This window comes from Physcomitrium patens, chromosome 2 (assembly GCF_059467195.1).
Source record: "Physcomitrium patens ecotype Gransden chromosome 2, ASM5946719v1, whole genome shotgun sequence".
Classification (NCBI taxonomy): domain Eukaryota; kingdom Viridiplantae; phylum Streptophyta; class Bryopsida; order Funariales; family Funariaceae; genus Physcomitrium; species Physcomitrium patens.
The window spans coordinates 3,976,939-4,118,417 of NC_143411.1; the positions used below are offsets into that span (position 1 = coordinate 3,976,939).

The 141,479-nt window shown below is 35.1% G+C and overlaps 15 protein-coding genes across 23 annotated transcripts; 11 read left to right on the plus strand and 4 right to left on the minus strand.

Annotated features, from left to right (window-relative positions):
- Nucleotides 1-11,025: 11,025 nt before the first annotated feature.
- LOC112278865 (uncharacterized) lies at nt 11,026-17,889 on the minus strand. The gene is made up of 10 exons (XM_073532249.2): nt 17,807-17,889; nt 15,843-15,907; nt 15,193-15,642; nt 14,454-15,047; nt 13,771-14,260; nt 13,170-13,508; nt 12,594-12,949; nt 12,213-12,397; nt 11,665-11,929; nt 11,026-11,419 (listed from the first exon to the last, which is right to left on the minus strand). Exons 3-10 carry the CDS (start codon nt 15,583-15,585, stop codon nt 11,162-11,164), a joined length of 2,880 nt encoding a protein of 959 aa, XP_073388350.1. The 5' UTR covers nt 15,586-15,642; nt 15,843-15,907; nt 17,807-17,889; the 3' UTR covers nt 11,026-11,161.
- A 5,642-nt stretch (nt 17,890-23,531) lies between these two features.
- LOC112273557 (uncharacterized) lies at nt 23,532-26,605 on the plus strand. 2 transcript variants are annotated; one of them, XM_073531416.2, is made up of 6 exons: nt 23,559-23,699; nt 24,109-24,357; nt 24,853-25,071; nt 25,214-25,441; nt 25,640-25,849; nt 26,006-26,605. In XM_073531416.2, exons 2-3 carry the CDS (start codon nt 24,181-24,183, stop codon nt 24,958-24,960), a joined length of 285 nt encoding a protein of 94 aa, XP_073387517.1. In that variant the 5' UTR covers nt 23,559-23,699; nt 24,109-24,180; the 3' UTR covers nt 24,961-25,071; nt 25,214-25,441; nt 25,640-25,849; nt 26,006-26,605. The 2 variants fall into 2 exon arrangements, with proteins under 2 accessions (XP_073387516.1, XP_073387517.1); XM_073531415.2 differs by lacking the exon at nt 24,853-25,071 and having other exon boundaries at nt 23,532-23,699.
- LOC141044552 (E3 ubiquitin-protein ligase AIP2-like) lies at nt 25,414-26,155 on the plus strand. Its single transcript, XM_073529142.1, has 3 exons — nt 25,414-25,506; nt 25,640-25,849; nt 26,006-26,155. Exons 1-3 carry the CDS (start codon nt 25,414-25,416, stop codon nt 26,153-26,155), a joined length of 453 nt encoding a protein of 150 aa, XP_073385243.1.
- Nucleotides 26,606-28,656: 2,051 nt separating the features above from the next.
- On the plus strand, nt 28,657-30,326 carry LOC141044306 (B3 domain-containing protein Os06g0194400-like). Its single transcript, XM_073529110.2, has one exon. It carries the CDS (start codon nt 28,867-28,869, stop codon nt 30,049-30,051), a length of 1,185 nt encoding a protein of 394 aa, XP_073385211.1. The 5' UTR covers nt 28,657-28,866; the 3' UTR covers nt 30,052-30,326.
- Nucleotides 30,233-31,480, plus strand: LOC112294573 (uncharacterized). Its single transcript, XM_024545184.3, has 2 exons — nt 30,233-30,364; nt 30,771-31,480. The coding sequence occupies exons 1-2, from the start codon at nt 30,233-30,235 to the stop codon at nt 30,870-30,872; spliced, it is 234 nt and encodes a 77-aa protein (XP_024400952.2). The 3' UTR covers nt 30,873-31,480.
- Nucleotides 31,481-37,428: 5,948 nt separating this feature from the next.
- LOC112279077 (autophagy-related protein 16) lies at nt 37,429-39,785 on the plus strand. Its single transcript, XM_024513179.3, has one exon. The coding sequence runs from the start codon at nt 37,925-37,927 to the stop codon at nt 39,455-39,457; it is 1,533 nt and encodes a 510-aa protein (XP_024368947.1). The 5' UTR covers nt 37,429-37,924; the 3' UTR covers nt 39,458-39,785.
- A 6,674-nt stretch (nt 39,786-46,459) lies between these two features.
- Nucleotides 46,460-59,651, plus strand: LOC112275947 (protein PIR). Of its 2 annotated transcripts, none has more exons than XM_073532251.2 (32): nt 46,460-47,588; nt 48,180-48,252; nt 48,480-48,544; nt 48,782-48,859; nt 49,193-49,312; nt 49,931-50,001; nt 50,249-50,307; nt 50,458-50,527; nt 50,699-50,763; nt 50,961-51,156; nt 51,541-51,691; nt 52,029-52,123; nt 52,270-52,482; nt 52,627-52,838; nt 53,165-53,315; nt 53,557-53,725; nt 53,933-54,009; nt 54,314-54,484; nt 54,737-54,813; nt 55,072-55,174; nt 55,336-55,455; nt 55,704-55,847; nt 55,961-56,110; nt 56,314-56,457; nt 56,623-56,710; nt 56,846-56,973; nt 57,268-57,478; nt 57,797-57,969; nt 58,115-58,159; nt 58,438-58,662; nt 58,948-59,134; nt 59,322-59,651. In XM_073532251.2, exons 8-32 carry the CDS (start codon nt 50,501-50,503, stop codon nt 59,456-59,458), a joined length of 3,459 nt encoding a protein of 1,152 aa, XP_073388352.1. In that variant the 5' UTR covers nt 46,460-47,588; nt 48,180-48,252; nt 48,480-48,544; nt 48,782-48,859; nt 49,193-49,312; nt 49,931-50,001; nt 50,249-50,307; nt 50,458-50,500; the 3' UTR covers nt 59,459-59,651. The 2 variants fall into 2 exon arrangements, with proteins under 2 accessions (XP_073388352.1, XP_073388351.1); XM_073532250.2 differs by having other exon boundaries at nt 46,561-47,588; nt 50,215-50,307.
- A 4,938-nt stretch (nt 59,652-64,589) lies between these two features.
- LOC112279105 (magnesium/proton exchanger 2) lies at nt 64,590-69,448 on the plus strand. 5 transcript variants are annotated; one of them, XM_024513230.3, is made up of 11 exons: nt 64,590-65,372; nt 65,911-65,998; nt 66,146-66,363; nt 66,518-66,716; nt 66,902-67,077; nt 67,300-67,514; nt 67,717-67,880; nt 68,022-68,149; nt 68,321-68,537; nt 68,719-68,848; nt 69,033-69,448. In XM_024513230.3, the coding sequence occupies exons 2-11, from the start codon at nt 65,974-65,976 to the stop codon at nt 69,325-69,327; spliced, it is 1,767 nt and encodes a 588-aa protein (XP_024368998.1). In that variant the 5' UTR covers nt 64,590-65,372; nt 65,911-65,973; the 3' UTR covers nt 69,328-69,448. The 5 variants fall into 5 exon arrangements, with proteins under 5 accessions (XP_024368998.1, XP_024368999.1, XP_024369000.1 ...); XM_024513231.3 differs by having other exon boundaries at nt 67,300-67,490; XM_024513232.3 differs by having other exon boundaries at nt 64,697-65,372; nt 66,266-66,363.
- A 3,738-nt stretch (nt 69,449-73,186) lies between these two features.
- Nucleotides 73,187-77,371, minus strand: LOC112279041 (uncharacterized). 2 transcript variants are annotated; one of them, XM_024513096.3, is made up of 10 exons: nt 77,259-77,371; nt 76,452-76,522; nt 76,015-76,249; nt 75,623-75,867; nt 75,380-75,466; nt 75,046-75,138; nt 74,876-74,954; nt 74,451-74,539; nt 74,122-74,207; nt 73,187-73,655 (listed from the first exon to the last, which is right to left on the minus strand). In XM_024513096.3, the coding sequence occupies exons 1-10, from the start codon at nt 77,341-77,343 to the stop codon at nt 73,598-73,600; spliced, it is 1,128 nt and encodes a 375-aa protein (XP_024368864.1). In that variant the 5' UTR covers nt 77,344-77,371; the 3' UTR covers nt 73,187-73,597. The 2 variants fall into 2 exon arrangements, with proteins under 2 accessions (XP_024368864.1, XP_024368863.1); XM_024513095.3 differs by having other exon boundaries at nt 74,451-74,542.
- A 2,061-nt stretch (nt 77,372-79,432) lies between these two features.
- Nucleotides 79,433-80,787, plus strand: LOC112293640 (large ribosomal subunit protein eL28z). Its single transcript, XM_024543316.3, has 3 exons — nt 79,433-79,502; nt 80,120-80,268; nt 80,371-80,787. Exons 2-3 carry the CDS (start codon nt 80,121-80,123, stop codon nt 80,667-80,669), a joined length of 447 nt encoding a protein of 148 aa, XP_024399084.1. The 5' UTR covers nt 79,433-79,502; nt 80,120; the 3' UTR covers nt 80,670-80,787.
- A 968-nt stretch (nt 80,788-81,755) lies between these two features.
- On the plus strand, nt 81,756-83,000 carry LOC112279162 (uncharacterized). Its single transcript, XM_024513329.3, has 3 exons — nt 81,756-81,994; nt 82,287-82,574; nt 82,726-83,000. Exons 1-3 carry the CDS (start codon nt 81,883-81,885, stop codon nt 82,857-82,859), a joined length of 534 nt encoding a protein of 177 aa, XP_024369097.1. The 5' UTR covers nt 81,756-81,882; the 3' UTR covers nt 82,860-83,000.
- A 1,985-nt stretch (nt 83,001-84,985) lies between these two features.
- LOC112279161 (uncharacterized) lies at nt 84,986-87,438 on the plus strand. The gene is made up of 3 exons (XM_024513328.3): nt 84,986-86,166; nt 86,472-86,858; nt 87,152-87,438. Exons 1-3 carry the CDS (start codon nt 85,394-85,396, stop codon nt 87,381-87,383), a joined length of 1,392 nt encoding a protein of 463 aa, XP_024369096.1. The 5' UTR covers nt 84,986-85,393; the 3' UTR covers nt 87,384-87,438.
- A 31,009-nt stretch (nt 87,439-118,447) lies between these two features.
- On the minus strand, nt 118,448-120,537 carry LOC112292660 (elongation factor 1-alpha). Its single transcript, XM_024541375.3, has 3 exons — nt 120,403-120,537; nt 119,626-120,097; nt 118,448-119,521 (listed from the first exon to the last, which is right to left on the minus strand). The coding sequence occupies exons 2-3, from the start codon at nt 120,085-120,087 to the stop codon at nt 118,640-118,642; spliced, it is 1,344 nt and encodes a 447-aa protein (XP_024397143.1). The 5' UTR covers nt 120,088-120,097; nt 120,403-120,537; the 3' UTR covers nt 118,448-118,639.
- A 12,769-nt stretch (nt 120,538-133,306) lies between these two features.
- On the plus strand, nt 133,307-135,124 carry LOC112278790 (cyclin-dependent kinases regulatory subunit 2). 2 transcript variants are annotated; one of them, XM_024512558.3, is made up of 5 exons: nt 133,307-133,439; nt 133,629-133,753; nt 134,155-134,215; nt 134,436-134,618; nt 134,762-135,124. In XM_024512558.3, the coding sequence occupies exons 2-4, from the start codon at nt 133,701-133,703 to the stop codon at nt 134,601-134,603; spliced, it is 282 nt and encodes a 93-aa protein (XP_024368326.1). In that variant the 5' UTR covers nt 133,307-133,439; nt 133,629-133,700; the 3' UTR covers nt 134,604-134,618; nt 134,762-135,124. The 2 variants fall into 2 exon arrangements, with proteins under 2 accessions (XP_024368326.1, XP_024368327.1); XM_024512559.3 differs by having other exon boundaries at nt 134,874-135,124.
- Nucleotides 135,125-136,374: 1,250 nt separating this feature from the next.
- Nucleotides 136,375-139,888, minus strand: LOC112278789 (guanine nucleotide-binding protein subunit beta-2). The gene is made up of 6 exons (XM_024512557.3): nt 139,358-139,888; nt 138,747-138,841; nt 138,060-138,487; nt 137,294-137,654; nt 136,998-137,114; nt 136,375-136,868 (listed from the first exon to the last, which is right to left on the minus strand). The coding sequence occupies exons 1-6, from the start codon at nt 139,464-139,466 to the stop codon at nt 136,839-136,841; spliced, it is 1,140 nt and encodes a 379-aa protein (XP_024368325.1). The 5' UTR covers nt 139,467-139,888; the 3' UTR covers nt 136,375-136,838.
- Nucleotides 139,889-141,479: the final 1,591 nt, after the last annotated feature.

Consider the following 141,479-nt stretch of genomic DNA (forward strand, 5'->3'; position numbering starts at 1 on the left):
TGCTGAAGCGGCCATGTACTTCATGTTCGTAGAGAGACTATATATCTAAAGAGCCGATAGGTGCCTCACCGAGTTGAAGAATGCCTGGTCCTATCCAAACTTAACTCCACGCCAATTTATCACAATCTTTATCCAGCAGGTTGGATGCGAAACGAAGAGGTAACATCTAGCTTATCAACGAGGAGCCACTGGGGACATCGTTCACGTCTCGCAAAAAATTGTATCCAAGGATAGAGTATATCTATCAGGTTCGACAACCTCGTCGCTGAAAACTATATAACTTGCAAAATGTATTCCGCTAACGAACAGAATCTTCCATAAGAGGTTATCATCTGGCATCACAAAAGCATGAAAATAAACCAGAGCGAAAAAATAGTAACGGCATTTAAAGCAGAGTGTCTCGTGATCAAGACATGGAACTAGCCAAAAACCTACAGACCCAGCGGTTGAGATACTCCAACTTCAGCAAGCCTCAATTCAGCTGATGTCCACGCGCTACCTTTTGGCCTCATCTCTCCTTCCGTCAGCACAGCAAAGGGAGTACTGTTGCGTGATCACTAGTTTGAGAGAATCTACCAGATAGCAAGCATAGACCAGCCTGAGTGCAACGTCTACGTCGCAGGTTTTGAAGGACACCTAGTGAGGCATGCGAGAGAAGCAGGAGCTCGTCAATCTCTGGCCTGGAGGCGCAATGGAGCAAGAAGCTGATCCCTAGTGAACCACCTACGTCCCTACCAACGAAAAGTGCAAAAGCGTTTGAAAATTGTCCTTCAGCAAACCAAACTAAACCAGCTCGGACAAGCGCTGTAACAGACACGCGCATGGCGGAATCATGCATCATGAGCCACATCGTCGCCGAACACTGGGAGTCGGGAAGCCGGGAAGAGGACTCCCGTTCGCAAGAGGCTCTAGTACGAATAGATACAGCATTCATGGTGCACTTTATAGCGCCCTCTGCCCAGTACAGCTCTGCTCAATGCTCTACGGTCTCCTTTCCCCGCTTTCAGGGCCCACTCACTTTATCTTCCTGATGCACTTGGAGACCTCTTTCAGACTGGGATGGAGATGGAGCGGAGCGAATATGGGCCTTTTTCGAAACACACAGCGTCCTCCTCGCCCGGATGTAAACACATTTGTTCACTCGTTCCAAGCCTCGAGATTTCATTCCCAAGTGTTGGACGCAGCGAAACTGCGCTGGTGAGGGGGAGGGGGGGGGGGGGGGGGGGGGGGGGGCACTGGCGCTCTCTCATCTGGGTTAAGTTATCAGAGCAGCAAGGGAGGGAGGGTGGTGGGCACGTGCACTGTGGACGCCAGCCGCGGCATGAGCGGCATTGGTGACTGTGCGGCATCCCGCTTGTCTGGACACAAGCCTTGAAGGGCGCGACACGGAACATGCCGGAGGATATCCGTGCGTCGGGGCTCTCAAAAGACTTCGCCCGAGTCAGGGGCTCTCATCATGCGCACGGATATCTCACCGAATCTTAGGATCTTCGGCCGCCGTGGGCCCGGGATCCGCTCGCAGCACCGGCACCCTTAGCAGTGGCAGCACCCGCAGCATGAGCAGCACCAGCAGCAACAACAACAAACAACACATAGCATGCACCGAGCTCCATCGCCACTACCCTCTTCGCCTTCTTTCTTCTTCTTCTTCTTCTTCTTCTTCCTCCTCCTCCTCCTCTGATCTTCGTCGCCTCTTCCTACTACTTTTCCCTCGTCACTGCCTCGTCGTGGCGCTTAAAGCTTCGTGAATCCATGGGCCTGGGCTATCGTCGTCGTCGTCGTCGTCGATGCGTGTCGGATGTTGTATTCTTCGTGGGAGAAGTTGAATGTGGGAAGGGGGGTGGGGGGGATAGGGGCATTCACCGTCCTTGTAAGTTGCTCCCCCGCTAGATCTGGAATCTAACTATGGCCAGGTTTAGAATCCACGAGAGCATTTGTTGTGGATTTATTCACATGGGTGTGTGTGTGTGTGTGTATATATATAAATACTTTTCTTTTTTCTTTTTTCTGAGGGGATCGAACATAGAGAATATCCTCTATTTTGAATGCTCCAGGAGCCTTTGTTTGAGGATGGTTGAGATTTTAATGGTAATCTTGGGTGTTTTATTTTATTGAAAATAGGAAATAAAAGAAATTCAAGGAGAATATATGGTAAGGAATTTCAGGGTTGCCTTTCACCGTTTTTCTTTTTCTCTTTATAAAATTGTTGTTGAGATAGTTATTTGTTGTGAACTTTTTTGGATTTTGCTGATTGAACTGAAACTGTTGGTTTGGATATTGCTTTGAAAATAATTACATGAAGTGTGTGGGTTTTATAAGTGATTCAAACTCTTTAACTGATTTTGCCATATCTAATGAGAATTTGATTGTAACTGCAATTGTGTATTTTGTGTCAATTTTGTACTTTGGTATGCTTATTTATTATATAAAGTTTGAGGTTAGCCATAGTCCTTTTTGAGACTATTATTGACTTAGATAATATGAGAAGACCATTTTCTATGCTACATTTTTATGCCAAACAAACTAAAATGTGATTTATTTATATTTCTATTTATGCTTTTATTAAAATCAATGTCTTTATTTTATTTTATTTCTTTTTATAATTCAAACAATCAATTATGAATTTGCATATATTTTTCTTTTAAAAAATATTGAGATCTTTTGCATATCATATTATTATGTGTCCATGACGTCATAATCTTCTTTTCTACACCTTCAGAATGTTGACAAATAAAATAGCTCCTCTAATAAGATTTAAATATGATTTATAACAAAAATTATTTTTAAAGGTTTTTACTATGCTTTTTATGCTTTGCAAATCCTCTTTTAGTCTTTACATCCACTTGCACATTTAAACATAGAATTTTTCATCTATTGCATATTTGGATTTTGACTTTTATTCCTTTAAAAACTTGTTTACATTAATGTTTTCATTATAAAAGAATTAAAAGGCTAGATTGACATGAAATTGTTTTTTTAGCATCTATCTTATAATTGTTGTATTAAATAAACACTGTGTATTGACTAAGATTCAAACCTATTTTAGACAAATATTGACTTAAAATACACCATAAGATTTAAGTTTTTAGTTATTAAAGAGAGTATTTATCTATAAGCCTTCTTTAAGACCTATTACCTATAGTTTAATTTACTTTGCATTATATTAATAATAAATTTATTAAGTGTAAGATTGGCTAATTCTAATCTAAATCAACTGTCTATCAATTTTCTTATATTCTGTAAAATAGCTTACTTCAACCTAAATTTAATTATCTATTATAGTCTAAAGCATTATCTTATAATAGGTGATTTTAACAAAATTGAGTTTTGACTAAGTATTAGAAGTAGTAAGTATAGTAATTGTTAAATTTTAATTAGTCTAAATTTTACATAAATATTTTCAATAATATATATATTAGCTTATAATTAATTCATTATTAATTTTTTTCATAAAAATCTTTAAACTTTTGTCAAATTCAAAGACAATTCTTCTTCTATTACTACTACCAGAAAAACAAAATCACTTAAAAAGTTTATTTTCATTTAATTTTAGATTATTAAATAGTGCTAGTAATTTTTTTGATTGTTTGATTTTAATAATACATTGTAATTATTTTTAAAATTACAAGCTTTAACCTAAAAACCTTAATAGTATTAAAAAAATACACACAAACATACACAATATATATATATATATATATATATATATATATATATATATATTTAATCATGAACTTTGATAAAATCTATTTTTTAAAAAATATATCTTTCTTCAAAGATTTTACTTAGTTAATTGTCTTGTATATCAAAATGTTATTTTAAAATAGTGTTTAAAAAAATTATTCTTTAATTCTTATTATAATTTCTAAAATAAATAGGTTTATTCCTTAATTACAGCACTTGTGTAAATATCTTGTATGCTAGATTATATATATATATATATATATATATATAAGATTTAAAATTATTTCCTAAATATTTAAAATCTATATTTTTTATTAATGTTATAAAACTTAAATAACTAATGTTAAAATTGACATCTTTGGTTGTAATATACATAAATTTGTTAACATAGTTTACCTAAATGATAGACTAAAATAACTTTTAAATTTATATATTGATACTATCTAGTTTTTGTATTATATTGTTTGCTAAGTCCATAATAGCTTTTTATATTACATTTTAAATAGAAGATATTATTTACCTAACACGTTTTTAAGTACTTTTATTTAGTATAATAGAATAGAAGTCTATTACAGTACCATCTTTTTAAGGAACATTATTTTATAAATTAATGAAATCTAAGATTTGTAAAATGATTTAGAAAAAAAACTTGATCTATGTTATACACTAAAGTGATTAGTAGGTCTCTAGAACCACTGCTAATGTCTTATATCAAAACAACAAGACCACCTAATTAATCCTTGAACTTCTTTTTTATTCACTAATATCAATTTATTGTCAATGGTTGGTCATTGGTTTTTATAGATGTTATCAATAAATAAATATATATATATATATATATATATATATATATATATATATATTTAATACACTTTGAATATTCTCACATGTCTTACATGAGAATTCACTATTATTAAATATAGGCCAATGTTTAGGATATTTTAATTTATATTGATTGTATCTAAATTCTAAATTTTTTAATACTTTAAATTATTAATTGTTGTCTATTTTATTAGAAGGTGATCGTAATTTCTCTCCTTCCAATGTATTCATTTTAACACAAGAATCAATATAAAAAATAAAAAATAAAAAATAAAAAAACATGAAATATTTGATAAATCTTCATTAATTTTAGCAATTGTAACTAAATTAGATTACTTTGTTTCTGAATAAATAATGGAATGAGTCTTCAATAATCTAACTTGTAACAAAGTTAATTGGACTTAATATTTTAACAAAGTATAAAAAACTTCATTAGTAACTTCAATTAAATATTGTTCTTTTCTAAAACATCCCTATTAATTTTTCTGGTTAATAACTTTTCTTTAGCTATGTTGACATTATCATATAAATTTTCTATTTTAATTGCTAAATATTTTATTTTTGAATTTTAAATTTTTAGAAATTTAAAAGTATTATTATATAGATAATATCTATGATTAGTAAATATTAGTATATGGTGAGTAAAAAAATAATTGATGGTACTGTATAAAAAATTTACTACTATAAAGAAAATTATCACATTGTGTTGGCAATAATTAATGGTACAATACAAATGTTTCACTAATATTTGTTTCACATGTTTTGTTTTTCTATAAATTTGAAGATGAAAAACTAAAGATAATTTGATATCAATCTTTAATATCGTAGCAAGCATCATCTAAAATCTTAATAAGAATTCAAGTATTTAATTAAAATAAATATTAATAGAAAATTCATAATATTGATAAATATTATCAAAAAAAGTTTTACTTATTTTTTTACTATTAATTATTTCTATATAACGTAAAAAATAAGAAACTTTGATTCAACAATCTATTATTACAAAAATAAATTTATAAAAAATTCAGATTATAAAATTTGCAATAAAATCTATAGAAACAAATGATCAAGGTTGTTTTGAAATGCATAGAGATTGAAGTATTTCATGGAATCAATGGCATAAAGTATTTGATTGAAAACTAATGTTGTAAGATTAAAAAAATAATTTAATTCTATTAAAAATATATTAAAATGAAAATTTAATTTTTTTTATTTTCAAAAAAAACTTACTACAAAGAAGTCACATTGTGCTTTGAGTATATTTGATCATGCCTAAAATACATATAATTGAGCTTGATATTTTTGAATATATTGAGGTTGAGTTATTTAACAATTATGTAATTGTATTGTTAAAGTTAAGATATAAAATATAATATTTTTTATAAAATTAAATAAATTTAAGATTTTGAATATAAATGAATACTTAAAAAAGTTACAATGAAAAGACTCTTACTTACACCAAGGACCTTACAACTATGCAATCCAAATTTTTAATCATTAAATATAGGTCTCATATTACTATAAAATCCTACACCTTGTTTCAAACTTCTTACATTAAAATTTAATTTAAGAATATTTAACTTAAATAATTTTAATAATTACAAAATTAATATATTTTATAGATAACCTTATTTTTATTATAATAAAAGTTGTTACTTTTATAGAAGATTCTATGAGCTCCTATATAGGTTATTGATGAACTACTATTACCTAGAAATGTTATTAAAGAAATTGAGTACTTAAAAGTCTTATAAAAGATTAAGAACTAATAAAATTTTAACATTATTTAGTGTCCATTAAATCTATAGAAACCTTTGTTTGAATTACATAATCTTGAATTTATTAAAATTTGTAGAAAGTCACCTTAAACTTCATCTAAAAGTCATAAAATTATCTTGATTTTTAATAGTTAGAATTCTACATTTAAACAAGGTACATAAGAAAAATATCTATTTATGATTTATACAACACTAAATTTGATTTCTAGCCACAACTAAAGTCAAATTTTGCAAAAATAATAAGATGAGAATGTCCTGTAATAAAATAAAATAAAAAAATTAATTATATCAAAATTCTTCAATATATTAATCTTTAGCTAATTTTTACTTATAGAGGCAAGGTTTTGGGAATTAAGGCATAAATTTGGACTTCTTGTATTTATTTCTCTTAATCATTCAACTTCTTAAAAAATATATTAAACTTTATTATTGAATTTTAATATGCACACAAAAATATTGCTAATAATAATATTACTAATATATATAGATATATATATAGATATATAGATATATATAGATATATAGATATATATAGATATATAGATATATATAGATATATATTTAAAAGTATTAAGTAGATCTTTAAAATAACTACTAATTTTAAATTCATTATAACTTCTTCCAATTATAGCATCTATATTTTTATTACTTTCATCTAAGATTTTCTGGACTTAAAATAAATAGCACACATAAGAACATATGACTAATTTGAAACTAATTAATCTACAACCTTTTTCTTAAATGGTAATTTTAATAAAAAGATGTAGATTACTTTCTTTTAGAAGAAAAAAAAAATATTGAAAAAGATTACGTTAGTTTACAGATGGATAATTTTTACTTTTAGAACACAATATGTTTTGAAAAAAACATAAAATATTCTACTTACTTATTAAAAGATTAAAATAAACTATAACAAAAAAAAAAAAAAAAAAAAAAAAAAAAAAAAAAAAAATCTTTTAAACTATTACAGATATAAATCTGAAAAAAAAAATATAAAAAAAATATATTCTTATATCATAAAAAAGATATAACGCAAGATTAAGATTATATATATATATATATATAATACTAAGAAGGTCTTATTGAATCTTCCTAAAAACCATAATACTTGTAATTCAAGTATCAAGTTACATATTGTTTTAAATCTAAACCTCATAAATAAAAAAACTTATAGAATAAGTTTCAATAGACACGTGGCATAATTGAGTGATTTAAAGATCTAATCTAATAAATTTCTTAAAAGTTTCTTGAAGAAAATATTTTATTGGCATTTTTTACTTATTTCTACTTACTTCTTTTTAACTGAATAATATGGAAAACATTTATATAATTTATTCTTGTATTGAAATATTTTTAATTTTAAAATTTATTCGGTGACTTCAATTTAAATTATTCAAATTATAAAAAAACTTAAAACTTTAGAATTTCCAATCAAAAATTTAATCTAAGGTAGTTTGGTTTACAAATTCTTTAGATTTAAAAATATATTAATTAAATAAAACTTTTCATTGACTTTCAACTTCTTATCCATACAATCTAAAGATATTAAATTAAGCTATTTATAATAATTATATATTTTTTTATTTTTTTATTTCAATAATTTTTTTAAAATATTATTTTAAAATTAAAATATATTTACAGTATACTTATGTTCTTAATTTAGAAATTATTACTCAATTCATACATCAATCAAAAAAATTTAAGTTTAATTTATACACAAATTATTTTTAATTTAAGTAAATTTCAAAACTTTGATAATTAAAAATTGATATAAAGTTAACTAATGTTGACCTTATAGTCAATTACTTTATATGTTACAACATATTTTAAATAAAGTTTTTAGTCTTAAAGATCTATTTAATACTTGATATTGCTATCAAACATAAAAATTTAATTTTATAATTTTCTCTTGATAAAAGGTTAGAATAGCATTTTATTGATTTTATTATTGTATGGAAAATAGTTCTATTATTTAATTTAGTTATTTAGTTACAAAATTTAGTTAATATGTAGACTAGTATTGTGTAATTTAATAATTTTATTATTAAAATTTAAAAACAAAAAAAAAAAAAAAAAAAAAAAAAAAAAAAAACTTAATACCTAAAAGAAAGATTTTATTCATATTTTGGAGAGTTTGTACATCTTATTAAATATTATACAAACAAGAAGAAAAACCAAAACACTAGGAGTAAAATTTTATTATTCTTTTTATATGAATATATAAGTCTATATATATATATATATATATATATATATATAGACTTATATATTAGAAAAAAAATGTGTCTAAGTACAATAGAGATTTTGTAATTGGACTGTACAACATAGTTTAATAAAATTTATTATATATATAAATATATAAAAATATATTTTTAAATATAATTTTATCTAGAATCCAAAAGTTATGAAGTTTCTACTTTTAGTTTATAATATTTTAGTAATTTTTTTTCCCTAATAAAAAATAAGTTTCTAAATTTTATAAGACATTCTTAATAAACAACAAAACATGTATATACAAATCCAAAGATGGTCAAATTTTATTTTACAATAATGTCATTTGTAAAACTTTACTAATAGAAATAGTCATAAAAGGTCATAAAAGTCTAGAACTATTTAATATTGCATAATTTCTAACAAGTCTTTTCATTTAGATTTTTTTTGGTTGGAAAATTATTAATTTTAAAAATAAAATGTAACTTATAGTATTAAAGAATCTTATAAGCAAAATTCATAATTATAATAATAATAAGTAATAAAACATCAAAATAAGAAAAGCTTTTTATACATAATATCATCAAACCTATACTTATTAGAGTAAAAATATTTATATGAACTATATATAAATTTATATATATATATATATATATATATATATATATATATATATATTTAATTTTATAGTTTATAAAGCACCAAGTATTTATTTAAATAAAATTTATAGGAAAATATTAGAATAATTTAAGTGAGAAAAATATTAAGGTATATCCAAGAAGAAGAATTTTAATATAGAACTAAAAAATTGATCATTAAAAGAAAAAATCAACTACTATTTGGACTAATTTACAACCCATTATATAATAAATTGGTTTTCTTTAAAGAAAATATTGGCAAAAATGTTACAAAGAATTTTAATCAATACACAAAATTTCTTGTGGATATTTCAATTGCTTTACTAGAGAAACTAGATGAATATTTGCAAGAGCATAGATTGTCATGTACTTAAAAAGATGCCTATTAAGAATAAGTATTTTATTTTTTCTTATATTGGAGTTTTTCAATTAATAATGTAAAGCAAAGAACCATCTTGTAGTTGACTTATAAGAAGCTTGCAATCTATTTTATTTAAAATAAATAAATAAATAAGAATATAAATTTTGTACTTAAAATGGTAATTTTGAATATAGTTTTATGTTTTAAGAATTATGAATGTTCCAACTGCTTTATAGCATTTGATGATTGTTGTATATTTTGAATTTTTAGATGATTTTATTTATATATTACTTAGATAAATTCTTATCTATTCCAAAAATATAAAATAATATAACCAATATACCTTTTTTATTCTATAAAATTTTAATTATAAGATTTTTTTTTCAAAAGTGTATAATTTATTCTAAAATTAAATAAAAAAATAAAAAATATATATTTTAAGAAAAATATGTAGAGAGTGTCAACTGAAATTGTTGATTCTATACAACCAAAAAACATATAGACTATCATAAATTTTAAAATTCTTAGAATTTTAGGTATGGTTAAGATTTTTTTTAAAAACATTTTTAAATTAAAATATTTTACTATAATTTTTTTTTAAGTAGTTGTATCACTTATGTAATTGTCTTGCAATGAAAAATTAAAGTAGAATATAAATTCAAAAACCACAATTAAAGGTTTAAAATAGCATAAGCTTCAATTCTAATTTTAAGTTATTTATAGTTTTTAAAGCTATGTTTACAAAGAATCATTCTTTTAAGAATGTTCTAAAATATTAACAAAGAATTTAAAGGTTTAAACAATGGTGTGTACATCTTTAAATTATTAATCTTGACATAAATGTAAGGATATAAATGTGAAGAAAGTAAATATGAAAATCAAATTACTAATTATTAAACATCATGAAATATTAGGTGATCAATTACTAGATATTAAAAAATCAATATTTCATAGACTTATATTCCTTACTGTTTTTATATATACGAAGATAAAGATAATTGATTTTAACAAATATTCCAGTTGTAGTTTCAAAAAAAAAAAACATATCTATTAAAATCTTATATTGTACTTTTAATACAATTTCTTCAATTAAGAATGATCAAAGAATATATTACAAAGAATCATTCAATTAAGAATGTTCTAAAATATTAACAAATTTATTAGACATTCACAACAACTTCCATCAATACTAATAAGTTTATTCTTCTAATATTAGAGAATACTATAGAAATATATTATACATCCATTAAATCCACATAAAACTTGAATTTTATAATAAAAGTAACTTTCAAATATTACAAATACATTTTAGGACTAGTTTATACAAAAATTAATTAATTGACCAACTTTCGTAGATTATGTGATTATCTGAATTGGTGAAGATTAATCACAGGCTTCCCCACTCAGAACATAAACTTAAATTCAAAGTTGTAGCCGCATAAAAATTCAGATCAGTCTGCAACATCATAGATAGACATGTCACCAATTCAAATCTGCACGGTAAGTATCAGCATGCTGATTCTTACTAATATATGCAAGCATCACTGGACATCTTGAAGAAGAGGAAAATCTCAATCAACAAATATAGTAGCAATGAAATAATCATGGTTATTTCAACTGAGCGCCTCATCCTAATGTAAACGTGTGTCTAGACATTGATTAATCCTCTAAATAACATGAATCTCCTGGTTGATTGAATGGTATAACCACTCCTCACGCTTAACAAAATCAGCATCCAAAAATTTGGCCACAAAGGCCCATAATCTGTACACATCCTCAAAAGTAGACACAAAGCCAAGGGCTGCAGTCACAACCGGAATTTCTGAGGGACGGTCGTGCTTGCTGGCGTTTGAAACTCGAGGTGGGTCTGCTTTGCCTGCTGCATTGTTGCTTCCACTCTCGACAGGTTTGTTCAACCATAACCCCTGAATCAGGAAACATTGTTAGGGCGTATAGCACAACTTGATGAGTCGACCACCGTCTGTCAAGGTTAACAAAGACTGACTTTCAACACCACCAAATGCTAGCATGGGAGTTGAAAACTGAGGCACATGTTTCCGTCTGCTTTCGACGTACCGCTAACAGACTCAAGATCAGAACTTTGACGAATGCCAACATAAAATTTCCGATTAAATGTCGAGGTTTGCAAGAGGGGGATGAGGTAGATTACAGCAAGGTCGGTGGAGCCTTCGGGGTAGACAATGTTGCAAAGGGTACCGAGACCCAAGGAGATGTTATTCCTATCAGCCAAGCGCTGAACGAGCTCTGCTTTGACAGGTACTCCATTCCAGTCAAATAGATTAAATGCCACCGCTTGACCTCTGTCGAAGTGCACTTCTGGACCATAAATATGCACCAAGTTCGTCCCCTGCGTATCCATTTGTGACGGGTGCCGTAGTTTTAGAAGAGCGTTTATAAGCCAATTGATTAAGAACCTGTTTCAGCAAGACAAACTGAAATCAACGAGCTGGGCCAGGCAAACTGAGTGCAAATATGTGAAATACTCATATGTGTCCAAATGGAACATACCAAGAAGAGAGACTAGCCTACGATATCTAGCCCTCGGGCAACTTACAATACATGTAAAGAAATTTTTACTGCAGAGGTAAGATCCTCAACAAAATAGAGCATTCTAAAAAGGAAAACAATTTTTTTTAAATCCTAATTTGAAAGAAAACTGCGAACATATCCGAATCGAACCTAAAGACCTCCTCTTACCTTAGTCTAAGATTAGTTCTGTTGAGGCCCTGTGAGTCCGCATGGTCTAAACCACTGCATATAACAGGGCCTGCTTCATCAAGCATTTCATCGTTTCTTGACCCCATGTTCCCAATGTCATCATTAAAGTACATGGGTGATCCCTCCTCCGACATTGCATATTGAGCTTCCCACTGGCTACTACCCTACAATCAACAACAGCAGAATTTTGAGTCAGAAGAGCCATTTGTAATCACCTGGAATTAATAAGGTGCATAACACAACATCAGTTCTCAGCGGATTGAATTGGTTTAATTTATTCCAGTTTCACGCTGACTGACTGATTAAATGCAAGGCCATAGAGTAAGGGGAAAGCGTAGCAGTGGCTTTAGAAAAATCTACCTCCCCAGGGCTCCATGATTGTAAACGCCGCCCATTTGCACCACCAGAACTCAGATAATAGTCTAACCCATTGAGATCTTCAAGCTCAGCAGATCGTATTCTCACTTCTTCAAAAAAGCTATCTACATCCCTCCCCTCTCTCAAGACATAATCATGGTTATCCCTCGACATTATGCTCGACTCTAGTTTATCGGCTTCTGACCTTGCTCCAACTCTGTTACCCTCATTTTCATGCAAAACTGTATCCAGATTCTGATCAGACTCTTGGAGGCTTTGTTCGGGTCTGTCCTCGAACCCGTCAGTAGATTCAGGACTGTGAAAAAGTGGACTACCAGATGTTTGTGACCCATTACCACCTGAAATAGTTTCAGACGATCAATAACCAACATCAAGGATTGGTCAGAGTAGCAGTGATCCACACATCTGATGACTTGTATCAGCTACAAGCTTGAAGGTAATCATATTCATAGCAAAGCATCGAGTTACAAGATACCAAACAAAACCCACAAGCCAAGACGCTATTCCAAAAGCTAACTTCATAAAGAGAGTCAAAAACAGGTCACAGAAGGCTCCTACCAGTCCTGTGGCGAAGGGCTTCTGTTGAATCTTCTGCATGTGGTTGGGAGACAAAAACACTCTCATCAGGTTCCTCCTCTTGTATCCTACTCAAGAATCGGTTGTTATCACTCCTGGAAGACAAGACTACATCAAGTTTCTTCAAAACCCTTCCATCATCCTCCGTAGTTGCTTCATGTAAGTTTCTATCAGAATTGGAAGAACATTCCACACCCTGTGAGGAAAGAGCATCACTTTCTTTAGAAATGGACGCAAACTGCCTTCCAGACTTGTGGTCTCTCCGGGTCAGCGGAAAGATGGGCTCGGAGGGTTCCTCCTCAATTTCACCACTTCCAGGATCTGCATTTCGAGCTCCATGTTATTCTCTTTTCATGCTAGTTTGTACTACGACAATAGGCATTCAAATAGGGTAAATAAATTAGACAGTCGCTGGGATCCAAGCACCATCAACACTAAATACATAAATTCAAGCTCTGCAGTGCCAAATATTGATGATCCTAAAAGACCGATTCGAATGAAATTAAGCACCACTTCAGGCTATGTCCTGCGTCACAAGGTTCTCAGGCCTAGAAACTTAAAAGGGTAGTCGAGTGAATTGTACCTCTTCCTGGCAAAACGCCTCGAGTAACAAAATCCTCGTCATTTCTAACACTCCACGCTCCACTGTGGCTTTCTCCATGCAAACGATCATCCCATTCTTCTTCGTTCTCAAAAGGTAAAGAACTTCGCGCAGATGCATCATCAAACCCTGCAATGTTCATGTCTCTACCGGAAGCAGTGATCCTTTTCAGTATGGCCTTCTCTCTGACGCTGTTCACGTAAGATTGAGATATTGGACCGGAGAAAGCACTCACAGGATCGACATAATCAGAAGCATCCAAGTATTGCTCTGTATCGGCCTCGTAAATGTCTGGCAAGCGCTCTGGATCTCCTTGCTGCCCTTCACCTCTTGCAAGCGATACATTCGAAACCGCTGACGGAATAATTCGAACCATCCCCACACCCCGTGCACGATCTGAGTTGTGCAGATCTTGAATGACAGAGTTCTTTATAAACAAGCACCCAAAGCCTGTCGGGTCGGCTCCAAAAACCTGAAACAAGGAGGATTATTCAAAGAAAGAATGATAAAATTAAAAAGTAAAACAAAAACGAAAAGAAAATAACAAGAAAAGGAGGAAATGTACGAGTACCACTACAAACCTAACTACCTCCATATTGCATACCCAACAAGATGCTAAAGTGCTTATGGAATGAAGTCGCTTTAACGAACAAGTCAGAGCGTACCTTGTAGAAGGATGTGACTATGAATTCAGGGCGGAAAAGAGAGAGGGCAAGTGAATCCATATCCTTGGGAGCTAAAGCAGAGGCATCCAAAAGAACCTGCCATTTGTTTGCCTGTGCTTGCGACATCCATTGGTACGAGTATTTTGCCCCCGTGACTCTAGACTGAACGGGGAATACAAACAGTCCCTTCGCAGTCTGATCTTTCTTCTTTTTCTTATCCTGCAGCTTATATTTCAAATCAGCGGCAGAAACTTTCAAATTGGGCCATTTGAATGATGCATTCATGATTTTAGCACCCTTCTCCTTTGCTGTCTCGGCCATGCAGCTAACAGCATCACTCTCGTAATCGTAGACTGTCAACAGTCTATTATTCAAGTGAAAGGGGTAGGATTCGGCCAGAAGCTTGTATGCTGTTACTCGACTGGCTGTAAACACCATGCTGTAATCTGAATCGCTTAAATTCATATAATTCATGATCCGTGTTCTGATATAAGATTCCACCGTGCCTTCTTCAGCTGTGCCGTAAAGGGCATGAGTTGGAAGATTGGCAGAAATGTAAGCCAAATTAAACGACGAGCTCCCCCGTTGAAAAACCTAAGTTCAAAGTCGATTATCAATCACAAGCTCTCCACAATTGGCAAACTCTTAAAAACTTTCACAAGCACTGGGAATCAACAATCAAACCATACACATCAGCAACTCAGGGTGGACAGAACCAATCAGTAACAAGGTCGCATACCTGCTGCCAATGTGAGAAAAGGCCAAATCCGCTGTAATCGAAGCATACATGCTCCCCCTCCGCCAAATGTCCATATTCACGCTCCCGAAGCCGATCCACAGCTACAGTTTCCGAAAACCTAGGATAAACCTGCTTAAAATTTTTGTAGGCTGTCTCGAGCGAAGGCAGGCTCTCTGGATTACTGTAAAACCCTTCACTTCCTAGTCCTTGTGTAGTCACCTTAAGAAAGTCTTTACGTGCACCAATCCTTCCAATGTGGGTTGTCACCTTTTTGGAAGTCTTCTTCGTGACATTTGCGCCTGCAGAGGATGCATTTTTCGATTGGGGGGCAGCATTAACGGCTTTTGAGTCCTTCCGCGCTTGATTTTGGAAGGGATTCCGTAAGCTTGGCATGATTCTCTTGTCGCTCCCTCTGTGAGCATCATCATCCGCCGTCGAGCTTCGGCAAACCTTGAAAAACATCAGACAAGATGACCCACTCAAGCGGAAGCGACCATCATGATTAATCATATGATTTTGACCCCATGTGAGGGATTTGTCTCTCTTCACCTCATCAAGGATGAAATTGTTGGAGACACCCCGACTATACGGTGACCACGTTGACGAGACCTACTGAAACCGCAGTGGTAAAACGCACAAGAAACACCCACCCTGTGTGTGAATGAGATGAAGGGGAGCGCTGAGGGTGAGGACCTGTGGAAACTCGGAATAACTCCTGTCAAAATCATAACCAAGAGTCAATAAATGCCAAGGTAGAATGTATCATCACCGGAAGATTGACCCGCCCACCGTCGACAAACTTGAGGTGTCTTTTGAATATGGACTCAAGAGCTACAAAGGGTCAAGAAAGACACGCAAAATTGGCACAAAGTTATTCAACGAAGGCCTCGAGATAGTGTCCGTCTGTCGGTGGGAAGAAAGAACTAAATTTGGAAATCATGATCACAGAAGGAACATTCTTACAGGAGCAAAAAGATTGGGATGAGTTACGTTCGCAGCTTTGCAGAGCTTCCTCCCAATATGAGAATCACAAACTTAAAGACAGCTGGAGTGGTTGCCTCCGGAGCTTCACTGCCGACAACAGCATTTTGAGACTAACTATGTATGGGGAAGGGCCAGAAAGGAAGAGAAGAGAGTTTCTCGGGATACTTCAGATGAGGGAACGGACGAAGAAGGAAGTTCGTGGAAAAGACCCAAAGGACAGAAAAGCAGCGTGAGACCTAACTCGCAATGCTAAAAACAGAATGACCAAAACAGACGACAGGAGCTAGGACTTGACACAACAGTGTAGAATCTCATCCCACGTATCGACCGGATCAGCCGACTGTGAACGACTTTTGTGCCCGGTGGTGGATTACTGCTCAATGATGAAAGTCGCGAAAAGGAGCTTTACAGCGCAAGAGCTATTGAATGCCTTTTTTTAGAGATCCCTGGAGGTGTGAAGTGTCGACCACAATCCAAAACGAAGCGGCTGCCAGATATTCAGCTCGGTCAACGCATCTCTTGACACGAGTTATGGGTTCCTTTTCTTTATTCCGTAAAGATCATTTGTAACCTGCCAATCACTATCAACTCTCGTAAAGACTGGTCATTGCAAGAGAGGTGTGCCTATGTTTATCAACGTTGACGCTCTTAGCATTTTCATCGCCAGCAAGTCTGTTAGTAGCGAGAGAATTGCTCGATAATACCTTTCGAAGCTCTAAATTGACGACAATTTGATAGCTTTTCACAACCAGTCGACCTTAAGAAAGATTGCTTCTTAGAGGAGCTTGAGAAGGGGAATGCGTAATCAACAAGGTCCCGAGTGCATTGTCTCTAAAAGGTTGGGAGTGTAGATAGACCCTAATATCTCTGACGGCCGTAAAGCGGACAAGCTACCTATCCGCGAAAAACTCCGAAAACAGAAAACCACGCAAGATTTCCAGATGCAGACTAGAGTTTTTTCTTCATCTCCCCTCATTCAACAGCCAAGTGTCAACTCTACCAGCTAAATAATCGACGCTCACGACCCCAACTGCAGTTTAAAGTGGAAACTCAAACCAATTTGCAACCGGGAGCATGAAGCAATCCGAGGCCATCGCTGAAAGCCAGCGGGAAGAAAGAAAAAGTCCAAAAGTAAATTAAAAAAAAAAAAAAAAAAAACCAAAGCCCACTTCACCCAAAATCCCAAAACCCCTACCTCACGTCCCTGATCACCATCACTCCACCCCAATGGCTTAAAAATACCGTCACTGACATGAAACCACCCTCCAGCGAACTAAGTTTAATTCACACCCTAACATACAGCGGCGCTCTCATCTCCCCCCCGCCCAAACTCCCCCGACCTCGTTCTCCAACATCAGTTCCTCTGCTCCTGAACTCGCATTACTGCAACGATTGGAAATAAGCGTAGAAATCACCCTTCAGCGTGCGTCCCTGCTCCCTGTCCTACGACGCAAAAACCCTCGGAAGTCAAGAGCAGAAGACAAACGCTACGACGACGACTCCCCACTCACGCGTCCGTCCTCTCCTACACCAGCATGCGATGGTGCAAGTAGAAGCTTGCTTGCTGTCTGTTCTGTTCTGTTCTCTTCTGCTCTGAGCCCCTGCATAGCTTCTGTCTAACGCAGCTCACCTGCGCAGCAACAGAATGTCAGGTAGCAGCAGCACTCCAGATTGCAAGCGGTGGCTCCGTCGCGGCCCACGATGCCAAGTCTCGCCGTGTCGCGGCGTTCGTCACCCCCCCCCCCCCCCGACCACCACACGAGGCGACCTCCGCATAGCTTTTAACTTTTAAAAACGTTGACTTTAAAGTAAAAGTTTTTGGGTCAAAGGGTTGGACCCTCCACTTACAATGACGTGGAATCTCCAAGTGATTTGAATGAATCATGTGTTGTCATTTTGTGGGGAAAAAATGTTTTGAGAGTGAGCATACTTGTGATGTGTGTTGGGTGTTATTTTTATAAATGAGGGTGAGATTAGTGAGGGGAGTTGTATGGGTTGGGAAAAGAAAAATTAAATTAAATCAAATTTTAATTTTTTTTTTAAAAAAACTCTTATTGATTGGAAGGTATCTTGAAGGTCAATTAATGTTTGCAATGCGGATGTGTGTGAGGAGGGGGTCTATGTCGAATCTAGTCAACTTTGAAGTGTGCTATTCATTCGCCTATAATGTGCATCATTTTTGTGTCTCCTCTTGACTTTATATGGCATGGACTTATCAGATTGAAATAGTTTGGGGATCTTTGTATTTTTAGTGGATTCTTCATTCGAAGCAGAAGAAATAAATTGCTTTGAAAAATGTGATCCATTCGCTTTGATCACTGTAAAGTTGGAAAAAAAGTTGTTTTCCTCAAAAAGTTGTTGCAGAAGTAATGTGAATAGAGATACATAGTAGAAACAAAACACTTGTATTAAAATTTAATAATCAGTCATGGGCAAAGTATCATGTACACAAAAAGTTGGAAGCCATGGAATGAAAATAATCAATACAATAAATGGCAAGCTTCGATACATTTTTTTTTGTTTTTCTAATTTATATTTATGTACTCTACTCTTAATCTCAATTTTTTCTTATTCAATTATAATGTGCATTTTCAATCTCCCCTTAGGATAAAACTAAAGACTTGGAACTAAATCAATAATTAAGTGCACAGATAATTTAGAAGTAGAAACTAGGTTCTAGTACATCAAAACAAATAAATAAATTTTAGTGGCTGTGATGAGTTACAAGAATATTTTCAAATCCCAAGAAAAACAATACAAGTTTTATAAATCAGAAAATATAAAAAACGACTTGATGGAGTCCAAAAATGGCTCTAATTACGGTAAGTTTATTTGATCTTCTGATTGAAAAAGCAAATCTTATTGTTAAAAACTTATTGTTAATCTTATGGTTAAAATCCAAGTGACTAGTCCTACCAACTACTAAAAGAACCTTTTTCTATACTATCTAATCAAATAAAAATAAGAATAAATCCTAACTTTCAAATTAAAATGTTAAACTAAGAAGTTTCAAACTCTAACAAAATACTTGTTATAGTAAAATTTTCAATTGCATAATAATATTAAATAAATATTGAAAATATTTTTTGAAAAAACCTTTAAGATTAAAGATAATGTAATCAAAATGTAGTTGTTTACAAATTTACATGTTCTTTTCAAAAACATACATGTAAAAATTTAAATTCACTATTGCAGTTGTTTTTGTTTTTATTTTATTTTTCAACAAATATGGTGGTTTTATATAATACAAATTATAATTGATACTTAAAATGCTAAAAAAAGTATTCAAGTCATTAAAAGTAACAATTGATCAAATCAACACCCAAATATTTGTTATGGAGATTTTTCTCTTCGAATATATGATTTAATAAGATTAATTTAATGTTGAGTTATATCTACTATATATGATGTTACTTTTCATTGAAACTTACAAATATTACAGCCACACACACACACACATATATACATGTATATATATACACACAGTAATCTAATATTAGAATGTTTTTTCCTAATATTATTATCATGATAGAATTGTATTTATTCTGTTATATTTTGAAATCTAAGTATCATAAAAAATTAACACATAATATATATAGACATCATTTTTAAAATCATAATACTAACTATTATCATATAGTTACTATATGATGGTTTAATATATTATAACTTTTTTCTATTTTTATATATGTATTTATTTAAAATTACCTAAGTGTGTTTTAATTTTTTTACAATCAATTATTAACCTTTTAAGTCACTACTCAAAATTAACTGTAACTTAATAAAAATTGATCTAAAGTATAACATTAACATTATAAATTCTTTGAAGACGGTCTTTAGATTTTTAAAAAACTCAACATCATAAACTCATTTTTTAATATTTTCTTACATATAAAATTCTAGCAATAGCTAAAATACATACTAGTTAGTTGTCATGTATACTTTTTTAATATTCTATTAAAATTTTAATATTATAAGTATCCATAACTATCTACCTAGATTTTTGTCACAATTGTCCCAAATTCCAAAAAGACATACAGTGGAACCTTCTCACACTCTACTTGTTCAAATCCATGACAATGACTGAGAGAATGTTTTGAGTTTAGTCAAAGCTTTTTTCATACTTGGTACAAAAAAGTTGCATGCACCACTTCCAAGATCATGATTTTCAAAAGAATAATTTTGTTGTTGGTATTTCATTCCACATGCTAAATTATATGAATAATACTTTACCCTAAGTACCAAGGCCAATACAAGACCAAAAAATCGCTAATCTTGTTTTTTGAAAGAACACAAAAACACATAGAAAGAAATAATTAGAAAAAGAAAAGAAAAAAGTATTGAGTTCTAGATGCTAAGTTATGGAGATGACCTTGCAATGCACAGTAAACAAATTTCTATTCATTGGAGAGTTGGATCGACTGACCTATTCACATCCATCCTCCCACACATCCATCCATCATCCATCCCTCTGTTCGTCCGTCACTACCAACGATCATCCGCGAGGAGGCATGCGTGAGGCGCATTCCTAGTCTCGGGTGAGCAGTATTGAAGTCACTGGGGACAAGTGGGACTCGGGTAGACTCGGGTGGGGTGGGGCTCTTAAGGTTGCGCAGCGGGGACAAGGAATGCAAAGTAAAGCAGCCCTCACACTTTGGTACTGGGTCCACAGATTGGCCAAGGACGGCGCCATTTTTGGGACATGGGAGCAAAAGCGGGAAGGGATCGGTGCACAACAAGCTGTAGGGGTGGTGAGGAGGAGGAGAGCATCAAAACCATTTTCAAGGCGTTGGGTTGGCTCGCTTTCTGACTGAAACAGCCCATCTGGTTGTCTCTTTCTCAAGGGCTCAGCTGCTGTTCTTGTCACTTCCATCCTGTCAAGGCCCCCCTTGCAATGCGCTGTGACTGATCACCCTTTGTAACCCAAATCAAAGTTCTGGCTCATCTGATTGAGCGCTGACAACTTTAGGTACTAATGCTACGGGTTTTAAGGACTGTAATCCCTTGTGCAGAGTAGTCTCGATGTAGTTATTCGTATTTATTACCACGTCCACTGCATGTGGCGCAATCTGAATTGTGACTCAGCGGGGGGGTTTCGGGAATTTTGTGAGGTAAATGCGGATTGCTAGGCTAGTGCATGAAATCGAGAAGCTGCCCAATTTTCGTGGTGGTTTGGGCTGTGGGTACCTTTCGTCTCTTACACGAGTGTTTTTCTTTGTATTGAAGCCATGCGGGCATCCGTTTCCTGGTGGGAGAGTCGTTTCTCCTGATCTGAGCTTCTCAAACCTGATCCTGCAGAGCATCCAGGTCGGCTTGTGCATCTCTTGTCAGCGTTGGCTCTGATCTTTGAGTTTTTTTGTGAAAGCAACGTGCGTTAATTACAGTTGATTAGGACTTTGTAGGGTGTTCATAGAGGTTCTGATGCTCGCTGGTTGCGGAGTATAGGTGTCGTTTGAAAGTCCTTGAACACGACAATGGTGACCTAATCTGTGGAGACTGTGGTTTTGTACATTTGCCTTGGGTTTTCGCTGCGTTCAGTATTGCACAATGTGTGGGTTTCGTTTGCTAGCTTTAGGGTTTGATAAGACCAATGATTGGCTTTCGAGTGCTGAGCACAATTTGGAAGAAAGTATGGCAACAAGTCGCTATTACTTCTGCTTGGTAAGAGAGTCCTCGCTAGTACTTGATCAGACAGGACCTGAGGTAACAATTGGCGATCCAGATCGTGAGACACTATTTTGACATGAAACCCTAGTTTTGGCCACTTCCGAGCTTAGAAGGTAAGGAGTTGTTGATTCCAAGCAATTGACCTTTTACCATCTGAACCTTAGTCGGGAACCCCGCCATCACGAGTATTGGACAGTGCTTTCCTGAAAGCTCAGTGATGGCTGCGAAACGCCGTGCACTTTGTGGTTGCTTTACGCAATCAAATGAGTCGAGTTCCACTGTCAGGACGCTGTGCTCCAGTTGGGTCTCTTTAATGCTTCTTCTGGGAAAGGATGGCGACGCTCTTAAGGAATACAGGGGCAAAACGAAACTGTAATCAGCGAGTTTTGAGTGCCTGCCTCACACTCTTAAGCACATCGGTTGACTTGAACCACTCGTTGCGCAGCAATGTTTTGTATTAATTAGCTCATGAATCTCTTATTATCAACACTGCTTGGCAGAAACAGCTCAGAGAAAGCTGTTTCTCAGAGATAATAACTGTATTCATGAATTCAACGGATCATAGAATCAACTTTGCAAAACACCCTGGATCATCTTTCTCACCCCCCCGAAGAAGAAGAAGAAGAAGAAATGTGTCGGTTGACCTTGTTAAAGACAGGTTGAAAAGCTCCAGTCGTGTTGAGTCTGGAAACAGAGCTACGTAGTCTCAATGCCTTTCCCTCAGACGCACAAGTGGAAGACAGCGCTAACAAGCCAGCTCGTGCCTGAAAGAAAACAGGATCTTATCTAGGATTTTTTCCACAACTGGACATGAAGGATACAAGCCTCAAGAATGATATCCAAGCCACGATCCACACATAAGGATCCACACAGAAACGTCCAAGAGAATGCCGACAACAGAGTAGCCTCACTCAAGCTCATGCTGATGCTTGAAAGAAAAGCTGATAAGGGCCATCAAGGAGCAATAGCGCAGCAAAGCAGATGCACGCACACCTTTTCTTACCATGACATTGAACATTCTCCTCGAATCAATCAAACCTGACCATCAACACACATACACACAAAAAAAAAATGTATAAATAAAACATAATAAAAAAGAAATAAAAAACGCTTCCAGGGCTCACAACTGACGCGGTGACAGAGGCCGTGACACCGACGTGCCACCCCACAGTGACAATGGTTCTAATCCATTCAAGAATACGGGCGTCATCCAAACTTCGTTTTCCACGCTGCCCTTGTGTGTGATGAATGGTGAGTGATGAGGAGCCAATTCATGCATAATTCCAGCATAAACAACTCAACGACGTTTTCACTCAGCGTTTTTGTGAAACACGTAAGCACTTGTTTCCAAGAGCATTTTCAATCAATGGGAATTGGCCCCAGTACATTCGCACAGTCCATGCTTGCAATGGTGTACCCGCAGTTCTGTCTACAATATTCAAGAGTTGTCGGCATCAGTGTCCCATGCAGACCAGAAAACCTTGATGGTCCTCTCCAGCATGTGATGAGGCTGGACCATTCCCAGAGAGAACGGCAAAAAGCAGGACGACCATTCCAGGCAAGAACGCGAATGCGTACGTGGAATGGGAAATCATTCTACGATGGAAACCAGCCTCGGCGATGGTTCGTTTCGAAATAGTCTGCGCTGGAACGGTCGTGGGAGTCTGAAACGGAGGGAGAGTCTCGTTGCACCTTGGATCGTTTTGCTTCCCATTCCTTACTGGCAAAAACGCCCCTGTCTGCGATCTGAAGTCGCTTCAATTTTGACTGCGTTCGTTGTGTCAGAGCTCCGATCCGCACACTCTGTCTTTCGCTTAACATGGACTTGTTGCTGGCGGATTTTAAGCTGGATTTGAGTAAGTTGCGCGAAGTGTCGGAATTTTTCGCGATGATGCTGTTCCTTTGAACTTGTGTTGATTGGTTTGTGTTTAGAGGTTTGGTTGGGATAAACATTCGTCTGCGTGTTGCTTGATCTTCGTGAGCAGAATTATGCTTTTTGATGAAGAGGAGGGTAAATTTACGTGGTTGTGGAATTCATTCCGTAGAAAGAATTTTGAGTTCCTTTTCTTTTCTTTCCTTTTCTTTCTTACTAGGTTTCTATTACTTGGTTACTTGATTATTGTTCTGTCATGTGCAATAATCTTGAATATTTGAGGATCACAGTAAATTTCTGAGATTTATGAGAGTTTTTTTCTAGAATAATTCTAGGTTTGAAGTGACAACGATGTTAATCTCTGAGGTCTGACGTATAGTAATCTCGATCAGAACTTGTATCCTGATCGCGACAAGCGGGGTATACTATGGAGAGAGACTGAGCGAGGAGGAAAAACTTTGGCGATGGAGACAGTAGAAGTGCGAAACATGCAGAACGAGGACTCAGAATCGCTGGAGGTGGTAGTGGCAGAGCATTTGAAACAGCTGCAGAAGAAGCAAAAATTCGAATTTGCAGCACAAGCTCTTACTAGTATTGTTCAAGAGCGTTATGCAGATGCAACTCCAGCAGAACAGAATGCAGTATGTATCAACTTCCTTTTATACTTGGCACGGCACTCTGGACACACTAATTGCTTGATGCCTTGCTTGATTGTGGTTTTGCTGCTACTTCTAATTATGTGTGGATCACAATTAAGTGTCTAATGAACATGTAATGCAAGGGAATGAAATTGACGCTGGAAGATGATTTGTTCAACTCACAGGTTGACCATTTGAATTATTCTAGAGAGCATACTCACAAAAAATTCTTCATATGGAATTTCTATGTTTTGTTTTTTTTTTTTTTTTTTTTTTTTTAATGTAACGTACGCTTCAGTCAAATAAAAATACGAGTCATCATTCTCAGCACTGTCATATTCTTTTCTGTTTAGTATTCTGCTGTAATTGTGTCTTTTAGCGTGTCTTTATGGAATCTGCGTGATGACCAAAGCGTGTTGCTAGACATGATTGTTTCTTGTACTTACTAGTTCTGCCAGTCATAGTGGTTCTTAAAAAATAATCTGAACGTGTATGCAGATTTATGGGGCAGTCTGTAGAGCAGCCACACTTTTGACGATTAGATTTACTGGAACAGCCTTTGGGTGTCTGGTCTTCTGCTTTTTGAATCTGCTGCAGCTGTTGTAAAACGGCCAGAAGAGAAGAAGAAAATCAGTGAATACTTCAAATTGGCAAATGAATTTATTGGAGAGCAAATAGAGAGAGATGAACCACCTCCTTCTATGCATGCGGGCCCCAGTAAGCATCCTTGTTGATGCAGGGAGTGTTACAAGTTGTCAATATGCTGAAGAGTTTCAAATTTCATTCCATTTCCAATCAGATTAGCAATCATGATAATTTACGATTCTTGATGATCTTCATGTATATGTTTCATGTCCAGGTAATCGAGGGCATCTTTCTGAGGGCCAGTTTTCTGTTGGAGGTGGAGTGGAAGCACCGCCTTTGCAGTGGTTGCAGTCGCAGAATCTCCTCAATTCTATTTTACGAGAACGCTTTCAACAGATGGCAACACGGGAGGAAATTATTTCTGGTGAGGATCGCAATGAGGTGCAACAACTAACGGAAGAGATACCAACCATAATGGATACAGTCAATTCCACACTTGCTGGTGAGAACATCGCTTTTAGTGATGAATTTATTGGACTTGAGGAGGCCATACATGCAACCCTTCATGTAGGTTATGCTAATTGTTCGTACTTTTCAACACTTCTGATTATTTCATATTCGTATGCACTGTACAAGTACAATTTATGATGTTAACCTAGATAATAAGACTTACTGTTTAGGATTGTACTCTCGCATTTAGGAAATCGGTAGTGTTTCTCGAGGCCCACCCCCAGCATCTAAGAAGGAAGTTGCAAAGCTCCCAATAGTTGAAGTCAGAAAGGAGTATCTTGAAAAAGTGGGCGAAGATACCGAGTGTGCTGTTTGTCAGGAGACAATGGTAGCAGGAGATAAACTACAAGAGATACCTTGCAAACACAACTTCCACCCTTCTTGTCTCAAGCCATGGCTGGTAGGAATGGACCTAACCTCTGGGTCTTGTTGATTTTCATCCTTAATGCGAAAACGATTTAAAGAATAATTGCAATTCATGATCGAAATAGTTTAGTACCTTGAAAAATGTTGAAAGATTCTGCAGCGCTCTAATTTTTTGCCTTTTTCCTTTCAGGATGAACACAATTCGTGCCCCATATGTCGGTACGAAATGCCCACTGATGACCCCGTGTATGAGCGACAGAAAGACCGTGACAGAGAAGCTGAAGACGAGAGAAAGGGCTCTGAAAATTCTCTTCGAGGTGGAGAGTTTATGAACACATAGGATCCGTCAGTAACTTTATTTTTCTCCTCGTTACTGCAAAACTTAGTCAAATTTGCTTTCCGTTTGGCGATAACTAGTCAGTTGAAGAAGATTACCTGTACATACTATGCTTGAAAAGAATTACAGTTGCGAATTATGAGTTCCTGGAGGCACGTGTTGGGTTCATTGGATTGACCTAACTTCGTCATCGACTAGCCTTCTCTCTGTTAAGCTCTTCTCGGCAACTGCGGAAGCACTGACGTCCTGCCAAGCGCAGTGCAGATTTTAATAAGTTTCTTTTGAAGATGGGGTGCTGTAAGAAGTGAGGGTTAGAGCCAGGGTGAAAGAAGTCAGCGGATTCTCAAATGTATAATGTACAGTGGCGACGGTATTGAATCCAAGAATTGCTTCAGTGACTCCATCAAAGATTACTTTAAAATTCAGCAAATAAAATACAAGTGGGATAAAGTATTTTCCAACAAGGTGAAAGAGTGATTTGAAGGACAGTTTGCTTTACTTCAATGGATTGCAGTAACTGTCCAACATGATCTAAGGTTATAGTAGGACATTATGATTATTTGATTTTCTTTAAATTTGCGACATGGAAGTATTAGTTAAGATATTGCTTCATTAATGATGTAGTTCTTTTTTTCTTTTTCTTTTTTTCTTTTTTTTTTTTTTTTTCCTTCCTTCTATTGATTGTTTCCGAAAAGTCTGAAGATTACTAGTATTTGTGGATATGCATATGGGCTACATAAATTCTAGCAACAGATGGTCATCTTTTGTGGTTTTTTATTACATAAATGTTTTACTTTTTTCTATGCAATTGAATAGTAATTATGTGAATAAGAAAAAGAAAAAGAAAAACTCTAATTTTATTTGTAAAATTTAAAGTATGTGGTATTGGATTCAAAAAATAATGAATGCAAATTTGAAAAAAAAAATGCTTCAAAAAAAAATGATTATTGTTTAAGATTGCATAGAACAAAACACATTTAGAAACTAACAAAACAAAATTTACCAACAATTGCTACCATTATTATATGAACATGTCTTAAGTAAAAATATGAGAACAAAATTTTCTCAAAATTTTATCACTTATATTATTAAATTTTATAATGGAATGGCATTATATTTGTGTAGAACTTAATATTAATATCAAATTATATTCTATTGTTTTTTTAGGATTGTATCCTAATCTAATATCAAAAGTCAATTATGGTATGATGATGTCAAGAATTGAAGCAATTTCAAATAACTCCTCTCAAAGTAAATTCACAATATAATTTAACAAAAGTGAGTAGATAAATGAACTTTTAAAATCTTAAAAAAAACGTTTCTTTGTATATAAATTATATTTTGAAAATTAATTAATTTTTTAAAGAACTACATCAAACATTATTATCTACAAGTAACAGTAATATTATTAATAATAGTAATACTAGCTAATTTAATTTATAAAAAAAGATAGAAAGATAGCATATTGAATGTTCTATATATATATATATATATATATATATCATGTTCATTCAAGTGAGAAGTTTGTGTGTGAATGTAACACAATTACTTGTTAGAAAACAATTGTTTGATTTAAACAAGAAATTTTGGTGGAATTGATGGTGACGCCATTAACATTGATACTACTAATTGCTTCCAATTTCAATGAGAAATCACAATGCAAACAATGTAGCTAAGAATTATACAAAAATATTCAACTAATATTACAAAAAACATGTACATATGTATTAAAAGATACATACTTACATACATCATCATATATATATACATATAGATTCAAACACTTGAGTTATTAAATATTGTAGAACAATTAAATAAAAGTTTGATGGAATTATTGAATTCTATATTTTTTTTATATATATATAATAATAAATACAAGAAAATATTTTCCAATAATTGTTGAAATTAGTAGTAAGGTATTTATTAAAAGTACATCAACCATCTTTGTGTTTACATAATTAAATATGTTTTCTAGTACTTTTCTAGGGCTAATAATTTTAGTAGATTTTGAATGTACATATTTTTTGAAAATCCCAAAACATAGCATTACTTAAGTTATTCATTTTTCACTATTATATTAAACAAAATATCATTTTGATCTAACTTTTATTTATATTAGTTTCAAACACCGATTTAGAACAGAAGAATCTCTAAAGTAATGATTTTCTAAAGTAAACCATCAATACCACGTAATGAGTTCAAGAGCGCTCCTTGATTCAAAATACACGTTAAATAACACAATTCAATATCTCTAACAGTGAATCTATTTGTAAAACAATGAAGTTCATGGAAATCAGATCGCGGTTGTCGGTATGCAAGCCGAAGTCTATCTCCGTGCGTTGGATTCTCCGCCTTGTCTTCATCCACCAGTAATCCCCAAAATTTGAATTTTATTGGACAGAATCACGTTTCATCCGTTCACCCATCCATCCTCCTCGAAGTCCTCTTCGTTTGCTCCATCTCTTCCCGCGACTTGAAGCTGGGGAGGCGGGAACGAAGCCTTTGCTTCTCGTCGCCAACTTCACCTCGCAGATGATGCCAATGCCGCTGCCATTCTGCTTTCGCCATTGATTCCTACTTTCATATGTGTTAATTCTGTTTCCGTGTGCTTTTCTTTCTTTGATATGGTCAAGTTTTGCGATAGTTAGGGTAGGAGTTGTTGGGTGTGGTGACGAGGAGAGTGTGAGTGAGAGAGGACAGGGGAGTCGGGAGCAATGGCGATGGTGGCGAGCAGTCTCGGGTTGTCGTATGAGGACGCTCGGAAGCAACGTGTGGAGGAGAACAATAGGAGGATGGCGGAGCTTGGGCTGTTCGACTTGTCCAAGAGCTTGAAAGAGGTGAAGAACGTTGCCTCGGCGAGGAAACCGCTGGCGAAGCGGAAGGTGTCGTCTCAGGAGTTGACAACGGAGGCGCGACGATCGGGGAGAAATGCTGGGAAGATGGTGAGCTACAGGGAGCAGCTGGATATGATGCCGGGAATGCGTATGCGATGTGGGACTAGAGATAGGCAGTCCCTGGCACGTCGGTACCTGTCCGACGCTGCACGTATGGCTGCTGTAGATGCGGCCGAAGAGGTTTACAAGGATATCAAGAACCCTGCCTTCGTGAAGCCTATGTTGCATTCGCATACTGCCAGTGGCTTCTGGTTGGGTCTCCCTTCAAACTTTTGCAAGCAGTATTTGCCACATCGTGATGAAAGGATCGTTCTGGAAGATGAGCAAAACATGGAATGGGAGTGTCTGTATCTTGCTCATAAAGTAGGCTTGAGCGGTGGTTGGCGTGGTTTCTCACTTGACCATGAACTTGTGGACGGGGATTCCTGCATCTTTGAGCTTGTCGGGTCCACGAGGTTTAAGGTTTATATTTTTCGTTGTGAGGAACAGTTTGAGGGAGGGGAGAAGGCAGATGGAATCGAGGGTGGGGAAAATGTGTCGCACAAACATACGGATACAGGGAACAAGAAAAAAACCGGGGGTATGAAGTATTACAAGAAGTCTCCTGCCTCTGCACCGCCGGAAATTGGCAAACCAAGGAGATTAAGCACCTCTACGCGGAAGCTTGATCTGGAGGACAAAGAAGAAGACGATGATTCTCCGAAAGCGTCTGAAATGATAAAGAAAGAGGTTCACACAGATTTGGATAGCCCGTCAAAACCATCGAAACGCAGGTGTGTCAAAGAGGATGGTGACAGTAAAGTTGGTGAAGTTCACCAAAGTAAGAAGAAAGATGTGAGGTCCATGAAACAGAAGGAGGGCTGTAAAGAAGTGGTTGATTTAGACAGTAAAGTAGGTGGCGACGATGCCCATAAATATCCAGCTCAAAGCAATGGTAACCAATTAGAGATTCGATCATTTGGAAGAATCACGAGGAGCTCCATAGCCAGGTCGCTGGCGAAGTGAAGCGAGCAGGAAATCTGAACAGGAATTCAGTTAAACAATCTGTGATTACCGTCCCATGTGGATTATAAGACCGAGATGTGTGGAGGACTGCCATTGCCAAATGGCACTGTTGCTGATGAGATACTGATAGGAATTCTTGTAAGCTTCGCAATGCAGAGCCCCTGTACTTAAAGTTTGAAGGATGAAAGAACCACAAAATATAGCAGTTCTTTCTACCCTGAAGTTAAAGGACTTATTCATTGTTGTCGCAGCTTGTAAGCGATTTTCTGTGAACACTACAGCGGAAAACTGTGTATACAGCGACTCTATGCAGGTAACCAAAGTGTCTGGCCGAAGGTTATTAGTTTCTCTGAAGGTCGCTTCGTCAAGAATTTCTATTTCAATCAGATGTTCTACAGATGAAGGCATTCTTTATTTTCTATTCTATACTGTATTTACGTACTAATCACAGGGTTTAGGGCATCGGTGAGCATCCTAATACGTATTTGCAAGAAAATATTATTACTGACAGTATTTCGAGCCTCACTCGAGTTCTGGGTCTCTAGAATGACTCTGATTTCTTTCAGTACTGAACCTGTTTTGCGATGTCCGTCAGTTGTTCGCAGCTAGCTTCGCTTTATGAAATAGATACCTTGAGAACGCGAGTGTAAAACCACATTTGATACTTTCTCTCACGGGGATGGAATGTGTTCATTGGATTGACCTTACTTCGTAATCAGATGGCTTTCTCTCTTTTAAGCTCTCTTCGGCAATTTGAGAAGCATTGGCCCTGTCCTGAGGAGCGCATTGCAGACGTGGAATGTGCTACTTTTGAAGGATGAGCTGCTGTGAGGAGTATGGATTAGAGGCCATGGTAAAAGATGTTAGCAGATGCTTAAATGTATGGTGCAAGTCATGCTAGTAGTGAGGCTTTGAGAGGCAGCATTAGCCATAGCGATCTCTTCTCAATCCCCGGCCATCTGGGGGACCATAGCAGGCCCCAGTAGCAGCAGCAGCAGCAGCGTAAGGTGATGTGTACAGTATTAGTGGTCTTGTTGGGCAATCTGCATTGTTGTCTGAGTCAGATCTTTGAGGCTAGAGTTTGTGGTATCCAAAGATGTGTGTGTTCCATAAGCTGTGAGAGTTTGGATGTGTGCGTGCACATGCAGTGTTAGGATGAGAAGCAGGATTTGTCACAACTGGGGTGACTTGGCAGTTGAAAGTCTATTAATGGTTGCACTGTGCTGACCGAGGTGAAAGAGGTAGAGAAGAGGTCTTAAGAAGGTTGGAGAGCAGGTTTCGGGGACCTGGTGAGTATGGATTGATAGTATTTTTCCACAAGAATGTGCTGAGCTTTCGGCAGCGGTAGTTCAAACTGGTATTGCTCCCGGAGTGTGGTTGCAAAGAATACAATAATGCATCAACAAAAGTACATCATCGTGAAAGCAAATGTTAGAACTTGTGCGTTTCTCTCATGGTATTCTTGCTTGTTGCAGATTTTTCACTAATAATCTTGTTTCAATGTATTGAGATTTCTGAACCTAGTATATGATATATTATTGCAAAATCAGCTTGTTAAATCTTACGGTAGTTCCTAGCACGCTATTATGTAACAAGTTTTATCTCTTCTTTCCCTCATCCTTGAAATTGTCTAAATAATGAGTGATTTTGCTTATTGATTCTCGGAATTAGTCAAGATGGTGCTTCTGGTATTCAACTAGATGCTTCTGCTATCTTGAAGTCAGAATTTATGCTGTTAGCTTTGTGCCATGGTTAGTAAACGGTTTGAGGAAAGATACATAAAGAATGGAGTTGAGCAAATTCAAACAAATTTTGGTTTTATAGAGCTCATGTTCACCATTTTTTTGTTGTGATTTACAATCTATTACATAAAACAATTTAGATATAAGGTGAAGAGACAAAGAAGCCTTTTCATTGGTTGTGAAGAAAGGAATGCAAGGAATGCAAGAGCATGAGAACTCAGGGAACTTAGAAATACAAGATCTTAGGAATTGCAGGAACATGGGACTGTTTGGGGTCTTGTAGTGTGAAAGAGATCACTCTCATAAGCTTTTATAGTTTTTTTTGCCTAACCGCATGGATTTTTGCTAATATCATATAAATGATCAACTTCCAAACTATTCTTAAATATAAATTAAAATACATCTATTTTTTGTTTGAAGTTGAAAACAATGTCTTTTCAAGGCTTGTTTAGTAGGTAGTATGATTGTGTTGCTTCCAATGTTATGAGAAGTCTTCTTTTAATATTAGAAAGTGGTGACATAAATAAGCCAAATGAAATATGTATTTAATAAGATATTTAATGTATAAAAATAAAAAATAAAAAATATATTTGACTATAGAATAAATGTAATAAAGAACAATAAAGTAAAAAGGTGCATTAAAAAAACATTACAAAGAATTGTGAAGCAAATGAAATAAAGCCAATACAAAAATCACTAAAGAAATTAATTTGCTTGTAAAATAAATAAAAATTGATTGTATATAATTTTTTAAAAAATATTTATTAAAGGCTTGAAGAATGAATTTTAAGATAATAGATTCTATTTCAAGTTGTTATTTTCTTTGTCTTCTTCTACTTATAAGGCAATTGCACTTAGATGAGATAAAAGAAGTGATATATGCTTTGTCAATTAGATGTGAAGCTTTTTTATAATAGAAGATAAGCCATCACATAGTTCCATGTCCTCTCTTCCTCCTCTTCCTTGCCATTTTGTCTTTATTGCTTTAAATATTATCTTTTTAGATGTTTTGTTTTGATAAAGATCTATATATACTTGCTAATGTAATTAATTGTTGCAAAGATTACAAATTTATGGTATAAACACTAATTTTTAATTATTAGTCTTATATTTAGATAAGTTTATGTGAGCAAAAAGGTTTCATCTTTTTCTTATTCTTAGAATTAGCTACTTAATAAGGTTTTTGTGAAATAGTAACTTATATCACCTAATATTAAAAGCATCACTTATGGATTGTATTTGATAAAGTTGCAATTGTAGATGTTAAAGTTGTAAATATTAATAGCTTTAAAGACATTATATGCTTCATGTGTGATCCTTATATGAATATCATTGTAATTGATTCATGATTAAAGGTCTATTGTTGTTTTTCAAAGAACACTCACTCCTTGTGTAATCAATTCTTATGTGAAGGCTATTAATACATTGCAAACATAAATCACTTCATGTGTCATTAATTCTTGTGTGAATGTTGTTGTGATTGATTTCATATTTAAAGAAATGTTGATATTTTACTAACAAATCTTACTTTATCCATGATCAATTTATATGTGAATAATATTATAAATGATTTATACATAAATTAAATTGATACTTTTCTACTAAGATTCATCCATCTAGAATCTATTACTATGTAAATACCATTGTATTTGATTCAAGTGTGAGGGTTGTTGGTGCATTGCATATACAAACTATTTTATATATGATTAATTGTTATGTGAATATTATTATAATTGATTGATATACAAAAGGTTATCATTGTATTATTGATAAAACTTACTTTATTTATTCTTGATTGCTATTTGAGTGCACTTGTGATCAATTTATATGTGTATTATAATTATTATTATTTTGAAGTACTCATTATGTTATATGAAATGTAATAAGGAATATAGTAGTTTTATTAAAATTTATGTATATAAAGATTAAAATTTATGATTAAATTTTAATCACATATTTTGAATATATTTATATGAAATCAACATACAATAACACTATATAAATTTGCTTCATATTATGTAAAAAAAATAAATATTATATAGTAATAGTAATTTGATGAAATAATAAGAAAATTGTAATGACGTTCTTATTCAAAAAAATACAACTCAAGAATATTAGACTTGAAGAAGTAGACTTTGTTATGTAGTTGTGCTTCTTCTTAAGGATGGTTTATGTGTAGCAAATTTTTTGTTATTAGGAAATTTTGGTGATACCATACAAGATATTTAAGGTATTGTTTCAACTTTTACAACCCGAATATATAATATGAATCTATACGCAATGGTTAGAAATTCATAAAATGATATTATTAATCTAAATATCATATTTAAATTGAATTGTTTCTTGAATATAAAAATCTACATATATTGTTGATTTTTTGAGATGTCATACTACCATAATAAAAATTTATATCCAAGGTTCAAATATAAAACAATTTCTAGAACAAGCAAATTTAATCACGACATGAGACTAAATACCAAGCATATTCGAAATATCTAATCCATATTTTTAACATACAAAATAGACTATAATACATAAAAGTTCACATTACACTACAATTGTTAAATGTTCAAAGAAACAAAATTGACCAATTTGTTAAAATGCACTACAATGGATGTTTTAATCAACAACAATTTATAATTTATATGATATGACTTGTTTAAGCAACTCCCTCAATGTAAATAATTTTTTTTAAACTTCTTTTGTTAAATCCTATTTGTGATAGACTCTAAAGAGATTAAATTGTAATGAGGTTTCAAAGAGTATTAGAAATTACCACTTATTCTTTTAAGAGGAAATATAGTTTTTTGTTGATGATATTGAGATTTTAGATTTTATATGTGGTATTTGTATAGAGAATGCAACGAATAAAAATAATGATTTACCTTGCTTCTCTTTATAATAGAAATGTAAGATAAAACATAAGTTTTTGTTTTAAAGGTATATAAAAAAAAATTAATAATAAAACAGGTTACAAATTAAAAACATCTATTGAAGTTATTGAATTAAACATTTGTGACATAGTTGGAGTTAGTTAACATCATTTTTATTGCGTAGAGTATATTTGAAGCCAATATTACTGTAACATAAATTTGTAGAAAATAAATTTATTACTTGATGTTGTTTTAATGATAGCAACATTACATATTAGCAAATTTTGGGAAGCAATATAGCTTTTACATGAGACTTGTATTGATAGTTAGAATATTTGCACAATAATTCGAAACGAAATTTGCAGCTGGTTACAAGATAATAAAGTGCAGAAGTAAAAAAAAACAATTTTTGCATGGCATAGTCATTTGTTTTTGTTAAAACTTAAATAAACTACGGGTAGCAATTGACTGGTTGTTTGATATTGTTTTATTAATAGAATAAGAATAAAAAATAAACAAGTTTTTTTTTTTTTTTTTTTTTTTTTTTCACATAAATTGTAAAGTACAGAAAATTACATTCAATACAACATTAGCTTCTAAAGCCATTTGAGCTACAACAAATAAAAAATAAAAAATAATTTTAAAATAACGCTTGTATATTATAATATTATAATAGAGGAAATTTGAAATTCAAATGTGCTTATTATAATATAACCATCTTTTTGTCATATGTTCTAATTATCTTACTTAATAGACATAACATGGCTAATATTAAATAACAATTGTATTATTAATAAATCGTATTAAAATTATAAATTAATATTTTTCTATTATAGCTTTATCTTCTTATTAATTGGTTTTATTAATTTGATTTTGGATGTCTTTTTAAACTTAGTTCAAGTTTACAACTACAAAAGCAACTCATGTTATTTCTGTAAAATACACTTAAAAGTCATACTATATAGCCAAAATAAGACAAATACATCTTGAACTACCAATTTAATTAACAATGTATTTCATGCTACAATGTCTTTATTTCCACTAAAAACATTTAAAACCATAAAATCAATAATTTAAATATTTCATCAAAATATGTTGTTAAGAAACTTCAACAAAGAAGCATGAAATTGAATACTAACTCACTCTACACCATACTCCCTTATGTTGTGCTTATTATGCAAGTCTTATTTTTCAAATTTCTTTAAGCTCCAACAAAAATAAGATTCTTTTCTTTTCAAAGCAAGTCAAAGCTATTCTCTTGTACACAAATCCCTTGACTCAATTCAAATTGGATCTTTTTCTTGAGAAAATTGCACTCAATCTTTCCTTCATGAACTTCATGGCTATGAATTTTTTTGCAGGAATTGTGGTTTTAGAAAAAAGCATTTCTACTTCTTCCTCTTCTTCGTATCATAGCCTATGGGCACCAGAACACTTGCAGCATGAGTTGAGCTGAATTTGCTCCTTCTGCAGCAGAAGCCATGCACAATCAATGTTGAGCTGAGACTTCATCGCAGTATCCACCGATCACTCGCGACAGATTGCAATGTGGTGCTCAAGCAAGATGCTGCAGCAAACTGCAGCCATGAGGATTGGTGAAGAAAGACAAACCAATGCTCCATGTTTTCACCCACTTGTGACAAGTCCCTGCAGTTACAAATTGCTTGGGTCATTGTGGAGGCTCAGCTGGAGTACATCCGGCACACTGCCGAGAGTAGATGCGGAGATTTCACCACCAGGACCCCATCCTGTAGTTTGTGTCGTGATGATTTGATGTTTCCATAGCAATATTGGCAGAGGGGCGTTGCCACTTTGTGAAGGAGCAGATGCTTCCGACTCCAGTCACCATGCATGTCAGTCTTCAACATCAAGATAGGTTTACATTCATTGTGTCAATGCCACCTAAACGGTAAAGCTGCAAAGTTCATTAAAGTCCATTGTGATTCTGATCACTGTCAAGAGTGCAATAGAATAGTCTTCATGATTCAATTTGTACAGCATCTTCGGATGCGCTTGGAACTGATGTGTTCGACTTTATACCCTACCCTAACGACGTTTTGAGCAAGGGCAAGCAATAATCGCCGTGACCACACCCAGCTTAAGGAACTTGTGATGTCGTGTAGTTGGGATCCCCTGTAATTGTCCCTCCCATTCTGGAAATCAATTGCTCTGCCTTTGTTAATGGTGTGACAGGCATCGTGAACAGCAACACCAATCGAAAGATAGAGGTGAAGCCCACACCAAACCAAAGACCATTAAAATATCACCTCCTCAATCATCCATGGTGCTGTAGCCGGTTGGTAGTATTGTAGCACCTTGGCGAAGTCATTTCCAACACAGACAGATTCTATTTCACCGAGGCATCTTCCAATTCCTACCCAACTAAGAATTGAGGAACTAAAAAAAATACCGCACAACGACATTTGATATATAACTTATAGGTGAAAAAACGCTTCATGTAGCAGCTGGGCAGCCGCGACCGAATGGAACTCTGCAAATGTATTCCAGTGGCTAGTGCATTACGAAATCAAAAGACGCATCGACATCCGTGACTTTTTGTCTGAGAACTGATGATGAAAAAGCTGAGCGTTCGCATCTTCGCTTGCTGAATGAAATGTTATACGAATTCACGAGATGAATGTTCGCTGTCGTAGAAGCCTCGCATGGGACCCACTAACTGGTACAGTATTTTCATCTATAAATCCGATGTGGGAATAGATGAAAGTTCACGATGCGTAGAGTTCAGGTCTGACTGGGTATACGATATTCCTGCTTTTTCCTGGTTTGTGTCTATTTGCTGTGTGCATCGTCGCAATCGTCGGACAATGCTCTCGTCGTTCTCTTGAGGTTTGAAATTCTCCGCTGACATTGACTTGGCTATGTGAACTCGTCCCGGTTTCCAGCTTGAGTTCATTCCAACAGGATCAGGAGAGCATTTTAGCTTGTGTGGATTTGGGGGACTTTCTTCAGCGATGACCCAGTGTATTGATCCTAGGTTTATCGTGTTGCTGAGTTAGGTTTTATTGGAACGCAGGGGAGGATCTCTTGGGTAAGAGGGAGAACATTTGTGGGTTTCGTATGATGAATTTGAGCATAGTATCGAGTGATGACGAATTGTATGCGAAGCTTTTGTCGTCTGGCAAGTTGGGGATTTGTGTTGATCAGTCCATGGATGTCAAGGCAACGTAGGCAATCTGCCTGGGCGGAGAAGTGATTCAATTTTCCGGATTAGGGTATGTGTTGTGTGTTGTGAGAAACATGGAGATGGAGGATCGGATGGGGTATGCTATCGTCCAGGCCTGTAGAGCAATTAAGCGACGCCACAAGTTGGAGGAGGGGGCATTTGCGCCAGCTATTGCTGCTATATCCCATGTGGTCAATTCGCCGGCCACTCTGGAATTGGGAGAGAAATTGAAGGATTTGCAGATAGAGTTGAATCAAAGTTATCAAAAGCATTCACAGGTATCGGATAGGCTAGTACAGGAAGTTACGGAGAGCCAATCGTTACGTACGCAGCTTGGGGACAAGGAAACTGCTATCAATGAACTGCAAGAGGAGCTCACTGCTGCAAAGGAGAAGATTTTGCAAATTGAAATTAACGTAAAGGAGACACAAGGAGCCCTAGATGCCACCACCTCTGAGGTTGACGAGCTCCGATCACATGTCAAGGAACTCGAAGGACAAATCATCGATTTGAAGAAGGAGAATGACATGTTGATTGAGCGTTGGATGGATCAAAAAATGCGGGACGCGGAACGGCTCAACGAGGCCAACGCTATGTATGAGGATATGATGGAGAAGGTTAAAGCTGGGCAGCTAATGGAGCTCGCTCGCACCCAAGTGGATGGCATAGTTAGACATAGTGAAGCTGGCGCAGAGAACTACGTCAAATCTGGGCTCCCTTCGGCGGTGAAGCATGTCATCAGGGCACACGATGTCATGTGTTCAGCAATTCATTTCGAACAAGGAGGCAAAAATGTCTACAGTGGAGGACATGACAAGCTTGTCAAAAGTTGGAATGTGGTAAATGGATCTTGTATGTCCACTCTTAGGGGTTGCTTGGGTTCTGTATTGGACTTATCCATGTCCTACGACAAAAATCTGGTTATAGCAGCATGTAGTGACCATAAATTGCATCTGTGGGAGAGTCAGACAGGTCGGATGCGGCATACCTTGACAGGGCATACTGAGAAGGTTGTTTCTGTTGACATTAGCAAAACAAGCAATCGACGCGCCGTGAGTGCTGCCTACGATCGGACATTGAAGGCATGGGACATGCAGACAGGATATGTCACCAACACTTTGATTTGCTACTCTAATTGCAACGCCGTGGCCCTGACCATGAACGGGGAGGTTCTTTGCTCGGGTCATATGGATGGGAACCTACGCTTGTGGGATATCCGCTCTGGGAAGCAGTCAAGCGAGGTTGTTGCCCACAACCAGGGAATAACATCAGTCTCTGTGTCCAGAAATGGCCACACGATGCTGACCAGCGGAAGGGATAATGTGCACAATATGATCGATGTTCGCACCTTAGAAGTTCAGGCTTCGTTTCGAGCTCCGGGCCTTTTGGTAGCAACAAATTGGAGCAGATCATGTCTGAGTCCAGACGAGAGATATGTTGCTGCAGGTGGAGCGGATGGATCTGTAGTAGTATGGAATCGTTTCGCAAAAGATGGTACCGTGACTCTGAAAGGACATTCCAGCCCTGTATTAGCTTGTACGTGGAGTGATGAAGGTAGACCACTGGTTACTGCAGACAAGAGCGGGTGTGTCATCGTGTGGGAGTAAGTTATCCATGTCCTTCACTTGTAAATACGGTCAACCAACTAAGCTGACGCCATTTATTGAAAGCATGGCAAGCTTTGGGGCCCATGTCAGGAGATTAAGCTTGAGGCTCTTTGGTCGTTATCCATCAAAGCGAGCACTCATTAAGGAATTTATTTTCCTTGAATTCAACTTGGAACCGTGGAACAGTGATTGCCAAGGTCCAAACAGGACATAGAATGGATTCATTAAAAATATATTTATGAATTCAATCTTGTTGTGTGTGAAGGATGTATGCCCATTCTGCAACCAAGTATGAAAGTTTACTTCGATCTTTTCATTCCTCCTCTCAGATTAATCGTAAATTTAGAACGTCAGTTGTTTGTGTGTTCTCTTCCTTTTTGTCTTCTTTTCTCCCCTAATCTATCTGGTACGGTACACATAGTGCTGTAAAGGAAAGCGAAATGCTGCTTTTCGTTTTCAATAGCTCTTTCTTAAACATTGAGAGATCTGTGTAATTCATGTAAATTAAGATAAGGAATGGGCAGGATCTGAGAGATGGTTGGACAGCTTGCTAGCTCATTCTCATTAAATTTAGAAGTGATTGCCTCAAATCTGGAACCAAATAGTCAGCTCTCAGGTTGGAACATACATTCTTACTTGGATAGACGGTCCTTAGGGGTGTAAAGCAATAACTGTAGAGGCTGCATTATAGATCGATTGTCTATGTACTATGAATGGGGACCTTCAATCTGGACACAATAAAGTACACTACAATTCAAGAATATATATTCATACTTGACAAAGAGATTGCAACCTGGAATTGATATTATGGAATCCACAAATGTGTATTGGCCACATTAAGATCATCAATTCATTCTTTGTCAAAATTCATTTGAGTTGTAATAAATTTCAATTGTTTTTCCAATTGAGCTAAGAGTAACCTTAGTAACAGCAAATTATAGTCTACATGATAGTCCCCAAGTAACCTAAGTTCTAGATAATTATTATTGAAGTTTACAACAATTTTCAATCTTAATGTTATTGCTGGCATTTTAATGCTGTATTTTCTCCACTGCATTTGTGGGCATCAAAACCCCATATGTTCTGTTGCACAATGCTTCATTAACATGACATTTTTTTCATGATTGTAACATAATATTGATTATTGTTCATAATGGATATTATTATTACTGTTTTTATTTTACGTTTCTTACACATGACTAATACTTACTACAAATCATCTTAGCAAAATGACCTCTGGGTAAAGTATGCAAATATAGATTACAGTTTGAAATTTCAAGAATTAAATTTTAATTTTAAAAAATATATTTCATTATAAAAAGAAACCTTGTATGGATTACAAACTCTCTTATATTAGCAGACTTTCTTCCATACTCATGTATTTATTAGTATTTTAGATGTAGACAAGATGATTAATAGATTAATATTATTCCAACTATTGTGGTAGTTAGTACATACTTGAAGACCAATTATTTGATTAAAATTCGAAAAAAACATTATTCCAACTATTGTGGTAGTTAGTACATACTTGAAGACCAATTATTTGATTAAAATTCGAAAAAATATTGTTTTATTTTAAAATAAATTCAAAATCATATTAAAAAAATTTGATTGTTAAAACTAAATATTATTATTATTCCTCTACTTATTTAGAAGAATGAAATAGAAGTAAAGCAAAATATTAAAAAATATGCATTTATATATATTTATTATCAAATTAAAGATAGATATTTAAATATAAAAAGTAAATATATATTATATAAATAGATGGTTCTATAAAAAAATCAAATATATACTAACAAATCATAACTATATAAGAATATATTTAAATAAATAAATAATTGTATTGACCTATAATAAATTAAAATAAATCATCTAAATTAAAATAATAAATGTTTGAAAATTTAAAAAAATTGACAAGATTGAATATTGTTTTAACCTTGCATCTATTTAAACTACTTTTTAAATTTGAAGTTATAGTATTTAAATTTATAATAACTTTTTGAACAAGCTACAAAAATTATTTTCATGTAAATTATACCAAGTAAACCATTAGATGTTGGTTTCTAACAAATATTGTTGATTGACTTAATATCAGAAGTTTTAAAGAAATTTTTAAAATATTATCCAAATAGTCTTTTATTACATGTAATATAATCCAAATAGTATAATCCAAATAGTCTTTTATTACATGTAAGTGTCTTTTTTAAGAAGGGTGGTTACTTATTGCATCAAAAGGACTTAGCTCCTCCTTGTGAGTTGTTTTTCCCTTCCCAAGACTTACTAACAATACTTTGTTCATTATTTCCAATCTCTTGTTCCTCAAGTTCTAGTTGCGATGCCAAGGCAAAAGCATCATTGATATTGGTGGGAATGTTTTATTTTCCCAATACTTCTTTATTGCCACACTAAGTCCATTGTAGAAAAAGAGCTGCAAGTATTTCAAACAATCTAATTGAATGTATGAAAGTTGGTTTTGAGAATCTCCCAAATACTTCAAAAGGGAGGTTTTTCATCTTTCTTGTCTTAAGTGAAGCAATTGCAATCCTTCTATAAAGTTTTGTCACTTTTAAGAGGCTCAAGATCCTCAAGTGAAGAAGAAGAGTTAGAATGAGGAGGAAGAAATCCAATGTCATAAAAAGTAGCCAACTTAAAACATTCAAGAGATTCTATAGGAAACTCAAGTATAATTAGTTACAAAACATTTATGTATAAGATTTTTACTTTTTTATGTATATATTTTATTCTTGCTTATTTATTTATGTGTATATAAATATATATATATATTCCATAATTATTTTTGCAACTTGAATAAGATATTTTTGTAGTATATATTTTTAATAATACCCCTAAAATATTAACAAAAAATTCTCAACACCAAATTTATTCATGTCTTTATATAACTAATACTAGTAATCAAATATAATATATTTTTTTATTCCAAATGGTTATAGAATATATATATATATATATATATATATATATACATACATATATGTTTATTCAAATAAGCATTGATAATTTTGGTAGTGACAAGTCTTAAATACCATTCCAACCAAATTGCAACCCCTAATATACATTAGAAAACTTGGAAAAAAAATACTCACAAGTATCCGATCTTTATAATGTTCAAAGTATTTACACCCACAATATTCAATTAAAAGAATGAAAAAAAAAAAAAAAAAAAAAAAAAAAAAACTCAGTTTTTTTGGAGGCCAACAACTAACCATTTCACAATCTAATATTAATATCGGAACAAAGGAACATGTTGACATTATTAATATAAAATTATTAATATTGGAACATAGTAAAGTATATAAATCATAAGACAAGTCATAGAACATGTGACATTCTCTAACCCTAAACCCAGCATGCCACCCACCAACTGCCATCACACTCTTGTTGGTTGGCATTGACCTCCCTGTTCCCTTGTTGTTCTCAAATGTTCCCAACTGTTCCCAACTGTTCCCCATGCTGAGTACACCCTGGTAATACCTGTCACTCCCCTCCTCTTGCAGGCCCATCTTCTGCATGCACATGAAAATGCTTCCTGTAAGAAAGAGAGATTTCACAAACAAACTGAACTCAGGGATAGATAGAGAGATATAGAGGTAGGCCCACAGTGGACTTGACTGTAGGGGGTCAGTCAGTGCTTGACCCCCACTTCCCAAACGTGGCTCTCTTATCATGTGACATCTATTTATTCACACTTCCTTTGCATCAAGTTTAACTGTCAGGGTTTTCTTTTACTGACTTTATTTACTTAAAACATTTTGGTCTCTTTTTTCAGATGGAAAAGAAGTCCTCCATTTGCATTGACATAAGGAGAGATTTTCCTTCTTTAGACCCGGTCTACCTGAATTAAATTCTCCCTTCCCTTCCTCCCTCTTACATTAACACTCAATAATATATAGCTCATCCATCTTTGGTCACGTTTTCTGTGCATCCCTCTGCAAAAAAGGGTTCTCCCTGTTTGCCTACGTTTCACTCATTTGGGTAAAATCCTGAGAAGCTTGTAGTATCTTACAGTCTATTGTAGTGTGGTTGTACAGAGTGGACAGAGAACAGCATCAAATGCTTTTATGGTGCCACCATGGGGTGCATAGGATCCCCTCCCCAGAAGGACACTCCCTTAGGCTTATGTATCCCCCTCCCAGTCAAACCCCTCCCTGTTAGCTTCACATGAGGAGAACCCACCCTAATTGCACAAAAAAGGGGAAAACATTGTATTAATACTAATAAATCAAGACATGATAAACCCAACTGAGGCATAGAAAGAAAGCGACATTGATCCATGTGTGTTGACTGTTTTGAGACCTTGGGTGGCAGTTTTCTTATATTCTTTTTGGCAGATGTGAAGTGAACCCATTTCCAAAAGAGAATTGAAATTTAAGCTGCCAACATCTTGGTACCTCACAAGGCTGGTAAATGTTGATTTTTGATTTTTGTTTTTTTTTAAAATGTACCAAAGATCATATTTTGTATGTAGACGAAGAGGTTGGGAAGCATGTATTGTAACCTCATTGTGCAAAATTCTATGGTTTCGATTAATTAAACTTCCATCTCTATGTTTTGATTTTTTTGCTAGCCATCCAAGATTCATCTCTTTTGTAGAGAGACTTTGCACTGAGGTTCTGCTATTTATTTCATTTTAGTTTTTTTAGTTTGTATGCTTGATCCTGCATCCATGTCCATATCATTTCTGTTTTGTGTGTCATTCCACATGGTATCGTCATAAGATTGTGCATTGCATTAAATCCAAATATTCCATGTGTATAAAGTGCACTTTAAGGACCAAATAATTTTGAGACGTTTGTTCTTGGAGGCTCACTGTGCTGCAAAACTAACTTGTTATATTAGAAATGCTTTCTATGGTTGTCTATTTTAATATTATTTTAGGTATAGGTAAGTGAGGTCTGTCAATTCTATATTCTTCTCACTGGTTTGCTTTCCCAAAATCTAACTGACACCAGAGTGAGATCCTTGGATAAATTTTGGCCCTTTGTATCCACTGATATGGCCTTCTTCCTTGCCCAAAAATCTTTGCTGGTTATTACTGTGTTACAAAGCTTTGTTATATGACAAATGAATAAACATTAAAAATATAACAATAATATTAATCATAATAAAAGAATTGATAAATGCTGTACCAAGTTTTTCTCTAATTGGATATTGAAAATTTGGGAACTACTACAGGACAAGAGGGACCATAAAATGATTCAATTGTTCAAATGTTTTTGGAACATAATTTAAAGTCTTGCTAACTATTCTTTAAAAAGGGGGCTTTGATACAACCTTCTCCATGTATTTTCTATAAACACGTAAAAGTAAAAATACGACACAAGAAGAAATTAGAAGAAATCCAAACAGTGTGTGAGATTTCATTCTGTGCAATTACAACAAAAACCTAGTAACAATATCATAGCAAAGAAAGCTCACTTGTATTCAAAGCCACAATAAATTATTGATGGAAGAGGGAGGAAAAGAAAGGCTCAACAATTGGGCTTGTGCACAACCCAAGGGGATTTAGTCTTAAGTTTTTTGGGATATATTTCATCTGTGATGATACCTCAAAGTAGCCCATGATATTTTAAAGTATCACTTGATACTTCTACAAAGCACTCACCTTGTGAGGTCTGTGATTTTGAAGTCCAGATATTAAAAGAAGGGGTGGTGAAATATCAAAAACTGCCTTGCTTGCCTTAATTGTCTACTCTCTTTGAATTCATACCACATTGTTCTTTGACTTTTCCAAATCACCAAAATATCAAGTGAAATTACTTCTGAAATTTGAAGATAGTCATAAAGTTTGAAAAGTGATATTTTGGGGGGTGATATTTCAAGTGATCTGTGATATTTGGTTTCCCAAAAGTTTGAATCCCCTTACTGAGTGGGGATCCAGTAACGGAGAGGGTTTTGTCTTAGCTTTGCTCTAGTGCAGGCAATGAATGATACTAAGAAGCTCTCATGGGTACTATGAACACATTTGTTGTATTTTTCCACAAAGGAGATTCTGAGGAATGGTGGTGACATGGACGTGCAAGCTTGAAGCCTCCCTCCCTCTCGGTGATAGGGGGGGGGGGAGTGGTGATGCTGATGCGGCATCAGTGTCCGTTTGTGGCAGTGTCGCGTGTGTCTCTGCATTCTTGAGCCGTCTCGAGGTGTGTCTGGGCCCTGACGAGACTGTCACGAGCCATGTGGTACAAGACAGAAAGAAGAAGAATCCTAGTAAGTTATCTCCATCTCTCTCTCTCTCTCTCTCTCTGTCTCCGGGTCCCTTCCTCCCTCGCTCCCTCGCTCCTCCGAATCCCATGACCAGAGTCTCCCTCAAGTTGACCTAATTTGTCTAGTCAGGGTTGATTTATTTGCACACCAGAGGAAAAAAAAGGCACAATCACGGATCCTGTCAGCGGAGGAGAGGGAGAGGAGAGGGAGAGGAGAGGGAGAGAGAGTGGGAGAGGAGGGGAGGTAAATTTATTTTTGGTGAGGGGAGAGCTTTTACGCGAGCTCGATTGGTACACATGGCTCTGTGACGAGATGGATCTGTCATCGCCATCATACTTACTTCGCCGCTCTCGAGTTTTCTAGCCCCAGGACGAGCTACAACGCTGTGAACCTTCTGAACAGGGGCTAACGTTTCCGCTTTCATTGCTCTTTCCAACGCTCATCTGTCTTTCTCCAGCTGTTCTCTTTTCATTCTCCTACTACACCAAGTAGCTTGGATTGTGCCGAGGGCTCCCCTAAATAATCTCGGATTCTGGCCTTCCTGGAGTTTTGACCAGTTCAAACGTTCGCACAGTGTCCGTTCTGGAGGGTCTGCACTGTATCGTTTGGTGCCGCTGAAACTCATTGGTTCAATGTGCCTTGCTTTCACGTATGAGCTGTTCTGCTAGACCTGGTAGCAGGGGATGAAATCATTCCGGTTTTCGGTAATTGGAAAGTACAAACGTCTTCCGTGGTATTCAGGGGCTGGGTTATTGGAGTTTCCTCATAGTCAATGTGGCATGGGAACCTGTTTTTGTGCCTGTGCGTCTCTCTGACCACTTACTCTGTAGAGGTCCATCTTAATTTCATTTGTCGGTGATGCTGCAGCGATGTTTTTCTTTTAATTTAGCTTGGACGAGCGCTTTGATACGATGCGCTGCCCGCTTTAGTTGTGTCTGGAAAGTAGGGCGTCACCTCTCGAAGCCTTTGCAGCAGTGCTGGTGGAGAGATCTTCTTTCGTTCCATCCACGTCAATACTTTCTCTATTCTGTTTTGTCTCTGAACTCTCCTGAAGCATCTCCTTCTCCTCATTTTGCGTCCTCGAAGGTCAGCAAGGTTATGATTACTGCTACCGCGAACTGTTGAGTTGCAAAGCATCCGTACGGGGTTTTCCCCTCTTGTAGAATATTCAAATTTTCTAGGACGGCAGGCAGGTTCCTCAGCTGCAGAATTTTTGCTGCGACGGCAACTTCCTACTGTCTCAAGCGGCCTTTTCAGCAGCAGGATTAATCATGTGCGTATGGCTATCCAAGAAGAAGTAATGTTTTCGTGATGCTCGGTGTCGACGTCATCGCGAAGTTGACTTTCGGAAGCCGTGCTCATCAATTTTTTTAGCTCTTGTTCCTAAGTCTAAGCAGAGTATGTTTTCACCATCCAATCCGGTTGCACCATTCTTGTTCAAACGGTATCATGCATGAGAACTATCAGAGTTCTAAGGTATCAGGAGGAAGGTACGGATACGAAGGGTTCCTTTTGTTGAAGTTTGAGCCTTCACCAATAGGCAAGAGACCAGTCCTCCTTAGCCCTGCCAGTTCTTATATTTATTCTCACTTTAAGCATCCGTTCACATTGTTTTTCCCGTTCCAAAACCAGAGGCTTCTGCCTTGTTTCTGTGCAATGAAATCGAGGCACCTACTGTTACCTGCTGAGATCGAGAGGTTTGGGCGTCGCAGTTGGATACGGCGTATAGACATGCGCTCTTAGATCCTGTTAGCAAGCGGCCCAAAGAGTTTTCCACTTCAATGTCGACATAACTTGCCCTCGCATCCGAAAAGTAGCGGAAGAGGAGCTGGATTAAGCTATGGCCTCAGTACCAGCTATTCCCGTCGACGAGGCGGTAGCAGCTCTGTCCACATTTTCACTTGAGGTATGTCCACTTTTTCGTTTTGCCTACAAATGTGTCGAAATTGTAGAATATTACTAGGGCACGGCTTCGCGAGGAGGTTCGCGAGCGATTGCTCATCCAAGTTCATGGCAGAAAACTTAGGGGAGTGATGCAAGAGAGTGACTCAGCTCTCGATGTATTCTTCATTGGAGACGGTCCTGCATTTCACTCTACGACGTTAGTGTGATCAGGGAATTATCTTCAAGATTGCTGAAAGCATCGACACGGGGGAAATGATTCTGAAAAAGAAAATGGGTTTTTTTTGTTTATTTGTTTATTTGTTTGTTTTGTTTTTTTTTTGTTTTTCTGGGTCGTGGCTGGTGGAATAGTACACCATGGACCTGAGGTCACACTATCCAACTTGTCTGGTCCTCTGGAATATCTAGTTCTTAACAGCTTACAGCAAACGTGACATTTCTCGCTCCCAAGGTTTTAAGGCGCCTCTGATCGGCACCTCACTCCGTCTGGGCTTTTCCTCGGCACCTTTCTGTGCTGAATAAGGCGCTTAGTTAAGCTTACAGGGGTGCTGTGAAGTAACCAGTTTTAACATGTCTCACGCTTATTTGCTGGCAGGATGAGCAACCTGACCTACAAGGCATGGGTGTTACTCTGGTCAGTGGACGAGTTGCGACTGAGAGCCCTGTCGGTACGCTACAGTATTGTTCTGCACGTGGATATTATTACAATGTCTCTATTTGCGGTTGAAATATTGTGGTGCATTTTAGCTTGTGCGCGTTTTCCACTGCCCTACCACTTGTATTTTTGCGAATTTTGGCTCTAGCCTCTGCTTTTCGCACTCACATATACTAAATCTGAATCACTGAAACAATGTGAACCGCTCTGTGATGGTGTTGGCCGCTGTTGGGCCTACAGATTATGATGATGTTCCAGCATACCAACTGTCTCTTGTGGAAGATACGAGTGCCGTCACGCAACTGGTATTCATGAGCCTTATACTAGCTCTATTGATCAACTTAATAGGAGAGGATTCTCCGGTTTAATATCTGAGTGCTACCATGGCTAGTTTTGGAAGAGAGGCCGGGTGGACTGTTTTGGCACATGGTCTTTTTGTCTTAGTGAGGTTTGATGACGTTGTACGTTATTGGATGATGGAGTCCGGAAGATTTGGATTTTGACTAACCTGGGAAATTTGATAACGTGCATTGTTGCATTAGGATAACCTGCTTATGGAGGGGAAGGGCCTGGTTTCAATTCTCTACACTTATCGCAGCTGCGTGAAAGCTCTGCCTCAGGTATTTTTCTTTGAAGCTTTTGAACTGCCACAAAACAGAATTTGACCGTATCCACATCTGAGAATAAGTTCAAAGGGTATTAAACTCCACTAGATTTGGGACTTGACCCTATGCTTCAATTCCAGAGAACGTCAAGGTATAGAACCGTCCCAGTCGGATTTATTGCAGATGTTGTATGCAACCTATTCCTGGATCGAGTGGAAGCAAAATTCAGCAGCTCTAGAATGCATCACATGTGATTGTGACAGTGTTAATTATTCTCTCATAGAACTAGACTTGGGAGGGAGAAAATTCTCTAAGTACTTGTTGAACACCTTGATTGTAACTTGGCAGTTGTCTGAGTCTATGAAAGACAGCCAAGCCGATCTATACCTGGAGACGTATCAAGTACTGGATATTGAAATCGGACGCCTTCGAGAAATTCAACGGTGGCAATCATCAGCAGCTTTTAAAGTAAGGTTCTTTGTGCAGTGCTCTTGGCATGAATCTTTGTTGATACACGATGAATGATGGTAATGAAATATTATTGGGGTGTTTTTACAACAAATTCGACGCAAATCAAGTCAGGCTCACATTAAACTGCATTCCAGTTCCCGAATATTTTCATTTCATACAGTTCAGTGGTTCGTCATAATACCGAACATGAGAGTTCTCTGAGGGATAAGTACGAAATGAATTGTATTTCTCATTCACTCGCAGGTTGCAAACATCACATTAGTTCCTCAATGACAAGTGAACTGTGTCCATGATGTTCATTGAGAAAGTATGAACCTTGTGTGTGTGTACCAATTTTACATCAATCAATAAATGACTGTAGAAAGTTGTTTGAAAATGATAATGGCTAACCGCTGTATTGACGTGTATCTCTGTGAAGCTTAAGATCTTTGGCTTTGGGCGAAGGATTGCTAGAAGTTCCTGTACACCCAGCTAATTTGTAGGCCTTTCCGTTAAAAGTGACAAAACCATGAGCATTGTAGGAACAATAGAGACGAGCTCCGGCATAGGTCTCAAACCATCATCTGATTGTTTATTATACTCAGGGCGGTGCTAATTTAATCCATGGCATTGCAGCTTGCAGTTGACATGCACAATTACACTCAGTCTATAAAGAAGCTGAATGGTCCAAGTGTTACGCATATGTGGTGCTCTCTCTCTCTCTCTCTCTCTCTCTCTCTCTCTCTCGCTCTCTCTCTCTCTGTTTTCGAAAGAGCTCGTTACTGCTTTTAGAGCACTTTTCACGAGGTGTTGTGCAAGGGTTGCCCACTCAGCTCTGCATGATCAAATGAGTTCGTTGAACCATTTTCCGTTATGTCACCTAAATTTTGAGAACAGTTATCTGAACTACTGGTTGGCAGGGCCATGCTGCGGTTGCTTGATATCCTCCTTCAGCTAGATCATTTGAAGAATGCGAAGGCTAGCATTCCTAATGACTTCTCTTGGTATAAGAGGTAAATTTGTGTAGGCAGGCAAGTCAGAAAATCTCTGCGTAGGAAATATTCTATTTAAGTTTGAAATATTCTGCTGAATAGAGGAATTTCGATGGACGTATTGTTTCCGTCCTTAAGAGTAAATGCCTACTTTGCTTCGTATTATTACAGGACCTTTACCCAAGTCAGTGTAAATTGGCCAGATACTGAACAAATGCGAGAAGAATTAGACGACCTTCAGGTTTGTCACTCTTATGATCTGTGACCTTTACCAAACACTTGTAATTCAAACTTTCTATTCTGCAATGTCAACGATTTGATGTGGTTGCGAATGTATTTTATACATGTTGACAAGATTAGGGCTGAAAGATTGATTCACCGAGGCTCATTTAACATTTGTGTCGCTGTTCAGATTTTTTTGAGCACAAGATGGACAATATTGTTGAACCTGCAGCAAGAGATTTTCCGGGTGAATGGGTAATGCTTTGGTATTCTGAAGATATTATACCTCATTGGTGTCTAGCTGTAAACATCTTGGTTAAAGCTCACTAGTCGTTGGACCTCGCAGCATGTTCAGGGGAGCTTAAATAAAAGTAAAGTTTCCTGCTTCACTGTAATTTGACATTCCTCCTTTCAGAGTGCGTCGTAAAGGATTAATACTATGTCTTTTACAGGGTGGAGGACATTATTCAAGTGCTCATTCTCTTTACCTTAGAGTGCCTAGAGTCGGATCGAGTTTTAGTTTATTCGGAGCGGCATACCCTTTTACGAGTACTTCCCGTTCTCGTTGTCCTTGCAACTTCTGGTGAAAAGGAAGGCGAGTCCATCTTTAAGAAGATTAAGATTTCCCGTCTCATGAATATTTTCAAGGTTAACCTCTTTCATATGCCATTTGTGTTTTAAACCCCCCACGGTGGGTTCTTTGGTTTTGAAATTCGTCATTTTATATTTTGCAACCTGTCGAAGTTATTGCTGATCATCAAGGTTATTGTATCTCTTCAACTTCTTGTATAATACACAGCAGCACTGCTCCGTTGCAGTACCCGTGTCCGTCAGTAATTCTTTTGATGTGGGGTGAAATCTTTTGGATCTTTGATTTAAGAATGCTTATCGGTGTATCGTAAGGATGTAAGCATGTTCATCACATGTAATGACACTATTGTTTGTACGATATTCTGTTCCTCCTCACTCATCTGTCATATTAGACGTAGTACAAAAAGTTACTAATGGTGCATATAACAATGTTATATACAGCGGGATCCTGTAATCCCAGCATTTCCGGACCTCCATTTGGCTCCTGCGAGCATGTTGAAGGAGTTGGCACCTTATTTTCACCGCCTCACTGCCCAAATGCGATTCATAGGGCTCCCGCTTCCCCATGAGCTTAGCGTTAAGGAGGCTTTGGAATATCCTACCTGCAGCAGTCCATGCATTGTCTTTTGTGGATGCTTCCTAGAAATTTGCTTTTCATGAATGCGTGTTGCTTTGTGTAAATGGATGGGTTCAGTTTTTAGTCTTCTCTGTGATGGCACCATCATTCCAGTTGTTCATTCACGACTTAATGATTGTTTTGGTAAATTTTTTCGTCTCTTGCTATTTTCGAAATTTAGAGTCTAGTTGTTTGTCATGGTCATAAAGATTGACTCGTCTTTGTTTGTCACTTTAATCTGTAGTGAAATGTTCTCTTTACTTTTGTTTGAGAAGTGAGAAAGATCGAATTGTATCATCCTTAACTATCAGCAAGTACCAGAAGGAGTACCTTATTGTGCATAATATCTCAACTATGCGAACTGATCATGATGATTTTTGCATAAGGTTTGCTTCTGCCGTCAACCAGGTACTAATTAATTCTCCCGAGAGACACGTGACTAGTATTGGTTAATGTTAAGTATCCCTGAACTTCTCTAATGTATTTTATACCAGATCAAGAATTTGTGTTCATTTATTTTTGGCTGTTTTGACACTTGACTGTTTGACATGCAGCTGGAGACACTGAACTTGGAAACGGGGGTTGATGTGGCACTCAAGAAACGCATCAAAGAGAATGTTTACCTAGTTGTTGTGGCAGGTTTTCAGCTGTTGAGTGAGTGGACAGGACGTGTGTGGCAGCAAAGTGCCTGGAAGTTTTCAAGGCCTGCCAAGGATTCTGAACGTTTTGATGCAGAGCGCTCTGTCGATGTTACTGATTATGAAAAGGTACTATTTATCTAGCCAGTAATTCGAGGGAGAGGACATACAAACTTCCACGTTTCATTGTAGTGATCGATTTCATAGCAGATACCGTGGTATCTAGAAACTTCACGTTGCATCTAATATGTTGAGTCCCCGCACCTGCTGAAGGTGGTCAGGTGCAATTACACGGCAGAGGAGAGAAAGGCACTTATTGAGGCCATTGGATACATCAAGGGAGTGGGCATCATGATGGAACGAGCAGACACCCTAGTAGCCAATACTGTATGGGAGTCTATACATACTCAGCTGCAGGATTTTGTTCAGTCTAAAATTCCCACCATGTTACGCACATCGTTAAGGAGGAAGAAGGAAATCGCACGGTAAGTTTACTCATCATATCTATCTGCGATTCCAGTGTGTGCTTCTGCGATGATCGTTAAATTTCTCGCCAGGTTCTAATCTTTGAAATGCCAAAACAACGATGGTTGTAAATCATGGTGGAACCAATTTACGGAAGAAAAATATTATTTGCAATTTTATATTCAAGACAGAAAACAATGATTAAGAGGTGTCTTTCTGACGGAATTAATTTGAAAAATCCGTAATGGTCATCGTGTGTGATTTGGGATGTAGCGAAATTAGTTGAATGATTGATGATTTCTTATGCTCAATCTACTCAACATTATTCTATGTACTGTTCATTCAGACTTTTATCTGATATGAGAACTATAGCAGCCGACTGGCAGGGGAAGTCACCACAAGTTGAAAAGGTGAAAAGCAGAAAGTTGAGCAGAGAGGATAATCTAGTTCCTCCTGTCTCATACCACCCTCGAGCTGCCTTTCCCACTGCAGCCCAGGTATTATTTTCTGTTCTGAAAAACCAGTGACACATGACATGAAAGAAAGTTTTTGTCAATGTCGAAACGCATGGCATCCTTCAGTTTTCTCATTGTTTGTACTTACTGAATTATTCTCATTTTTGTGTCTTTGTTGCTAAAATGACTATTTTAAAATAATGTATGACCATTAATAAATGTCTTACCTTTCTGGTTCGTACTTAATGGACTTAATGGTTTCTACGTCATGTGTTGTCTACAGCTTCACTGCCTCCAGTATCTGATACATGAGATTGTGACTGGAGGCTCTCCCAAAAAGGCCGGTGGATTTTTTACTGCAAGTGAAACAGAAGTTCCTTCTTCTGAATTGCGGCAACTTGAAAGTTTCTTCAACAGGCTTGCATTCTTCCCTCATGTCATCGACTATAGAGGTACAAATACGGAGTGCTTTATGTATGGCAATTACTTTAACAAGACTACTCTAGAAACTTCAAGGATAACGCTTCATACTACATTGGATATATTTTTCTTGGTAGAGAATTTATGCCAAGGGTATTGAGAAGTTGAATTGATGTACGTGGGTAAATTGTTTATTGGTTGTTCGAAGGATTATTGATTGATTGGGTGTATGGATGCAGCAACTCTTGCACACGTAACTGACTTAGGTTTCCTTTGGTTTCGTGAGTTTTATCTTGAAACCTCTCGTGTTATTCAGGTAAGGTCTAAGGTATCTACTGTGTAGCAACTGTCAATAAGTTCTGTCGCAATCCATTTTTTTTCCTAAGTTGCGTTTTTTAAATAAGTAGCTTGCACAGTAGGAATGCTTGCTCAATTTTGTTTTAGCTTATATATCATTCTGGAATGATATCTGAGGAAGTGTTCTTCATAGAATGCATTCATACTTGGATCGTGAATTTAGCTGTACTCTGAGACCAGAGCATATTGCAAATCCAACTAAAAGAAACGTTGTTATCTCCAATCGTTGTTCTAACACTGATTGTGGATGTTACATTTCTCAGTTTCCTGTTGAGTGCTCCTTACCATGGATGCTGGTGGAGCATATTATGGATTCAAGTGATATTGGATTGCTGGAAAGTATCCTTTTGCCTTTTGACATCTACAATGATGCAGCTGATCAGGCACTTCGTGTATTAAAACAACGTTTTCTGTATGATGAGATTGAAGCGGAGGTAAATGCTGTACCTACCTATGAATGTTGTTTCAAAATAATCTTCAGTGTTTCAAACTTCGTTTTATGTTTCATACATTTCGCCTCATTTGGAATTTTCGTATATTTTAAAAATATCATTAAGATTCAGCTTTCATTACAATCTTTGAGTGAGGTGGCTTCTAATTTTTCGAGAAGTCTTCCCCTCAGCCATTCAGTTTTGCACAAGTCTTGCTTTTCATGATTTCACAGAATGTGATGTGGTATGTGGTAGGTGGATTTATGCTTTGATCAATTAGTGTCTCAACTAAGTGACCAAATTTTTATTCACTATAAGAGTCGTGCAGCCAGGTACGGGATTTAACTACGTCAATCGCAGATGTAGTTTGAAGCGTATTAATACCAACTAGGACTGTCGTTGTTGATAATACATCAAACATGAATGTAGTTTTCCCTTCTCTTTTATATTTGCAACTTTTAGCACATGATGTAACACACCTACCTGGAGTTTTACAGTGCTCGTAGTGGTAAGAGGAAGTAACCTTTCTCGTTCGTTGGATTGCGATATCCTTTCCTGTTGCTGATTATCTTGTGGTGTCTGGACTGCAGCAAGATGCTTGATATGTCTTTCATGGCAGCTGTGAACGATCATGAAAAATATTACGTGCTTCCAAAACGTTATGATCACCTTTTTAGAATTAGGCGTGTCAAGGTATCCTTCTTCGTCTTTTCTTGATTCTTTCACTCTTAGAGTGAGAAGTGAACCAACTTCTTCGATTTCTACATTTTTTGACTGCAACAGATGTATTGTTTGACTTTCGTTGAGGAACAGTTTTTTTATTTTATTTTATTTTATTTTATTTTTTGTGTCAGATGCTAGGTCGGAACGTGGATCTGGCTCACTTGATACGGCAACGCTTGAACAAAGTCTTCCGCGAGAACTTAGACTTTCTTTTTGACCGATTTGAGTCGCAGGATCTTTGCTCAGTAGTTGTAAGTTTCCCGATACACACAACCTGTTCCGGAGCACAGTCACGACGCCGAGTCAGGAGAATCAAATAACTCTGTTATCTTAAGATGTGTATATCTCACCATTGTTTGGTACATTGCTAAGGAATTGGTTGTGGGGGTCATTCACAGTCTTTGTTTTATGAGCGCAATGCAATCAAACAACGGGGTTGGGTGAAGTGTTACTTATTACACTAATAATATCCTGTTTCCTGTATGATGTTCTATAACAGGACTTGCAAAGATTGGTGGAGGTCTTAAGACTTACTCATGAGCTTATTTCAGAGCATATTGCGATTGATCCATTCAACCTTATGATGGGTGAAATAAGCGAGACAATCTCACTTGTGTCATTCTCGGGACGATTGGCATCGCAGGTAAATTTAAATACATGAAGTTCTTATTACTCGACCTGTATCTGTTTCGATAGATGCGCATAGGCCTACACAAATTTCAATGTAAGACTAATTATCCATTGATTTGACTTCAGGTTCTGCTGGAACTTCAAAATGACTTCTTTCCTAATTTTATGTTATGCACAACCACACAACGGTTTGTAAGATCAAGCAAACCACCCAAGCGGCCCATTAAAAGACCGTCTTCTCCTTTCGCCGAGCCAAGCTTTCTCTTCGGCAACATAGTAAGCTTATCTTATGTCTTGCTTCATATTTTAGTGTTACAAGTGATTGTTTTTTGATAGGTCATATGTAGTGATGAACTGCAAACCTTCTGTGCTTGATGTCCCCAGCTGATGATGGTAGAGCAGATTGTTGGCGTTTCTTTATCCCTGCTTTTCTAGGTGCACACAAGGAATACTTTCATACTTACTTCCTCTATTTGCAGGACCTGAACGAGGCACATGGCGTAGTAGCAGAGCTTCACAGCAAGTTTTTTGGTCTTCCTCACATGTTTGCTGTAGTGAAGTTGCTAGGATCTCGTTCGCTTCCTTGGCTAGTACGGGCACTTCTTGACTACCTTTCTCAGAAGGTAAACTGCATGGGCCCTTCTTTGTCTCATAGCTTTGACATCATATGTAGTATTTTACAAGGCATCAAAATCAGGGTACCTTTTCATAAACATTGTGGTGTATTCAACTTTCTCCTTCTATTCAAATGTCATTCGTCTTAATTCAATTTATATATTTGTGCTCAGATACTGGTGATGGAGCCGTGGGTTGAAGATTTGAGGGACCTTATGCCTAAAGCTATTTCCTTGCCTCCCTATGATGCTGGAGTAGAAGGTATCGGATGAAGTTCTTTCTGCTCTTACCTCATGTTTAAGGACTTCTGATCTTAACAATCAAAGATCTGATCAGTTTCATTTTGGAAACTACTCCTCCAACTTAAGTACCAAGTTTGGTTGCTTGAAATTTCAGGGAGCTTGAACCATTTTACGGAGCAATTGCAGTGGGCTGTAAATTATGATGGAAGACCCGAAATGCTGCAGGGACTAAAAGAGATTGGGAGTCTTATTTTCTGGATGAGCCTTCTTGATACTGCTATGGTATGCTCTGTTGGTCTCTTTTTCATCAAGTGTTGTCAACATAATGGAGTTGTGTGGCTTGCAAATTTGTGCTTCAGTTATGATAAGTTTGTAGTCATTCTGCTTAGTTTTTTAGTTCTTTAAAATTTTATATTTATCGCTTTTTGTTTGTTTTGGTGTTGAAACCGTCCATCATTAACTGCAAACCAAGAAAAATCATTTTGAGGTTCCCATATTCTACAGTGATTTCAACGATGTGTGGTTATAACTCAGAAATTCGTGGAGTCTAATTTCGATTTTGCTCTAACTTCGCAGAGGGAGACAGAAACTGTACATTTTATGCAAGTGGTGCCGTGGTTAGGTGTTGTTCCAAACAAGGATGGCCAATTGCAGCAGCTGTTGTGTGATGATAACTACAGCCCTGTGGTTAGCTTGTTCAAAGAAGCTACTGATGAGGTTTTGTACAGCACCTCACGTGTTAATGGCCCAGCCTTTCAATCTATGGCCAAGCAGGCTGAGGTAGTAGGTACTATTCTACTCCCTGGATTAGCTCTTGCTCCTCATGAAGTAGATTGATTCAAGTTGATGACTCGTAGAAACCTGTTGAACGATTCAAGTAATGCAAGGAGTGATGCTGGACAAAGTTGATCTTTACGGGAGTGATTAGTTTAAAGATGTCAATTGGTTCAATATGAGACCTTGAAAGCTTTTTGCTGAATGTTCTAGGCATATTTGACTTATTCATGGTTCTGCTCTGTGGTGCTTCTTTGACGTATTGGCCAAGGTAATGAGTGCCACGATAATTACGCTAAGACTTGGCGATGTGGATGGTCATTGGGTGCAGATATATTGTACATGAACAATCTTCAAACGGGTAGCGTTTTGGATTACACACTCACGTACCTCCATGCAATTCTGTCTCGATCTCGAGTTAAGTGGGACCTTCCACCGAAATCGGGTCTTATTGAGATCACTCTGTCAAAGGAGTATCACCGGATATATAGTGGTCTTCAATATGTAAGCTTTATCCTTCATCTACCTATTATCTTAATGTGTGCTGTGGCTTGAAGACTTGAAACCCGAAAACAAAGTTCCTTCGGTTTAGATAGGTTATTACTCAGTATGTAGTTTGTTATACTCATTTTGTTTCTTATCATCGCAGACCATGCTGCAAGGTGTACCACCAAGCGTGCAATCACTCTTGCTTGTAAGTCTCCTCCCAAGATATTCTTAGATATCTGATGTTGGCAACTTGGATTACTATTTAAGTAGGCAGCAATGGCTTGAACCCGCTGGTAGATTCAAGCCATCACTGCTTCAACAACAGCGGGACATTTGTAATGCAGTGAGTTAGTGCTACGCGCTTCTGTTCGGTTAACATCTTAATAAATGCTATTGATGAATTTTTAGTCATTTAATTTGTACAGAAGCACGACACTCAAAGGATAATGCAAATAAGTGACACGATGAAGTACGAATGTGCAGGCTTATAGTCAGATTTCGCCAGAGGGAGATTCCTTTCAAGATCGATATGGAGATGCAGTTGCTTGGGGCGGTTGTACCATCTTGTACCTATTGGGCCAACAGTTACGGTTTGAACTGCTTGATTTCGCATACCATGTTCTCTCGGCTTCAGAGGCTGAATCATTACCATCTGCTCAAGAACTTCTAATAGAGAGATCCAAGTCTGGATCAGCTGCGTATTCCATGGTACACTCTACGTTCCTGTGTTAATCACTATTTCCTGTTCCTTAGGTTGTGAGGATTATGATTGGATGCTGCGGAGCATAAATATTTCTGTGTATCATATAGAAAATTGGATTTATTTATTTGGTGTGTTTAGACAGATTTTATTTGCAGTATACTGTGATTTTCAATTCTAATTTATTTATTTTCTCTTGTGCCTTAATAAGTGTGTATTTGGAAGGAGAAATATATTCAGAAAACCCACATGTAAAATACCTAGGGTAGTAAATTGTGAAGGTATGATTGCAGGAAGTGGTAGCATTTTTGGCTAATGCCAAGAAAGCAAGGAGATTAAACAATTACGTTTTTTCTCTACTGCGAGCCTGTTCACCACATGAGGATCGGCTTGCATCCATGGTTAAACAAAGCGGAGTGGTTGTTCATAGTTTTAAATACCCTGTTACACCGTCATTGCTGAATCACCTCCCATTTAAAGGTATGCTCGTGTGGCTTCACATTGCTGTCTAGTTTTCACTTTGACGCGACTATTTGCTTTTCACATTTAATTAAGTATTTGAATGATTCTGCTTATTGTTCTAGAGCTCAAATGACGAGAGTGGTACATTTCTGTCGGTTTTGTGCTACTGAAATACCTTGACGATTGCATCTGTGTGAAAAAACAGGTGATGAAGATGAAGAAGATGCGAATGTACATGGCCCTTCTTCGACTACAGGTTTCGGCGTTCCAACGCCTGACCAGACATCTTGTATAGAGGATCTCCTCAAAAACAGCCGAAACATTACTGAGTCACCTCTATAACCCATTCTAATTATAATAATTACTATTGTTATTTGGGGGGGGGGGGGTAGCGTTAAAACTTAGATCCACGGCTTTTGTAAAATTGATTAGTTTCTGAGAAAAAGTTTCCTCACTACTTTCGTTCTTGGTGTACAAGACAGTTGACACTTGAATGTTCATATACTAATTTGGAGATCTGAGGAGTTTAGTTTTATCCCCATTTAGTATTCATTTTAATGTGTAATGCTGTTCACAAATGCTTCTAGTGGTACCTGAATTGAGTGTGGATTGGGTTTTGGAATTATATTGCATGTAGACCTACAACAGTGATAGTTGGGAATTTTTTGTTCCCCAACCACTAACCTTCGCTTCTATTATGCTTTCTTTCATGTTAATTTGTGATTTGCAATTAGTAGATAATTGATGTGTTGCAAAGGATCTTACTAAGTTCATAATGCAAAACAAAGCATTAATTAATTAGAACTTATTAGTTGTTCATATAGTATAGTAGTATATAAATAGGATAGTATCTTTTGATTGGAATAGCATTAGGTGGGAGGGCAAGAATTCAAAAAGTCCACACTTAAGAACAAAATATATTATATACAATTGATGTTATATGTTGTAATTGCTACATCTACTTTAATTTTAATTATTTACAAATATAACATAAATATGGTAATAAAATGACTAGCATAACATTGTGGTCATTGTAAGGAATCATAAAGAATGACTATAATATTTATTTTTTGATAGCTTAGAGAAGGATGTGTAATTTATTCCTTTGAAAATCCTTTGTAAAAAAATAATTTAATTGCTTATAGAGAACTTTTGGAGGCTTGGTAGTTTAAAACATTAATTGCTATATTAAGAATAGTTTATAAGTTAGAATGCAAAAAATGTTATTAAATATTATGTTGTTTCAATAAGTTTTGTAGAATATAAACCTTCCAACAATACTTTCTAAAGAATGTTTCTTAACTTTGTAAATGAGATAAGAGTGTTTCTATAAATAAGTATTTAAAAATAGTTAAATTTTGATAAAAGAAAGTGCTCCAAAAATTAAAAGACAACACAATTATTAAATTCTTACAACATCTTAAGTAATACTTGCATAATGTAAGAATAAATTCTAAATTTTATTTTGCATGCTTCAAGATCATTATAAATCCAAGCTTGTTTTTCAACTTGTTAAATAAAATTGAAATTACTTTGATTACTTTTGAGTCATTACAAGATTGCTACCAATAGATTCTATAAAAAATCCCTAAAATAGGTGAATAGATAAGTACTAGTCTATAAAATTTTATTAGCAAGGGTTAAGTCTATCAACATATGGTATGCCTACTACTCTTCTATTATCTTTGGAAGCAACAAGTAAGCAATTAAGAGAGAAACTCTTCTTTTCTATAAAACGTTGTACATTCTATGGATTAAACAAGTGCCATAAAGGTTAGTATAGGTGGTTAAAATAAGAATTTGTATCCTTGGCATTTCAAATTTAAATTTCCATTGAGATGTCAATAAAACATACAAATTAGTAATATTTATTTTAAAAAATTAGTTATTATTAGATATTCTCACCAAGGATGAAAGAAAATCACCTCTAGTCTCTTTGTAATGGTGAAAAAAGTTCACACTTGGTTCCATCATTTAAACTAGGCTCTCATATTTAGTAGAAATACTTAAGAGATTTGGTCTTTTTTAAAATATTTAATTGGATAAAAAAGAAATGTTAATTAATTCAAAATATTTATCTTCAAAAATACTTGGTTGGCAAACTAATTCTTAGTGGCCATGATCACCTTATTTAGAATAATTTTTAGATAAAGAAGACAATAAGGCCATTAATCTTAACCATTATTTTTATATTGCAATTGACAAAAGAAGAGGCTTTGAATCCTTGTTTTAAGTTGACAATTTTATTACCAAAAGAAAGAAAAAAGAAAAAACTATAAAATCAAGAATCAAAGTTTGTTGGTTGATAAATGTCTAGTTAGTATTTAGAATTAGAGCCATTGTATTGTAAAGATGGTCAATTATTTGCTATTCTTCAAGGATACTTTCACAATGTCTATTTTTTTTTCATATACTGAAAATAATAATTATTAAATATTTAAAAACGATTTAATTATTAATTACAATATATATAATAATATTCTACAACTATATGTTTCATTATTTTAGATTTATCTAAAAGAATATAATATATTTTCCTTTAAACTTTAATGATTCTATTATCTATTTAAAAAATTAAAATATAATCTTGGAAAAAAAATATTGATAAAAAATTGTAATGATTATATCATAAAAGTTTAAGAAATATTTGGTCTTTGATTTTAATAAAATTTAAAATTGCTCATAACAAAATATAAATATAATACAATATAAAAAAAATAGAATCATAATATACATGTATATATATATATATATATATATATATATATATATATATAGTTTAAATCTTAAATCATATATAAATCATATATAGTTTTTCATATCATGTATAAATCATATAATTTTTTCATTTAATATGATTAAAGTATTATCTTCTAAGCTATTTTTTATTTTCTTTCATTTTTTTCTTCTTTTATTATCAAGTTTTATGGAATTTTTTAATAGAATTTAATCATCTATAATCAAATATTATATTTTACTAGACGTTATATCAAAGAATCCTATTATTGAATCTATCTAGAACATAATCCAAATGAAGAAAATCAATTTAATTGAAATTTTAATTGATCACATTTCTAATTTTTCTAATCGTGGTTTGTGTTAATAAATTGATTATTTTGTAAAACAATCTTTATAGTCTCATTTTGCATTAATATTATATCATTTTTATTTTGATAATTTCTTATTTTTAAAATACCATATTTTTAGCCTATTGTATATTTAATTATATATAATGCCAAAATTTGAACATAATTATAATTACCCTGTGTATAATACTTAGACCTATGTTAATTGTAGGTTATTAATATTAAAATAGTTAATACCATGATAAAAACCTTAATAATCTTTGGCAAAACTAAGTTGTAATTATTGATACAATTTTATAGTAATATGAATACTAACATATATTTTTTAAAAAACTTATGGCAACAAAATAAATATTTTTATTACGATTTATATTATTTTAAAGATTAAATAAATTTAAAAAAATTAGCACTCAAGACCTCTCAAAAGTTTGGAAAGTAAGTCAATCATTAGCACACATAAAAATTATTTCAATCTAATTGACTATATGCTTAAGATCATAGAAACCCTCATTGACCTTTAAAATCCAATTTCCAAGTTTCTAGTTCACTTGGATTTGAATAACTTTGGATCTTATTCTTTAATTAAGTTTAATTTTGCTATCCAAATTTGACACAACTATGTTCACAAACCTAAAAAAATTCACTAGTAGACCTGCTATAAAACTTACTAAACTCACCAAAATATAATCCTTTTTTTATTCTACAAAAAACAGAGTCATCCAAAGCAAACCTAACTTTGGAAAGCTTTTACAAAGTCGTTATTTATTTAGGTAGCTCAAAATCAATGCTTAAAAAAATCCTATTAAGTTTGCTTTCTTACATTGTTTTCTATATATATATATATATATTAGCCATAGGCTAACAATTTTATGCATTAAGATCCAATTTCGATCTTGGTTTACAACTAATCATCTTTGAGTATCAATCTAAGGTTTTTTTAAGGTGATTTTTGTTGAAAGCTAACTTTTACTTTTATCCAAAGATACCTATGGTGTTTATTATTGCTAATTTACTTTGTTTTTTTCTTGTTTATGGTCCTACAAAGTAAATAAAAGCCATTTTTATAAAAAGACAACATTAGTACTAAATTGTTTTTACTAACTTCCTAATTTTTATCTATATTTCTAAAATAATTTGCTACTATATTTTTAATTAATCTCTTTTATTATATAATCATTTTTTTTCTTTTACCCAATAGCCATTGTATGCCATATATCTATGTATACATTCAATAAAAATCTTATTTATACTAAAAAAGAGATAATATATTTACAATAAAAGATTTGTATGTAATGCTTATGACATTTTATTTTATTATATTATTTAATTAAATTCAAAAAATAATTATATTAGATCTATATGATTCTTTAATTTACTTTTGAAAATTCTTTTAATTTAATTTAAAGAATCTTTTACTATAATTTTATCCCAAAACTTGTTTGTATATTTTTAATCTTCATTTTATAATGTGTATATAGGGATGCATAGCTCTAGTGGTGTCCACGTGGTGGTTCAGTAAATTTTATAGTCTATTATTTTATTTGTATGAAAAAATTATCTGTAATGAGACTCTAATACTAGCCAAACCATCTTATAATGTCTTACACTTTCATAGTAATCTTTAAAAATAAGATCAAAAATTGTTTCTTTCACAAAACTCTTTAGCGTTATTTTTTCGGCTCTCTTCTCTATTAGAGTAAAAATAATTTAGATTATTTTTCTTTTGAAAAATATTTCATTTTTGGTTTATAGTCTTATAAAAAATTTCAAAAAGATTTTTTTTTATTTGTAAATTCAAATATAATGTTATAATTTTTCTTTTATTTTGTAAAGATTATTAATTTATTTTCTCCAATGCATTAAGAATCTTAAAAAGTTACAATTTTTTTTTATTTTAATCACTTGCTTTTTTGATAACTCCTAACTCTCTACCAATACTTGATACTCATACTTCTCTATTTTTATGAGATGAAAAATACTTAAAATAAGGATTATTTTATGAATATAAAAAATATTTAAGAAAATGGAATTTAAGTTTTATTTTTTTTATGTTAATCATTTGATAAAATGTACAATTAGTATTCACACAATTACAATATCGTAGTGCACACAAGAAATTAAACACCAAAAATGTAAAAAAAGTAAAAAATTAAAAATATATATGAATAATTACTTAATTAAAAGATCCACAAGAAACGAACCCTAATCACTGATACCACACACTACACACGCGTTATTGTTCCAGACTGGTCATTTCCGTTGCTGTCGACGAGAGAATTGGAAGCTGACGAACGACGACCAGCAACGTCGTCGAGCTTCGTCGCCAGCTTCGTCGAGACTGGCGAGGGGAACAGGTCCGTTTCCTTTTCTATTCTTGCAGTCTGCATGCTGCTGCTGCAGCATTGGGTGGTGGTGATCGGGTTGTAGCGGACCCCCCCTCCATCTTCCAGCCTCCATGACGCGGTGTAGCACGTCTCAGGCTTCCATTTCGGGGGTGCACTTGGAGCCCCTGGAATACTCCGACTGTGGATGCCGAAAACTCAGAGATCTCATGTCTCAACGCTCATTTTGTCCCCGCCAGGTCTGACCAGTGCGGCGAGACCCGACATCCGCGACTGAAACTGAGATATGCAAGCAATCGAATGTTCCTGTGGTAGGATTGGAGCCAGGGTGAAGGATTGTGAACGTCGTTAGAATAGGAGCGGAGGTAGCGGCGTGTTCTGAGTGATTTGGAAAAATCGAGGCACTTCTTCTGATTCCGTCTCTTTTTCACAGTGTGGTCGCATGGAAGGATTGATTGATTGAAGAGATGAAGGAGGATTTGTCGTTTTGGCTGGCTGGATTCTCTTTCCCATGCACGTACTGTCAGCGGTTTTTCTTTCCACGCAATCTACGTCGTGGCCTCGCATGAGCAGTCGTTTCAATTCCTCATCATATGGACACTACCCAGCCCTTTCCGCCCCTGTGATTTCCCTTCACTCTGATCTAGTTAATCCGTCTTCAATTATTAGCATTGTACTCTTCTTCTCTGTGGTTGAGCTCAACAGGCACTCGTTGCTCCAATCAATGCACATGGCAGAAATTCTCTTACAATGCGCTTAATTATATGGCTTGCTGCGGCTCGACTTGGTCCCCGAACCCTAAATGTCTCCCTGTAGGCATTCAGTTGTGTGAGTGCCCTGACTCTCTTCGAAGTAGTCGAATTGCTATGTGCGAGTGGTACGATGCTTTTTGTAGTATCCTTCTCACAAGTCTCTTTGCGTAGCTCTTGTAGGTGGACGGTTAGATGTGTACAAGGAAAATGAGAACTTCCGTTCACTCTTAATTAGTAATGATCTTCACCATGTAGTAATTTTTATCTTCTTATTGCTCATCTGCATATTTTAACACTTCAAGATGCTTATGTCTCAATTTAATAATACGTCTTCTATGTTTTTGAAGATAGTGCTGTCGTAACTATCCAAGTTCAGAAAACTTTCCATTCCACCACACGAATCATCTTGACTTGTTGCATGTTATTATGTATTTAGGAACATAATAGCTGGCTGCTTCTTAATCAGTAGATGCAGAATCAAGATCCTTCTAAACTGATACTGTGAGGCTGTTTCGCTGTGTGAAAGCGCTTAAACCTTAAACCCTGTAATCAAGTGTGTGAAGAGAGCAATCGTCTGAGATCTATCTGATCTATGCATTTGGTTGAAAATGCAGAAGCAGATTCTGGTGGTGGAAATAGGAATGAATTAGTGGTCTGCATTTCAGTCACCTCTATGGATGCTTCCATCTTCTGTTATGGCAGGTTCGCAGCTTCTCTTCTTTCCACCTATGTTATTGTGAGCTTTACTAACGTACATGACTTCCTTTTTCGTGTTGTTGGTTTGTCCTAGTAGGTCTATCCTAGCTCAAACAATATCAACGGAACTCCTTAATTGTTCAATTCATGCAGGTTTAAGCAGTGCTCTTGTATCTGCATTTTCTTCGCCAGAAAAAAATACTATTCACGTTGTGCATGCATCAGCTACTTCAACTGCTGAATTATGCCCAAATCACATTATGTTTGAAGCAGAGCCGACATGGCTGCACTCAAGCCGCGCAGTTCTCTACGCTTTTTGCATTATTTACTGCTTCGTAGGGTTGGCTACGATCACCAACCTCTACATGGAGGCAAGGAGCTCTATGCACCTACATTCGTCGATTTCTCATACTATTCAATGCAGTCGTAATAACTGGTGGCATTTTGGATTGATTCTTGCTCTAAATTTGCCACTCTTAGGTGAAGTTTGTTTATCCTATCTATTATTGCTTTATGTCTATGCAGGCGATGGAGAAAATCGTTCACCAAACTCGTAAAGTTGTTCGTCATAATTACGAAATAGGCAGCGATGAAATAGTTCATGAAAGGATATGGAATCTAGTAATTGCAGATATTACTCTCTTGGCACTGGGGACTAGCGCTCCTCAGATTTCGCTGGCTATAATTGATGCTTTCCAGCAGCTTGGTCAGAAGACTGAAGCGGGTATCTGTCTTGTAACCGTAACCTCGTTACTTTGCAGCTTGTAAAGTACCGGGCAATTTATATTGTTTTCCTGCTTTGAAGTGTACTTAAATAAGTTGTTTCAATGAATCAGTAGCTTCTTATGATGGGGTTTGGATGTAATTTCTGTGATGATCATTGGCTGAGACTTGAGACATTGATTGCAGGCTTGGGTCCAGGAACAATTATTGGCTCTGCAGCATTCAATCTCTACATTATTCTTGCCGTCTGCGTTCTTGTTCCTAAAGCTGGCTCCACCAAACACATCCGGAGTATTGGAGTATGGATTGTTGAATTGACTTGGTCGATGTGGGCTTATATCTGGCTTGCAATTATCCTGCAGGTGAGCTTGAGATGGCAGGGACAAGTCTAGTACGTTTCAAGCTGGGGTCTCAAGTTTTGATTATACTTAAGCATGGATTTGAGTAGTCGTAAGAATTAATTTGAGAACCACAAATTAGTGAAATTCAGATTCATAATTTATGTTAGACAAACATGGACTTTGCTGTGCAGTGCTTCACATGTTTTTTTCTCTTTCATTTATTTGTTCATGCTATGTGCGCAGGTGTCTTCTCCCGACGTGGTAGAGCCGTGGGAAGCTGTATGCACAGTTTTGCAGTTTCCCATTCTTATGATGCATGCCTACGTCCAAGACGTAGGCTTGGAGACCTTGTGCTGTCCAAGCATGATTGTTTCATGGAAGCCCATTAGGAAGTATTTTTCACTGGCAATTTACGACGGCGAAATCCATGATCAGTCAGCTTCTTTCTCCAATCTTGAGTAAACTTCAGTCTACTTTGTAATCTTATGTATTTGCGAGCTTTCAAGCATTAGATTCTGTTTATTTGCCTCCACCCATCGATTGTATACTCATGATCCGGTCTCATTTTGGTCAGTAAAACAAAAATGCAGCATTAATATTAATCTAATAATTTACACTAATAATTTAAACATATACTTGGACTTGTATGTGCGTGTTCAGAGTCTTCTCGGAGCAAAGTACATCTGACTTGGAGCGCGTAGATCTGCAATATCTACCTATGAAAGAAATTAGAAATGGGGTCACATTTGATGATCATAGGATTTCGCCATTTGAACGGCAGCAGGTCATAGGTGCAAACGACATAAGTGAACAACTGACTTGTGGTAAGCTTTGTGCATTTTACGCAACTGTGATCTTGTATCTTGTGATTCCCAATTTTACTATAGGCCTAGCATAACTGAACGATGATCTGTCGAATCTAATTATGGGTAGTTACTCTAAAGCATTTTCATGATGATGTTTAGGCAGCAAGAATTCAGAGAGCAATCAAGAATTGGTTAAGTTGCGATCGACGAATGAAATTGACGAACATACCTCTGGACGGACCAATGCTTGTTCCCTCTGGAAGATGCAGTTTCTTGACGCCATTTTTGTAAGTCTTACCAGATCCTCTTACGAATATTCGACTCTCAGAAACCTGGCAGTAAAGAATATCGCCATAGTTTTCATCTTTACAAACGTATATATATTTTTCAATATTTACTTGGAACCTTTCGCTTAGCTGAAGTTTTCTTAATGAGAGAATTGCATAATGACACTCCAGATCGAGAAGCATGTAGATGAGAGTGGGAAGGATCATTCCCCGATAGCTGTGGATTGTGTTGGTCATCTAATCATATTACCGTGGAGGTTTCTCTTTGCTTTTCTTCCACCACCGATGCTGTTAAATGGATGGCCGGCTTTCATGTGTGCTCTGGCCTTCATTACAGTCATTTCCTGTTTCCTGATCAAACTGGCCAATTCATTTGGTTGCGTCACAGGTAAATATTTTAAAAAAGGAGCTCTTTCCTTAATCTTCCTCTCTACTTGTTCTCTAGATGAAATTTTATCTGTAGGATATGCTGAAGTTTTTAACAACAATGAATAATTAGAGAACCAAAAGTAGTTCTATTTAATTGTGTGAAGTAAGCCCTAATGAAAATGCTCATGTCATGGAAACAGGGGTTTCGGATTACGTTTTGGCCTTGACGATCCTGGCAGTCGGTACTTCTTGGCCTGATCTAATTGCAAGTAAAATTGCTGCCAAGCATCTTCCTACAGCAGATTCAGCCATAGCCAACATTAATGCAAGGTCTCGAGCATTTTCATTTCCCTCTTATGTTCTCAAATCTATTGACTCTTTCTTATGCTTCAGGACTTGACCTCACGTCCACGTGAATGGTTTGGCAGCTTTTGTATGCAGATTCTTTACTGTCATAGTGTCTCTAAATGATTTCTTGAGGTCTTATCAGACGCTAATGACGATTGCTTTACAGCAACTGTATCAACGTTTACGTCGGCACTGGGATTCCATGGCTGCTGCAATCCTTTTACAACAAGCTCCAGTTGGACGAAGAGTTCAGAGTTCCCTCTGTCGGCATTGGGTTTTCGCTCATGCTCTTCTTGGTCACCTTTGTGCTCTGCCAAATTGTCGTCGTTGGACGGAGATTCATTTTCGAAGGAGAGCTGGGAGGACCGCGCAAGTGGGCGTGGGCTTCCTCGTTTTACTTCATATTTCTGTGGCTCATTTTTGTTATCTTTTCATGCCTCAGAAATTACAATTTGTTGTAGAAAATACATTATTTCTACCTCCATCTATTTGATCGAACACAGTCAATACCAGAATTGATTGACCAATCAATATGCTTTTCTTTCCCAAAATATTATACAGTAAAAACTCATAGTCCTCTCATCTTATGTCTGGTGTATTTGTATCGTTCTTGGAAGCTACCATTCCAGCTGCAGTCAATTTTTCGTTATGTATGCACTACTCGGGACCTATTTAAAATTTGAAGTCCATTTACCAGCATCGATTAAACAGTTCTAATTACGGTCTATGCTATCGACGTGCTTAGAAAAGTTTTTGACTGGGATTGCAACTTCGAATTTTTGTTGCTTTGTCGTGATCAAAACACGTAGAAGTTTTAATAGTACGACGCGGATGGTGATCAATCTGTTTTGCATAAGTTGAAGTTTGTTTCAATGTCCACCTATTTTGTGATGTTATGCTGTTCATTTCTCCTTAACGTTCTGTTAGTTGATTACAGAGGGTTTCGCAGTTTTTGTGTGTTGGTTTCTTTACCCTAGTGATGATACTTAGTGGTGGCGGTGGCGGAAGGAAAGGATGTTTGTGAACCAATTTGCAGAGGGGTATACGGTGCAAGGTGCTTAAGCTGATCGTTGGTCGAGAATTCGTTTCGAGGCGGACGAGTGCGCGAAAAAGTGGTGCTACACCATGCATTACGGAGAATTCTGTGGAAGCGAAATCTGCAAGATCCAACAATCTGCCACGCCGATTCATCCTTCCCTGGCAAGCTCCAGTAGAATTTCTACTCCCTCTTTGCTCTCCACCTAGACTGGCGCCCCAGAACATCGAGGATTACTGGTGTTTCACAGGGAGGAATGTGATGTTTCCGCTTCTGAAAGATATGCAGGAGCGAGCATCTGGCTGATGTGGAACCTTTTATCAATATACAGAGAATTCCTGTAAAACACTACCTGATTGCACGAAGAGGTTTGAGTTTGTTGGCTTTGTGATGGCAGCCAAGGTGAACCTTCGTAGTCAACCTTTGGAGCGATCTGTATTGACATGGCTCTTTGTACACATGAAAGTCGGTGGAGACGAAGTGAGGGCATGCTGGGATTGAGATACTTTACAAGATCGGCAGCAAGTTTGGATATTTTTTCAGGGAATTGACACAGGAGAGAACTGCAAGTGGATCCCAACTGGTCAGTATCCGGTTTGTGAATACAGAACTATTGATCCGATTGCCAAAGCTAATCTCTTCACCAGGGGATATGTTTTTGATTGAAGTTGAGGATGTGGATATCAGTAGCCATGTTTCGATCTCTCACTCGGAGACCGACAAACATACTTGCATTGGATTTGAGTAGGTCTTTTTAAAACTCTTTTAGCAAATATGCATTACACCTATAGACCTAGTTGAAATAATTGTCAATTACACCCATAGACCTAGTTGAAATAGTTGTCAAGCACATTGCATTGCAAAGCATGTATTCTATTGAGCAAGTCCAAAATGAATGTTATTAAGAGCCACTTGTTGACAAAGGCATACAACCAATCAATTCAATTAAAGACCTTTTCAAAAAACTTGGTTTTAACTTCCTTTTTAGATTGGCTCAAAGATATTTTACAAACCTTGGCTATGGATTGTTTACCATGATAGTTATTATACTTCTAGATAACATGTTTGTGGCACTATTTATGCCAATGATTATTATTACTATAGCAAGTTTTTGGCCCATTTTGTTTTAACTAGTTATGAGTTAATTGATATGGATGAGTGTATTGTCCACAATAGAAAAAATAACTTGATGAAGCTTTCATCTGTCAGATAATCAAATAAGTCAAATTAAGTCGCAATCTTGTGTAGAGCATAACTAAAGCTATAATTAAACATCTTCTTCTAAGTATTGTTGAAGCTTGGATACACTTTCAATCCCAACTAGCTTGTAAAGATGGTCTATGTTTTGCCAAAGAATGACAAAATAGTAGAGCTTTAGTTGGTAGTAGTACTACTGCTATCATTCTATTGCAGTAATTTATCAAAAGAGGAAAATTCTTATGCAAGATTCTTATGCAAGATTGCAATGTACATACTTGCATTCAAAATTGCAATGTACATCATATTAATTGATGTAGTCAAGATGCTACAATAGTAGTGCTTGCACTTGAGGTGTTTTGACTTGAATTGATTATTTAGGTACTTATTACCAAAGCACTCTCAATAAGCAATCTTTTTGCACCTTGTCTCCTTTAAGTTATTTGGTACCATTATTTAGGAGTCAGATGATCATTGCAACAAATATGAGACTTCATATGATAAGAAAAAATTGCAATCAACTTAGAGCTTTAAGTTGAACTTGCAAAAATATGTAAAATTTGTAAAAAGAAATTAAAAAAAATGATATATAAGAGAATTTGGGCCACTTTTGCTAAACTCAAGGAATAATATTGGTAGAAAAATATGTATCAAGATATGTATTTATTTGTAGAGTTGTATTCAACTTATCAAATATATTCTAATATATAATATTAAGATTATTTGTATCTAGCATATCTATTGGCTACTTATTTTAAACAAGTTGTTGACTTGGTTGTTATTCTAATGGGATTATAAAAAAATTAGTTGTTTGGCCTGATTTATGATAATGCACCAAATTGAGTAAAAGGCAAAGAATTGCAAATAAAGTCTATTGAAGGAATTTATAGGTTTTTGCTTGAAGATGTTATTTGTTGCTATAAATGTGTAAAATAGGTTATTGTAGATCATAGAGAATTTGGTGGGCAAGAAACTTATGAATTCATTAAAAGAAATGGAGTTAAGTATTTATTGACTACTACTTACAATCCAAATAAGAATACAAGAAAAGTTTGTGGCTATCTACTAATTATGAAGGCATTTGTAAAGACTTATAATGGAAGGATAATAAAATTATTTAATAATAGGATATATCCCAATTGAGCTTTAGTCATATCTAAAACTTATCATGCAAATGAAAAAAAAAAATGTGCGAACTCAAAGTGTGCTTCTATGAGAAGATGGATTATTAAGAAAACAATTTTTGGCCATTAGGATTTAACAATTTAAGTAAAGACCACAAGATGTACAAATAGCATTAGAAAGATTGAAAAAGACAAGATTCGGAAAGAAGGCTTAATTTGATAAACAACATCAATCAAGACCTATGACACTTAAGAAAGTAATTGGATTTTTGTTTGACAATAATTTGGATAACCAACATAATATTTTGAGAAAGTTTTCTAAATGTTGGTTTGGATTATATATGGCACCAACAATCCTTGATAATACAACCTATTTAGTAAAGAAGTTAGATAGAACAAGATTGAAAGTAACAATTGTTGAGAAGTGGGTGAAAATATTGAAACAAGAGTGAGAATTAAATTTATGTCAATTGAATTAATAGGTTGTAATCAAGCACATTATTATAACCATTGATGTACACTATTGGTTACTTTTGTTTGATTGAAGTAACACACAGATAATTTCCGCCTGTTACAGTTATAATTATAAATTATATCAAGTAGAAGTGTATTTCAATTCAGATATTCCAATGTCTTTAGAGTGATGAAAAACCTTGATATGCTAGAAGTATAGAATAGTTGATAGTTTTTAATTGAAATTGTTGTTTGCTTTAAGAAATAGAGATCATTTTACCGTTCTTATTTTCATTAGTACACTAATGCAACCATTTCAATATAGAATTATGAAAATGACTTCTATGTAATTTCTCGATAACTGTACAGCGCATGAGTTACAGTGGCTTACGTCCATCAATGATTCCCTAACATCTAAGATTTTACTCGTCAAAAGTGTTCAGAGCAGTAGTATTTAGTGAAAGTAGTAAATATAGAAGTTAACTGCGGTTGAAAAATGTTGGACATATGTTTCTAAGGTAAACGGCAGAATGTAATTGAATTTCAAGAGGAATAACAGAGTTGACATACAATCAACGAAATGCTCGTTAATGCTACAAAAACCTCTCGGCATGTGTATGGCTGCTTCAATGCTTGAAGCGTTACAAATCTTCAAAAGCCATATTATACCATAATTCTCAAGTGGTAACTCTACCTACACCCACTTCACCCTGTCTATGTCTCACATCAATCATATAGGCATTCTCAAGTAGGTGCGTTTCACCAAAGGGTCTATCCGTCCTGGGTGTGAGGCTCAAACACTGAGATCGTATAAACTCTATTTCTGTACCCACAAAAAGACCCTTAGATCACGAGACAGTGCTCCAGGGAAGTTTCAGTTCTTTCGAGTAAATAGAAAATGTAAACGCTGATCGCACTAGATTAAGCTTTGTGCTTCGCAGCAACGTGTTGACTCATAGCAGACTCCGTGGTGAACGTCCTGCACAGTAGCGGTTTCATGGTAAGGCGTCATCAGTCCATCATTACGTCAACTACCACTAAAAGACGACACAACTCGGCTCAGTGGATGCTCAGACAGTACGAATGTAGTCATCAAGCCTACTGGCTCAGACTAGAATTTTACATCACGGCATCCTTCCGCGTACTACATATGGACAACGCAACCACGAGTTACAACTCCTGCTCACTCCACAACTCCTGATCACTCATTATCTCATTCTGATTAAGCAATGATATGTTAACGTTTGTGGTACTAACCATCCCGGTGACAATAACATTAGTGCGCTTGACTGGGTGCTCAGACATATCATGGATACAATTTCCTCCCGCCTTAAGGCTCAGATTAACGAGATATTTTGTTCATCACAGCACCCATTCGTGAGAAATCAAAAAGGACTTCAGTTCCTCCACATAAGAATGCAAGCACAAGTCCTCGTTAGTCCTACCTGTCACAGCCCGTGCACTTGTACTGTCCAAACTTCTTCTCGGATACTGGTGTTGTCGGAGGGGCAGTGGGAGTGCCCTTCGGAGCCTGCCATCAAAACACAGCTTCAAGTTTAAGATCATAGCGAAGACATCTATCACCCAAGCTAGCCTACTGACGATATATGCTCAGGTATTATGAATGGTAAAAGTCTCTTCAGGCCTTGACAACTCAGATTAACGAGATAGTTTGCTCCCCATCGCATCATTTAACGACTCGACTCCACGTATCAAAACTTCTCAAACCTCTACTTCAGTAACTTGGAGACCCAACCCCCAATCAAACCCTCACCTTAGCTTTCGCTCCCTTATCTGTTGGAGTTTTAGGAGCATCTTTGGAGGGCGTCACCTGCTTCTCTCCCTTCGTACCCTTAGCGGCTGCTGCTGCATGTTCCAACCATCAATAGTGTATCAATATTTACAGAACAATGTATACCGAGAAGCGAAACCATCGAGACACCCAAGGTTTCAAATAAAGCCATACTGAATAATACGAACCGCACATAATAATGGGTTCAAATCCACTTTAATTGACAAGCTTCGCTAAGAAATCCTGAGAACTAACCCGAAAAATCGTAATGCGACAGGCGTGTACATTCGCTTTCAGCTTCTTTAATTACACCTGTAACTAAGCTGTTACCTTCAAAATGAACTTTTGACACCTACTATTCCAGACTCTAGGGCACACCTACTGAGAGCATTGTTGTTAAGACTTACCTTGCAGGGGTGAAGAATCTGTCTTCGACTTCTTGTCGGCAACCTTCAGAGGTTCAGCAGCTGGTCTTTTCTTCCCAGCCTACATCAATTAAGACCACCATTAATGTAATGAGGGGTTACAATACAGCAGTCCATGGGAAGACAAGTTCACACCCACTCCACCGACTCACCTTGGGTGTCTCAATTTTCAACTCTTCTTCCTCTGATTCATCGTCCTCGTCATCCTCGTCATCATCATCATCATCATCATCCTCATCCATGTCCTGGAGTCATAGCAGTCAAACCTAATCAAGAGACAGGTGGAAATCTAAAACAAGTACAAAAGTGCGCATCCCTCACACGGGACCGGCAGGAACAACAAATCCAGAAACCGGACAAGAACGAAATGTAACGAGGTTGACTTCCTACAAATTGCACTAGCAGCGCGTTCGAGGGATCAGAAAGCTTTCAAACAACCTCAATCCATGCCACACACTATTACTAATCCAACATCTCTGAGCACACCTCATCAGAATCGTCATCACCGGCATCAAACTCGTCATCGGATTCGGAAGCTAGGTCGCTCACGAACGGATGTCCCATACCGTCATCCTTTCGAACCATCCAAGCCATCACCCAAACATCCTCGTAAGCGTTAATCACATATGACCTAGTTGACTTGCTGTCCAAGGCAAAACCCAAAATATCGGTGTATCCAAAAAAAAATCAATTGAAAAGGTAACACCTTTGACCGATAGTACAACTAACCTCATCAGAATCATCTGAGTCTTCAGAATCATCCTCCTCGTCAGAAGAGTCATCCTGAATTACTTGTTTCTTCACAACTTTCTTCTCAATGCCCTTGGCAATTGCGTTTGCTACAGCGGCCGCCGCTTTGTCAGTCACCTTACTGAGCATCTCGGCTGCAGCCCCGTTCGCCTTAATAGGAACTGCTACTGGCACACCGGCATCTTCCTCATCTTCATCTTCTTCGTCTTCTTCTTCATCCTCATCTGACATTGAAAAATTTGCTGCTCAATATCGAAGGCCAGGGAAGATTCCGCATGAAGTAGACAAACCATGTAAATCTGATAGTGAAGTAGAATGACAAAAGAAACAGTGTAGAAGCGGAACGTGCCCCAAGAGCTGGAGATTTTAACCTTCTGAATCGTATTCTCTAGGACCCTCCGTTCGGTACCCGCATAGGAAAATGCTTGAAGAGCTACTGCTGTGCGATACACTGAAGTCACTGTCAAACACAAGATCTAGAGGCATCTGATCGCACCTCCCCTCTGCGAGAGTTCCAAGCACAATATCGCTGCCATCAACATGCACCTTCAACACAACCCTTTCACTTCCTTTCCCTCCCTTCGCCTTGCTTTCCCCGAGAGCGGCCTGTGGTCATAGCAATAAGTAGAAAAGTGAGCAGAAGGTGGATTCATCTGGACATCTGAAGCGGAGGTTCTTCTCTTACGTCTAAGACCATAATGGTATAAAATGGCATCTATCAGTTTAAACGGTCCAGACTACAAGGCGATTGCTAAACGGCCTCTAGACACAGAATTCCATCAGATAAAAATTACAGTAAATGAATCACCTGGGATACGTGCAAGTACATTCCTTCACCAGGAGAACATTGAGTTGGTTTCCCTGCCCGAACTTCAACCCCTGCACCCACACAGAATCGCTGAGATAAGTCGATGCGAAAGCCATCGTGACAACCTGCCGGTAGGACATCCAATTTCTACAACCAGAATTTAAGACAATACAAACATAACTCCTACAAAGAGGGCTCCTTGACCTCTATACAAAATGAAAAGTGCATTCACTATTTGTTTACTACTGAAAAAAACGTGTAGTTAAGGGCAGAGAAAAAGTCAGAAAAGACAGTATAGTTTGCGTTGAGCAGTAAGTAGGGTTTATCTGAGATCGCTAGAAGAAAAAAGAAAAAAGAATCGTAGTGCAGAGTTTAGCACAGCATTGACTTAAGATTCGGATAAATAGGGCAAGTGTACACAGCGTCGATAGAATCACAATCACTATGAGACAGCTACTCAAGGGCTTTAGAGTACAAATGTGCAAGAATGTATTAAGGATCGATCACACGTCTAGATCTGATACAGACTAATACAAACAAAATCTCAGAAGACAGAATATAGAGCTCAAGGAGCCCCAATATAAACAAAATCTCAGAAGACAGGTACCATTGCTTAAACCCTCGAAAAAGACAAGCAGGGACACACAAATGACAAGTCCCAAAACAATTTCTACACCACCCCCGTGAAACTACCGCAGCAGAGACTGCAGAATGCCGATGGTAGTTCAAAACACGGTCAAGAAAACACATAACGCAGATCGAAATGTTTCAACAGCGAAGACGTAGAGGTTTAAGAGAAATACACACCCCAAAACTCCATTGCAGCCGACGAGAAAAACAACAACCGAATGTCTGAGGAGAATAACAAAACTCCGGTGGAGGCTGCGAGCATCAGAGCGCTCGCCGGCAGACGGGAAATCCAAAGCAACACCAATTCTGCCAGCCGCTGCTCACTGTCTTGTATAGGGCTGCCGCCATCGCCCAACCGGTCGTGGTTAGGGATACCACCGGCTGCAGCCGGATTCTGGGACACGTTCACACCGGATTCTGGAAAGCGCTGCAGACAGGGCCGTTCATTTGAAATAACGACTGATTTTGTGTGTCAGCTTTCTAATCTCCTCTCGATTTCTCACATCACACTCTTGATTCCTCATTATTCCTCATTACATATCGTGGTGCGTACTGTAGCCCACTATTTGAAATACTCTATAATATTCACACATTTGCACATTTTTTGTGTATATAAATTTGAATAAAAATATTTCTTTGTTGAGATTGTAATAAATTCCTGAAATTACTTCCATTTTTCAATGCCATAAAGATGACAAAATTCGAAAATAATTCAAGATCATAACATCAAAAAGAAAGTGCATTACATGTTATTTTATAGAAAGTTTTAAATTAGTGTGTTTTAGTCATCCTTGCACAGGTGATTTAAATATCATATATGGTTTCATCTTGCTTTAAATATAAATTTTAATATGTATGATAATAACGTTATTTAAATAACTAGTCAGATTTTTGGGTTCTGTACAAGCAGAACAAAAATCACTTTATTACATGCTTTTATCAAAATTGTTATAATTTATTATTCGTATTATTGATAAATAAGAAATAACTAGTATATGTAAATAAATATAATTGTATTCGTACATTATTATTTGAATTAAAAGTATGCTAAAATTCATATGTATATACATACATTTTATGACAATAATATTTAAAACATAATATTTTATAAATTTGTATATGTACGTGTTTCATTTTTAAAACTAAGCATATAGTAAACTATCAAGTAATCTCATTATGAATAACAAAAAGTGTTATCTTGTAGTGTATTGAATGACAGTAAATGAAATTGGGGTGTTAATTAGAAACTACCTATGCATACATGTTATGTATACTGTAACATGCAAAAAATTATTTAACCGACAATAGCACCATAGCAATTCCTTTTTATTAAATATTGGTTAAATAATTAGAATATAGTCTTTACATTAATATTAGACGATGTAAATTATAAAAAACAGTATTGACACTTCAAAGTTGTATCATTTAACTATTGAAATGTATACAATACATGAATTATAAGTATTATTGGAAAAGAATAAATTATCATATATAGTAAAATTAATTAAATGTGTTTTAATATCTCTAAGTCATTCATGGGAGTAAATCTATTGTTAAAATTCATAATTTATTCTTTAAATAATATATTATAATTAGATTTGAGGATAAAATTTTAGATTTCATTTCAAAAACTAAAATTAAAAATAATTAAATTTTTTTTTGTTATTGATCTTTTGCAATGAGCTAATTTATAAAATTACAACCTTACTCATTTGAAAGTACTCATTTAGTAGCTTTACCTAGCTTTAATTTTTTGATGTAAAATTATGATGGAGTTTAAAGTGCAAAAAGAATATTTTAAAATGAATATGAAGGAATTTATTCATGATTTTTCCTTTAATAAGTACCTAGAAAATGACATAGAAAGTGTGATCACACATTGGATAAAATTTAGAATATGTATATGTATATATATATATATATATATATATAATGAAATCATAAAGAAGTCAGGAATGGTGGAGCAAGGATTTAATCCTAATGTTAGCTCAGTTAAAGTGATAAATTATTTAATGCAATAATTTATTATTAGTAATTTATTCTATTTAAAGTTTAATATTCTACAAGACACAACGGAAGAATTATATTATGGAAGTTGAAGTGAGGACTCAATATAATGGAAGCTTGGAGATGGCTTCAGAAGGGCGACGTTTGGTGTTAAGTGGGGTGGAAATGGATGAGAAAGAGGGACGAAACTGATGAACGTGTTCGTGAACGAATGAAGAGCAAAGTGGATGAGAACTTGGATAAATAATCGCATCGCGGGTGGAGACGAAGCGTCATTCATCCACAGAGGAAGCACAAGGTGCTCTTAGGGCAGCGGCGGAGTCCAGACTCACCTCTTTCCGTCTGTGCAACTGCTGCCGGACTTGCTCCATCTTCCCCTCTGCCGCTGGCTCTTCGCATCCTTCGCGTCTTCAGGTTTTGTGCTAATTCCCATACGTTTCATATGTTTTTTTCTCAAAATTTCGGGATTTTTTTTGCATCAGGGTTATGTTATTCTATTAGTGAAATGGCTTTTTACTTTGTGGTGATCGTTTGTGAGGAAGGATTATCGTTTTAGGTCAGGCTTGTGGACATCGGGCGTTGTAGGGGAGTTCACTGTGCATTCGTCAAATGTGCTGTTTGTAGAATTTTGGACCCAATTAAAGGAATGTGTTGTTTGTGTAATGTGTTATGACATTTCGTGTACATATGAACGCCGATGAGCCCGATTCGGTTGTTTTCATTTTTAGGTTATTTGTATTTTGATGTCTGGTTTGACTAGATCAGGTTGCGATGAAATGGAGCTCCTTCTGAAGGGTTTGCATTTTCGGTTTTAGCGGCGGACGTGTTGTGTAGGCTTTTGGTTATTTTTTGCCAGTACTAGAAACCGACTTTAGGTGTGGTATCATGTCCGAGTCCTCAAAGTACTTTCATACCTATTTTATGTGGTAGCAGAGCGGCTCTTATGGCATTACTGCTGGGGTGTAATTTCGATACTTGATGGAGGAGCTAATTATTGTGGCGTTACTTGTCACCCTTTATCATGTGTACAGAATGGCGGCTGTATCGGACGACTTGATCTGGCTGTTGGTCAAGAACAGCAACAGGTTCTTGGTGAAGAGGAATGGGAACAATAACAATTCTGTTACCTTCAGCTCAGAACCGAACAACTTGTATAACTTGAACACCTTCAAGTACTCAGGTATTGCAATGTTGTGACTGTATCACTATGCTGGGACTAACTGGGTTCGATCTTCACGTTGATTTTGATGATTTATTTAACACAGTATTTTTCAATTCTTAGGTTTGGCGAACAAGAAGACTGTGGCCATCGCACCGGCAGAAGGTCTTTCAGTAGTTCTTACCACCACCAAGACCAAGAAGAGGAACCAGCCCGCTAAGTTGCGCCACAACTCCCTCTTGAAGAAGGACTTCCGCAAGATGGCTAAGACTGTGGTCAACCAGGTAGCCTCCAATGGGTACAGGGCTGACTTGAAGTCCGCCGCTTTGGCTAGGTTAGCCGCTGTGCACAAGAGCCTTCGTGTTGCCAAGGCAGGAGCCACGAAGAAGAAATCCAAGGCTAGAACTCCAGGAAAGAAGTAGATGGTGTCTTCTTTTCGGAAGATAAGGACTGCAATAGTTAAGACCTTATGGTCATTTTGTTTCTTCCTCTAAGCGAGTGTTTCGGTTCCTAAAAAGGCCTGAGTTACTTTGAGTTTTAGTTGTGGGTGAATTTCTTCTGGTGGTGTGTTTTGAAATGATTGTTTTCCTTAGTTGAGGAGATTGACGACAATCTATCACATGTGCAGTCATGTTCACGGTTCTCTCTGTTGTCCGGTACACCTCTCATTTCCCCAACATGCACATGAAACCCAACTTTGCCTTCCAACTGTGTACATCAAATTCACAGCCGTGGATTTCAAATTACAGCGACTTGCTATGTTGTACGTTTCATCCATGACCAATTTGTTTGGAAGTATACGAGCTGAGACATCCCTGATGACTTCCTTTTCCTGTGCACTAAATTAACTTACTAGACAACTTCAGTGAGAAATCGGATGGAAGCTGCTTCCCTGGAACCTTGAGATTCACATAGACCACTTGCTCCCTGCAACGAATTATGAACTCTCACTACTATCCTGGCACATACGATGCAAATTACTCAAGCTTGTTGTTCAGTACTGGCTCAAATCTCTGATGATTGAAAAATAATCGTTTAGTCCGTGGTTTCGACCTTACGGTAAATCACACAAAGCTTATACTATCATCCGAGCATTACATCGTTCATTAACATCTAGGTACATCTTGCAGCAGCACATCACCGGTAAGGGACTTTGAATGTTTATCAGAGGTCCAAACACCTTAAATCCTGAGAATGGTGAATTACGAGAGAGATTTCGCTGTTTTGCTGTATGGTGTATCGAATTCAGTGGTGGACTAAGGAGTATCTGGTAGATTATCAGAACCCAGCTGGGCTCCTAGAAGTGTCCTGGAGAGGCAGGGAACGTGGCTACCATGCTTCGAAAGGCCCAAAACTACGAGATCATCCGCGCCACTTGTCGCCGCTCGTCCACTTGGTCTGGCCATCTGGTGCCGACATCCGCCCTTCCTCTCATCCACGGCTCCACACTCTCGCTCAAGCGACTATATATCCACCCGTCGCCCTTACACCATCTCACACAACAATTTTCCTGCATCCTGAGAGCAAATTTGATATTCTCTCATTAACGTACAGTTAGCAAGCATCGACATATTTTTGTAGTTTGTATAATTTTACTCCAGTTTTTGTTTTGTACACTCAACCATAGATATTGCAATGGCGTTGGCAATGAATGCTACTACCAATGTGGCGACTGCAGTGGTTGCTACCCCTGCAATTGCTGGTGCCTTGAGCTATAAGCAGGCAACTAGCGTGCGCTTCACCACTGGTAAGCAGCTGCAACCACCATATTTTAGTTTGGGTTTCATCTCAAACCATATGAAACCACCATTACGCTTGTGCAGGAATGTATTCATATCTTTTTTCTTGAAGAAATGTGGCCAAAGCGTTCCATTCGTGTGTGTATACTAGATGAGTATCCTGCAGCGCAACGGTGGCAATTCGCTGGTGTTACTTGAATAACTGGGTATCTAAAAGGATAATTTGAGGTCACATTGATGCTGCACTTGCGGCAACAGCTGAAGAGCTCATCTCTTAACACTTGGTTGTGTGTTTTGCAGGAGCTTCGGCATTCAAGCGAGCTTCAGTGTTTGTTGTGAGAGCGGAGAAGGAGGGCAAGGTGGAACCCGGCCCCGCGGGCAGGCAGAATGCGCCCAGCACCCCCCATTCGCCCCCAGGCATGAGTGGCTCCGAAGCCCCGCTTGGCGTAATCTCCTCCACTGTCCCTCTTGCGCAAGGCTCGGAAGAGCCTGTGAGCAACAGGATGGCGTACGTGTGCCAGGACTGCGGTTATGTGTACGATGAGGAGACGCCCTTCGAAGACGTGCCCGACGAATACAACTGCCCTCGTAAGAATCCCTCTCCGATTCTCTCTGATTCTCTCTTAGTAGTCTTTCACTGATGGAGCTTGCTGTCACTGCGATCGTGTGCATGAGATACATGACATGATCATGCGTTTGTTAACCCGGAGCGTGGCATTTGCGGTTGTGATGGTGGCAGAGTGCAAGGCACCTAAGACGCGGTTCATGATGGCGAATGCATCAGTTGAGGAGATGCTGGACACCACCAAGGAGGACGATGCTGTGTCTCGAGGCAGCGGCGAGATGAGCGGCAGCCCTCCAAACCAGAACTAGGGTGTGAGCTTTGTGGAACAGTTCATGTATAATATCAATGTTTGATAAGAGGATAACTGAGATTGTATGATTGTTGATTTCAGGATTTAAATAAATAATCTGCATCTGAAAGTCGGATGTGGATGATCATATTTGCTCTGACTTGTTGGCTACGTCTGATGTAAGATAGCAAATGTCTCCAAATTTACATCTGATTTGAAGCTGCTTTAAAATCGAACTCTGCGTCGTTGGATGTTTCTCTTTAAGTATGCTGGAGCAATTGTACAATGAAGTATAGACAAAATAAAAATGGACATAAACGATAACAAAAGTGGTAATTAACATGTGTGTCTCTCTTCGATAGTATGCACTAATTGTATCACATCATATTATGGAAGTAATGCTCTATGATTTTGGACAACAATGTAGAATTCTATTTACAACAGGGCCCAATCAGAGAAGAAGAGAAATGTGTCAAGATATTGGAAAGGAGCAGTTGAGTTAAATTACAAAACCTATTTAACACTATTTTTATTTTGATGATGTAGAAAATGTTTTGTATTGCGGAAGTCATTGCATTGGGCAATATCATGTTATGGAGGTCAAACAACTTGTCAGCTATTCCACTCAAATGTAGAGAAGGAGAAATCCAACCATTCCTGCAAGGTTTAGCGCAGTTATCATATTCATGCAGGTGATAAGTAACTCGAAAACCACGATCATATTCAAAACATGTAGTTTCCTGCATCCCGAAGGTTGCAGCGTAACAAAGATGTGAAATTAGATGTTCTCAGCTTCCCTGACGCAAGCGCATTATGCTTGCTACTGGGATCGAGTTCAGATAAACCCACATTCTGTGCTTGCGCCCCAAATACAGAGGCTCTCTTCAACGCCGTAGGCCCTGGAAATACAAATGTGCCACAAGTCTACAGTCGAATTCCAATTCCTGTAGCGGCGGCTTGATGGTTTGCTGTGTCACGAAATAGTACTCGTAGGAAGATTTGTGACCGGAGGATCTGCGGAAACGCCATCAATTGCTTGCGTGACCTCATCGGACATCAACAATCTTTTAAATTAGTAAATAATACATCTAAGTTGATACTCGAACATGTGTATTGTTGCGTCAGCTTGCGAGTACGTCGACTACGTGAGGGCAAATCGTGACTTATTAGTTCACCCCTGAACAAGGCGACAATTAGGTCACAAGATACACAATCCTTAGGGACGTTTTTTTTACTGGTGAAATAATCAGGTTAACTTGTCTGCAGCAGAAAATGCTTTTGTTCAAGACTATACTGCGCTTCCGTATTAAGCGATTACAATAAGAAAGAAGAAAAGTTACTGAAGGTGAAACAAATAAAGAGACTCTGAATGTGAGGGTCATGCAATCGCTGCTGACATCTAACTTGGGTCATTCTCTTCTTCATTTGCTAAAATCTCTCGTGAAGCTTCGATGCCCTCAAGATCACTTCGCGAGTTTGATACAGAAGCTGAGCTATCGCTGCGACCACTGGCAACAATTTCGGCGGTCTCTAGTGAAGCTCCTAAGCGAGCCTTAGACCCTTACATTCTCTAACGCGACGTCGTTGCAGTCGGAAGTCACGGGGAGCAGGTTTTGCCTAGCTCAAAGTGCGGAAAAAAGTGGACAAGTGAGCGCGCTGAAAACACAGCTACTTAGAAACAAGGATGAGAGCGGTAGGTGGCAAATTTTAATGAGTTGAAAGTTTTTGGAACTTACATGCAACAAAAACCCTGATAAACCCTTTTTTCTCTACTCCTCAATGTGCTGCGGCGAGCTTCTATTCTAAACAATTTGCTTCAAAATCCCTCAGATAGCACGCAATGGAATAAAGACTTCATGTGTGAATCTCCAAAGTCCCCACGTTAGACATGTACCTATCGAGAAGTAAAACCTAAATTTCGTTGTAGCGACCAAAAAGCATGCCTTAGGTGCGTGTTCCATCAGTGTCAATCTCCGGAGCGCGAACCTAAATTCTCATGAACGGGGGCCTCTGGGATGGAACTATCCATTATCTGGAGAATATGCTGTTATATCCACATGCGTGGCACTGGACTACTGGTGCCCCTAAGTCCTAGGTTTCTCGACTTTCGTCTCCCTTTGAAGACTCTGCTCCGTCTTCCCCTCTCTTTGAATTTCTGGCAATTTTCTCGCCGCGCTGTCGTATCCCTAGTCTGTAGATTTTCATTGAAGAATTTTGAGTGCTGAATTATGAAGTGTATCGTAGAGCTTGGGCAAGTAAGTGAGCAGTTGAATTGTAAGCTCTGCTGGATGCCCCTGTGTCTCAGAGCTTAGGCTGACACCTTCAATGTTTCCGTCCTGTGGATACTGTAGTATGATTTATTTTAGTCAGTTCACTTGGAAAAGGTTTGGGTGTAGAGAAGCCTTCTGAAGTTTAGAGAGGCGGGGGATTATATGCAGTTTCATGTAGAACAACCCTTCGCTTAATGATTTTAGTGGCAGCGGTGGTTGTAATTTCGAGATTGCTCTTTTGAATTACCTACAAAGCTCCTGTTAAGCAGCGAGACGGATTGTCATGGGAACTTCTGTATGTGTGGGATCTTCATTCTCGGTTCTGACTTCCAAGCGTATACAAGATGCCCAGGGGCAATGCAGGCTTAATGGAGCTACAGAGTTGTGTCGTCACCACTCTAGCTCTAAATTTTCGCTTCTGGTTTTTAGACGAACAGAGTATAACACAAAATGTAAATGCGCATTGGGTTGTCAATTGCCGCTAACTAAGCAAGCATCTACAGGAGCTTTCTTGACTGCGAGGCTGAGGAAGATTCATAGAGCGAAAGAATTTACTTTTAGTATTTATTGTGTGGATAATTCAGGTTTAGAGCCTGTCGTAGTCGAGAAGGCTTCTGAGGAGGATGGCAGTGATACTAAAATCAGTTCCCTCGATTCGAGTGCAACGTCACTGGAATCTGACGTAGTAACCGAAGGAGGCGTATTAGAATTGATGGACACAGACGACACTGTAGTTGAAGAAAGCAGTGACAACGAAGAGAACGACACTAATGGAATGCTTAGGCAACCTAAAAAGGATTTGATGCAAGACAATTGGCAACTGTTTGCATCTGAAGAGGGTGCAAGACCAGCAGCTGGAACTGCAGACAGTGGTATAGATTCTCCATCAACCGACGATGAAACTGGATCAGACAGTGAGACGGAGGAGGGGCCTGGCGAAAACTATGTGAGAAGAAGGAAGGCTGAAGAAGTGTTACCCATTCCTGACTCGGCTAACATGGATTGGACAGAAGCTGAGAAGGAGAAGGTCAACGCTTTACAAAGGTACAAATACAGGTAAGAGGCACCACTTTCGTCTAGCAAACAATATGATGTATTTCTCTTTCAAAGCTCACGTGTGCTTAGGAATTGAATGTTTATGAAACTTACTAATTTTGCAATATTGATAGAGTCTCGGCTAGTAACGAGAACTCAGAATTTTAAACTTGTTGATGTTACACCAACCAGTAAATCTACGTAACCAATGACATTTTTATTTGCGATTTTTCTGAATGTCACAACTCAAGTGGAGTACTGCTACAAATAGCCCCTTCAATCTTCGCAAGTTACAATTATATACATATAACGTCTGAATTATGCAGATATGAGAGTAACAGAGGGCTATTTGTTGTCGAAGCAATGCGACCCAAGCATATGAACGACACAGAGGAGCTTTTGGTGGACTCCTTTGCAGAGCTTATGGGAGGTCTTCTGACATACCGTCCTCTCTTAGCAATTACTGTCAAACAATATGTGCGAGAACGGTATGCCACTTTGCCTCATTCAGTGACCCTTGTTGGTCTGTATGCACCTGCGGAGGGTGTTCCAGTCTCTGGTGAATCTTCGGAAATGCAGCAAGGATATTGGGTTGTAGCTGGAACAGTTGAGGTCTCATTTTCAGGAGCGGGACATCCCGATGTACCGACCCCAGCACCTCCACCTAATTCACCATACATCTGCAACATGGCTATCAAAAAAGAGTACCGGAGGTTAGTACTTTCAAACTTTGATTGTAGTATCTTCTGCAAAGCTACTCTTTGATGGTACAGACATTATTTGTAGAATACACACTAGGATTGAAGTCATGAACTTTCTGCAAGTGAAGAGAGAGTATATGGCGGTTGTCTGCAACCTTGGACAGAAATCAGATATACATGCCCATCACGAACACTTGATTTCGATCATAGAAATATACCCAGTCTTTCTTTGAGGTGAAATTTTAGCTTGAATAGCATTTGTTTAAAAAGTATCTGATTCTCCGGTTACTTATGTGGGTGCTCAGAAGGGGACTAGGTCGTGAGATGCTGAAGGCCGCAGAGAACCTTGCGTTAAGTATGGGCTATGAGGACATGTATTTGCACGTCAGGTTGATTGACATAGCGCCTCTTACGATGTACAAAGAAGCAGGATACCAGGTGGTTTCCACTGACAGCCTACTGTCTGTATTAACTTTTCAGCGGCGTCGTCATCTCATGCGCAAACGCTTGTCTAGAACGCAGTTGGTACTAGAGTAGTTGGTGAATCTTTGTATTATGAGTTTTTAAATGACCCAATTAAATGTTCCTCTCCTCCTCTCTATCCACTTATTTGATACCTTGATTACATCTCTCGATTTCAACCATTTCCTTGCATTCATATCCCACATACTATCACTTGAGTCTCAAATTCCTTGATGGCTTCTCCTCATAGCATATTTCGAAAGTCATTCATCTGGGTTCACACAATGATGTTCTCATTATAAATGGAGGTTATAAAGAATCACCCCCCTTCAGCACCATTCAGAAACCATCGGAGAGACGGTACACCAGATTGGAACCCTGTTTGTTAGCATTTTCTTTATTGCTAACATGTACTAGCTACAGCCATATGGTGCAGACGAGTTTAAGCCCAGCCTCGCAACATCTCACCTCTTTGAACCCATTATAGTCCAAAAGCGTCAAATACGAATTGGTTAGTTAAATCTTTTGTATTATCTAATTCAATTCTGCATGTTTACTTGTACAGCTCAGTAGCACCCATAAATCTCAAGGCGCAAACACCACAGCTTACACATTTACAAGATCGATTCAGCGCTATCATCGAATCGTTGTTACTTGACTAGTACGCCAAGCAGATGATGGGGTATCATGAAATGATGCTGGTAATATTGTTGGCATCTCACACAAAGTTAGACACCGAAACCACCCAAAAAAATGGGCAGAATCAGAACAAAACTCTGGAACTTTTGCCCATCTGTTTAGATACCAAAGAATTGCAACGAACCTGCTCGGCTCTCACTCACCTCTTGCTCCATTATACAGAAACAGATAAAAACCGGAAAACTCTGCAATCTTAAATTTCCTTCTTCTGCTTCTACTGGGAATGAAGGCCATCTCCTCATTGTCAAAGCCCAGCTTAGAACATCACCCCAAAGAATCTTAGCTCAAGAAACCTCTCATCCCCAGTTCAATACCCAGCTTCCAGATCAAGTGCTGTTTCACAATCTATGAGAGTCTCCTTATCCCTAACTCTCAAGCATTAGCCACAATCTATCTACATCACTATCAATTCATGGAACGAAACCAATTTAATATTTCAATGTGCTAAAACTTACATACAATTTAGCTTTTTGACAAAATACAATTGCAAAATATTCAAATTATAGTTATATTAAAAGTCAGCATTAACGTAGGTAATTAGGGTTTTGATTTTTTCATCTTAACAAATACAAAAGGATTCTAATCTTATCTTCTTCCATGAAGGATAGCTATTGCAGCATAAAAATGTCAATGCATCAACTTTGCAATTTACCTTATGCTGAAGCTGCGTAAAAATATTAACTTGGTGTTAATATTAAGATAAATCTTTATTTTTGATCTACAAGGCACATCCAAAATAAATAATCAAAATAAAACATTCTTGTTTTACATCTATTTTATATATTTATTTTTAATATCTCATCTATTAAAATCATGCATCTAAAAATGTCAATCAAAAGATGTTTCTAATAAATCATACTTATATTTGCTAAGCAACCAATATTTGATGTCTTGCATATTATAAACTTCATCAACCATTATCTTACCATGTAATTGTTAAATATATTTCTAAAGCTAAATATTAAATTATATATAAAAGAAAAGCACAAAAATATGGATTCCAAAAAAAATATAATTTTCAAGCAATTCTTTTATATTTTAAGAAGATCAACTTTTGAAGGAAATTATATATAGTATAATTTAATAAATGCCATCCATTTTAGTAAGATTTAGGATTTTGAGGTTTAATATATTGAAATAATAGAAATATCTGAATTTATATCTTTTTTTCAAGGTACATATAAAAAATGATTATATATTTGTAAAATTTAATATTGGTACTATCCAACACAGGAGTTGCAAGTTAATTTAGTTGGAACCTTGTTCATAAGATAAGTCTTATCTTGATTTGTTTCTTTATTTGAGAAGAAAACTCTAATCTTGAGCAATTTTAATATTTTTTTAGAAGCATTTGTAGAGACATTTGGAAAATATGATAAGGCTTAATAAGCAACAACAAAGATTCACTCATTACGTCAAGAGTCATGCTTTGCATGAATTTATACTTCTGATTTTAGGCAATTGGCTTATGACATCAATTGGGATGAATAAACTTTTATGAACCAATTCTATTAAAGATTAAGGAATGATATAAAAGACCTATTATTATTATTATTATTATTATTATTATTCTTTAATCTTCAAATATTCAATGAAGCTATCAACTAAGCTATAAAGTACAATAATCAATTATTTCAAGATCAATGCTGATAGACTTTGATAAAGCAGCACATTAGAAATTTGTACTTTGTTGCTTCAAAAAATACATTACTTTTATACTCTAAAACTAAAGAAATGCAAATTGATGCAATATGATTTAAACCTCTTACAATAAAAGAAAAGAAGTGTCAATTTGAACAAGACTTATGCTTATATTATAATGAAGAAGGCTACAAAATTAGGAACTGTATAAAAAAAAAACATACAATCAAAATAAAGAATACAATCATTTAGGAAAATAAAGAGACCCACCTACAATAAAGACTATGTGGTTGGACATTCCAATACCTCAAATTTATCAAGGTTCCTCTCTCTCTGCTTAACCTGCTTGTTGTTTTATTTTATCTTTATTTCTTTGCCTACAAAGCCTTCAAACAAATCCTTTATTAGATTCAAAAGCATATGCTTGCTTTTTTAAATAAGGAATTTTTTAAATTTTATAAAATTCTTCTATTACAAAATTCAAAACCTATATATGTATAGAAGTAATAGATGGTCGACCTTTATCTTCAAGCAATGTTATTCATCAGACCATGCTGTTAGAAATATCATTTGAGGGTTATAATAACAAAATAATATTTAATATTATTAAAATCTCGTCGAATTCTATTATTCTAAAACTTTCATGGTTAAAAGATATAATCCATCTATAGATTGGAGGTTTTATAAGATTGAATTTCTTTTTGAATTTCTTTAGACAAAACCTATCAAAAAATCATCAACAATAAAGCTTTTCTTTTTGGAAGCAAGGGCTTTTATGAAGATGGCTAAAAAAAAAATTCCATTTGTTATTTATGCAACTCTAGCTTGTGAAGAAGCAAGCTTGCTAGTAGCTATCCTAGAATAGTATAAAGAGTTTCAAGATGTCTTTGAAAAGAAAAATGGTGACATTTTCTTAAAACATTAACTATTATTATGATGTAACACAACTAATAGGTGAAAAAGATGAAGAAATTATTATATCATAAAAGATCTTACTTCAAGTATTATAAAAAATTATCTTAGAAAATAAACAATAGTCCAAAAATAAGTAAAACTAAAGGTATAAATGCTATCTTTTTATAAAGTAAGCTTCTACTTACTTTTGTAAGGCCATTAATAAGAAAAAAAAAATAGATTAAAAAAATAAAGAATATGAGCATACATAGGAGGAAGTAAGGATTTGATTTTAATAAAAATTAACTCAAAAAGGAAAAATTTGATACTTAGAGATGACCGGTTATCAACTTGGGTCGAAATCAGACTTTGAGGTACAAAACTAGGCACCAATGGCAACTTTAGGGGTTTTTTTTTGAAGTTTGAAGAGCAAGATTTGAAAGAAAATTTAATAGAATTTCTTTAAGTATTGATTTTGATTGATTTGAATATGTAATAACTTTGTAAGAGCTTTGCAAAGTCACAATTTTTTTGAGTGACTTTGAAATTTGTGAAATAAAAGAGATATTATGTTTTGAAATTTTTTGTGAGTTTAGTAGTTGAACCATGGTTTAAATTTTGAGGACTTATGAGAATAGTTATTTGAAGTATATGATATAATTTTGAACTCAATCGAATGGTTGAATTTAAGTTTATTGAATTTCAAGTAGGTTGAGGTCTCAAAAATTGGACTTTGAGGGATAATTAGGATTTTTAAGATCTTCAATAATTTACTAATTGGATTAGAATAAAATTTATATATAAAGATAATAGACTTGATTTGCTACACATATGTATATTTGAAAAATAATTAAATAGTATAAAAAGGAGATATTGGCACTAGAAGACTAGCATCAAGGTTGAAGAAAGAGGCCGGCCAACAGCTAAGCGGATTTTGATATTTTTCTTCTATTTGGTAAGTTTGATTCTCTTCAAATTTCATATACTTATTTCAAACTTAGTTTTTAAAAAATTTGTAAAATTTTAAGTAAAATAAATGATTTACTTAATAGATATTGAGATTCTAAACTGTGCTAGGATTAAATTGAGTTGGTTAGCTTTTGGTTAGGATTTGGTTTAGAGTTAGGATTGGATTAGGATTTAGGATTTAGTTAATTTTTTTTAGAATTTAGGATTTATTTAGGATTTAGGATTTGGATTAGAGTTTAGAATTTAAGATTTATTTAAAATTTAGGATTTTCTAAGGATTTAGAATTGGATTTGGATTTAAGTTTTGATTTAAGATTTAGAATTTGCTTAGGATTTCGGATTTAGGATTTACTTAGGATTTAGATTTGGACTAGGATTTAGGATTTGGTTTAAGATTTAAGATTTGATTAGGATTCAAGATTTAGGATTTGGTCTAGGATTTGATTGAAGTCCACTAGGATTTCAACTAAGATTAAATTAGGACTTAATTGATATTTATTTAAGATATTTTTATGATTATTCTAATATTTTTTAAGGATTTTTTAAGGATTCTTTTAAAATTTATTGTGGATTTCTTTAAATTTCTTTAAAATTTCTTTAAAGTTTCTTTTAAATTTAATTAAAGCTTTTTTAGTATTATTAAGGTTTAATTAGAGTTTATTTAATATTCTACTAAAGTTAGATTTTTTTTGTTTCAATTTCTATTCTACCTTCTCCAACTAAGTACCCAGTGCATTCTTAAATAAGACTTCATGTATTACAACACCGTATGATTGTGCCATTGATCTTAAAAAAGGGGTTGAACCACCATTTGGCCCAATCTACAATTTATCTTAAAAGAAGCTTTTGGCATTAAAAGATTGCATTGACAAAAATCTTACAAAGAATTTTATTTGGCATTCTAAATTTCTAGTAGATATATTAATACCTTTTGTAAAGAAAAAAGATGAATCTTTATGGATATGTATTGATTATCAAAGCTTCAATAAAATAATGGTAAAGAATTTTTATCCATTACTATTGATATGAGGGCTTTTAAAGCAACTTAGTCAAACTAAGATCTGTATTAAAATATATCTCTGTGGAGCATTATTGGAATAGAAAGAATTTTCTTTAAAAAAGCTTTGAGCTTCTAGCTATCACTAATTACACAACTAAGCCTTAAGATTAAAAAAAGTACCAATTTTATGTATAAAATTATTCATATAGGAGAAATTACATCAATACATAAGCCTTAAGTACCAAAGATCACCAAAAATGTGATAAAAATATTATAAAACTTGTATATCTTTAAGGTGAATTTTTCTTGAATTTCAATAGCTCATATCTTATGATCGAATTTTCCAAAAAAACCCAAATTTTACATGGACTATTAATGTACTTTTAACAACTACTACAACAAATTTCAATTACAAAATCATTACAAATCTTGAGATATTGCCAAAATTTTAACAGTAGATTTGAATCGTTATTTACATATACCTATGTACAAATTTCTTAATATCTCACAAATTAAGTACTCAAATACTATAAAATTTTGATATATAGCTTTTTAACCTAATGAAACACTCTTCTAAAAAATTTGAACTAAAAATTCATTTGAAAATTTCGGATATGGCTCCAACCATTACTATCAACAAAATGATTTACTTACTACCTTTGAATTACATGTACTATCTTCAATGCTTTATAATTACTTCATACAAATTCAAAATATATAAATTTCTTTACAAAAGTTATAGATCTTAAAATCACCCTTGTGGTTGTATCTCTTGATTTCCAAAATCTATCATAAAATTCCATGTATTTTCTAAAGAGCAATAATATAACTTAAAAAAATATCTTAACTTCAAATGGCTATTATTTCATCATTCTAATTTTAATTCCTCTAAAATTTGTACAAAATTTATAGCCCAAATTCTAAACCTTATAATTCTCAAATTTTGCTTCTAAAGTCGCCAAAATCCTTGTTTTGGTTACAAATAGCTTATTGAATACCTATTGGACATGACCTTTGACTAATAGAGATGAAGCTCTTTATCTTTTGCCTTCATCCATCCATATCTTACTTTCATTCCTCCAAATACGTTTCTTAGAAGTTTGAATCTTCATCTTTAAGCTCCAATCTTCTCTTTAAGTTTTATACTAAATATCTAAATCCAATATAATTTAAATACTATAATTAATATAACTAAACTTCAAAATAAAATTTCTTACATTAAATTCCTTTAAATTAACCTACTTACCACTCTAATGTATATCAACACTTATAAATATATTATATGTTTTAATTATTTTTTACATACTATAAACAATTATAATATGACAGTGTATAATTTCGAAGACAATATGAGATGTATAATATTTTTTTTATATATAATAGATAACTTCGAAGACGATATGAGATGTATAATATTTTTTTTGAATTTATTAATTTTTATCAAATATTTATAAAGAATTACTTTTAAGTTGTTATTTTTTTCATATAGTTGACACCTAAAGATAAATTGGAATATGGATCTCAAATACAAAAAAAAATTAAATATTTCAAAGCAAATTTTATTATAACTCTAATCTTTTTGCATCCAAATTTCATAGAGGCTTTTTATTTGAAAATAGATATTTTTAACTTTGAATTACGAGTTGTATTATCACAAATAGAAAAAGATGAAAAGCTCTACTCAATTGTATTCTATTTTAAAAAGCTTTCAATTGTAAAGATCAATTATGAGATTTATAATAAAGAACTTTTTGCAATTATAGACTCTTTCTAAGAATGGTGTCACTTATTAAAAAGCGCTATATATCTTATGATTGTATATATAGATCACAAAAATTTGGAGTATTTCATGTCAACTTAGGTTTTGAATCGACACAAAGCTCATTCAAATATAATATTATCTTGTTTTAATTTTGTGATTACTGTCACGGATATACACATGTAAGCCAATAATTACATATATAAATAGGTAGAAGTAGATAGAAGTAGATAAAAATAAGTTAATTCTATAATATCTTCTAAGATAACTTCTTAGAAGCTTCATAGACATTGCTTTGATTTTATAAGTATCCATTGTTAACTTTTAAGTTAGAAACTTGGTCAATAATTTAACCATGTACCATACATGTTGGTAGCTTAAAGATCAAGCTAATTATATGGCGAACATATAGAAAAACTTGCCATGTAAGTCAAGGCATGTATCCTACAAAGTCAATACATATTGGAAGTTCTATAGAACATTGCTACGTAATACCTAGTTAGATAGTATATATAGAGACAAGAGTGAAGTCTTCTTCACTCTTGTCAACTCCTTTCTTATTTCTAGTCTAGTTTCAAGAGTTTCAAGTTTTCTTGTCTTTTGGTAATAAGCCATTTTAGTTTCTTTTTAATATATGTACTTTCTTATTTTTATTTTGTCACTTTTTCTTTGACATGGATTTCATTGGTTTATATATCATCTTTTAGTTCATCTCCTTGACAAATTGACAAGAATATACTTACAATATCAGAGCTTTGTCTTGTCTTGATTAAGAATAGGATTATCTCTTTTTCATGATAAGACATATGTATATTAGAAGTTACGGATTACCCTCTTTTAAACTGATATTATTCTTAGTATTTTTTTTTGTCCTCAAGTCCTTTCTTCTACTTATCTCGGATGATATTAGATATTTTTCTAAATATTATTATGGCAGAGCTTATTGAAATGAAGAGTGCAATGGTACAAATGTAAGAGTAATTGAGGAAGTTGATGCTTGCAATGCATCAACTAAGCTTACCATCATAAGAATCAACAAAAATAACAAGAAATGAGGATATAAAGATGATTAGAGCTGCGTCAATATCTATACCAAATCATGTCCTTCCACCTATGGTGGAACATCCTTCAAGTATTAAAGAACCAAGAGTTGCTCTATGTAAGAAGTTTCATGTTACAAGATCCAAATTTCAAGGATTTATCAATCAAGTACAACTTGTCATTGAACTTCAACCTTAAAGCTATTCAACTCTGGGATCACAAGTTAGATTCATTAATATACTTCTTTTAGGTTCAGCACTATCGTGGTTTTTATCTTTTCTTGAACAAGGAGATTCAATATTGGATAATTTAGAGGCATTTTTGAAGGAATTTTGGTCTATGTGTGGAAAAAATCATGCAATTCATGTTACAACCAACAAGATCCGTATTTTGTGATAAGACAATCAATTTGTAACATTATATGCTTCACAATTTTAACAACTTACAACTGATATCAAGTGAGATGATGTTGCACATATAAGCCAATTTCTCTATGGATTATAATATGAAGTAAAGAAATTGATGCTCAACTTACTTGATCTTCAAATATTGAGACAAAGAATTGACTTTGCTATGAAATACAACAACTGATTTTTTAGATTTTCATTGAGAGTTGCATAAGTAGGCCTCAATATTACTACAATTTGATGGCAACACCAATATCTCCTTAATATATACATTCAGAAGTAGAGGATATCCAAATCAATACAATATGTTTTAAACCTCTTACCAAGCAAAAAAAGACTCATCGCTGTTAAAAAGGATTGTACTTATATTATGAAAAACCTAAACAAATTGCTCAACATTATCCAAAGAAGTGATGAGACCACAAAATGAAGAGCACACCTATCAAAGAAGGTAATATGTTAGAAAATGAATTTGTCTAGCTACAATAGCGACCATGTGGCTTGAATCTTGTACAATTTTTAATGAAGGTCCTATCTTCTCCTCAAAACCCTATCTTTTTTTTATAATAGATGTTTATTTAGGATCTAATAATTATAAAGCCTCTACCTTGATAAATTCTGAAGCCTCAATTTATTTCTTAGATGTAGAATTTATTAAAAGTCATAAAATATTGTTAATAAAAAAAACTAAACTTATTCATGTAGAAATCATAGATGGTCATTTGTTATCTTTTGGAGATATTATTCATAAAATACTTCTTATAGATGTAGCAATAAATGGTCATAGGAGTTGCATAATCTTTAATATAATTAGATATCCTTTTAATCCAATCATTTTAGGTTTATTGTGGTTAAAAAAGTATAATCCTTGCATAGATTAGATTTCTTGTACTCTTGACTTCTCTAAAAGTATAAATAAGAGTAAAATTAATCCAATATAAAGTCATAAGTCTAATACAATAAAACCTATATTTGTAGATGTGAGAGCTTTCTTGTATGCTACAAAAGAAGGATCACATTGTGTTATTTATCCCACACCTATTTTTAATGATGCAAAGACTTCAAGTGGTATTCTAAGCTAATATCAAGAGTTTCAAGATATATTTGACAAGAAAAATGTGGATATTCTTTCAAAACATTGTTCCTATGATTACTCAATTGACTTTCAAGAAAGAACATAATTATTATTTGGACCAATTTATAGTTTATTACAAAATAAATTGGTTCAATTCAAGGAATATATTGAAGAAAATCTAGCCAAGAATTTTACACGCCATTCCAAATCGCCAGTAGGAACTCCAATCTTATTTATGAAGAAGAAAGATGGATCATTGCGGATGTGTATTGATTATCGAGGACTCAATAAGATCACCATCAAGAATAGGTACCCTCTATTTTTGATATTCAGACTTCTCGATTAATTGAATCAAGCTAAGTTCTATACAAAAATAGATCCATAGGGAGCATACAATCTAGTACATATTAAAGAAGGGAATAAATGGAAGATTGTATTTTGAATTAAGTATGGACATTTTGAATACAACATCATACCTTTTGAACTTAAAAATGCATTGATAGCTTTTCAATATCTAATGAATGATATTTTTTGAAAGTTTTTGGATGATTATATAGTTTGTTATTTGGACAACATCTTGATCTATTCTAAGAACACATATGAGCATGAACTTCATATTTTTCATGTATTACAAAAATTAAGAGATGGAGGATTCTATGCTAAGATAGAAAAGTGTGTATTCCATACTATTCAAGTTGACTTCTTTGGATATATCATTTTAAATGATGGACTTGTGATGGATCCTAAGAAAGTTCAAACTATCATGGATTAGAAGATTTCAAAAATGATAAGAGATGTCTAATGCTCTTTGAACTTTGCCAATTATTATTAGATCTTCATCAAAGACTTTTCTCGAATTGCAGCCCCATTTATATATTTGACTTACAAAGACAAACTTAAGTGGAGCAAAGAAGTTGAAGCATCTTTTAAAGCTTTAAAGTCAACTTTTATTTTTGTACCAACCTTATATCATGTCAACTTTTTTAAGGTATTTTTTATAGAAAGAGATACATCAGACTTTGTTTTGGATGTTGTGTTATCACAAATAGGAACAAATGATAAACTTCACCCAGTAGCTTTTCATTCCAAAAAATTTTTAGTAGCGGAGATTAACTATGAAATTCATGACAAAGAGCTTCTTGTAATTGTGGATTCATTTCAAGAATGGTGTCATCATCTAAAAGGCACTTCCAATCCAGTCACCATATATATAAATAATAAGAATCTCAAGTATTTCATGTCAGTACATATTTTGAATTGTTGCCAAGCCTGTTGGAACATGTCTTTATCAAGATTTGATTTTAAGGTCACATATCAATCTGGAAAACAATAAGGTTTATTAGACGTCCTTTCTAGACATTCTTATCTTGTACCAAAAGAAAGAGATACATCTTTTGATCAATAAAGAATAATTTTCTTAAAACCAGAGCATTTTCATCTTCAACTAATGAAATCAATATTGATTGTTGATTCCACCCTTGTGAAACAAATCCAATCAAGTATGTCTTTTGATCCTTTTGTTCACAATATCCAGAAACCTTCTCCTAAGTCTTTAGATTCTTCTAAGTTTGAGTTCAAAAATAACCTACTATATTTTGAAAGTTGATTATATGTTCCAAAAAAAGAAGCATAATTACGTATTCTTCAAGCACATTACGACTTTCTAGCAACATGACATTTTAGATACAACAAGAATTTGGAGCTTTTATTTAGAGATTTTTGGTGGCCACAAATGTGGAAGTCTTTGTTCAGTCATGCAACATATGTTCAAGATCAAAAACTCCCCGTCATCGACTTTACGGACTTCTTCAACTATTATCCATTGCAGAACAATCATGGTCTTCTGTTCTATGGATTTTATCACAAATCTTCCAATCTCAAGTTCTTATGACTCTATATTCGTGATAGTAGATTGTTTTACCAAGATGGTACATTTTGTATCATATATAAAATCTATCACATGTAAAGAAACAACTAAACTCTTTCTTGATAATATCTATTGTTATTATGGATCACTCAAGGATATCATATTAGATAGAAGAACTTAGTTTGTATCAAGATTTTGGTGGACTCTTTTCAAGATTCTAAAAGTGGATATAAAATTATCTTTGGCATTCCATCCTCAAACTGATGGATAAACGAAGTGTGTTAATTAAGTTTTAGAGCAGTATTTAAGATCTACTATTAACTACCAACAAGATGATTAGATAACTCTTTTGCTATTGGCAAATTTTGCTTATAATAACACAATACATTCTTCTATAAAATAAACACCTTTCTTTGCCAATTATGATTATCATCCATGACTTGATACTTTGACTTCTCAGAAGTTAATAATCCTTCAGAGGAAGATTTGGCAAATCATTTGTTAGAGCTACATGCAACAATAAAGGTATAGTAAAAAGAAGCTCAAGAACAATAAAAGATCAATAAGGATGTCTATCGAAAGGAACAACCACCATTCCATGTGGGTGACAAGGTATGGTTACTTCATCATAATATCAAGACCACTCATCTTTAAGACAAGTTGGACTATCGTAGGCTTAGTCTATTTCTTATTTTTATATAAATTAATCCAGTTGTATATCGTTTATACCTATTGGAGTTAATGAAAATTCATCCAATATTCAACATGTCTCTACTTGAACCATATAAGACAATGGATATATCAAAAAAAAGACAAGTACCACCTCCTCCTGTAGAAGCGGACAATAATGAAGAATTTGAAGTAGAAGAAGTCTTAGACTCAAGGTAGCGCCAAAATAAGTTGAAATATTTTGTTCATTAGTACGGATATAATATTAGTGAATGTATATGGGAATGAGCAAAGAATCTTGTAAATACAACAAAGAAGGTGGAGACTTTTCATCGAGAATATCCATCAAAATTAAGATAAAGACTTTTCTTATAAAAGAAATAAAATCTAGGCAAGATAATATTTTACTTTCAATCTTTTTTTGTAGCTTCTTTGTATTTGTAACGGTGGAGAGATAGAGAACCAACAACTAGTGGATTCAACTAAAGAGCCTTCATTTGTTGATTTGTTGGACAAGACATTGTGATTGTTATAACCTTCAAGACGACTCAATCGAGATGAAGATCCTCAAGAATGACATATTTTCCTTTGAATAGATGGCAAGATATAATGTATTTGGTATCACGACTTTAAAAGAGACTCTCGATGTTTGGTAATTTTATTTGAGGTAGAAACAATTCCTTGTAGTGTTTCAAATATTTTATTTAAAAAAAATTATGAAGGCCTCAATAATGACCAAATAATAGGGTGGTCTTTTCATCCTAGTATGAAACACAATCGATGGTTGAGAGGTCCTATCAACAATCTTCAAAGAGAATAAAGATCTGAATATGTGGCGAATATAATTCGTTGCATTATAGATTTTTTCAACACATGATGACCGCTCCTTATGAAACTCATCCCTAGAAGAGGGTGTAATGTCATGAATATATACATGTAAGTTAGTAATTACTTATATAAATAGGTAGAAATAGATAGAAGTAGGTAAAAATAAGTTAATTCTATAATATCTATTTTATCTTTATAAGTGTCCATTATTAATTTTTAGGTTAGAAACTTGGTCAACAAGTTAATCATATGCCATACATATTGATAACTTAAAAAAAAAGCTAACTATATAGCAAACATATAAAAAAACTTACCCTGTAAGTCAAGGCATATGTCCTACAAAGTCAACACATATTGGAAGTCCTATAAAACATTGTTATATAGCCCCTAGTTAGATAGTATATATAGAGATAAGAGTGAAGCCTTCTTTACTCTTATCAACTCCTTTCTTGTTTCTAGTCTAGTTTCAAGAGTCTCAAGTTTTCTTGTCTTTTGGCAATAAGCCATTCTAGTTTTTTTTTAATATATGTACTTTCTTATTTTTATTTTGTCACTTTTTCTTTGATACAAATTTCATTGATTTATGCATCATCTTTCAATTCATGTCTTTGACAATTACATATCAAGTAAAAAATACAACAAAGATTGTCACACACTTTATCAAAAAAATCACATATTACTCCAAAAGCCAAAAAAGTAGTATTTAATCAATAATATATCACTCTTTTAAAGCCAAAATAATTTCATCTTTATGCTTCCTCTATGATTATACATGTTGATTCAAGTTTTCTTAGATAAATTTGTGTAGCATTACTTGAAGACTCATTAGTTCGTAATATCAAGCAAAGCCTTCATAAAACTAAGTTTAACTTTATAAAAGATCTTTTTTATTTTAAAGATTGTTTATATATTCCAAAAAGACCAATGTGACTTTGTGTTCTTCAATGTCTTCTTATTTTTTCAACTGTAAGATATTTTGGATTTAACAAAATATTCGAGCTTATCCCTAAAGAATTTTTGTGGCCTTAAATGTAAAGACCATGAAGGACTTTGTCTTATTATGTGTTATTCATTCAAGATTCAAGAATTCTTATCATCATCTCTATGGAATTCTATAGCCATTACCAATCTTGAAGCAACCATGGTCTTCAATATCAATGGATTTTATCATTGATCTACTACCATCACTAACATTTGATACTATCTATGTTGTAAATTAATTCTCAACGACATGAATCTCGAAGAAAGAAAATCCTCAATACACTCTTGTATCACTGAAAGGAACTAGAAAGTCATTCAAAGATGATATTATATTGAACTAGAATGGCTATTGAAAAAAAGAAGAGTAGAAAGACTTGAAATAAGTCTAAAGATTCGTAAGGTATTGTTAAAAATGAAGAAAGCTTCATTCTTGCTTCTATATATATTCTCTAAATACGAGCTATGTGGTGATATTCTATAGGACCTCAACATGTGTTGATTTTGTTAGCCACATATCTTAACTTGCAAGACAAGTTATCTATATAAGTGCCACATAGTTAGCTTGTTCCATAAGCTATTACAAAGAATTAACATTTTTTTTATAAGCTACCAATATGTGATTGATTTTAAAATCTTAAATAGGATTCTCCAAAGTCTTGATAAAAATTGAGTCCTCCTATTTGATATAATATCCTTTGGTAATCTATGATAGTAATAGATATTTTCAATGAAAAGCTTAGATATTTCTTTACCTGAAATAGATTTTGTACATAGTACAAATTGAGCCATTTTGGTGAAGCAATCTACAATTACAAATATAGAGCCATATGAACTTGAACTTGAAAGATTTGTAATAAAATCCATAGAAATGGAAGATCATAGTTGTTTGAATATAGGCAATGGTTGGAGAAGTCTATGGGATTGATGACAAGGAATTTTTGATCTTAAAAAAATATTACATGACTGGACTAAGTCTTTCACCACCTTCTACATTTGCAGCTACCAAAAATCTCTAGATATAAGCTCTAAAATCTTGCTCTATCCAAAATGTCCTATTATTAAAAAGTCATGACGTGCTTGAAGAATATGTAAATGTACTTTTCTTTTTTAAATATATAGGCATCCTTCAAAGTAGAATAGGTTGTTCTTGAACTCAAACTTTGAAATATCATAAGATTTAGAAGAAAGATTCTTGATATCATGAACAAGACAATCAAAGGACATACTTGATTGAATTTTTTTGACAAAGGTTGAATCAATAGTCAATATTGATTTCATTGCTCAAAGATGAAAATACTCTAGCTTTAAGAAGATTATTCTTTGTTGATCAAAAGATTTGTCTCATTTTTTTGATACAAGATAAAAGCATTTAAAAAGAGCATCTAATAAACCTTATTTTTTTTAGGTTGATATTTGATCTTCAAATCAAATCTTGATAATAACATGCTCCAACAGGCTAGGCAACAATTCAAAACATGTGCCAATATAAAATACTTGAAGTTCTTGTAATTTGTATATATTATAACTGGACTTGAAGCACCTTCTAGATAATGATGCCATTTTTGAAATGAATCCATAATTGCAAGAAGTTCTTTATCATAGATCTGTCACGGATATACATATAATTACCTACAAGAGTCGATAAAAGTATGTAAAAGTAGATAAAAGTATGTTAATTATGCAATATCTTCTAGAGAAGCTTCCTAGAAGCTTCATAGACACTGCTTTGATCTTATAGGAGTCCATAGTTGACTTTTAGGTTAGAAACTTGGTCAACAAGTTAGCCATGTGCCACACATGTTGGTAGCTTGAAGGACAAGCTAACTACGTAGTCCACTCATAGAAAACTTGCCTTGCAAGTAAAGACATGTGGACTAGAAAGTCAACACATATTAGAGGTCTTATAGAATATCGCCACGTGGCTTCTAGTTAGATAGTATATATAGAGGCAAGAGTGAAGCTCTCTTCACTCTTGTCAACTCCTTTCTTGCTTCTAGTCTAGTTTCAAGGGTCTCTAGTTTTCTTGTCTTTTGGCAATAGCCATTCCAGTTTCTCTTTCAATATATATATTTGTTTATTTACCTCTCTTTGAGTGAAGGCTTACTTGTCTGAATTATTTTTCATCAAGTTCTTGTCTTTGACAGATTGACAAGAGTACACTTACAATATCAGAGCTTTGTTTTTCTTGAGTAAGAGTGGATTACCCCTTTCTCTTGACAAGACATAAGCGTATTAGAAGTTTGTGGATTACCCACTTCTAAACTGATATTGTTCTTAGTATCTTCTTTGTTATCAAGTCTTTCTTTTCTTTTGTCTTGAGCAGTATCAAACAAATTTTTCTTCTTAGTATCATTATGGCAGAGCTTGTTGAAATGAAGAGTGCAATGGCACAAATTCAAGATCAAATGAGGGAGTTAATGCTTGCGATGCATCAACTCAATTCACCAACACAGGAAAGAACAAGAATAGCAGAAAGTGGAGATATAGAGATGATCGGAGTTGCTTCAACATCTGCAATAAATTACGTTCCTTCTCCAATTATACAACACCCTATAAGCACTAGAGAACCAAGAATTACCTTACCCGAGAAATTTGATGGTACGAGATCAAAGTTTTGAGGGTTCATCAATTAAGTACAATTGGCAATTGAACTTCAACTGCAAAGCTATCCAACTCCAGGATCACAAGTCAGGTTTATTGGCACTCTACTTTTTGATTCTGCATTATCGTGGTTTTCATCTTTTCTTGAACAACGAAATCCAATATTGGACAATTTGGAAGCTTTTTTGGCGGAGTTTCGATCTATGTATGGTGAACACGATGTAACTCGTGTTGCAACAAATAAGATCCGAATTCTGCGACAAAAAAATCGCTCAGTAACAGTGTATGCTTCACAATTTCGACAACTTGCAATTGACATCAAGTGGGATGATGCTGCACTCATCAGTCAATTTCTTTATGGATTGTAATACGAAGTAAAGAAATTGATGCTCAACTTACCTGATCCTCAAACTTTGAGTCAAGCAATCGATTTTGCAATAAAATGTGATAATCAACTTTTCGAATTTTGATCCGAGAATCATTCACGGGAACCTCAACATTATTACTCAATGGAAATATCAACATCTTTGCCAAACGTACATTCAGAAGTAGAAGACATGCAAATTGATGCGGTACGTTTTAAACCCCTAACTGAGCAAGAAAAGATTCGTCGTCGTCAAGAAGGATTATGTTTATATTGCGGAGAACCTAAGCACACTGCTCAACATTGTCCAAAGAAACGACGCAACTATAAAATGAGGGGTACGATGGTCAAAGAAGACAACATGTCGGAAAACGGATTCGTCCAGCTACAATAGGAACCATGCAGTTGGAACCTTGTACAATTCCTAATGAAGGTCCTATCCTCTCCTCAAAACCCTCTCCTTGTTTTATAATAGACTTATATTTAGGACCTAAGAATTACAAAGCCTCTGCTTTATTAGATTCGGGAGCCTCAGCATGTTTTTTAGATGAACAATTTGTTAAAAGTCGTAAAATACCTTTTGTACAGAAACCTAAACCAGTACATGTAGAAGTCATAGATGGTCGTCCCTTGTCTTCTAGAGATGTCACTCATGAAACTCATCCTATAAAAGTAACAATAGACGGTCATGATAGCTACATAGCTTTTAACATAATTAAATCCCCGTCCCATCCAGTTATTTTAGGTTTATCCTGGCTAGAAAAATATAACCCTCGAATAGATTGGAATTCACGTAAACTTGACTTTTCCCAGAGCATTATTAATAGTTCTACCAACCAAGTAAAAAATTATAAGTCTAGTATAGTAAAACCCGTACTGATAGGTGCAAAAGCATTTATACACGCAGCAAAAGAAGGATCAACTTTTGCTATTTATGCTGCACCTATTTCTGAAAACGTAAAGACTTTAAGTGGCATTCCAAATCAATATCAAGAGTATCAAGATGTTTTTGAGAAAAAAAATGTAGATATTCTTCTTGAGCATCGCCCATATGATTGTTCAATCGACCTCAAGGAAGGAACTCAGCCACCATTTGGACCAATTTACAGTTTATCGCAAGATGAGATGGCTGAACTCAAGACATATATTGACGAGAATTTAGCAAAGAATTTCATACGCCATTCAAAATCTCCAACAGGAGCTTCAATTCTATTCGTAAAAAAAAGATGGATCTTTACGAATGTGTGTTGATTATCGAGGACTCAACAAGATCACAATCAAGAATAGATATCCATTACCTTTGATATCAGGACTCCTTGAGCAGTTGAATCAAGCTAAGATCTATACAAAAATAGATTTAAGAGAAGCATATAATCTAGTACGAATCAAAGAAGGAGATGAATGGAAGACTGCGTTTCGAACCAAGTATGGACATTTCGAATATAATGTCATGCCCTTTGGACTCACGAATCCACCAACTGCTTTTCAACATCTCATGAATGATGTATTTCGTGAATTCTTAGATAATTTTGTCGTCTGCTATCTAGACGATATCCTGATCTATTCTAAGAACATCGAAGAACATGAAATACATGTTTGTCAAGTATTACATAAACTTAGAGATGCAGGATTGTACGCCAAGATGGAAAAGTGTGTATTTTACACTACTCAAGTTGACTTTTTAGGATACATCATTTCAAATGATGGTCTCATGATGGATTCTAAGAAAGTCCAAACAATCATGGATTGAAAGATTCCAAGGACAGTAAGAGATGTCCAATGTTTCTTGGGATTTGCCAATTACTATCGGATCTTCATCAAAGATTTTTCACGAGTTGCAGCTCCACTTACACGCTTGACTAGTAGAGATAAATTCCAATGGAATCAAGAAGCAGAAGCAGCATTTGAAGCCTTGAAGACATCGTTTGTCTCTGCACCAGTCTTATATCGTTTTGACTTTTCCAAGGCATTTTTTTATGGAAACAGATGCATCAGATTTTGCCTTGGGTGCAGTTTTATCACAAATGGGAACAGATGACAAACTTCATCCGATAGCTTTTCATTCAAGAAAATTCTCAGCAGCCAAGATCAATTATGAGATCCACGATAAAGAACTTCTTGCGATCGTGGATTCCTTTCAAGAATGGCGTCATTATCTAGAAGGCGCTTCTAGTCCAGTCACTGTGTATACAGATCACAAGAACCTCGAGTATTTCATGTCAGCACGCGTGTTGAATCGTCATCAAGCTCGTTGGAGTATGTCTTTGTCAAGATTCGAGTTCATTATCACTTATCGGCCAGGAAAACAACAAGGTTTATCCGATGCCCTATCTAGACGTTCTTATTTTGCACCAAAAGAAGGAGATGCAGCTTTTGAGCAACAAAGAACGGTCCTCTTGAAACCGGAGCAATTTCATCTCCGAGCAATGAAATCAGCATTGACTGTTGATTCAACTTTTCTCAAGCAAATCCAGTCCAGTATGTCCTCAGACCCTCTTGTTTATGATATCGAGAATAATTCTTCCAAGTCTCATGATCCTTCTAAGTTCGAGTTCAAGAATAATCTATTATATTTTGAAGGACGCCTATATATTCCAGAAGGAGAAGCAAGTTTACGTGTTCTTCAAGCACGTCATGACTTTCCAACAGCATGGCACTTTGGATATAATAAGACTTTGGAACTCATATCAAGAGATTTTTGGTGGCCACAAATGTGGAAGTCAGTCAAAGACTTTGTACAATCATGTGATATTTGTTCAAGATCAAAAATTCCTCGTCATCGACCTTACGGACTTCTTCAGCCATTACCTATACCAGAACAACCATGGTCTTCTGTTTCTATGGATTTCATCACAGATCTTCCAAGCTCAAGATCTTATGATTCTATATTTGTGATAGTAGATCGTTTCATCAAGATGGCACATTTTGTGCCATGTACAAAATCTATCACAGGTGAAGAAACAGCTAAGCTTTTCATTGATAATATCTATCGCTATCATGGATTACCTAAAGATATCATATCGGATAGGGGAACTCAATTTGTATCAAGATTCAGGAGGACCCTTTTCAAGATTTTAAAAGTGGACATAAAGCTATCTTCGGCTTTCCATCCTCAAACTGATGGACAAACAGAGCGCGTAAACCAAGTCTTGGAGCAATATTTAAGGTGTACTATCAACTATCAACAAGATGATTGGACAACCCTTCTGCCATTGGCAGAGTTTGCTTATAATAATACAGTACATTCTTCCATGCAACAAACACCTTTCTTTGCCAATTATGGCTATCATCCACGACTTGATACTTTTGATTTTTTAAAAGTTGATAATCCTGCAGCAGAAGATATGGCAAATCGGTTGTCAGAGTTACATGCAATAATGAAGACGCAATTGAAGGAAGCTCAAGAACGACAAAAGATAAACGCAGATCTATATCGTAAAGAGCAACCACAACTCAACGTGGGTGATAAGGTATGGCTACTTCGTCGCAATATCAAGACTACTCGACCTTATGATAAGTTGGACTATCGTAGGCTTGGCCCCTTTTCTATTTCTGAACATATCAACCCAGTTGCATATCGGTTACATCTATCGGAGTCAATGAAGATCCATCCTGTATTCCACGTGTCTCTTCTTGAACCATATAAGACAGTGGATATACAAGGAAGAAGACAAATGCCACCGCCTCCTATAGAAGTAGATAATAATGAAGAATTTGAGGTGGAAGAGATATTAGACTCCAGGCGGCGCCGAACTAAGCTGGAATATCTTGTTCATTAGCGCGGATATGATATTAGTGAACGCACATGGGAGCCATCCAGGAATCTAGCAAATGCATCAGCTAAAGTCAAAGTTTTTTATCAACGACATCCATCAAAATGAAGATGAAAATCTCTCTTATAAAAGAGACAAGATTGAGGCAAGATAACATTCAATTTCCTATCCTTGTTTGTAACTTCTTTGCATTTGTGACGCTAATTAGATAGAGAGCCAACAACCAGCGGATTCAACTCAAGAACCTTCGTTTGCTAACTTATCGGATGAGACATTGCGATTGTCACAACCTTCAAGACGACGCAACCGAGATGAAGACCTTCAAGAATGACATGTTCTTCCTCGAATAGATGGTGAGATACAACGCGTTTGGTATCACGACCTTGGAAGAGATTTTCGATGTTTGGTGATATTACTGGAGATAGGAACGAGTGCTGATGGTGTTTCAAATGTATTATTTGAAGGAAGTTATGAAGGCCTCAATAATGATCAAATAACAAGGTAGTCTTCTCGCCCTGGAATGGGACACTATCGATGGCTAAGAGGACCCATCAACTACCTTCGAAGAGAACAAAGATCAGAGTATGTAGCAAATACAATTCGCCGCATATTAGACTTTCTCAACATATAATCACCGCTCCTTGTGGAATTCGTCCCTAGAAGGAGGGTAATGTCACGGATATACATATAATTACCTACAAGAGTCGATAAAAGTTTGTAAAAGTAGATAAAAGTAGGTTAATTATGCAATATCTTCTAGAAAAGCTTCCTAGAAGCTTCATAGATGCTGCTTTGATCTTATAGGAGTCCATAGTTGACTTTTAGGTTAGAAACTTGGTCAACAAGTTAGCCATGTGCCACACATGTTGGTAGCTTGAAGGACAAGCTAACTACGTAGTCCACTCATAGAAAACTTGCCTTGCAAGCAAAGACATGTGGCCTAGAAAGTCAACACATATTAGAGGTCTTATAGAATATTGCCACGTGGCTTCTAGTTAGATAGTATATATAGAGGCAAGAGTGAAGCTCTCTTCACTCTTGTCAACTCCTTTCTTGCTTCTAGTCTAGTTTCAAGGGTATCTAGTTTTCTTGTCTTTTGGCAATAGCCATTCCAGTTTCTCTTTCAATATATATATTTGTTTATTTACCTCTCTTTGAATGAAGGCTCACTTGTCTGAATTATTTTTCATCGAGTCGTTGTCTTTGACAAGATCTCATAGTTAATCTCGGCTGCTGAAAAAATTTTGGAATAAAAAGCTACTAGATGGACTTTGTCATCTATTCCTATTTGTGACAATATTACATCCAAGGCAAAATTTGATGCATCTGTTTCCATAAAAAATGGCTTAAAAAAGTCAACATAATTTAAAGTTGGTATAGAAATAAATTACTTCTTCAAAATAACAAACAATGCTTTGGCTTCTTTACTCCACTCAAGTTTGTCTTTACAAGTCAAACATGTAAGTGGAGCTACAACTTTAGAAAATTTCTTAATAAAGATTTGGTAATAATTTGCAAAGTTCAAAAAGCATTGCACATCTCTTATTGTTCTTGATATCTTCTAATCTATGATAGTTTGGACCTTCTTTGGATCCATCATAAGGGCTTCATTGGAAATGATGTATCTCAAAAAGTCAACTTGAGTAGTATGGAATACATACTTTTCCAACTTTAAGTATAATTGTACATTTCTTAGTTTTTATAACACACAATGAAGATGAACTTTATGCTCTTTTGTATTGTTAGAATAGATTAAAATGTCATCCAACTAATAGATGACAAAATCATCAAGAAACTCATAAAACACATCATTCATTAAATGTTGAAAAATAACTAGTATATTCGTGAGTTCAAAAGGCATGACATTATATTCGAAATGTCTATACTTAATTCAAAAAACAATCTTTTATTCATCTCTTTTTTTGGTGTGGACTAGGTTATATGTTTCTTGTAGATCTATTTTTGTATAGATCTTTTCTTGATTTAATTGATCAAGAAGTCTTGAAATCAAAGGTAGAGGATACCTATTCTTAATGGTGATCTTATTAAGTCCTTGATAGTCCACATACATCCATAGAGATCCATCTTTTTTCTTCACAAATAAGATAGGAGCCCCGATTGGAGATTTAAAATAGCATATAAAGTTTTTAGCCAAGTTTTTATTAATGTACTCTTTGAATGTAGCTAACTCATTTTGTGATAAGCTATAGATTGCTCTAAATGGTAGTTGAGTTTTTTCTTGAAGTTCAATGGTACAATCATAAAGAAAATGCTTTGGAAGAATATTTACATTTTTCTTTTCAAAAACGTCCTAGAAATCTTGATACTAGCTAGGAATACTATCAGCTCTCAATTATACTCTAAAATTTAAATTTTTGTTATTTTCCTATTTTACGATAATTATACATGTTAGATTAGGATTTATATAAGTAGAATTCAGTTTTATAAAAAATTTAGGATTACAAACCTTCATGGTATAAATCATAGCCTAATTCGTTGAATTAGGTTAATTAAGACTAAAGTGACAAGAGTTAGAAAATTAGAATAGTAACTTAGTTTAATAATTTAAAGATTTTTAGTCATTACTATAAGGATTGGTTAAAAGCCAATGAGTACGTCTATAATCATTCACATGATTTAGGAGTTGAAATTATAATTCTCTAAAAGATTTAGAGAAGTTAGTAATAATAATTTTTGATTTTTCCTCCAAATTCGGCAAATTTAAGCGACATGGTGGTTCTTCTACTTAATGGGAGTCTCTTTAATGCAATGGTGGCACCGGATTTACCTTGTGGAGTGAAGAAAACAAGATCAGCAACCTCTCCTTCAAAATACAAGAGAAGCAATGAAATTCTCATTTTGAAGAATTTCACAAAAAAATTGCCAAGATCCTTGTAAGTAAAAACTTCCATGGAAATTATAATTGAGCATGGATTGGAGCATGTGAGTAATCGATCTTAGCTTAAAAAGGTGTTTTGAACACAATAATGAAGTTAGATTTACAAAAAAATGCCTTCTTGACCACTTACAAGGGCCATCAACCTTGATAGTGAGATTGGCTCTTGGATGAATGAAGGCCATAGATATAGATTAGGGATCTGAAAAATCAAGGGTGGAGATATAATCACCCTTCTACGAGCCTCCACTCAATTGTATAAGAGAGGCTTGGTTTCCCAACCCCTCTCTTTCTCCTCTTTTGGTGAAGGGCGAAGCCATGCTAAAATTTGGCCAAAAATCCTAATTTTAATTTTATTTAGATTTTAAATCTCATTGTGCATTTTTTGGGTGGGTGTGCATGGATTTCAAGTTGTGAATGATAGTCATTGGGTCTTAAAACACGTTTCATTGTGGTGAATAGCTCCCTTGGCCTTCCAATTACTCCAAGGGTTTCAAGAGCCTCAGATTTCCCTCCATCAGTCATTCAATTGTTTTAGTTCCAATGTCATTTTTTTTAGCTTTCCAACAAGATAAGGCTCGCTCCATTTGGAGTTGAACTGAATTTTTGGTGAAATTTTGAGTATGAGGGGGTCAACTGCCTTTGCAGTTTGGATTAATCAAGTTTGGGAAGGCATTTCTCAGTGCTTGATAACTGGATTCGTTTGAAATTTCGGGAGCATCAATATTTGTAAACTAATCTTTGAAGGGCACAAGTTTCGCTGGATTTGAAGACAATTTGAATTTTTAGCGAATTTCTAAGTGAAGGGGGTTGGTCTCCGCGGCAGTTTGGATCACTCAACTTCAAAGGAACAATTCTCACGACTGGATCACTAGATTGCAATGAGATTTGTTGGGGCAGGAGCGTCTTTAAGTTAACCTTGCAAAAACTTATGAATCATTCAATTTGAAGCTAATGAAAATTTTTGTCGAATTTTGGAGTAGAAGGGGGTCGCTGCCTTTAATCCTTGGCGTTGTCAAGGTACCTTCGCTTTTACCCCTCTTATTTTATTTTTACTTTTGTCTTTACAGTAACTCGTAATCTCCACATTTCAACTTTTGACTAATAAATTTTAACTTTTAACTTTTAACCTTTAATATTCTCACTTAAATTTTTAAACTTTGAATTTTAACTTTTGAATTTAATATTTAACTTTAATTTTTAACTTAACTTTTAATATTAAATTTTAACTTTTAATTTAAACTTAAGTTTTTATTTTTATTTTGAATTAATAAAAAAAACTTAATTAATTACTTTTATCCTTTTTTTGTATGATGAATTTCATCTAATATTTTAATTTAATATCGATAACCATTGCTTGGAAGGCATTAATTTTAATTGAATTACAAACACCCATATTTTAATTAATCTAACAATTTCACAATTGAAAGTTCTTCTATTCTACCTCTTGAGCTCATTGTGTAGTACTAAATCCATAGAGTGGTGGATTTTAGGCTTACAAATACTACTTGATATCTTTTCACCATTAGCGATGGACGTGGCATATATAGCAAAAGATAGCCCTTCATTTGTGGCATGTATGAAAGCTCTTGTATCTACCAATAATGGATCGGATATATTAGACTTATGAATTTCTACTTACCTAGCAAGATCTTTGATTAAACTATGAAAAAAATTGAAATTGCAAGAAATCTAGTGTATCTGAGGGTTATATCTTTCTAACCACGATAATCCTAAAATAATTGGATTGAAAGGAAATTTAATCACATTAAATATTATTAAACTATTATAATTACTAGTTGCTACTTTTACAAGAATAATTTCATGTGTAACATCTCCAAATGATAATGAATGTCCATCTTTTACTTCTATATGCACAAGTTTGATTTTCTTGACTAAGGAACTATCTTGTTTTTTGATAAAAACTTCATCTATAAAACAAGCTAAGGCTCCTAAATCCAACAAGACTAAAACTTTGTGATTTTTCAATCCTAAATAAACTTCTATTATAAAACAAGTTGAGGGATCTAAGGAGAGAATTTGATTTTTACTAGATGTTGCATATGATTCTACTGGCACAATTTCTATTGTAATTGGAACAAATCATTTTTTGACACATTATCTTATTTGTTAATTGTACTTCTCAATTTGTATTTGCATTGCTTCTTTAAGCAATGTTGAGCAATGTACCTAACTTCTCCACTAAGTAAGCATAAGCCCTTTTGACGTTGTCAACTCTTTCTCTACTGTGTGAAGAATTTAAAATGTACCGTATCAATTTGCATTGCTTCTAACCTTAATCAATAAGTTTCTAAAAACTTAGGAGCTATCATTATTATTTGATTTGTTCCCTTTAAATCAAATCTTTATTCTTAACATCTTTCTAATAAGTAATTGTGACATGCAATGGCTTGAGCAATAAATTGTTCCAAAGATTCTACCTTTGGCATTGTCAATAATAAGTCTTTGACATTATTCTTCAATCCATATCAAAATTAATTCATAAGGGCTTTATCATTCCAATCTACATCGTAAGCAAGGCTTTGGAATTTAGTGGCATATATTATAGTTAACCATGATCCTTGCCCTAAAGATAAAATTTTGGTCTCTACTACTCTTTCTCGATTACTTTCTCCAAATGTGGCCCTAAATACTTCTAGGAATAAATTCAAATTATAAAGGAGTCGCAAATCTTTTTCCATTAAAGGTGTAAACCAAAAGAGAGCACTTTTTGGTAGAAGTGCGCCTATGAATCCAACTTGAGTAAATCCATTAGAATATTAGAAAAGATGCAACCTTAGATAGAGCTTAACTTGTTGTAAAAATCTTTAAAATTTTGATCTTGTTCCATCAAACTTCTTAGGCATATTAATCCTTGTCCTTGTCATACTTATAGAAACAAAACTCCTTGGATATGGTTGTGAGATCAATCTACTTGCTTCCTTCAATTAGAGAATTTTTTGTTATAGACTTTGAACTTCTTCTATAGGCATAGGCATAGTACCTCCATAATTCACATTAGAGATAAGTGAAATTTTCACTCTTAGAGTGTTGACAAGCTCATAAAGATCTACAATATTTGCAAGTTTATTCTCACTTTTATTGAGAGTAGTATCCATAATTTTTCTTCCATGGATAATTCATAAAAATTCAAAAAATTAATTAGAAGAAGATAATCCACAACTTCTAATAAAAATTTCTACAAAGAGGGATAATCTACTTTCTTTAAAGAAAAGATCAGTGTTAGAAAATAAGATTTTTTGTTTAAAAGTGGATAGTCTGCAACCTTCAAAATACAACAATTAAAGTGGAATAATCCACTCGCTTTTAAAACAAGATAAATGTAGTAAGTTAGCGCTCTTAACAAACTGTCAAGGACATAAATCTTGGAGAAAGAAAATCCTCAATACACTCTTATGTCACTGAAAGGAACTAGAAAGTCACTCAAAGATGATATAATATTGAACTAGAATGGCTATTACTAAAAAGAAAAAGACTAGAAAGTCTTGAAATAAGACTAAGGACTAAAAAGGCATTAATAAGAGTGAAGAAGGCTTCTTTCTTGCCTCCATATATACTCTCTAACTAGGAGCTAAATGGCGATATTCTATAGGACTTCCAACATGTATTGACTTTGCTAGCTATATGTCTTAATTTACAAGGCAAGTTATCTCTGTATGTTCCACATATTTAGCTTGTTCCATAAGCTACTACTTAGAATTAACTTTTTCCACAAGCTACCAACACGTGGTTAATTTGTTGACCAAGTTTCTAACCTACAAATACATATAAAGTCAAAACTATATTTATGAAGCTTCTAGGAAGCTTTTGTAGAAGACTTTATAAAATTAATTTATATTCACCTACTTCAACTTAGTCATATAAGTAACTATTTGGATAAATGTATATGTCCATGATATTAACTTATAAAGATAGCATATTTTGTCTCATATAAAAAGATAATTTTTGAAGGCAAAACAATAAGGTTCTTTTTTAATAATATATATCAACATTATGGCCTACATAATGGCATCATTATTAATCAATGACCTCAATTTATATCAAAGTTTTGGAAATCCTTTTTTGAAATCTTGAAGGTAGATATCAAACTTTTTTTTGCCTTCCACTTTTAAATAGATGGTCAAATAAAACAAATCAATCAAGTTTTGGAACAATATTTGTGATGTATCATCAAATATCAATAAGATGATTAAACATCATATTTATCTTTAGCAAAATTCACTCATAATAATATTCTTCATGCTTTGATTTAACAAATACAATTTTACTTTAATTATGTTACCATCCAAAGCATAATTTGTTAGGTATATCAAAGAATGAAAATCCATCAACTAAAGATCTTGCAAAACAATTGTCACAATTCAACTCCACACAACTTTGAAGCTCCATTTATAAATATCTCAAGATTCTTACAAAGTACTTTTAGATGAATTTAGAAAAAAAATTCTTTCTTTTCAAGTTGGACATAAATTATGGCTTCTTTGATAAATTATTAAGATCAATTGGCTTTACAATAAGTTGGACTACTAAAGACTAGGACCATTTTGTATTTAAAAGTAAATTAATCTAGTAGCTTATTGATTGGAATTACCCACATCTATGAAGATACATCGAATCTTTCATATTTCTCTCTTAGAAACTTATTCAAAATCAACAATTCAATGAAGAATACAACTATCACTGCCTTGCTTTAAAATCGATAATTATATAGAATATAATGTAGAAAAGATTCTTGATTCTTAATAAAGAAGAGGTAAGTTGGAATATTTTATTCATTGGCATGACTATGATATCAATGAGCATATGTGAGAAGCAAAAAAAAAATCTAGTGAATGCACCGTAAAAAGTACAAGAATTTTATTGATGCTATCTTCAAAAACCTAAATCTATTTTAGGATGACTTTTCTATGAAGTTACTAATAAAATGTTGTATATAACAAAGAAAGTAGATATGAAATCGATATTCTTTATAGAACTCGAAGTTAGAAAAGAAGGTGATGTTATAGACATCTAATAAGAAGATTTAGAAATATTCTTAGAATATTTTATTAGATTCTTAAAAGTCCCAATAGATTTTAGAAAGGTTTCTAGAAGGTTCTAAAAGGTCCTTAAAATATTCTAACAAATTCTAAAAAATTCTAAGAAGATTAAGAAAGTTATCCAAAAAACTTCTTAGGATTGCTTCATCTTCAAGCAACAGAAGAACTTCTTAAGAAGCTTCTTAAGGTTACTTCATCTTCAAGCAATATGGAAACTTTTCAAGAAGCTTCTTAAGATTGCTTCATCTTCAAGCAAGATGGAAACTTCTTAAAAAGCCTCTTAATACCTAGTATATATTTGAGTTAAGGCTAAGGGGATCTTTAGTCTCAACAACACATCTCTTGGAGTTCTAGCTCACCTTCCTTGATGTTGATCTTGTACTCATATGATTTAATCAAGTTTTTATTAGCTTTCTTGTTAAAACTCCTCCATTCAATATTTTTTTTGGTTTCCTATAAAGTGTTATCTATTATAAATATGGGCTTTTAACATTACAATCTATATAGAAAAATTAAATTAATTTTGGCTAAGAATTTTGGTTTTATAAATTTTGTCAAGAATAAATAAATTCTTATATTCTTGGTACATAAAACAAGCCTAATAAAACAATTTTAGTTGAAGATAAATGATACTAAGATAAAATTTAAATAAAATATTTAGATTAATGGAATATTGATGTATGTGACAAAGTCTCATGTATACGTAATGTTTCTTAATAGTCTTTTCACCATACTAAGATTATACATATAACTAAACTAAATAAGGTTTGAAATGGCATTGCAAGATGGTCTATTAAAATTATTTTGGTCATACTTCAATAAAAAAATGAATTCTAAACTTAATATGTAAATGATATAAAATAAGAACATATTACATGTTAAACAAGATACTATACTTACCATTACATCTTTCTATATTAATACTAAAATAGTATCAAAGTAGTCTTGATAACAAGTCATTGGAATATAAGTAAACTAGATTATTTACTAATTAATCAGCAATACTATCAACCAATATCATTATTTTGACCTCTATAACCAAAAAATATGTCTAAATGAACAAGAAGGTTGGCACATTAATGATTAACTCTATTGTACACATCCAAAAACTTCTCAATATCTTTGTATTTTTAGGTGTGTCTTTCGGTAATGCAAAGAAGAGTCTCTTCAATTAATACACAATTATTAGTTCCAACCAATATATATTCAAAGGTAACTGGAATAATATAACCAACATTTAAAATTGCTTTGATTGATAGTTTTTTATTATATAAAAAAATAAAAAATGACATGAAAAAATCTTCAAAAAACTAATTCAACTTATTCAAATCCTCTTATGTGTGCTCTTAGCACTCATATTTCTATAAGTTTCAGAGCCTTTACTAAATTCAAACACGAAATTTAATCCAACTTAACATTTGTATTTGTAACTCTCTCTAGATCCCACAAATCCTCATTTTGATCTTAACTAACATACTAAAATTGCATTTATATATTTTTAAACCAATGTTCAAAATTATTGATTGATCTGAAGACATTTTTAAATTTAATATTTTTTTAAAATCCTTTGAATCCTACATCTTCTTTGCTGATATGTTCTAAGTTTATTTATTCTTACAGAAATGGTTTCTAATTTTTTTTTATTTAATCCTTTGCAGACAATGATAAGGTGCACAACAAACGTTTTTCTTACAATCACAGTAAGTAATACAAAAACTACAAATAGTGTTTTTAATTTATTGTTATTTTAAATTTAATTAATAAAATGGTGTTCATTAAAGTAATGATATTTAAATAATATCACTTCAGTATAACAATTTCAACATTACTACTTCGACAATATTTTAGATGAAAGGAGTGAATTGAATCATTATATAAAGAAATCAAATTTAGTTGATAAGTCAAAACCTTATAATACAATAAAAAAATAAAAATAAAAAAAAACAAGCAGCGCGCTCATGTAATAAGCTCTTAAAGGCCTTTTAAGACAACTACTTCACCTTCAAAAGGACTGATAAATGAAGACGCAGAATCCTTCACAAAAATTCCACATGCGCATTTTCCATAAACAACTTATCAATTTCCCCATCGACATTGAAATATACAATTCAAATTTAGAAATGAATCAAAATCTCAACAATTGTCCCAGAGACAGTAATAACATCATGAAACATTACATCAAAAATTAACATTATACACATTGAACAAATGAAGACCACCCCACCACTATTATATTACTCAGCAGATGCATCAATTCCTGCACGACTACTACGAATGCATCATAGATACCACAGAAACGTTTTGCAGCAACACAAGCCAGACATACTCCAGACAGCTAAGACAAACTCACAAGGGCATTACACAATCGAACCCTACTGAACGGAAGTGAGAGAGCAATAACATCCTATCCGATCACAACGTATGACAAAATCACCTGCCAGACTGTCAACCCGGGCAAGTCGACCACCACAATCTTGAGGCCGAATCTGCAAACAATCGCCACCTCCGGCGCGCACACACATACCCAACGCCCATTCATACCCTCTTAACCCACCCCGACCCACGTCCCCAACACCCACACACATCCCCCCATTCCCCGTCACCCTTCGCACACCTTTGCCACCAAATCATCACAATCTTTATTACAATTGCGTCACTCGCCTTCCTACATCTCGCCCTCGCCATCTCCTATCTAGTACCCAACTCTGCCTCTGCCGCGCTTCCGCCCAGCGCACCGAACAAAAACATATGCCCCTCACTTCTACACCACCCCCATAACCCCCACCTTCCCACATCCCCCCTCTCATTCACTTCTTCTTCGCAGCGGCCTTCGTCACCTTGGCACCGGTTGGTTCCTTCTTCTCCACGGCCTTGATCACTCCCACTGCCACCGTCTGCCTCATGTCACGCACCGCGAAACGTCCCAGTGGTGGGTACTCAGCGAATGTCTCCACAGTCATCGGCTTCGTCGGAATCATCTTCACGAACCCTGCGTCTCCGTTCTTCAAAAACTTCGGCTCCTTCTCCAGCTCCTTGCCCGATCGCCTGTCCACCTTCGTCAATATCTCCGCAAACTTCACCGCAATGTGGGATGTGTGGCAGTCCAGCACTGGCGCGTACCCGTTCCCGATCTGTCCCGGGTGGTTCATGATGATCACCTGGGCAGTGAAGTTGGCTGCCTCCTTTGCGGGGTCGTTCTTCGAATCCGATGCCACATACCCTCTCTTCAGATCCTTCACCGCCACATTCTTCACGTTGAACCCCACGTTGTCACCCGGGTGCGCCTCCGGCATCGACTCGTGGTGCATCTCCACCGACTTCACCTCCGTCGTCAGTCCAGTCGGTGCGAAGCACACCAACATACCCGGCCTGATCACCCCTGTCTCCACACGACCCACTGGCACAGTTCCAATACCTCCAATCTTGTACACGTCCTGCAGCGGCAACCGCAGCGGCTTGTCCGATGGCCTCTTCGGCTCCGACACGTTGTCCAGTGCCTCCAGCAGGGTTGGCCCCTTGTACCACTCCAAGTTCGTCGATCGCTCGATCATGTTGTCACCCTCGAACCCCGAAATCGGCACGAACGGAATCTTGTCCGGGTTGTACCCCACCTTCTTCAGGTACGCCGACACCTCCTTGCTGATCTCATCAAATCGGGCCTTGCTGTACTTCGGCGTCGTCGCGTCCATCTGCCGCCCCAACCACCCCGTCAATCCTCCTCCTCCACAACTACTACTCCCCTGCCACCCCCGTTCCAAACCCCTAACCCAACGCCCCGCTCCCACCCACTCACCTTGTTGCAGCAGCAGATCATCTGCTTCACTCCCAGCGTGAACGCCAGCAACGCGTGCTCCCGAGTCTGACCATCCTTCGAGATACCGGCCTCGAAACCTCCCGTCGTCGAGTCGATGATCAGCACCGCGCAATCCGCCTGCGACGTTCCCGTAATCATGTTCTTGATGAAATCGCGATGCCCGGGCGCGTCGATCACAGTGCAGTAGTACTTCACCGTCTCGAACTTCCACAGCGCGATATCGATCGTGATACCCCGCTCGCGCTCCGCCTTCAGCTTGTCCAGCACCCACGCGTACTTGAACGACCGCTTGTTCATCTCCGCCGCCTCCTTCTCGAAACGCTCGATCACACGCTTGTCGATCCCTCCCAGCTTGTAGATCAAGTGTCCCGTTGTCGTCGACTTCCCGGAGTCCACATGACCGATCACCACGATGTTGATGTGCACCTTCTCCTTCCCCATCTTCTCTCACCTGCGCAAATCCTCGTACACCTCAATTCAGAGTAGACACAGATAACCAATAAAAATCATATATCAAAATTTCCACAGTTGAATTGAGCAGAATCAGGGTTTCGAGCCTAGACACTGCACTGGCCTATAATGTTAATCAAAGTCCGTAGAAAGGTACGTCAAAGATCAATGCGACTGAACAGAAAAAGTTCTGCAGCAACGCATTCAGCAAAACCCTTCTTACTTGGAGATGTTCATGCAATGAATACTGTACAGAACCCTGCGAAGAAAGGTGAAATGTAAAGATGATCTTCGGACCAATCGTACCTGAAGATTATCGCAGAAGGTCGATGCAGCAGAGAGAATCACAACTATGGACGAGGAAACTCTCGCAAGAGTGGCAGCAAAATTCAGGGAGGTGAGTTAAAGACGCCGTGATCGTCTTCTTCAAGGAAATCGTTTAGTTACGTTAACCGTCCGATGCGCCATCCAACGGCTGCTGTTCTTAACGGTCCGACCAGTTAGCAGCGTGGTTGCTCGCGCGGTTGTCGGGTGTAGGATGGGTTCCAACCTGCTGGGGTCCTAAGGAAAGCACTATCCCCTTGTGATACTCTGTCGGCGAGGCGGCTGTCAACACCATCCACGGGCTTCAAGGTTTAGGGTTTAGGGTTTGAATTCTATGGCAGTTAAATTAACAGATTTTGGTTAATGGTCAATGAGGTCATTTTATTTTCAAAAAGGGCACTCTCGTGCAAATTAAGTTTTTAATTTACATTTAAATTTTTAGTTATATCTAGTTAGTTTTATGAACTTATTCTCTATAACAAAACAAACATGGAATGTACATATGTGTATTTGTGTGTATATATTTATGTATATATATATATATATATATATATATATATGCACGTATTTATTCTCTGTATTGGTCACAAAGTCTTTCTGAATTTAAAATTTCATTGCGGTTTTAATATGCATGAATAAAAAAATAATTAACTATAATAATGTCCTAAATATGATTCTCTAGACATTGGTCATAAATTCTGTGCCTCATGTATTTTTAAAGTTAGACTTGCTTAGTTATAAGGAAATTTGAATCATATGCACTAGGACTACAAAAAATCAAAGCCATGATAACAAACTAAATTTCTAAAAAAATATGTATAATAAATAAAAAAATATATAATTGATAATTTAATAAAGGAGATATTATGATTTAAATGCTTTTAATTTTAGTACTTAATAATTAAATGAACTTTTATTACCATGGTCTTTAAATTAATTAGATAGTTTATATATAACCTTGTGTTTAATAGGTACATGTTTGTCTTTTACTTTATACTACTATGGCATGTTTATCCTTAATACATCTATCTATCTTCAAAGAAAATTATGTTTTCATTTTATTTAATTTTATTTTTAAATCAAGAAAAGACATTACATTGAGTTTGTAATTTTGAATCTATCAATTATCAATATCTATCAATTTATCTTTTGTTTAATATATGGTGCAAGTGAAACAAACACGATATTTTTCCTAATATTATGGTAGAGATGGTTGTTTTTATTTTTTATTTTTTTATTTATTTTTATATTGTTTTTTTTTCCTTTTTCTTTTTGTAGGAACTATCTCAATACCTGGGATGACCCATTATGTTATAATTTATTACATATATAGATTAGCTTTCCCATTACAAATAGACAATGTTCTATTATAGATAGATAGATATTTTTATTCATGGTGTTATAATAGTTTTTAAAGGTGGTTTAATATTTTTATGATATTTCAATCTATATCAATTCTTGCAATGCTTCAATTCTATTTGTAAAATTTTTTTCCTTTTTATTTTTTTAATAAGATTGTTTTAATGCATCTCTATTAACTTTTTTCACATGTTATTGAAATTGAATGTTTCCACTTTTTTTGGTCATGATTCAGTGTTTATTTATGAATGTATGATACCTTCTATGAAAATTTAATATATTTATTTTATTACTGTACACTAGTCTTTAGTATTCTTAGTTTAGTATGTATATTTTAGATACATGTTGTTTAAATTTCAGTTTCTTTGTATATTTATATGTCTATATATATATATATATAAACACAATTAATTTATCATTTTTTGAACTATCAACGCAGATATACTTGTACTCTTTGATCTTGTGACAAAGATGCTGATAAATTAGTTAAAATATATATAAAAATATTTAATTTTATGTCGGCTAAACTCTAAATTTATAATGTGAATGCATAATTCTATATTATGATTGTATTTTTGTGTTGCTGATAATTTAAACATTCAATTGCTAATCAATTATGCATCTTTTCATTATGATATATTTACTGCACTGATTTCTGTGTTTAATTTTTTTTTTAGGATTATATGTTTTTCTTAAAAAATGAGATTGAATTTATACCACACATAATACATGTTTTGTTTATGACACCATTTTTTAATAACCCAAATCTTCAAATATACCATTGGTTTTTTGTTTTTCTATTTTCTCAATATTAATAATTATAGTAGTTAATTACAAAGTTACACACATATTAAACAACACAATTTAATAACCATGCATATCTGAAAACTTGTTCATAATATTATTATGGTATGGTATGGTTTTTATTTTTTATTTTTTATTATTTTTTTTCGTGTTAAAGTAAAGTCATGGAATGCAACTGTTTTTGTTGAAATCCTATAAAATAGAAATTCTACAAATAATTTCAAAGACAATATGTATTATTGCAATATTATTATATTGAATAATTATTATAAAAAATATATTTTGGTATGAATGTATAACTTAAGGTTTTTTTTTTCGTGATACAAGTACCTGGATTTAACGTTATAAAACATTAACTTCAACTTTGATTTTATTTTTATTTACTTTTCTTTAGATTTCAAACACAAAGTCATGCTTAAAATTACTTGTATTTATATTTTGAGCACACATGCACGTGTATGCATATATATAAATACATAATTTATTTTAAAATGATTTAGTTTAATTCCTTAGCATATGTCTAATTTTTGAAAGTATAGTTCTCATGAGAAATAAAATTAAAAACAAAATTGTTTCCTCCTATTTTCATAGTTTTAAAATAAATCATGTGTATTAGGTTCATAAATATTTATTTGAGAAAAATCTTAGAATAATTCCTCTAGTACCATATGAATGGAATTTATCTCGTTTATTTATTTTTATCTTAAATAAATCACAAAAATTTAGAAGAAAATAATCTAAGGGCGATGGGGCAGCAGAAATGCGGGCAGAATAATCAGACAGATGAAATGGGTGCAGACCGAGCGGGCAGGGAGGGAAGGCTTCGGATATATTCCCATGCCCGAATGGATGAATGTCCACGTGGAATATCATCCAAACGGCAGTGGAATGTTTTTTCCCGCGCAGAATCCATGGGCACAACAAAGGACGCATTTACTCGACTTTAATCGCTAGAATACTTTTCTCTATAGATGTTCGGGTCGGAACCGCATAATTTACGTATTATTCAAATATATTAACCGCATTATATATGTATTTATCGACTAAGTGTTCATTCTACAAGCTCGCAAATTGGTTGAAAGCTTTGCTAACGTTTTGTCACTGGTTTGAAAAGAAGTCATAGCCATGAATACTACATAACTGTTTTCGGGCTTCAGCTCTGCCAGGCCTGACGATCTGTCGACGGCGGTATAGGGACTGGTAAGCATGGCTCTTTTAACTAAACGCAATTCAAGACTAGGACCTGAGTTGTGTAATGCTTGGTCAGGGGTCGAAATTCTCACCAATTTTTTCTGTGCTGGCAATCGTCATGTTGAAGGGATTTCACCAACAGAGTGTCGATGGACTAACCTGGCAATGCTATCGTAATGTCTCGATTGCTGAGACACGGCAGAGGATTTAAGTCTTCGTTGATTTCTTCACTTGTCCTGCGCTTGAACTGTAGACACAAGGGCGTTGTATACCACTACTTGATCTGTGATTTCGGTGTTTTGTGAATAGTTTTGTGATTTTCTTATTCACTGACATCACAAACTATTCACATTACAAACATATGTGATTTTGGTGTTTTGTAATGTTTTGTGAAGAGTATTCCTATTCAATGCCGACCTCTGCTGGGATATACACAGACAGTATGATATGTTTCTGCGAGAGGGCTTCCAAGAGTACACTAATGGCCGGAGGGTCGTGCACACAATTACTTCACATCCGAAGAGTGCTAAGATAATATTTGCAGTTCAGAAGTTTTGGATAGAGACGAGGAAGGACAAGTCGTTTTTAAATCCCTCCAACAATACGTGCTTGAGAATTTGAAATACTTGGCAAACATCTACAAACCATAGCAATTCTATCTATGCAAAACTGATATTTGACAAACTGATAACCAAAGCCAAGACTTCATCACCCAAGCCCAGTTCTACTAAGTCAAGGCAAATTTGACAAACTTGTATTGCTGAAGTAAAACACCATACAGAACGATCAACCTGTGAACTACAGGCAGACAAACTGTCTTTGTTAACACTATCGTCCAGAACGAATCACATTGTTTTAATCTGGTACGAAAAAATAAAAGAATTTCAGAAAAATAAATCAAGGAAAGTGGCAACCAACAATGCTAATCTGTTCTTCAAAAGCCGGGATCATAAATTACGTTCAACTCCAACTACGTCAAATATCCGGCGTAAGAACTTCCTGTCATGTTCATGTGATTGCGATCGTAACTACGTTGTCCAATGAAGACGAATACTGGTCTCGCGTTGTTGAGCCGATCCAAGCACCGCACACCACCCGAATAAATAAAAATTAACCAGTCTTGACAACCATTTCCATTCCAATCTTACACAGACAAATTGATGCTGAGAACAATCTTCGCGTCCAGCCAGATACTCAGGAACTTCTTCACCTTCCCGTTAGCGAGCTTCTTCCTGTCCTCCACCGCCTTCAGAACCACGAACTTCTTGCCTTCCAGGTCGCGCTTGACTCTGTTGAACAGGTTCAGTGCGAGCTCCTTCGTAACCAACATGTTCTTCTCGTTCTTCACGCTCACGGTCAAGTGCAGGATGTGGTTCAAGGTCAGACTGACCTTGAACTCTCCCACGCCGGTCCACTTGTCCGCCTTGGCGACGATGGCCTTCGCCTTGGGTCCCAGCTCCTTCACCTTGATGACAAGGTCCTTGGAGCTCTTGTTCAATATGAGCACCTTCACGAGAGCGGACTTCGTTGCTGGAACTTTGGGCAGAACCACACCAGGCTTAGGAGCCGGGGCCGGAGCTGGAGAGACGCCGGCATCGATGGTGGCAGCGGCGGCCAGAAGGAGCACCGCAAAGATGAAGAGAGCCTTGGCCATGGTGGCAGATAAAAGACGTGAGACAAATGTCGTAGGAAGAGAACAAGGTGTTGGAGGAATACGCCGGCAGGGGACAGACGATCAACTGCTGATCCGTGAAGATTGTTCTTCGAGCACCACCAAGGACGGCGTTATGTAGCGCCAGCCCTCACCTAGAACTTGATTCCGAGCGGGACGCAGCTGCTGATGCTATCCCGGAGTCGTCGCGAACGTCAGCAAATTTTGCCCCTTTATGTTAAGTTCCGTATTGCATGGAGGGGCAAATGTGTAATCGCCATGCAGATATAATATTTCCAGCGTACGCTCACTGGCAACTACGGTCGGCTAGCAACTTCGGCGGCTAGCACCTCTATCTCGCAACCCCATCGTCATTCAGAGGTATCGGCAGCAGCTGATTGCCAAGTTCTCGATTCTTCAGGTGAAGTCTAATTCTGCCGATACGCACTGACAGCCACCCGATGTTTCCGGAGCCCACAACAACGTAAGCACGCATTCATCTCAGCACAATGAATCGTATTCAAATATCTACAGAGCTTGAGTAAGAATCAGCTGGTGTTGTTGCAGCAAACCAGCGCCACAATCACACAATCCCCAAACATCCTAGTTCAGCTCCTGTGTTGTTATTTTACACTTTTTTTGCAAGCTTCTAGATCGGTAGGAATAGTGCACAATTTCGAATGTTTATAATCTTATAAATTATCGTGATGCACCAGGCTCAGAACTGGCTGCTCATTGTTCGGGATGCGAACTCTCGTCGTCGCCGCGTCCATGTTCGCCACCCCGAAATTCTGGCCCATTGGCGCACACAGCGCCCCGTTTACACTTAGCACGCTCCGCGCGTAACCAGGTCCACGTCATCGTGACTGATGCTGACTTTGAGGGGTAGGTGAAGTAGGGGGTCTGGCAAGGGCGAATGATCGTAGATGAATGTTCACATCCAGAATGCCTCTGTTTTGGATGAGAAATGGAGCATGGGTTCTTACAAAGGATCTCGTGTATGAAGTCTCGTGGATAAATAATCATTTTTTAATATTATTATTATTATTATTGTTGTAGTCCCCCTCCCCCCTCCCAATAATGTATACATGTGTGTATGTAATATAAAAATATACTTCATGTTCTAAACATAAGAACCACATCTTTATCTTAATCATCTCTCTAATTGGTATCTGATTCTGTACAAGTTGCAAGATGGTAGAGTTGAAAAATGACGAGCTTTGTATACATACATGCATTTATGGGAATTCCCAGAAATACATATAATGTCTCAATATATGAATGATTTGCAAATATATTTTTTGGGACATTTCAAATACAGTCAGTGATATTTCTGTGCTTTGGAATTTATGCATGTTTAGCTTACAAAATAGTGCTTATATCTTATCCTTTGAAAATGTACGCACCCATAAATCATGCATTCAGTTTTAATGTAAGGTATGAAGTGAGTTAATCTTGATAAAATAAGGAAAAGTCACTTTCAAAATTATGTAATTACAAATACAACTTATACTATATCACAATTTGTTAATACAAGTATTAAGAGGAATTTAGAATTTGCGTTATTCAACATAATCTTGACAAAAATACTCTCATACCAATTATCGTTTTATGTTTGAGTGGAAGAATAAAACTTACTCTATTTTTTTTGCTTAGAAAAAAACACAAGATATTAGAAATTATGATTCCTAATGATAGAAAAGAATGAAAAAAACAAATAGAATATGTATATGTAGATATAAGTGCAGAAAAATTGCCTTGAAAAATAGCTATTCATTTTTATTAAGATTTGTAAGCATTATATACATATATAAATACATACATACATACATACATAAACAGTCATTCCCACTGAACATTTTGAGATAATGTCAATGGTCACACCATTTAAAACTTCAATAATAAAAAATAAATAAAACACATAGGTTTCTACTTACTATGATATGGTAAGTTTTGAATTGATTTTACTTTTCATTATTTAATTATTATTTGCATGCTCTATGTTACAGAATATAATTAGAGATTAATTTGGTATTACATCTTTTAAATAAAAAGCACAATTCAATTTCCCATAGCGAAATTACATTATCTGAGATATAGATATTTTCTTAAGAACCATTCTGTATAATTTTCTTGTAAGTTATAAAACCTGAATCAAGAAAACAATAAATAAAGACTTTATGTTATTGAGTTGACGTTTTTAGATAAAATTTCATTATATATATACATATATATATATTAGATGGTATTGGTATTAATTAATTCTAAGACAATATTTTTACAAAATCTGCTTGTTTCATATTTCATCTTGTGTTTGTGTACGAATAACAACTCTATAGAAAATATCATCTGTAAGGTAATTATCTTACATTTTAATTATGGGATGATTTTAGAAATGAATTTTAATGAAAATAAACAATTTGCAATAAGAAGTATAATCAAAACGTTGAAAAAGGGTTCAAGGATGTCTACTTAGATCTGTTTACAACTTCTTGCATTATTTAGAATAGAAAAAACATTGTGAAAGTTTTTTAGCGACATTCTCTGAGAAAACACAAACAATTTATTCAACGAATTTGTAAGAACATGTATTTTCTGATCATAAATTCTGAAAAAAATATTTTCTATGTCTAACATTTTAAGCTTTTATATTTCAAAAAGAGTAACTTCTTATTTTTTTCATCGGACGAATTATGTGAAATTTGTATATAATTTTTTAGCAGAAACTAATCCTTAAAATATGGACATTTATTTTTAAAAGATTTTTTTATTTTTATCAAGTGAACTAAATTACATATTATTACAATCAGTGTTTAATTTAATCACAAGAAATTATTCTACTTCATTTTCATTTCACTTTCTGTTAATTTTTCTTGATGAGATATTTCACATTTCAAAAAAATTAAAAAAATAACTAGCAACAAAAATTTTAATAAATTAAAGATAATTTTTATAAAACCTATGAGCAACAAGAGAAGGCTACAAATCAATTTTCACTTGGATATTCATAGTTTTATTTATATAATTTTAATTTCTTAAAAAGATTATTGACTACAATAGTCATAAAACGGTGTAATATTTTCATGTGTTATCATTTTTTTTTTATTACTCAAAAATGTACTTTAAACACATTTCAATGTAATTTTACCACGCATTTTTATTGACAGACGAATGCAGTAAGAATAGAAAATGGTACATATACATTAAACGAGGTTTTTTACAACTTTTAAGTCGGCAGAATGATACAAAATTCAAAACATGACGATGGCGGACTGCCATCTTTTATGAAGAAGAAAAACACAACTATTACAATAAACAGTGCACTTTTAAATGAATATTTTAAAACAATTTTGATTTGATTGTGACCAGTAACTTCCATTGTCTTACTAAATGCAATTAATACCCAAGATTTCAGAATTTTCAAGAATTGATTATATGTATGAGATACTTTTCAAAATACCATTTTTTTTTCTTACAACTTAGAAACGAATAAAAGAAAAATAAATCAACGCAAATAATAATAATTTGCTAGAGAATGATAACCCTTTGAAAGAGTTTCTTGCATTTTAGGTAATCTGCCAATTGGGTTAGAAAAATGCTTTTGTGTGCTCATGGTTGATTGATTCTTTTACATTCATGCAAATTTGAGAATAAGTTAACAATTCAAGTGAGAGATATTGAAGTTGGAAGATTTGCAATGAGGTTGAAGAAAGAGGACAATAAATATCGTAGTGGATTATGAACTATTTCTTCTAATTTTTAAGTTAGATTTTCTTCAAATTTTTTTTAAAGTTTTTTGTAGAGGTTTTTTTCAGAGATTTTTTTATAAAAAAATAAGATAAAATTTTTATGGTTATTTGTGATTTCTTTGAAGTTTAATTATGGTTTTTTAGCATGATTGTTAATGGTTTATTTGAAGGTGAATACAGTGTGAAAAGTTTGTTTAGATTATTTAAGATTGTCAAGGTTTTTTCAAACACCTCAGGTATTGTTTTAACATTAATTAAGAATCTTATAATTTCAAATATGTTATTTTAAAGTATATATATATATATATATATATATATATTCTTTATCAATATTATTTCTAGTTCTATGTTTCAATTCTTTAAAGAGAAGAAAAGAAAGACAGATAGCTTTATTTGATCCTCCAATAAATTCAAATGTTCTTTATTCTTTGGAATTATGCAACTCTAGTATGATTAGAATATTCAATAAAATAATATGAAGTTAAGTAGAAACCTTATACAGGTAATTTTGAAGTGAGTTAAAATTAAGTTTTATCTCTCACTGCACTTGTGAATGAATCGATTCTAGTCAAAGAAATATGAATTATAGTACACATTATTGAACTCACGGTTGAATCATTGCCATTACAAAGTGAGTACAACTTGCAAAAACTACATGAATAAAAGTCAACAAAAATATCATTAACATATTTACATCTTGTTAAACAATATGCCTTATTTTCAAAAAGAATATGTTACAGACAATTATTTTGATAATTTTGTTTTATTTTATTTTATTATTTTGTTTATTTGTCTCATTGAACTTTTACATAAATATTTTTTTATTATACATTCATCCATCTCAAATGAAAGTACATTTTATTTTTTTATACCATAATCTAGCATATATAAAACATGTGTTGAAAGATCATTTCCAATATTAGAACATTTTTTTTTCAGTTTACGTAGATCAAAATATATTGAACAAAGAACATAATTATTTATTGTTTAAATTGCATGATGATTTTTTTACTAATAAAATTCAATGTTATTGTTAAATAGTTATGGTATTATTATTATTGATGTCTTTCACTTTAAGAATATGCTAATTTGTGATCTTTCATATGTAAGAAGTTTATTACTATGATTGTTTGTTATAATTATTATATCATTAATTGATGAAATTGTTGAATAAACTTCTTTTGTCAATATAACTAAAAAATATTTTGGTTAAGCGATTCTTTGTTTTACTTGTTTGAAGAATCGTTAAAGACAATAAAGTAAAACATGATTCAATTTCTATTAAAAGTTTAATTATTATTATTATTTATTATTATTATTTTAATATCTATTTGATGTGATTTTTTTTATTTATCTATTATGGATTGCTTGTAATACTAAAAAATAACAATGATGTTTAAGAGAAGTCAATTTCTCCAATTTGGTGTCAAATTCTTGCTTTACTGGTTTTTGCAATACCATACATGGTGCTTGTGATACTTTTAATCATTAAAATATAAAGATCTCATTATACATTAATTATATATGTATTTTAAATATTTTCATTATATCATTTCTAAACCTAAACAAGATATTATTATATTCAAAGTGTTTTTACCATGTACAAACTTTTGTCTCATATTGTATGTATATTTGTTTGTTTGTATTTTTTATGAAAATTCGAAAATAATTACAATCATCCTTCAATCAAATATTTATGAAGAATATATTTATTCTAGTTGTTTTACAAGATTTAATTGAATCTAATAGTAATATATATATTGTTTTGCAATTTTATATTCTCTAATAATACACATATATTTATAATAATTTATTTTTATACAAATAAAAAATACATACTAATTCTAATTACTTGGAACATAGAATAAAAACAATTAGTAAATTTCAATATAATTATTTAGTATTATATTGTTAATTCTATTTATAAAAATATATATTTTGGTTAATATAAAGTTTGTGCCCTTTCTTGTTGTTTGATTGCATAATCATATAGTAGATATTAGAAGCCTAAGTATAAAATATTTGATTAATCAACTTTATTTCCATCTAAAAATAATTATATTTCTAAAAATAAAAACATCAAATTTAATATAATATTCATAAATACCATCATAAAAATAATAGATAATTAAAAATAAAATATTAAGTAGATTCATTTATTTTTTCTTAACAAAAACTACACATTTTTTTTAATCTATTATAGAAATTATACTATTAACATTTTGATCTACTTCCAATTATCTACTAAATAAATCCAATTAGTTTTTCTTTTAAATTTGTAAGTAGTATGTAAATCAATCCAACTTTATTAAAGATTATATACAATTATATACAATTTTTCTCTTAAGTAAATTAACTTGATCTTAAGATGTTCAAGGAAGTGTTCAAATCCTGATTACTATTATAATTAGCAGAATTGAAGCTAGTAATTGATAGATCATTTTTTGAGGGTATTTTGGAAGTCTTAACTTACAAAGATGTTATTAGAATGTATTTAATATTACCAAAAAATTGTAGCTATAATTTTTGGTTGAATGGAATATACATTTATTATATAAAGACCAGTGAATAATATATCTAATAAGAATTCTTTTGAAAAGTGTTGATTTTTTTGGAGTAATAATAAGTCACCATGAAAACAAAATCGTGTTATTATTATTATTATTATTATTATTATTATTATTTTTTATGTTTTTGGAAAATGATGTAATATTATACATGTACAAAAACTAAAATTAAGCACCTTTTAGAATATTTTAAACCATCTAAAATCTTATTTATGTGTGTCTTTTATTCAAGATAAATTTAAACTTTTTCTTATGGATCCTTGGAAATTATTAGATTCTTGTGGAACAATCTATGAGATTCTAAAAACTTTAATAATTGTCTTCAAATTTATTAAAACCTTCCATACTTCATTAGAAGTTCCAATAGTTATACAAAGTCTTTTTTGGTTCTCCACAATTTTTTGCAAAATATTATTTTTTACTCCAAAGATATTTTATAGCTCTAAGAACCCTTCACGTAATTTCCAAAGCACCAAATTGAAACATTTTAAATAAGCATCTTTATATTTCCAACTTAAATTTTAGAGTGATTTTAGTATTTTTATTTATTTATTTATTTAGTCTTGTATCTAATTTTGCTTCTAATACAATATATATTTAATTCTGCTTGTACGTCTCAATTTTATGATCTCTTATTTTTCAATCTCTAACAAATACACTACTTATATATTATGATTCAAACCACACTTTTAATTTATTATTATTATTTTATAACAACACATTTTAATTTTTTTTATATATTATACTGAAGTATATCTTTTAGAATATACATGTGTCTATCTATAGATACATGTATGTAAAAATAATTTATTAGTATCATTTTTTAGATTAAAAAGCAAAACCAAAACTAAAAATACTTTTTTGTTAAAAATCTGAAAGTTATATTTAAATCTATTGGAAAGAGTTTATAAATAAATGTGTTTCCTGTTATATCCAATAGATATTTTTTTCATTAAGATAATTTTTGATATTCTTAACATCATATATTATATAGCCATAAAAAAATCTAAAAATATTTTTCAAAAATAATAGGTTGAATGAAATAAAATTTAAAAATAATAATAATAATAATAATAATATTATTATTATTATTAATTTAATATGATGATTGTAAGAATTCACGCTTCAATTTTTTTTATGATATTTTATTTTATAATTTTATTTATTTATAAATGTACTTAATATTTTAAATTAAAAATTCCTAATATACACTAAATTATATTTTTAACTCTTTTAAAAATAGAATTCCTTGAAAATTTGAAAATAAAAAATATGACATCAAAATAAGTAAAAATCGATTTATGACACTAAATAAGTTTGAACAGAATATTCGGGGAACAAGGGGAATTTGTGGGGAACAAGCGAAACACTGGGGAACGAAGGGAAGGTGCGGGAACAATGGGGAACACCACGGGAACAGTGAGGAGCACTGGGGGGGGGGGGGGAGGGGGGTGTGCGCATTAAATCTCCGACCCGTTGGAATTTGAAATTTTCCCCCGCTTGCTTGCTTGGTCCCTTGCTTGAGTCCGCGACACGTTGTCTACCCCCTCTCTGTCTGTCGCTGCCCTTGCGCCTCCTCCTCCTCCTTTGTGCTGCCTCTGGCCCGTTGCGTCGCCGCTGCCCAACACCATCTCTCCGCTTCTTACACTTTCTGCCGCGCGCACTAGTTTTCTCTGTTCGATTGGCCTTGTACACCAGGTGGGTTCCTGTTTGTTTTTCTTATTTTTCGTCTTTGTCTTCGGTGGCTCGATTCCGCATACAGTGATGGTGGATGTTGAGGGCTCATGCTGTGTAATGTAGTAAGGGGAATCGAATTCCTATTGTATACCGCTTTCTGCGCGTAGGCTAGGTTTGTGATGGTTGTCCAGTGTGGTTGGGCTTGGACAGTGGTTTGAGGCGGAGTGTTTCTGGCCTTTCCTGCTTTGGAAAATAGTGGTGGGAAAGAACAGCGCTTAAGGGATGCCTCAGATTCAGTATTCTGAGAAGTACTTCGATGACACTTACGAGTACAGGTGCGTGCCCTCGGGTCGGTTTTTGAGTTCCATGTCTTTGAGGTTTTGGGTTTCAGTGACCTAAAGCTCGGTTGCTTTGGTGATCTGAGAAGAACCGCGAACCGGTTGCCTACCTACCCTAATGTTTTCGAGTATCTTTTTTTGAGGTTTGAGACAATTCTAGTTGTTTTCTGATTTCGAGTCTCGTCTTCTTGTGCGTGTTGCATTTCAATGGACGACATTAACTCTTTGATAGACTTTAGAACGTTATTTTTGACTTTAGTAGGGTTAGGATAATTGAATTGATTTGTGTATTCGGCACTTCCTGGTGAGAATGAATGCGGCTGCAAGTTTCTAGATGTTGGTAAAGCATAACTGCAATTCTTACCCCTGGTCCACTGATTTTTTCTGGAGTGCTTCAGGCATGTTGTGCTCCCTCCCGACATTGCCAAGTTGTTACCCAAGAACCGGCTTCTGTCCGAGGTATTACATGTGGATTTTGTCTTAGTCACGCTTGCCCGTGTTCTTTCTATTTGCGTACCAGACCATTAGCTCAGAGGACCAGGTTATTACTTCTGTATACAAGCACTGGCTGTTGGTATTATGCACTGTCATTGTCAACATAATTATCGGGATGCTTTTATCACGAATATATTTATAGATTTCGGCTTTTACTCGTTGCCTAACTATAGACTGAATACAGGCTGAATGGCGCGGAATCGGAGTCCAGCAATCACGCGGGTGGGTGCACTATGCAATTCACCGACCTGAGCCGCACATCATGCTCTTCCGCAGACCCCTCAATTACGGGCAGCCTCAACAGGCTGCGGCTGTGCAGCAGCAGCAGCAGCCCGCGGGGATGAAAGCCTAGTCATTCCAACACTTGGTTAGTAAGCCCAATATTTCGTCTGTTGATGGGACTCACTTGATTTGTGTAATCTCCTGCGTTTTGCATTCGTAGTCATCACTGTCTTGAAATTTTAAGCCATTTACTCGGTCGTGATCACGATTGCATTCGTGGGTAAGCAGGGCTCATCGGTGAATTCTTCAGTTTGTAAGGCGTACCTAACTTGGTGTCAACCTCAGATGCCAGGATTATCACATCATATGCTTATGATGTTTTCTTATCGTCTGTATTCAGGTCTCTAGTTTCTATATTACCTTCATAGCTGAAACTGTCCTGTGCACCGTCCATCCCAGAATGGGTGCTGGTGTGTGCGAAACAGAGGACTTAAGATCATCCATCCTTTGCAAGGGTTAATATCTTATTTTTCTGTGCAACCTTACAGCTTGGTGACCGTCAATACATATTCTGGTCATTTTCATAATTGATGTATTATAAGTTTAGGATTTTTTTAGTATAATACTTTCGATCAAGTCTTCTTCCCCTCACTTTGCATTTTGCTGGTTTTGGCTCTGGAATACCTTTCTAGTCTTGCTCCTTGTGCTCCGTAAATGCAATAGATTTTGAATTATTTAGTGTTTTGGTACATATGGATAATACAGACGGTATTAGAGTATTTCTGGATACGTTTCTCTATGCACTGTATCACCGGCAATATATGCCGAAATGATGATCATGAGTCAACTACTATATATCTACATACCAAACATGCCCTTGTTGCTGGACTCAACTGCAGCTGTGTAGTGACCTGATTGTTCTTATTACAGTTAACATTGGTGCGGACTATCCTTGAAAATTGAGATGTAGCAAGGTTTCTTTTGTAGCCAGACTATTGGTCCCTCCAGTCTACGTGCACTTGAAATCTCCCCTACTAGTGCATTCTCCGTTTTGGTGTGGGGAACGATTACTACGATTGATTAAGAGAACGGAGGAGTTTCGGGCGTAGTTTGTGTGGTAGATAGATGTGTTCCAAACATTGGTAGAGTGAAGTTGGAGCTAAACTGAAGAGCATATGCTGCCGGATTTTTTCCCAGAACTAGTCCTACCTCTCCGCAATCCTGCATTGGCAATTATGTTGTTGTTATCCACTGATTAACCGTAAGTTGAACGATTTAACTTTTTCTTTCTGCTAGGATCCCTGTCAAAGTTGAACTAGTTTGTACAAATGTTGGATAGTGGGAGATGGACCATTGCTTGGTGCACGTTAACTTTAGCACATTTCAGGATCGAAAAAAGAACCCTCGTGAAGAATTATCTTATCATCTAGCTAACATTTCCGGACTATTTTCAGATGACGTTACATCTCAAATTGGAGTCACAATTGGTAATACATCCATCGTCCTTCACTGAAATACTACTGATATCAGCGCTAGTACAAGCATTTGTCATGGATTGCCTTCAATTCTCAATTTAATCTCCGCAACTCCGTAGTGACCATCAGACGAGTGAAGCCAAAATGCTTGGCTTCTAATACTCTCTGGGGTGTGTATATACTTCTTAATCCAAGGCGTGTTCAGATTAAAATCCACTCTACCAAGTTGGAACTGATTGAGGGTGGTCGCACGACCTTGTGAGGAGAGACCATGTGTGAGTATCTGCTACATGCATGTATAAGTACTTCATTCACATCTTTTCACAACGAACCAAATTGCATGTGAAGGCCCTAACGTCATGGCCTTCAAAATCAACTAGGAAAAGGAACTAGAAAACACTGAGTAGCAACTTCCTTTCACCCCGATTCTGTCAAAGCATTAATTTGTAAACGTGGAAAAATTTACAATAATTAACTAAGCTCGTCTACCTTTGTAAGAAGTATCCTATCAACTTAATTGCTTATTCACCAAACAATTATAGCACATAAAGGACCTCTGAAGACGTAGGAAATGTCAAGTAGCGTGACTTCAAAGAATCAAAGAATCAATGCTGGTTTGTCAGATAGATGTTCAAACGTAATACCTACCCCTATCTCTACATCTAAAGAGACCAGAAGCATCAGTGGTAGCTTCTGTTAACATTCTAGAAAGCCCAGACATTGCGTTTGGTCAAGCAACCACCTACATCCTCTGCATACATTAAATGTCACATTTAACGCGTCCATAAAATATACCTCATAGTGCCTCATTAAGGACTCGCAACGACGAGAGTATACGAAATGTCCTTCTAAGCGACTTCAAGCAGCTGCTCGTCTCAACATTCATTGTATTATGATTTTTTCCCGGCACACGACCAGACCTGAAATGACAAATGGAATACTTTGGGATTTAGCACAAAGTGGCTGCACTATAAAAACAGAGTTTACAAGTCCACATTAACAGACTTGAAGGAAAATAAACAAGAAAAGGATTCTGGAGATCAAGAAACCTTGAGAGTAGCGTCATAGCTTCCTGTGCAAAGTGCATCACCATCAGCCGCCAACCCTAGACAGCTTACGCGATTGGTATGTCCATCATCTCTGCCTCCACCCAAGTTTGCCACAACCTGCTCACAGAGAAAGTACGTTGACACAATCCGAAGCTAAGGGACTCGAACTGAAGTACATATGTACTTCGCTCATTCACAGCTGCCTTGGGATGTACATCACACATTTCAAAACAATAGCACTTTCGCTAAGTAGTATGAACGTATTTGAGGGAACTACTCATCCCAGTGGATCATACCTTGGCCAATAAGGTGTCCCAGACATAGCAATTACCGTTTGAATAGCCTGCAAAGAGCAGTCTCCCTGAACGAGAAAACGCTACTGAAGTAACGTTGACAGGACCCCGGGCAAGGGCCTGCTTGTCCCAATATTGTTGCAACTCGTGTCCAGTGCCAATGTCAAAGAGTCGACAGCTACCGTCGTCACTCCCGGTTCCGAAGTGACGACCCTCAGATAGAAAGTTCACGGTATTTACATCACCTTCGTGACCATAAAAGGTACGTTGCGCTCGGGCTGGCGTCCTGACATCCCACAGCTTGGCACTTTTGTCACATGAGCCTGAGATGAATACATGGGGGCTGCTTGAGCTGACGGATACACTGTAGACATCACCCATCAAATTCCATTTAGTCACCGCTCAAATAACACTATTCGGCTAGTCACGCTTCGCGTGCATTTCTCAGGGCCAGCAACTCGACTTGACTCCAAAAACCAATTTGTCGCAAGTATTAGCAGATTCTACATATACCGATCGAGATGCAACGTTGTTCTGCAACTTAATTAATTGTTGTTAGATTTCATACTCTTTAAGGGGTCGATTCTGCGTCACTTGTTCAATCACCAAACTTCAATATTTCTATTGATATCAACTACGATGCTGCAACATGATATCCAAAACCTAGAGACTGCACGAGCTGAAACGAAATCCACCATAGGTAATGCAAAGAAGTTTCGAGTCGCATCATCACACACACCACGAAAATCTTCAGCATGCCACTACTCACCTCATGACGTCCCCAGTATGGCCAGTCAGAATGTCACCTCCAAAAACAGCAATGCAACACTGGGTTTCAACATCCCAAAAACGACAAGTATGATCTCCAGAGCTCGTCACAATGTGTTTCTCTTGAGTTGGCATATATTTACAGGACGAGAGGTAGCCCGTATGACCCGCCAGGGTGCCTGACACGGGCAAATTGCCCTCCTTATCAGGGACAGAGCTGAGGTTGAATATGGAACATACATTGTCTAGACCACCGCATGCAACCGTGTTGCCACCAGGTGAAATGGCCGCTGCCTTGACCCAGGCACACGCCAACTTCAAAGAATATGTCTTCTGACTTGAAATGGCGTTCCACACAATAAGCCTGCCATCTTGCGATGCTGACACTATTCGCGACGTCTCCCGGTACGCCCAGTCTAGAGAATATATCTGTTCAGATACAACCTTCAATGCTCAATCTACAACGCTCAGAAGCTTCGTTGATCCTTAGTTCCTTGATTCTTTACGATTACATAACTTTACTTGCCTTGTGACTAAGTCACCTGTTTCTTTGGCTAATCCACTAGAAATTGAAGATGCATCCTGAATTCAGTTTCTCTGTATCGAGGTGGGAAGACATAAGAATTGCACAATGGATAAAAGCTGATCTAAGCGATTTGGAAGCAAGACTACATTGAATTGCACCCACCTTCCCTGTATGTCCTTGAAGAGTTCTGACGCACTTGAAATAAAGGTTATTAATGTCCACCGGCTTACATCCCTGACTTTGCGCAGTTGTCGCCACTGGTGTTTCAGCAATACCAAAATTTCTATGTTAAATTAAAAATCACAAGAATCCTTCTCATGCAGCATCCGAGCGTATTCAGTAAAATGAGAGTAAACCTAAAAACTTCGACCTCTAAGCTGGACCAGCAGAGAGCACACTTCCAATGATTGTTCATTCTCCAGGGCTCTATATCAAGGTTCATTACTATCCCCAGGACGTACAATTGCTTCGGTAACTAGAGCACGTTGCCAAAGCCATTACACCTCAAATCCAATAGATTACATACTTAAGACTTCAGCGTTGATAATGTCCAAAACATGCAAAATATATCATTTCCAGTACCAAGATACGATGAACACCAACTCATTTCCAATACATCTCTCCCTCTCACTCTCTCCCCATAGAACCGCATATTCTCTACATCGTCAAAAACCAAAGCATTAACTAAATCAGGTATCATTTTAGAGAAGAAAGAACGACCATAAATACGAAACTAATAACAACAACAAAATCGGCAGGTATGAAAGGCCCACCATCAGTGTCAAGGAGCGACGCCCTCTTCTCGTGCAATTGCTCCCGCAGGCTCTGCACTTCAGCTTTGGACACCTCGTAGCGCTCTCGCACTGAATCAGCGACAGACATAACTACTCACCAAATCAACGCTTCCCCCGGAAACACCCCAATCACCCAACCTCACCATCCACCACCTCGCCAGCGCCGCTCCTAACCTCATCTATAACTCACCAATCCACCCCCAAGCTTCAAGCTTCTAATTCCTGATCCCCATCACCATTAAACTCCACCTGCGCTTCACCATTCGCAACACCCACAACTCGTCTACGCCCTCCCTCCCCCCCACGCTCACATCGTCTGTCCTTGGTCTCCGTGCTCCCTCGCTGCGCCCCTGCGTGGCAACCCAACCCAACCCAACCCAAAGGGAATGTTGCGGGGGTTCCGGCGGAGAATGATCACAGCTCTGCAAGCAGCGTGGTGTAATTACGGAGACATGATCGCTCGGTGCGAGGGCATCATAATGGCTGTGGCAGGGCTACGAACGTGGCTATGCTCAAGCTTAGCCCCGAAGACGACGAAGCAGCAGTAGAAGTAGAAACAGGGGCTGATGAAGAAGGTGGCGAGATATTCCCCGTGCCGACACTTTACTCCCCCCTCCCCCCCCCGCCTTCCTCGTGGTTAATTATTCTAACCTACCCCATTGTTTCACCTAACCCCAGTCCAAGCCTCTTCACCAGCCCGAGCTTGATCCTATCCATGAACAAACTTCGAGGATGGTGGATCGAATCCCTTAGGCTTACCCACATCCACGCTCAGATTTAAGCGACGAAAATTGCTTCTTGTAAATAGAATTTCCAGGTTCAACGAAGGTAGATTTAAGGCCACTGTGAAAGTGGATTCCAATTACATGACATGTTGAAAAATTCTCTGTAACTCAATATTGATTCTTTAAAAATAATTTATAATTTAATAGATTCAAGATTAGTGTAGATCTGGTTTTTACTTAAATAATTACATATACTCAATATGAATATTTTGAAAATGATAATGAGTCCTAATTTTTGATTTTATGAATGACTTTCTAAAAAAATATTATTATTGTTATTATTTTTTTTTTTTTGTATATCCTCTATAATATATTTTGTATTATTAGGGAGTGTAGACAAAGAAGAATGCATCAAGAGCATGAATATATCTATACTTGTCAAAACACAATACAATCATGTACAATAAAGAAGAAAATAAAAGGAGGTATGTTCAATAAGAAATTATTGGAATTTCTATTTCAAGCTTAAAGTGTGAAAGAGTCTTGAATCAAGCTTGGATTACAAAAAGACATTGAGAAGATTAGGGGGTTTCAAACATAGCCTTTTCGGGTGATATTTCTATTATGATGCAAGCTTGAAGTATCTTGTGATGTTTTAAAATATCACTTGATACTTTACCAAATCACCCACCTTACAAGGTGGGTGATTTTAAAATCGAAATACCAAAAGAGGGATAGGTCAAATATCAAAAACCACATTACTTACTTTAACTCTCTCTGACTCTATACCAAGGGGATAATAAAGTTTGAATTAAGGAATAATATCAGAGGGTTATAAAGTTTAAATGGTTATATATTGGATTTAATATTTCAAGTGACCCTAGAAACATTAAGTGTTGAATTTTAGTTATTTGGTTTTGTGAAAATATCATGTTTGAATCCCCCTATTAAGAATAATGATAATCTTATGTACAAGTATACTATCTAATAAGAAGGCCATGTAGAAGGTTTTTTAAAACCATTAAGTTTAGAAGTTATGTATTGAAGATATAGGACTCTTCCATAGAAATCTCTTAGTTAGAATAAATTATAAGAGAAACTTTTTATTGTTACATGGCACATCCAAGGACACTTATAGATAAAAATCATGTATAAGAAGTTTTTATGATTTTTCTTAAGAAAAATATTGTCTCTTAAATGTATTTCTATTTACTTTAGTAATATATGCATTTGTAACATTATTACCTATTATAAGAAAAATTTCCATAAGGAGTAATAAAATTCTAATTTCTCTTACAAATAAATGAAATCAAATATATGAAAAATGATTTTTGCTACAAAATTTGATGAATGTTTTGTATAAAGGTTGTTGATAG

Excerpts from the sequence above, each read along its gene's own strand:
- LOC112278865 (XM_073532249.2), bottom strand. The coding sequence starts at position 15,585 with ATGCCAAGCTTACGGAATCCCTTCCAAAATCAAGCGCGGAAGGACTCA. Across the intron at positions 15,048-15,192 it reads TTTTCTCACATTGGCAGCAG|GTTTTTCAACGGGGGAGCTC; the intron begins GTATGCGACCTT and ends CTTTGAACTTAG. Across the intron at positions 14,261-14,453 it reads TAGTCACATCCTTCTACAAG|GTTTTTGGAGCCGACCCGAC; the intron begins GTACGCTCTGAC and ends TCCTTGTTTCAG.
- LOC112273557 (XM_073531415.2), top strand. The coding sequence starts at position 24,181 with ATGGAGACAGTAGAAGTGCGAAACATGCAGAACGAGGACTCAGAATCG. Across the intron at positions 24,358-25,213 it reads CTCCAGCAGAACAGAATGCA|GTAATCGAGGGCATCTTTCT; the intron begins GTATGTATCAAC and ends TTTCATGTCCAG.
- LOC141044552 (XM_073529142.1), top strand. The coding sequence starts at position 25,414 with ATGGATACAGTCAATTCCACACTTGCTGGTGAGAACATCGCTTTTAGT. Across the intron at positions 25,507-25,639 it reads CCATACATGCAACCCTTCAT|GAAATCGGTAGTGTTTCTCG; the intron begins GTAGGTTATGCT and ends TCTCGCATTTAG. Across the intron at positions 25,850-26,005 it reads CTTGTCTCAAGCCATGGCTG|GATGAACACAATTCGTGCCC; the intron begins GTAGGAATGGAC and ends TTTTCCTTTCAG.
- LOC141044306 (XM_073529110.2), top strand. The coding sequence starts at position 28,867 with ATGGCGATGGTGGCGAGCAGTCTCGGGTTGTCGTATGAGGACGCTCGG.
- LOC112294573 (XM_024545184.3), top strand. The coding sequence starts at position 30,233 with ATGAAAGAACCACAAAATATAGCAGTTCTTTCTACCCTGAAGTTAAAG. Across the intron at positions 30,365-30,770 it reads TATACAGCGACTCTATGCAG|ATGGCTTTCTCTCTTTTAAG; the intron begins GTAACCAAAGTG and ends CTTCGTAATCAG.
- LOC112279077 (XM_024513179.3), top strand. The coding sequence starts at position 37,925 with ATGGAGATGGAGGATCGGATGGGGTATGCTATCGTCCAGGCCTGTAGA.
- LOC112275947 (XM_073532250.2), top strand. The coding sequence starts at position 47,523 with ATGGCCTCAGTACCAGCTATTCCCGTCGACGAGGCGGTAGCAGCTCTG. Across the intron at positions 56,111-56,313 it reads GCTTTCTCTTCGGCAACATA|GACCTGAACGAGGCACATGG; the intron begins GTAAGCTTATCT and ends CTCTATTTGCAG. Across the intron at positions 58,160-58,437 it reads GCGTGCAATCACTCTTGCTT|GCTTATAGTCAGATTTCGCC; the intron begins GTAAGTCTCCTC and ends ACGAATGTGCAG.
- LOC112279105 (XM_024513230.3), top strand. The coding sequence starts at position 65,974 with ATGCTTCCATCTTCTGTTATGGCAG. Across the intron at positions 66,717-66,901 it reads TGGTCAGAAGACTGAAGCGG|GCTTGGGTCCAGGAACAATT; the intron begins GTATCTGTCTTG and ends CATTGATTGCAG. Across the intron at positions 68,849-69,032 it reads ATAGCCAACATTAATGCAAG|CAACTGTATCAACGTTTACG; the intron begins GTCTCGAGCATT and ends ATTGCTTTACAG.
- LOC112279041 (XM_024513095.3), bottom strand. The coding sequence starts at position 77,343 with ATGCTCGCAGCCTCCACCGGAGTTTTGTTATTCTCCTCAGACATTCGG. Across the intron at positions 76,523-77,258 it reads GGCTGCAATGGAGTTTTGGG|GGGTTGAAGTTCGGGCAGGG; the intron begins GTGTGTATTTCT and ends GTGTGGGTGCAG. Across the intron at positions 76,250-76,451 it reads TGTACTTGCACGTATCCCAG|GCCGCTCTCGGGGAAAGCAA; the intron begins GTGATTCATTTA and ends CTATGACCACAG.
- LOC112293640 (XM_024543316.3), top strand. The coding sequence starts at position 80,121 with ATGGCGGCTGTATCGGACGACTTGATCTGGCTGTTGGTCAAGAACAGC. Across the intron at positions 80,269-80,370 it reads GAACACCTTCAAGTACTCAG|GTTTGGCGAACAAGAAGACT; the intron begins GTATTGCAATGT and ends TTCAATTCTTAG.
- LOC112279162 (XM_024513329.3), top strand. The coding sequence starts at position 81,883 with ATGGCGTTGGCAATGAATGCTACTACCAATGTGGCGACTGCAGTGGTT. Across the intron at positions 81,995-82,286 it reads TAGCGTGCGCTTCACCACTG|GAGCTTCGGCATTCAAGCGA; the intron begins GTAAGCAGCTGC and ends TGTGTTTTGCAG. Across the intron at positions 82,575-82,725 it reads CGACGAATACAACTGCCCTC|AGTGCAAGGCACCTAAGACG; the intron begins GTAAGAATCCCT and ends TGATGGTGGCAG.
- LOC112279161 (XM_024513328.3), top strand. The coding sequence starts at position 85,394 with ATGGGAACTTCTGTATGTGTGGGATCTTCATTCTCGGTTCTGACTTCC. Across the intron at positions 86,167-86,471 it reads TTACAAAGGTACAAATACAG|ATATGAGAGTAACAGAGGGC; the intron begins GTAAGAGGCACC and ends TGAATTATGCAG. Across the intron at positions 86,859-87,151 it reads ATCAAAAAAGAGTACCGGAG|AAGGGGACTAGGTCGTGAGA; the intron begins GTTAGTACTTTC and ends GTGGGTGCTCAG.
- LOC112292660 (XM_024541375.3), bottom strand. The coding sequence starts at position 120,087 with ATGGGGAAGGAGAAGGTGCACATCAACATCGTGGTGATCGGTCATGTG. Across the intron at positions 119,522-119,625 it reads TGATCTGCTGCTGCAACAAG|ATGGACGCGACGACGCCGAA; the intron begins GTGAGTGGGTGG and ends TTGGGGCGGCAG.
- LOC112278790 (XM_024512558.3), top strand. The coding sequence starts at position 133,701 with ATGCCTCAGATTCAGTATTCTGAGAAGTACTTCGATGACACTTACGAG. Across the intron at positions 133,754-134,154 it reads GATGACACTTACGAGTACAG|GCATGTTGTGCTCCCTCCCG; the intron begins GTGCGTGCCCTC and ends GGAGTGCTTCAG. Across the intron at positions 134,216-134,435 it reads AGAACCGGCTTCTGTCCGAG|GCTGAATGGCGCGGAATCGG; the intron begins GTATTACATGTG and ends GACTGAATACAG.
- LOC112278789 (XM_024512557.3), bottom strand. The coding sequence starts at position 139,466 with ATGTCTGTCGCTGATTCAGTGCGAGAGCGCTACGAGGTGTCCAAAGCT. Across the intron at positions 138,842-139,357 it reads GTCGCTCCTTGACACTGATG|TGGCGACAACTGCGCAAAGT; the intron begins GTGGGCCTTTCA and ends CTGAAACACCAG. Across the intron at positions 136,869-136,997 it reads GCTATGACGCTACTCTCAAG|GTCTGGTCGTGTGCCGGGAA; the intron begins GTTTCTTGATCT and ends TTGTCATTTCAG.